The sequence below is a fragment of the Monodon monoceros genome, unplaced genomic scaffold, assembly GCF_005190385.1.
Source record: "Monodon monoceros isolate NGI ecotype Baffin Bay Population unplaced genomic scaffold, NGI_Narwhal_1 Super_Scaffold_5, whole genome shotgun sequence".
NCBI classification, from domain to species: domain Eukaryota; kingdom Metazoa; phylum Chordata; class Mammalia; order Artiodactyla; family Monodontidae; genus Monodon; species Monodon monoceros.
Window position 1 is genome coordinate 49621519 of NW_021703782.1, and position 144179 is coordinate 49765697.

The 144179-nt window shown below is 37.4% G+C and overlaps 2 protein-coding genes across 3 annotated transcripts; both read left to right on the forward strand.

Moving 5' to 3' along the window:
- Positions 1-6118: 6118 nt before the first annotated feature.
- CER1 (cerberus 1, DAN family BMP antagonist) lies at positions 6119-8862 on the forward strand. The gene is made up of 2 exons (XM_029203918.1): positions 6119-6640; positions 8478-8862. Exons 1-2 carry the CDS (start codon positions 6134-6136, stop codon positions 8790-8792), a joined length of 822 nt encoding a protein of 273 aa, XP_029059751.1. The 5' UTR covers positions 6119-6133; the 3' UTR covers positions 8793-8862.
- A 13192-nt stretch (positions 8863-22054) lies between these two features.
- On the forward strand, positions 22055-90955 carry ZDHHC21 (zinc finger DHHC-type containing 21). 2 transcript variants are annotated; one of them, XM_029201386.1, is made up of 9 exons: positions 22055-22131; positions 29324-29452; positions 34644-34842; positions 36074-36172; positions 41331-41442; positions 44723-44861; positions 77405-77521; positions 89800-89843; positions 90396-90955. In XM_029201386.1, exons 3-9 carry the CDS (start codon positions 34689-34691, stop codon positions 90526-90528), a joined length of 798 nt encoding a protein of 265 aa, XP_029057219.1. In that variant the 5' UTR covers positions 22055-22131; positions 29324-29452; positions 34644-34688; the 3' UTR covers positions 90529-90955. The 2 variants fall into 2 exon arrangements, with proteins under 2 accessions (XP_029057219.1, XP_029057220.1); XM_029201387.1 differs by lacking the exons at positions 22055-22131; positions 29324-29452 and adding an exon at positions 35470-35522 and having other exon boundaries at positions 34684-34842.
- Positions 90956-144179: the final 53224 nt, after the last annotated feature.

Below are 144179 nucleotides of genomic sequence, written 5' to 3' on the forward strand. Positions count from 1 at the left end.
TGCAGCAAAAAGCTAGACTTCGGTGGGTTGATATGTCAGTGGACGTCAGAAAGTAGAGTTTGGGTTTGGACAATTCTTTCCAAAGTTTGCCTGGGAAGGCAGAAGACAATACTGAAGAAAAGAACCTGGAAACCTTTATGAAATCAAAGAGACATTTTTAAAACTTGAAAACAAGCACACACTATATAAATGCTAATAAGAGGCAGCCAGTGGAGTGAAGGGAGTTTGATGATATGGGTATGGGATGAGACTATTAATGAAGTAGGTTGGAAAGGGTGGATTTCAAGAGCAGAGTGAAAAGGAGGAATGAATTGTTGTGGTTTGATGATAAAGTCAAAGGAAACGCTCCCATCTGATGGCTTCTATCCTTCTCTGTGGAAGAAGGGGTGAGTTCATTTGCTGAAAATGTTGAAAGAGGCAGAGCAGTCAAAGGTTTGAGATTATCAGAGAAGATTTTTAAATAATCTACCTGGAAAATGAAGAGAGAGTTGACTAGAGTCATGCAAAAGACTGCTGGGCAGAATTGAGGGTTCAGTTAAGATGGGAGATAATTTATATGGAATCAATTTTCGCCATTTTGTAATTGTCTCTGCCAGAATTCCATAGCCCAGAAGTGGTCCAGGAAAGAGGGACAGCTGGGTGTTTCCAGGGTTGGAATTTTACTAGATCATGCAAGAGAAAGAAAAAGGGCTGAGGAAGTTGGGAATATTGCAAAAATTTGAAGTGATGGGCCATGGATACAAGCTGGATAGGGAAGGAAGTGAAGACCAGAGGATTTATATTCATTCATTCACAAATATTTTGAGCATCTATTACACAGAAGGAACTCTTTTAGGGCCTGAGATGGTGACTGAGAAAGGCAGAGCCCCTACTTTCATGGACTTTAAAATCTAAAGTGGAGACAAATGTTAAACAAATGTTGATAGAAGTAATTATTTAACTGCAATTGTGGTAGCACTGTTATAAGGGCAAAGCAGAAAACAGATGTTGTGGAAACAACTGAGAGAGCGGAAACAACAGGAGGTTGTCCTGAGAGAGCGGAATGTGAAATTTACTGTTTAGAGGTGGAGCAATTCCTGGGAATAACAGGGGTGAGAATGTAAAGGGGATGGAGAGGCCAGGTGGAGTGGAATCATCAGATTTCAGCCAGGGTACTGAATAGGACATCATGTAATACTGGTGGCGTGTTATTGGTCAGACCCATCCATGTGAATCCTAAAGTTACCCAGGGTAATAACAGGATCTGGGGTGAAAAGAAAGGCAATGAGCCAGATGAGGAAAGCATGGCAGGTGGTATTCTTTCTGGCAAGGTTTAGGGACATGAAGTTAAGCACCTGAGATCATGAGGCTTAATAAACTGTCAGGCCGAGCCAAAGTTTTTCTGGCTTCAAATCTGGAGTTACTCCCACTTACATTACTCTTTCTGAGAGCAGCTTTCTGCAAAATGAGAAATGATCCAGGTAAATTTTAAGGATTAGGAAGAAGGAGCATGACAGATGTTTATCATCAGTGAAGGCATCCTGGACTAGCTATAAATAGAGGCTTTAGGCAGTGGGGGATGGATGGATGGTGGATGGTGGGGCACATAGTGAAGTCGCCTTGGCCGCCTTGGCCTCCTTCTCAGATTTGTAGGAGCCCTCTATGCAATCCTGGTAAGTAGCTTATTTGTCAAATTTAGGTATTGTCCATGACTTGTGCATAGTAATAGGTACATCCCCAGTTGCAAAAAGTAAAATGCTTCTTTACGGTGTGGGAGTGTTTTGGACAGAGAGCAATAAGATCACTGAAACTGCTAACAGAATAATCTGACCTTAAAATGTAATGCTGAGATCAGTGCCAAAGAGCGGAAATGGGGAAATTTTATAATATGGTACAGCATTTGGTATTTGTCCTTTTCTATTGTCTATATATTTTTTCTCTTTGAGTGATGTATTAGTTTGTTACGGCTGCCATAACAAAGTACCACAGACTTGGTGGCTTAAACAGTAGAAATTTATTTTTTCACAGTTCTAGAGGCTGGAAGTCCAAAGTCAAGGTGTTGTTAAGGTTGTTTCCTTCTGAGGGCTCTCTTCTGGGAATGTAGACAGCCGTCTTCCCCTTATGTCTTTACATGGTCTTTCCTCTGTGTGTGTCTCTGTCTCAATCTCTTTTTCTTATGAGGACATCAGCCTTATTGGATGAAGCCCCACCCTAACGGCCTCATTTAAATTTCGTTACCTCTCTAAAGGCCCTATCTTCAAATACAGTCACATTCTGAGATACTGGGGGTTATGACTTCAACATGTAAATTAGGGGGAAGACACAATTCAGCCCATAAGCGGTAACAATTTTAAACGATTGAATATAAATAAGTTGACAACACTGATGGCCTCCACGGCAGGACAGGAAGCCTGGGAGTTCAGAGGAAGATTTAATTTTTACCATACAATTTTTTGTGTAATCTCAATTTTGTTGCTACACCTATTTATTACCTAATCAAAAATAAAAGAAAAAATTTGCATGACATCTATTGCACTACCTGGTGCAATACTTATTTGCAAATGTTTATTGAATAAAATTAGTAGAAACACAGTGTGACAGTCCACGGTGCCTTTGGGATTTGGATCTACCTGAAAGTCCCTGATTAGTGCTAGGAATGTTGTCTGCCTAGGTTTTCCTTGTGTAACTCATTTTGAATAAACTATACTCTCCCTCTAGATTGCCAATTTCATTAGGCCTGGACAAGGACACCCTCACTATTTTATCCTCAGGACCTAGCACAGAGTTGGCACTCAGATATATGCTGTATGAATGAGTGTATCCATGAGTTCAATAAGTGAAGTAGGAGGTAGGCCTTCCTAATGTTTTCTTTCCATAGAAAGTGGAAAGGAGGGGAGTGGAGAGGGAGAGAGAACTATGTTTTAAATAGTTTACTAAACTAAATCATGATAAAAGGTTTAAGGGGAAACCACGTACCCTAATTTGCTGTCTTCCTTGTCCTTTGGAAAAGAAGAGAAAGATTTTGCCTTCTTTTGAGTTCTTTTTAAATAATCTAAACTCCCATGGTCCTGTGGTTATTCTCTATTTTGAAAAGAGAGAGAGTTTTGAGGCAATGGCATGTACCCTAGACAGATTTCTTCCACAAAGCCATCAGCCCAAATTCCCCTTTCTGTCTCTCAGTTTTAACTCTAATGCCTATCTCCTACCCCAACGCTGCCTCTCACCTTTTGTTGATTTAGGTCTGGGGTTTTTACAAAAGAATTGAGTTTCTCTGTTTCCCCTTAGAGAGCACTGGACTGCTTTTAGCTCCTTTCTGAGAGTCTGTAAGAGGGACAGGAAAACATAGCTGTTACTGTTCTCTCACAGGCACACTGGGAGCTCCACCCAGTCCTGAAGACATCCTAGTGCCTAGGAAGCCAGGTCAAGTTGAACTCAGAGTTCAGATCATGCGGAGCATGAGTTATAAATCGGAAAGAATGAAGGATGAGATTGGACCCTCTGGCTCGCATGAAGGCTTGAGGTGGTCCCAGAAAGCAGATTTAGGCAGACTTGGGCTCATGAAAGCTCAGGTCTGCCTTCCGCTGTGGCATTTGGTACTAAGGACACCAGCAATTTGTGGTGCTCTCTCCACACAGCAGCTGCCTGCTGTGTCTGGAGACCCCCTCCACACCTATATCTCCATTTGGCTTCATCCAAATTGAGAGGTCACTGTATGCTTGTATGACTGAAGACCCACACCAAAATGTTTATGTTTTTAAGCGTAAACTATAATGTACCACATACACAGCTTTAGAACTGATGTAAGGACACAGTGGTGAAAGGAGAATGTCATCTGCTGTTAACTGTAAAAGGCAGGGGTTGAAGATAGACTCCTGTACCATAGTACTCGTCACAGAAGGCTTTACTTTGCTAGATTTACCCTTCAAGATATTTGCACATTTTCTCAACAGGACTGACAGAACAGCAAAAGGAAATGCTCCATGAGTAATTTTTAAATGACATTTATAAACACCAAAATTAGTATCAGAAGAAGAGGGGTTTAGGACTAAGGAAAGGATAAATATGCATAACTGACATCCCCACAGCTAATTTAATAAAGTTATAAAATGTGTGATACCACTAGACTACTTGAGGGCAGGAAGTAAGTTTTCATCATTTTCTATCATATTCTAGTATCTAATATGATGCTTGGCCCACAAAGTGAGTCTTCTACAAATTTTAGTTCAAAAGAAATTACTTGAATTGTACCCTATGTTCAGAGACAAGCAACCTGAGACCCCGAGTAGAATATCTGGAATAGTCTTCAGTCTGGGGAAAAACTGTGATTGATGGCAATGGAACTTCAGGCACGAAAACGTAAAGTCTAAAAGGAATCAGGAAACATATCATAGTTAGCTCCCACACCATATTTATAATTAAGTGGTCAGCTAATATAAATTATGTAATTTATATTTAGAGTGGCTAGCTCTGGAAGGCCTATTGCATTGGATGGCTGAGGGAAATTAAGAAATTCAAACAGCAGGCAACTTTTAAAAAGCACTTGAAAAGAAATGGCAAATACTAATGTTCATTTAGTATGAATCAATTGTACCTTAAGTAATACTAGCACAGGTTCTATGGGTACTTGGTACAAGTAAAGTATATCTCTTCTGATAGATTTCTGGAAAAATGATGGTTCATTTAAAAATAATTCATTATTGTAGGTAAAAGGACTTGACGCTTTGTCTCACAGAAATCGTGCCTGACTATTAAGAAGAACACTAGTGTCTGAAAAAAATCTTCAAATGGATCACTTCTTGGAAAGAAAGATTAATCGGTACTGAAAAAAAGAGAGGGGCATGTTCCAGGCTTACGTGTGTTACTGAAAGCAAACAATATGGTGATTAAATTAAAAGGGGAGAAATACAAGCAAGTACTGAGTCAATTCCCAATGGAAATACTGTTCAGTTAGTGTAGAGGGTAGCTTGAACTCAACTCTAGGGTTCCATTTTTGTGGATGTGTTCCTTTCTCATACCCTCATCTGATTTATAACATTTTTGAATGATAGTCATCTAACAAATTTTCCTTTGATCCCTGAAGAGTCATGTTTGCCTTCATCTTTATTTAACCTGGTCATCAGTTACTGCAGAATAAAGATGATGTGGATTCTGTAAGGTAAAGAATGGACCAGCCAGCTTCATGCCCAGAGCTATCAAACCTGGTTCTTAGAATCCACGTTCTCAAGTCTGGCTCTTTGTTTAGAGAAATTAAAAAAAAAAAAAAAGTCAATAGGGTGGCTTGAGGGAAAGACACTTCCCCATCCTCAGTGAGGGCTAATGAGCTGTCAGTCTATTACTTAGGATCCTGTTGAGAAATTTGTGAACAATTGAAAAAGCTTATCTGATGATTGACCAGTTGTGAAATTTAGCACCAAGTATTTGATTCTTAAGGTGAGGGGATTACTTGGGAATTGTGAGTTTCCATGTGTGGAAAAGGAGAATATACTCCCTTTATTGTTACTATGCAAAAATCAACAACCCTAACCACATCTCAGTAACAGGGATTGTCCTCTGCTCAATGAACTTAACATCCCTCTATTTCTTCCTTTCCCTTTCTTACAACTTTTATATACTTCTTTGGCTGCTTCTCTGTGTGTGTGTGCGTGTGCGTGTGCGTGCGTGCGTGTGTGTGTGTAGAGCCTAACAACCTGATCTTTGGCTAAATGTATGCGTTAATTTTTATCTGATATACTTCTCTCCTTAAAACATGTCTGTTCTATCCCAGCACAAAGCAGATGCACCACAAATATTACCTCACTCTGGTCCTTCTAACAACAGTGATGGGAAATCCGGGCAAAGAATGTGTTGTTTTCACAAATACTGCTCTTTAAATCTCAGACGATAAAGTGTCAGCTAATTACCCCCTGGGTCCCCGGCTTTCACTGAGGCCTTCTAAAATACACAAAACCAAAATGAAGGCAGGACACCATTAGCACTACATAATTCAAGCAAACAAGGAATGTGTTTACTCTGCCTGGCTACTGACCACCTGCCTTCCCATCCCACAAGGCAGGTATCTATATATAGCATCTCCCTGTTCACAGTCCTGCAGAGAGTGAACCTCTTTTGGGGCCTCACCATCTGTGAATCTGCAAGAAGCTTCGGCCCCGACAGCATGCATCTTCACTTCCTTCAGCTGTTGCTACTCCTGCCTCTAGGGAAAGCTGCAAGGCACGGGGATGGCCGCCAGAGTCAGAATTCTGTTTCTCTCTTGCTCCTAGAAAGGCATCGCAGAGAGCTCTCCTTGGGCAACCATGAGGAAGCTGAGGAGAAGCCAGATCTGTTTGTGGCAGTGCCACACCTAGTAGGTGCCAGCACTGCAGGGGAAGGTCGGAGGCAGAGAGAAAAGATGCTGTCCAGGTTTGGGAGATTCTGGAAGAAGCCTGAGAGAGAGCTGCACCCACCCCAGGGCTCAGTCAGTGAGCAGTTCTTCCCTGGGACCCAGGGTCTCACTCAGCCAGAGGATGGGATGCCAATGGAGAAATCTCCTCTTCGGGAAGAAGCCAAGAAATTCTGGCACCATTTCATGTTCAGAATGAGTCCAGCTTCTCAGGGGATCATCCTGCCCATCAAAAGCCATGAAGTGCATCGGGAGACCTGTAGGACGGTGCCCTTCAGCCAGGTATTTGTTCTGGGTGGGGAAGGGGATCCAGGTTTTCAGGAGGGGGTGGACAGCTGGGACAGGTGGAAAGTAGGGGCCGAATGTGCCAGGAGCCCGAGTCTCACCTCATTCCCAGATTTGGTCCTTGGGCCTTCATCAGTGGATTTGGCAAAGTATGATCATACTCCCTAAATTTCCTTCCAACCTTGGAAATGCTGCAAGAATGGTATGATGGTACTTCATATTGATGGCATAGAGCTTTGTTTTATGGGGTTTTATTTATTTATTTTTACATCGGGGTGGTCTTATCTGGAGAGGTAATAGACTGTACCCCCAGTTAGTAAGTTGGGAAGTTAGAGCAATCACTAGAACTTCTCTCTAGCTACATCTCTACACTCTATTAGGATATGGATGAACAGGTGGATTCCATCTGTAGATAAGATGGGATACATTGGACTCCTCCCCAAACATGCATGTATGGTGGTCTTAACCCCTGTATTTCACACCTACTTCATAGGTCTATAAAATATGTTGAGGTTGTCAGGCAGAAGTTGCCATATTAGTTCTAGCATTACTATCACAAAAATGATTTAACGTATTTTCTCATAAGCTTTCAAAAAGTAATCTTGATGTGAAATCACATTTCCTCCTCTTAGAAACACCTGTTTCCCAGTTCATGTTGTGTTGGCTGATTTGCAGTTATTATGATTGATTCCACACTATTAAGACAAAGGAGCATTCTACTATCTACTGCCTCCAGTCAGTCCTGGCAAAGCCCACACTCCAAATGTTAAATTAAAATTGAGAAATTGCATCAGGTCCTTAAACACAAAGATACTGAACCAAAAGCAATGCAGGATAGAGTAAAATTTTACAGTCCAGTAAAGCTACACAATTAAGCAGGCAGTATTATAAGGTAATTGACTGTGCAAGGCAGTTAAGTATTCTGAAAAGGCAAGGATATGTAGCAACGACAAGTCAGTGATCAAATAATAATGACTGCTTTGTTGGCCCATGTATAATTTAAAAATTGCTCCTAAGAATTGGGCAATCAAATTCCCTTTGAACTCTTATTTTGAATTCTATCACTAATTAAATTAAAAATAAGGTGTTTGGCTCATATATTTTGAAGGGCACATAAAGCTAGGTGTATGGGGTTATGGGAGATGCAAAGATGATGTCATGCACGATGATTTAGAGGCACAGGTGCTGCAACTTTGCTCCATGCAACTTAATAGATTTGAATGTACTATAAGCGCTGTAAAATAGGACAGAATTAAACTCTGGATGTTCTGATCTATTCTATGAGCAATTGAACAAACATGTATTGAGAATTTATTTTGTACAATGCACTGTGAAGAGTAGAAGGGTAAGGCACATTACTTATAAGAAGCTAACCATTAGAATTTTCAGACAGGTAACACCCAATTAGACAAAATGTCTTAGAGTTTGGCATTTAAGCGTAGAGTAAAATATTTTCATATTACCTTAGTTATTTTCTACAGGCTAATTTATTAATGTATCCAATAAAAAATTTAGTTAAGGTAGCTCCACGCTCTTAAGATGCCATCACTTGATTATTGCAAACTGTATCCAACATTGGAAAGATTTTAAAATCTTTTTATTTATTTTTTGGCCACTGCACTGCACGTGGGATCTTAGTTCCCTGACCAGGGATCGAACCTGTGCCGCCTGTCGTGGGAGTGCGAAGTCTTAACCACTGGACTGCCAGGGAAGTCCCTGGAAAGACTTTTAAATTTTGGTCTAAGTTATCCTCGCTTACAGTCTATAGCTTCGGCATCATGTATGGTAAAGAAATGACTCAAGGTAATTTAATGGAGATGTGTTTGCCTTTTAGACTATCACCCATGAAGACTGTGAGAAAGTGGTTGTACAGAACAACCTTTGCTTTGGAAAATGCGGGTCTGTTCGTTTTCCTGAAGCTGCGCAGCACCCCTACACCTTCTGCTCCCACTGCCTGCCTGACAAGTTCACCACGATGCACTTGCAGCTCAACTGCACTGGCCTGGCCCCCGTGGTCAAGCTGGTGATGCTGGTGGAGGAGTGTCAGTGCAAGGTGAAGACAGAGCAACAGCATGGCCACCCCGAACAGGCTGGCTTTCAGGCAGAATTTCACGTCCAGGATCCCTTTATCCCAGGACTTTCAACATAAAAAAAAGCCATCCCACTATTATCAGCAAAGTTGCTGATTATTCAGTCTGAAATGTTACGTGGGTGTGTAATATTTTAAGAGAAATGTGGTTTACAAAGTAAGAACGATTTAGAGGCATTCATCTAGTTATCGGTGCGCATTTGGGATCTGGTCTTGACTCTGCCGCTAACTGGCTGTAGGATGTTAACAAGTTGCAAAAGCTTTCTCCCCCTTAAATTTTTCATCTGTAAAGGAGGGACTTGAACTCGATGATAGATAAGGTCCTTTCCGCTACTAATATTACATGATCTGTTGTCTACAAGTTTTGGTAAAAGCCTTCCATCTGAAGAAGGAAAAGAAACTAGACCATAAAAATGGGTTTCTTTAATAGCTTATCAAAGCATTAGCAGAAAACTATATGTATATATTTATACATATATGTATATGCATGTATATATACATATCTGTATGGTATTTGTAGAGAGGATTCCTCATACTTACATCTGCCTTTGCCCTCAGGCCGTGTTTTGTTTGACTTCTATCAGATGATTAAGTAGTTCCATAGATAGAAGGAGTAACTTGTTTGGTTGCCTCCTTATTTTTGATACTCCCCATATAAAATTCTTGATGTCAGATCTCCAGCTTTGAAGAAGGAACATTTACGTTACTTTTAGTGGTTTACATAGGGATAAGGAACAGTCATCAGTAGCCAAACTAGTACTTAAAATATGGGGAAGGAAGAATATATGACCAGTACCAGGTTTAAAGGTTAATCCAGAAATGCTGATGCAAGTGACCAAGGGATTCCAGTAGATGTCAAATTAAATAAACTGCAAATGATTTAAAATTTAAAAAACAATTTACAGGTGAAATCCTTATCCACATGCATTTTGGATTAGGTAGTTTAGTAAGGGTTCTGTGTTTGGATGACTGTGTTTTTGCTACTGTATAAAAACTCCGTATTACAAATTTTATTTGCCAATGTCACAGTTGCAAATTCTGAAAATATTCCAAATATTCTAACGTATTAAATTTTAGTGTATGAAGCATTCTGGGAAATGTTGTGGCATTCAATTGTCTTTTATTTTGTCCTTATTTGTTTTGCCTGTCCCATAATTTAAAGACACTATTGGGAAATTGCCTAGTAAGAGCATTTCTGAAACGGCTTCATAGGCTAATGACACTTGTCCAAGTGTTTCTTTTAACACTGCAAACAGCTTTCTGTTAAGGTCCTTCAATCACTGTCTTTTAGTCATTACATTTCTCCTGTCTGTATTTATTTGTATGAAAAATGTGCAGAACTGGCTTTCCTTACCCATATTTCTTTTTCTAAAATCATTCTCTAAAAATTCACCTTAAAAATAATTTTATTTGAATCCCTTTACTCTCAGAATATACAAAAAAGTATTTCTCAGAATAATAATTGTTTTTTAAAAGAAATTAATGCCTATTTAAATTCTTTTCCTCTTTAATCACACCATTTAACCTTGTGTTCTGAAGAAACGAATGCATTTATATTTAGTGTATATTCTACAACACATCAAAGCAACAGGATACGTGCTACACAGATACACATGTGGCATTTACATCAGAATATATCATACCCTTCGGTGGTCAAAGACAACCTAATTGGCCAAGGTATGGTCATGAGGATAAAACTGTTAAGCATTAATGATATCCCAGCTGGTCAATATATTTTAGTGCCAAAAGCTCTTGAGCAGCTGTCTAGCTTGCAATTGCCTCACCTTGATTATGTAAACCCTTCTCTGCCAATTGGACTATCCTTCTCCTCCTTACACACTTGCAAATCGCTTTTATCTATCCTTGCAAATAGACTCTCCAGCCCAAGCCCCAAACAATCATCAGTCTTATTCAAACTCTGCTCTGCGCTTCCCTCACGTGTGAATTCAAGATGAGGTAGCAGATGGTTGTTATCAGAGGTCACATTCAAAGAGTAGCAGCATGAACCTCACAAAATTGCCCATATTCAATGATTTTTATTAAAAGAAAAAGGCAGTTTCTAACTGTTCAACATAATACATGGCAGCATAAGAAACTGAGAGGAGACACACAAATATTGAACAATCTATTAAGTGCCAGATACTGCGCTGTGTCTTTTATATATAATATAGTTTATGTCATACATAAATACATAAATTATACAATGCTCACAAGAAGCAAATGAGGTAATGGGACTTCCCTGGTGGGGCAGTGGATAAGACTCCACGCTCCCAATGCAGGGGGTTGGGTTCAATCCCTGGTCAGGGAACTAGATCCCACATGCATGCTGCAACTAAGACTTCTCATGCCACAACTAAGGAGCTGGCAAGCCACAACTAAGGAGCCCTGGAGCCGCAACTAAGGAGCCTGCCTGCTGCAACTAAGGAGCCCATGTACTGCAACTAAGGAGCCGGCGAGCCACAACTAAGGAGCCCGCGAGCCTCAACTAAGACCCAGTGCAAAAAAAAAAAAAAAATCGAATGAGGTAAGTAAATACCCTATTTTATAGGAGAGGAAAACAAGCCTTAAAATTTGAAGCAACTTGCCTAAGATCATGTGAGGCATATTTTCTATTTGTATTAAAATATTTACCTATTTGTTGTTCGTCAATTTAGTTTTAACTCTTCTAGTTCTCTTGCCTATTGGCCTCAAAGCTAATTTTTTTTTTTTTTACCTCTGGTCTAGCCCTCATATTTGATGGGGCAGTGATGTTATCTCTTGAAAGAGAAATCATCCCTAGGTCAGGTTCTCAGCAGAGCATTGCCCTTATCGGCAAGCCCCCTTATCAAGCTTGGTCTCATTTTCCTCCTGTATAAAATAAGGCTGGTAATAATTACGTCAGAATTACTGTAATGATCAAGTATAGGTAACAGCACATCAGAGAGCTTTAGATCCTGTAAAGCTAGGATAAATTCACTCTTCTCTATTCAGACCTTTAAAAAAAATTGTTTTGAGAAATTTAAAAGATAGAGAAAAGTACAAAAAGCAATATAACAGACCCTCAAATTCTCACCACCAGAATAGTTAATATTTGTTATCTCGTGCTTCTTGTCTATTTTCTTAAAGAAATAAACCATTTCTCATGTAAGTAAAGTCTCCTTTAACTACCGTGCTGAGTTCTATCCTCCAAGACTCTGACCGCTCAATACTTATCCCACCCCCAAAAATTCTTGTTTACCCTTCCAATACCTTTTATATTTTTGAAAAGGTACATAAACATCCATAGATAATACATAGTATTATTTTTGTGAATGTGTTCCTTTATTTGGCAGGTATTTATTTGTCCACCAGCTTTGTGCAAGATATAGCTCTAGGTGTATAGTTGTGTCTATAGCGAGGAAACAAGTCACACAAGGTCCCTGGTCCTCTAGAGTTCACATTCTAGTGGGAGGAGACAAGCAATTTAAAAATCAATCAATTCATCAATCAATCAGCTGAAAAGGAAAAATATCAGATGGTTATAAGTGATATGCAAAGAATGAAAATAGAGGAGTGTGCTAGAAATTAGTTACCTTAGACTGAATAGTTTCTGAAAGGGTGACAATAAAGCTGAGTTTTTAATTACAAGCATGATATTCTATATAAATTGCTCTATGGTTACTCTTCTCTCCATATAGGATTCTGGTTTGTTTTTACAAAAGTTTTTAGAGCTGCTTTTCCCCATATAGTTTATCTCTATTCTAGGAAGTTGGCATTAAGTATTCCCTACAGAGGGTGTTTAACTTAGCTTTGATAATTTATCAAAGCTACTGGTGTACATAGTCTCCTTAACCTGTCAATTTAATTCCTAATTAAGAATGTTATGTGTTCTCTGAACTTTTACTGATCATTTATTCTATACATGACACTATTCTGAGGACCCTCGGTTAACCAAAGATAGATAAAACACATTTCCCCCTACCTTATAGCTTATAATATAGTAGCAGAGATAATATATGCAAATTATAAAGCAATAATAGTGAGCAAGTCCTGTATATTATACACCTTTGTTATTCTTCCATTTCTAATATGTTTTATATTTTATATATTATTGTAATGTATTATTAGATATATCAGATATATTTCTGTATATATTATAATGTCATGTATTTATATATTCTGAGATTGATATATTTGCATGTATACATGAACATACACCTATGCCTACAATGTATAACTTCAATGTTTTGTAAGGAATAGATGTTTATTACCTGTAAAGCTAAATAAATGAATTTTGGGAGATGCTCTTGAAAGGATAGGTAGGGTACATAGCGTGGGGCGCTTTGAAAGGCAGCCAACAGGTCTTAAGCATGTATTTGGTAGGCCATGGGGAGTTTTTGAAGGTTTTTGAGCAGATTAGATGGTAAGGATTTACAACAGTAGCTTCAGAGGGGCTCATGACCCACCTGAAGTGTGCACAAATATTGTGGATATGGACATACTTCAGGGGAGATCTCCAGAATTTTCCTCTGCTTCTACAAAATTTCCATGAGCCAAAAATTTTAACAGTGGGGCTGGTCAATTGGAATGGAGAGAAAGCATGGAGGCCAGAAGAGTTGGAAGAAAGCTTGGAAATCATGTGCACAAACCTCTTCTGCCTGAATCTCAAGAAAGTCACATTTCCATGTCAGGAACAGTGGACAAGTTTTAAGTGTAAGTCAGTGGGTCCTCTTCACCTTCTTTAATCTACTGTTCACATTCAGGAGTTGGCAATGGTGACATGGGTGAGTAATAATACCTTGAGCAAAGGAATGGACTTTCCTGAAATACTAGTTTTCCAAAGCCAGGCCCCACTTATCCACCCACATATCCGGGAGAGAGCTCAGATTTTCATTTTATTGCCTTCCTCTCTCCTATTTTGTTTTGTTCCTCCTCCTTTCATCCAAAAGAAACAATCACCAGTGACCCATCTCTGGGTGGGGACTTGGGTTAATGTTTCTCAAGGAAATGATCACAACTTCCTCTTGTCTACCAGCTAAGGGAAACACACCTATTTATGTTCAATATACAAAGAACAAGAGTTTCCAGTACATGCTTCTTTATAAGTCACAATTCCATTACTAAAGGAGACCTGCATGCTGCCCAAACCTCAGGCAAGAAATAGATAAATATTTAAGTGGATACACAGATTTTACATCTTACAGCAGTTCAAGTAAGACACTAAAAGGATGCCTCCATCAGGGGCCCTGGGATCCATGGGATTTAGTAATCTTTGACCATTAAAAAAATAATATCCTGGAGCTTTTCAGGACCATGAGAACACAGTGTGAACCTATCATGGAAGGGGCTTCCCCATGTGCAGAGATTGAAAAAACAGGCTTTATGTCCCTCACTCTCCTGTTCGTCTGCAAAGGAGATCATGAGTCCTGGCATAGCTCTAAGGAAAATGGCAAAGCAGGTGGAATTTTCTTTGGTGTCTACTTTTCCTTCTTTCTGCCTCACCCTTGAGCTCCCTTCCGTCTCTCACCTTGATTTTAGGATATTCAAATTATCTACAATTGCCCAGGGCTCCTAATTCATGTCCATTCATCTATGTAGCTCATCAGTGTATTCATCCAGTTAACATTTATTTAGAATGGATTAAGTGTCAGGCACTGGGCTGACCCACTGGGGTACCAAGGTGGCTCTGACAGCTTCCCGTCCTTAAGGAGACAGAATTTACTGACTAGAGAGTTCGGGTTTCATTGTACAGGTAACTAGTTCTTAACCTTGGCTGTGTATTAGAATTATCCATGAGCATTTTAAATACAGAAATTCTGTTCTAATAGTTGGAGGTAGGGGTTGGGTACAGCAGGTAATAGTCGATATATTTTTGAAAGCTCCACTGGTGATTTTGCCACCAGGGCGGATAATGAGTAGGTGGGAGCCACTGCAGAATTCTGGTCACAGGAATTCTGAACACTTGCTCAGACTTCTTCTAGAACAAGAACATCATGCTGTTCTCCCAGACCTTCTTGATCCTCCTGTTGTTCTCCACCAAAACTCTCTTTTAAGTTCTTTAAATTTCATTTTCATGCAATTTATGAGAAGCATTACTCTCACCTGGTTAACTAAATTGCACTTTGTTGCCCACAGGAAATAGAGGTGTTTAATTGAGTTGATTTTTCTCCCCCAGATCATTTCCTCTTTTTCTCATATACCTATTGCATGTATGCTTCCATTAGCATTTAGCACTGTAATTCAATAACTCTCATATTTTAGTGTGTCTAAAACTTACTTTGGGTGCTCACAAGCAATGCGTGAGGGCATCCGATTCACTGGGTCTGAGATATGTTTGGGAGCCCACATTTTTTCCACTTTTTCATTATGTAGGTTTTCAAACATACCAAAAAGTTGGAAAAAAAATAGATCCAAGAATACCTCCATAGCCTCCACCTTAATTCAACAATTGTTGTTTGCCATATTTGCTTTATCTCTCTGTTTGTATGAATGTGTGTATATGTGTGCTCACTACATATTTTTATATTGTTGAACCATTCAAAAGTAAATCACAGATATCATGACATTTCACCCTTAATACTCCAGTATGCCTCTCCCAAGAATGAGGATGTTTTCCTATGTAATAAAGATAATGATATCATTATCACTCCTAAGGAAATTAGCAATATTTCCAACATGTTACCAAGTTATTTGCATTTTAACTGATGTCTCCTGGATCTAGCTCACTCTCTCAAGTATAGAGGTGGAAATTTCTGACTTTATGGTGGGCTAGTGGAGGAGATCCCAGGGGAGCAACCAGGACTTATGAGACAACCCAAATAAGTCTTGAGTTAACTCTGAGTAGATTTCACAAATCAGGACAGGCCAATGTCCCAGCTGGCCAGAAGACCCATTCCACTTGACACAAAGCCTAAGAGAAGCCAGACAGGTCATACAACTCCTAGGGTGCACTCCCACACACTGGCTTGAACTATAAGAAAGGTGAAATGTTGTTTCCTGCCTTGGGAAACTTCAAAGAAAATGCTCCTGCCCTTATGTTTAAAATAGAAAGTTGGGTGGTGAGTGTACAAAAAGGTATCTACACTCATTAACTACAATCCCAGTGTAAGGGATAAGATTGGTTCCGTGGAAATGATGTTGAATGATTCTCTGCTGTGATTAAAGAGTTAAAATTGTGGTCCAGCGTCAGGCTTCAGGGGAGGGGTGAAGAACAGGGATGGTGGGAGTGGCAGCGTGATACTTTTGCATGCTCGCTAATATTGTCTCCATAAAGCAGCATGAACTGCTGCTGCCGCACACAGTGTAAGTTTAATATTTACAGAAGTGTGTGTGTGTGTGTGTGTGTGTGCTCCTTTAATATTTACAGCATGCCCGTAGAAGATTTCAGTGATTTCTGTGGCAAGTAATGAAAGCACAACCATGATCAGACAGCTTCAGGAAAAAGTCTCTCAGAATGCTGGTATTCACAAATCCAGACCCGAGGACGATTCCTGGGTTCAGGATTTTCTAAACCTAAGGTTGGCACCATTTCATTATTGCCTACATGGTTCTGTAGGGTCATATCTCCAGGTTCTCCCCAAACAGCAAAAGTGGACTAGGAAAAGGTGATGGGAACAAGGGGGTCACTTGCTAGAACAGGTATCAGCTTGGGACAGACTTTTTGTTTTTGTAATGCAGTTACAGTGAAAGTTACTCCTTGAGTAAGAGAGCAAAGAACAAAGATATCAACAGAAGTGTGTGTGTGTGTGTGTGTGTGTGCCGTGCATGTCTATCAGTTTGGCAGGTATGGCTATCCAAAGCAGCACAGGTATTTAATAAACCCAAGATGTGGTCAGCACATTCTAATAGTACATCAGTCTTTCACCATCGCTTGCACTGAATTCCTCAATTACGCATTTGCTTGCCCGATGCTCTTCTCCACTGTGACACTCTGAGCCTGCATTACCTATGGAATTTTTCCCAGGCATCTCTGTTTGGTGGTGCACCCATGTCAATTACACTTTTTTTTTTTTTTTTTTTAACCACCTAAGGCTACAGCTTCCTGCTGTGGCACTGCAGGGTGTCAAAAGGTGAAATGCCTCCTGGCCTCAATCTTTTTCATCTATATTAGATGTAGATTCCATGAATCCAAACCAGGTCTGTTGAGTTAGTATATGTAGAAAACAACCAAAGTAAATCCTCTAAAGTGTTTTACAGCCATAAGTACTATTATGCAGAACAGCAGAAAGTACTATTTTTATTATCTCTGGCATCTGGGTTTTCTTTGAAGGACTCAGAAATTGTTTTATCCCCCTAGTCAACATTATCTCCACATGAGCCAAGTGGGCTGTCTCTTTTAGTCTCTTCATCCCCTTTCCTAGTGCTGAATATTCCCCTATTTTCTTCCCTTTTAGAGAGCCCAGCACCTCCTGTTCTTGTGTCTGCACCAAGATGGAAGCCATTGAATTTAAACTCTTAGCCTCCCTCCTTTCCCCTTCAAGATTTCCCACTTGGTCACCCTCTGGCTCTTCTTTGCTCTGACTTTGAGAATTAAGCAGCTGTTTCTTCTCTACCAAAGAAAACCCTCCTATTTGGACTCTTGATTCTACTGGTGCTCCTGCCTTTCACTTTGTTTAAGCTCCCAATTCTAACTCGTCTTCCTCTTCTCTATTTTTATGGTCTTGTCGGTTTTCTCCGTCTCTTTCTGCTGTTTTCTTTATAATAACATCTCTCGATGAAAATCTCACTCAATCTTTCTCTGTCATGCAAAGAGGTCAGCATCATCAAAATTGCCCTATTTTTAATACGTTGTTTGGATCGAATCAGGGCAGAACTTGCCATCATCTTTCTAGACCCATTTTATTTCTGTCTTGGAATTCTGTTAATCCCATTTACTTAGAATAAGCTGTTTTCTGAAAATACCACTCACAAAAATAGTTTTTAAAAGCATTTAAAAACCTTCTATCTCAATCCATATTTCTCTAAAGGATGAAGGATCAGGGGGATCTGCCCAAACCATCACTTCCTCCCATGTTGGAAGAGTCCACGTGTGAGACTGCTGAGTCTCATTGCTGAGAATGGCAGCTACTTTGCTGTGCCTTTGACACAGAAAGGGAGACCTCTTTCCTGAAGAACCTTGACTTTTGAGTCCTGACAACAGGTAGCTTTCATTATCAAATGGGTTCTTAAAAAGTACTCAGCCAAAGACTACCAGGAACAAGTCTGTAGCATGAAAAAAAAGCAGATTTATTGCCTTGGAAAAAGGGAGGGCACATCTGAGGAGTGCCTGCCGCTAGACAAGCAGGAAGAGGTAGGCATCTTTTGTGAACTGGGCTCTCACTGAAGGACTTTGAAGATGGTCTAAGGGAAGCAGGGATCAGTTTTGCATTGGTTGTTGTTTTGAGATATGAGTAGAAAAAGAGGCAATTAACTAGGAACTGGGTGTTTTCATGAAGTGAAGGTGTCAAGATGACTGAGCAATTGGGTATCCCTAGTAAGAAATGAAAATAGCACGTGGTCTGGGGCATCACTGGTCAGTAACCACCCAAAGAGAGGGTCGTTATTGTAATTTCTAACTGCTCCTTGATCTTGGCAGAAACAGTGTTTTCTATTAACGTTGCAGCTGCCTTCATCTGTGTCTGTCCTCCCAGCCTGATTAGTGGCAGGGCTTTTTTCTTTTTTTCCCTTTTCAGTCCAAGTTGGTTTTCCCTCTTTCAATTCCAAACAGATTTTCAGCATCCCAGACTCTAAACTCACTGAAATACATTTCCCCACCTAACCAATTGTAAGTATTTGGGTTCATCTTGATTTAACTTAATAGAAAACTCTAGAGCAGACATTAAGCAACCTTAAAAAGTTGAGGCAAAGCCACGTGGTTTCACTCCCAGGTTCCAATTTAGAATATTTAGAACTTTTCCAAATGCCCCACCACTCTGCCTTTTGATGATGCCGCTGCCTTTCTAGATTAGAGCAGGTCTATTACCCTACTCTGAAAGCTTAATGGCTCCTCATTAGAAATCTCATTGTCTTTGAAGCTCACCATGATTTGGCTCTGTTCTACCTTTCCATTCTCCTCTCTTTCTATGTGTTTCACATTTGAGCCACATCAGAGCGACCCTTGTACTTCTACACTTCCATGCCTTTGCTTACACTTTCCCTCATCCTGGAGGGATCCTCTGTCCCAATCAAAATCCTATTCTCACTTATCTGAAGCAAGAAGTTTCTCCACGAAGCCACTCCTGAATCAGCCTGTTGACACTACCAGCTGCTTCTTTAGCATTCCCATAGCACTTTGTTTATGCCTCTGGTTAGCATTGCTTTTCTTCCGTCTCCTAAGAACGCAGTGTTTTTTAGAGTTATCCTTGATATTTGGGGGGAATAGTGTTATTTTACCGACTCTCTACGTCCTGGGGAACATAGAACTCTCTACGTTCTTAACCTGAAGTTCATGACTTCATGTCTGGGGACATGGGAAAGTGAAGTATCTTGTGAAACTTTATGTATACATCTGTATGTACATGTTATATAATTGTGTAACTTGTTGGGAAGAGGGTCTACAACTTTCAGCAGATGCTCAAAGAGATGTGTAACCCCAAAGAGGTTAAGAATAACTATTAGAATATTAGACTGTTGTGGAATGGGCACTCTGCCACTCAAACAGATGGGGGAGAGGAATACAAACAACCCAGAAATCATGAATGTGCATCAGATGTGGGTGCTTAGGGCATGATACCCAGCTGGGCAGGTGGAGAACTCTATCCACCCAAAGCTGCCAAGGGTTATTTGCCAGTACTGATTAAACTCTGGACTGTACTTTCACTGACTTTAGGAAATTGCAATAAAATTCTGTCCTCCCCAGTCAAGGCACAGCAGCACAGTCATTGGCTGAGTTTGTCCACATAAATGCCCTGACCGTGCCTTTGCTGAGAAGCCAAGTTGGCAGTGGCAGCAGTGCTACTTGTCCTCATCTACTTTTTCTATTCCCAGATAAATATTAGTTTGATTAATAATCACATTTCAGTCAGTCACAGGCACCATGAAGACTAAAATTCTGGAGGGAAAAAATAGTGCATGACATATATCTTTTCTCCATCCTTAGACTAAATAGAAAAGCTCCTCAAAAGGATTATATGATGCCATATCTTCCTATTCTCTCACTTTAACACAGGTGTCTAAGTATATGTGTTGCAAGACAATACAGTCAATGTTGAGCATGAATGAGACAACTATGACCTGACCTTCAGTGCAAGAGACAGGCCCTTGATGATACTGCCCATGAGAAAAAGACTCATGATTTTGAGAATGTTTTTCCTGCCACTTCTTCCATGCCTTTCTTAGAAAAGTCTCTGTGGAACTGACTTGGCTAATAACGGGTTAGCATTAGAAAAAGGCATGAAAAATATGTACACTTCCAATAGTCATGTGCATTCACATGCCCATCAACTAAGCCTCATTTTGGCACCTGTTGAGATCATTTGCCACAGCTTATTCTCTCTCACAAGGGTATGCAAAGAGAGAGCAAAAGAATATGCTATTCAGCACCAGGGTTTAGGGGGCAAAACTCCATGTTTCCTCTTCCTCAAAGTGACTAGTTATCATTATTTCTTCTTTCTTTTCAAACAAACCCAGTTACAAAAATCCTACAACAGCAAAAGCATTATGAAAATCAATGATAATTCTTCCAAAAGCAAGTGTGACTGCCTTCAAACCTAGCTATTCGTGAGCGAAGGAGCTTAGTTCTCAATCTGAAAAGCAATAAAACTTGCATATAGTCAAATCAACCCCTACCAATGAGTTCCTTTGGGATTAACAGATAATATTTTAACTCAGTAATTTTAAAATGAGCATGCATTAGAATCATCTAAAAGGCCTGTTAAAATACAGATTGCTGGGCTTCAGCCCCAAAGTTTCTGATCCAGTAGATCTGGGGTGGAGCTGGAGAATGTGGATTTCTCATGAGTTCCGAGGTGATTCTGATGCTACTGGTGTGGAAACCACACGCTGATAACCACTGATGTAGGACTTTAAGGTTGTGAGGTATTGGTAATTAATTCAGAAACCAGGACATAACATGTTTTAAACTACCTAGTAATACAAGGTAACATAAGGGTCCAAAATAAGCTACAGTGTGTGTGATATTGAGAGAACGGGAATTCTGGGCTGGCAGGATTTGAGCTGACTCCCAAGTCCAGATGGAATTAAGATCATCAGAGAGGATGGTGGAGGGCATTCTAGGATGGGCAGAAGAATCAAGTTAGTTAGAGGTAAGACTGGAGGGGTAGGTAGGGACCAGTTTGTGGAGAATGGCTTTCAATGCCATTCTATGAAGAGTTCAGATTTTATGTAGCAGGTAATATTTCTTCCATTCCCACATTATTCCTCCCATGGCATGCAGTCACAAAGCTCTAGTTCCAGGTTACTGCAAACATTTTAACCTTCCCAAAGTATTGTTCAGCTGAGGTGAGGGGGAAGAGGGAAGGTTTTAGCGTATCTCTGATGTTTGATGAAGATACGAATTGAGATCGGGAGTTGGATTATTTGCAGTGTAGAGTCAATTTATTTTTCCTAGGTTGGAGGGATGGGAAAGCCAGCAACTTTTGGATGGCATCTGAAACACTAAGTAAAGCTTATTTCAGTATGGATTTTGGTTGCTGACAGGAATAGGAAAAAATCATGGATGTCTTGGGCAACTGTGGCTCTTGAAGTGGGCAAGACCATTCACTAGAGGCCAGTGCTTTTCAATCTTTAAGGTGCACGTGTAGGAGTCATTTGTAGATCTTGTTAAAATACAGATACTGATTCAGCAGGCCTGAAATGGTGCATTTCTAACAAGTTCCCAGAGGATGCTGGTGCTGGGGACTGCAATTTGAAACAAGGTACCAGAGGACATCCAGAGCGCATTAGGGGTAGAGAGGCCCGTGGGGCATCCTTCCCGAAGTAAGGAAGGAGGATAAATGCGATCCTTAAAGAAAGGCCCTTCTCCAGTCACTCAGGAGAGCGGGGACAATGGTGTGGCAGGAGGAGGAGAGCGTGGGCAGAGCTGGGAAGGTGGCAGCCGGGGAGGGCGACGGCGCCGAGGTGCGTCAGGTACGGGTGTTCGGGTGATGGCTGTCCGGCATTGCCGCGGCGCGTCTCCGCGTGCTCGAGGCGCGATTTCTGCTCTTTAGGCCCTCGGCGGCTCCCATCGCGGCTCCCGGGCGCCCAGCTGGGACCGCGGCAGCGGCGGCGGCGGCGGCGGCGGCGGAGGCAGCCGGTCACTCCACCGCGCGAGCCGCGCACACCTAACCCGCCGGCCCCGGCGCTCTGACTCCCGGAAGCGGAAGGGGAGCGCGTCCCGGCTAGGGCGGTGGCGGCGGGACTAGAGGAGGAGGAGGAGGCGGAGGGGGAAGAAGCGGAGGTGGAGGGGGAAGAGCTGCCGGCGGCCGCGAGAACAGCGGCGGGGAGAGGCGAGCCCCCGGCGCCGGTGAGTGTGTGCAGGCGCGAGAACGCCACGGCCGCCCCCCCGCCCCCGGCCCCTGCAGCCCGGCGCCCGGCCGCCCGCCCCTGGCTGCGCCCCTGTTCCGCGCCCTGTTCCCTGCCCGCACCTGCCCTCGCTCCCGCTCAGAACCCCGGGTCTTCTGCGTGCCCTGCCCGCCTGGGGCCTGGCCTTTCTCCCAGCATCTTCAGCCAGAGCTGCAGCCGCCCGCCAACTGCCCCTCCTATAACTGGTGGTGGGTGGGTTCGTGCTCCAGTCAAGATGATTTGGGGTAGTTTTTCGTGTGTGTGTGTGTGTGTGTGTGTGTGTGTGTGTGTGTTTAATTAAAAAAAACCTTTGCCCTGAGTTTCTCGCGTGTGAACTGTAGTTTCTCTCTCTGTACCTGCTCCCGGAGACCTGCGTAGGGATCTGGGATTTATCCCTTGCCATCACAGCCTTTCATTCATTTCCAGATCGCTGGGTGAGGCTTCAGAAGACTTGCAGGAGGAGAAATAGTTTGCTCCTTTACTGACCTTCTGCCTCCCTCCCCCAGATTCAAGAGTGGTTTTAAGAAAATGGCTTACGGATGGCAGCAGTTTGCACTTGTTACCACCATTCACTGTAACAGACCGCTTTTAACTGGGGAGATTTTAACAGATTTTAACTGGGGAGTCCATTTAAAGTTGTGCTCTTTCTCAAGCTGTATTTGGAGCGTATTTTAAGATCCCTTGTGAGTCAGTGGAGGATGTCTATCTCTAGGGCTAAGAAAACCTGACCAGTTTATTACTTGAAAATATTGCAATATAGCAGTCTATAAAAGTACAAGAGGAAAAAAAAATCAAGGTCGTTGTGAGCAGGTCATAAATCATAGTGTAAAGTTACAGTATAAAATCATGACAACTAACGATAATTAAGCATGCGGGTTAAAAATATTTGTCAGATGGATCCAAGGCCTAATATGTGTACTTTAAAAAATTCACTGCCTTCCTTGTAGTAAAAAGTAATAATAATTATCATCTGATGATTGCTTAGTATATGCCATTCCTGAACTAAAAGGCCTTTGGTGTAATATCTTGTTAAATCCTTCCAACTCTTTAGATTTTATTTATTTTAAAGATAAAATCCAGAGAGCTGCTTTATTTTGCCGTAGGTGTGCTAAGTTGTCATGGCAAAAAAGATTTTTGAAGAGATGAGAAATCAGTTGGAAAGAAGGAACCAAATGATTTGGTGTCGTGGAAAGAAAAACTAGATTTTAGTTCCATTGCTGTCACTATTTAGCTGTGGGGTCATGGGTAGGTCAGTGACCCATGCCATTTTTCATCTATACAACCAGGAAGTCAGGATAAATTCTTTAATGCTTATTTTAGCTTTCCCATCCTTACTTGACATATGCTAAGTTTGTAAATAATTTAAGACCCTTTAACATGTTAAAGTTACTTTTAAAACATTTACCTGAAGAAGTATTAGTAAAATTATATCAAAATATAACCAAAAAAATGTAAAATTCCATACTTTTAGAATAATATTTGGTGTAGTACTATTTCAGAATTCCTCATTTTGGAGGTAAAACAATAGGATTATATTAAGTCCCTTCAAACTGTTGTGACTTCTGTTAAATTTAACGTACTTTCGAAGCCGTAGTTGGAATAAATGAACTAGAGCATATTTTAAATAAAACGGTGTCACATTGCCTATCTCTGGGGTGTTTTACTTAATAAAAAGAAATTTAAGCATTTAAAAATGCAAACATGTAACCATCAGCTTAACAGGTATGCTCTAAAGAAGTAACCAGTGAATCATAAAATTTTTTACTTCTTATTTACCCACTGCCTGATTTCTCTAATTCATAGAGACTGATTCAGAACCTGTGGAAAAGCACATGGATAGAATAATGTCATGTATTAGTGAAGAAATGAATTTAGAAGTCTAGTAATGTCTCCATGGAGCTTTTTTTCAGGAATTGTAATTGAATGTGAGTCAATAAAATCTTTTTCAGTGTAGAAGGCTACATAGTGGCGTTATCAGTACTACCAGGCATAACAGGGAAGGCGGAGGAAAAGCTATTTTTATTACCAGGAAGTTGTTCCCTAAGCTCAGTTTTACTTTTATATTAAGGAATGAAGACATTTTATATTACTTTAGTAAAACATTAGGGCTCAGTTTCAACTTTTCAAATGCACTAAGTATAAACGGCATCGTAGCATGTAGTAGAATAATCAATGAATTAATACCTCTTATTAAAGTTGAAAATGTTTTGCTTTGAATCAGTAAAAAATATAGGTGAATGACATGAAGAAAAATGGAAAAACACCAGTCTTGCTTATTATCAGAGTAGTGATTTTTTGTTTCTTTATTGGAGTATAATTGCTTTACAATGGTGTGTTAGTTTCTGCTTTATAACAAAGTGAAATCAGCTATATACCTACACATATGTCCCTATATCTCCTCCCTCTTGCATCTCCCTCCCACCCTCCCTATCCCACCCCTCTAGGTGGTCACAAAGCACCGAGCTGATCTCCCTGTGCTATGCGGCTGCTTCCCACTAGCTATCTATTTTACATTTGGTAGTGTATATATGTCCATGCCTCTCTCAGAGTAGTGCTTTTTTTGGTTAAGAATCTTTGGTAAATTGAGTTAGCCTAGTTTAAAAAGCATATCTTAATAGACATGAAATAGCACTGCTCTCCATGGTAGCTACCTTCCCCAAAATATCTTAAAGTGATGGTAGATTATTTACTTATTTCCCTCTTTTGACGTACCATGGGAAGAAACGTGGTATTCTCAAAGTTTGTCTTCTGCCTTTTAGGCCTCTTCTTTCCCTGTGCTTTTCCTCTCAGGTAGATTGACTTGATCCATTTAAGAGACTGAATAGGTTTCTGCTCTCTTCATCTCTCTGTTGCTGCCACTTCCACAAAAGGGCAAGTTAGGTAAAAATTAGTATTTTACTACTCACTGATTCATTCAATTTTAACTTAATGTGCTCCACTGTGATCTCAACCAGGCTTCTGATTTTAAGCCTTTTATCTGTAATTATGGAATGAATAACTTTTTTACCTGCTGCAGGATTTTCAACTTCAGCAAGCAAGGAGAGATTTTTTTTCTTTTAGTGTTATTGGTTTTAAATCATGTCTGCTCTGGTAAAGCCTGGTGTGAAGGAAATCTAATTTAGCCTTTTGGTTTGTGTGTTCTTTTTTTCAATCTGTTCTTGGTGCAGTGGGTACTAGATAGAGGTAAGTAGCTGGCTTGCCTTTCCTCATGGAAGAACATGTCTGATTCACACCCAGGAAATGCCAGAGTCTAACTTTTGGCTTTTACTGTAGCTGAAGTTTTTTCCTTGTGCTGTTTTTGGAGCAAAGGTTACCCGTGCCTTCTGTTCCTACCCCGCATTTAACTCCAGTTCTTCCCTTGCCTGTCCTGTCCTTTTTCCCACACCCATACCTTCCTAAATGAAGAGTCCTGCCTAGACATTTTGTACTGATGGAAACAGTATTTGGTAGTCTTTAATTCATATCATCACACACCTTCCCAGTTATTTTTGCTTTTTGTTGGGAGATTCTGAAGAAGTGTGTCGTTGTACTGCAATACTTTTAATAAAGGTATCAATGTACATTTTTTCCACTCACGAGGCGGGTACACAGAAGAGCAACGGCTTAACGTTCAGTTCTGCCCAGAATATAGTGATTTAAAGACTTGTTCTAGGAAGTGGATTCTTGAAACCATTGATGGTACAGGTTTGATATGCTTTGACACTTTGTCTACCCACATTTTAACAGTCTTCCTGGAGAACTGAGCAATTGGGTCAGAATTCCCTACTTTAATTCTGCATTCTTCCTTAGCTTTTGAAATCACGTGCTGGTTTTCTGCCATGCTTCATTGCTTAATTTCCCAGTCCTTCCACTTTTACCTGAAAGAGATTTAGTTTACAGGCTTTAGTTCAGTCACTCTATTTTAGATCAGATCTCTATTTTTGGTTTTCTGCTTGAAGAGACCTCACGCCAGCCTTGTGGAAATACAACCTGCCTACATGCTTATAGTGTGATGCGAGGGAAAAGGCTGTGTACTGTCCTATCTGAGGCTTCTCATCTCTGACAAGTTCTCAGACTTCAGTGTTAGAGAAGGTAGGCAGCTGGGTATAGCTAAATTGTATTTAATGACAGTGACCCAGAAACACTGTTTCATCCTGGAGTTTGTAAGACTAGATGTACAATTCATCTTTAGTGCCCCCTGTCCACCACCCCCCACAAACGCCCCTTTAAAGTTGCCATTGTTGGAAGTGCTTATCATTTGCCAGGCAATTTCTCTTTTAATTATGACAACCACCTTGTGTGTTGATATTTTTATTACCATTTTAGAGATGGTTAAACCGAAGCTTGAAAAGAAACTGAAGTTTGGAGAGCTAATAAGAGGCTGTTTCATAATTTGAATGTGGCTCTCTTAAGTGCCTGTATAAGATTAATTTCCTACTCTATTGAAATAAACTGAATACCTCTGATATTTTAAAAATTGGATTACCTCTTTGGCTAATTATTAAAGACAGCTATATCCTGATATTTTAAGTAGAATTACTTGACCAATTTTTCAGAGTTGATAAAATCAGAAATTAAATAGCTGTATAAATACGTAAGATTCATTTTAAGCTGCAGTTATAAGGTTTAAATTTTATATATTTTAAAATTTTATATATTTGTATATTAACCATTTTGTTTTGACCCTCGGGGGGGATTTTTTTTTTTTTTTTTTGGCTTGCCCTGTAAATTGTTGATTGCAGTCTCAGATGTAGCAATGTTAAAAATACTTAACATTTTGTAGTTATAGAACTTTGAGATATTCTTTGTTATCACAAATTTCTTGGGTTTTTAAGACTAGAATTGCTTTTATATCACATGGGTGAGATTTGATTCCACAGTGATGGCGATGCTGAACTAGATAAAATGTTCATCTCATTTTGGATGCTATGGCTGTGATGTAGTTCTGAAAACTGTAAATGTAAAGTAGGATTTTTTCCTTGATTTTAAGCCAGTGAGTGACTAGGGTTTGACTCATAGACGGTTGACTTGTGCTGTTACCTAATGTTACTGATGGAAACTACTGTTTTGCTGCAACAGTAAGAAGCCACCCTAGAGTCATAGCTTTAGCAGAATTACTGACTTTGGCCATGTTTCAGAGCACTTCATTGTACCACACTTAATTCTGCTTGAGATCTTTTCTAGAAGAAGATGAATTCATTCATTGCCACTAGAGTAGCAGCTCCTTTACTAAATCATTCTGTATTTTGTCTCTAAGAAGCAAATGTGCAGCCAAAGAGACCACTTTAAATTAGCTTAGAAAGTTAGAGTATAAACAAGTTAGATATATATCACAATCTAACAATCATGGACCATAGAAAAAGTGACCCTGGGAGAAAGTACAGTTTAAAAAAAAAGTCTGTAAGGGGAATGGAAATGTAATGATAATGATTTTGATGTTTTTTTCCACATCCTCAGTATGTAATAGATTCCTATTGCTGTGGTAAGCAGTATGCATAACAAACTCACAACTTGTCCTTTATCTCCTTTCTTGGAGAATGGTACCACCATTCACCAAGACCCTAAGCCAAAAACTTGGGAGTCATCCTAGCATCTGCCCTTTGCATGATTGATTACCACATCCTATCAGTTTTACTCATTAAGTTCTTCTTTAGAAGTTACTGTTTTTGGGGTACTTACCATGTGCCCTCATTTCTCACCTGAATAACCAGTAAGCCTAGCTTATTCCATATAGTCAGTCTTGGAGCTTTATCCATCCACCCAAGTTCATTCCTCAAAGTGTTGCTCTTCTTTCCAAAATGCACATTTCATCATGGCATTCTTCTGCCTTTAATCCTTCAGTACTTTCCAAACTACTGTCTTCAGGGTGAAGTCCAAACTCATTGGCATGGTTTAACAGTGTTTTTTATTCTTAGATCACCCTCTTCTTGTAGGTCATGAAATCAGTCTAGTAGGCTGTGACCAGCATTATATATTTTTATTAAAGTGAAATATAATAAAATAGTACAGTATCAGAGTATGTCACATATAGTCAGGGAGAATATCACTTCATTAAACTTTTTCAGTTATATATTTTATATATGTGAAATATATACTCACATATCTCATATATTTCTGTGTATATATTACCAGATGTCCTGAACTATATTTCTTAAAGATGCTTGTGGTGGAAAGGTTAAACGCGTTTTATCCCATTCTTCTATATGCAATGACTCTAGTCATTTCAGTTTACTTAGATTTTCTTTGCCTGCCCTTATACCTTTGCGTACTCTGCTCTCTTGTTCAGAAGAGCCTCGATTCTTCATCCACAGGTTTTGCTCTCTCCAGAAATCTTTTCCTGATGGTAACGTACCAAAAGAAATAAATTTTTTATTGCAACCTCGTACACACAAATATTTACATAACTGAAAAGTTCCGTGAACCAATACCCTTCCTGTATGAGATGCATTATTGCCCCCTTGCCCTCTGTCTTACTTTGTCTTACTTGGTATTGATCATGTCTGTTTACTAGTTTGTCTCTATTGAGAATAGGGATGGTCTCTTTTTCATCTATACCAGTGCCAAGGCGTAGTAATACAGATAGTGATAGAATTAGTGAGATACTGAATCAGTATATGTTTTCTAGAACTCTTTATAGTATTATTGTTTAAGCCTGAACTGTAGAAACTAACTTTAATGGTTGATTCTCTTAATGGTTTCATTATAGGAGGATAACTTTTTTCCTTAAAACATTTAAACTAATATGTGCTTCTATTTTAAACTCTTTATTTTATGTTTATCAATTGTGATTAGATAGTCCAGGCCTAATATCTTGATAGATATTACATTGGATTTTGTCACATCAGTGACCTCAGAATGTATTGTCATTTTGTGATTTGAGGTCAGTAAGTTTGATGAAGCCCAGATGCTGGACATGTAATACTAATTTGATTTTATGGGAACTGAGTGGTTTCAAAAGAGAGAACGTAGAATGTTCATGTATAATGGTAATCAAATAAAGATTTTTGGGGGGCTGGCTGGATTAGATATGAAAGCATGGAATTAAGTGGAGTTGAATCATTTTATTTCTAAATTTAAACTTTTTTTTTGTAATTGACATTTTTTACAGTTAGAATATTTAGTTGCTTACAGTTTTTATCTTTGTTGTGAGATATTATTTGTTAAACCATTAATAGATTCGCACGGAGAACTGCTCTTGAGGAGAGATCCATTTGTTGGGATATTATAAAAAGAATGAATCAAGATAAAACCTCTAAATGCAAGTACCAGAAAAATTACAGCACATCTCAGTGAGTTTGCAGGTGGTAAGTGCATTTAATTTTAATGGGAATATGTTTCTGAATTGTGCGTAGTATAGTATCCTTAGGCATAGTATCCTTAAAGTGTTTTGTTTAGATGAATTTAACAATCTTTCATTTGCAAAAAAAATGGTAGTTGCTTTATGTTTATATAAAATTTTCATATTATCTTTTAACTACACATTTTCTTAAATAAGGCTTTTTCCATAGAGAAAAAAATCTGTAAATAATACAAGTTTCAGAAACATCTTCCTGAATTATAAGTTTTTTATGGCTTTACAGCTGATGCTTCTGTGCTCCATTTTTAAAGATATTAATTTTAAAAGCATTTCATATAAGGATAATACATAGTGATAAAGAGACGCTAAAAGTAAAAATTTTGTTTGTGAGGTTGTAATGTCAAATCACACCTTATTGGCTATCTTTATTTTTCAGTTGGTTGAGAAGAATTTAGAAGTACATATGTCTATTAATAAACTTACATGAACACATAAATATATATATAAAATGTGACAGCATTCCTTGTCACTACTCTTTCCTTCCTCAGCCCAGTGGTAACCACTGTTAACAGTTTGGTAGATGTGTTTTCTTCCGCCCATACAGAAATTAACTTATACATATTTTTTTTCTAACAAAAAAAGAAACATGTTATACAACGTACATCTGAATACCCATCATCTAGATTCTACAACTAATATTTTACTGAACTACATCGCATACTCATCCATCTCTCTGTCCACACATCAGTCCATTTTTTGAGGGGATCCGTTTGAAAGTAAATTGCAGACATCAGTATACTTCCTTCCCCCTCTCCCCAGTCAGTTTACATGCATATCAGCAATGGATGAGATTGTCCTTTTCTCTGTGCCCTTTCAACATTGGGTGTCATCTGTCTTTCTAGAATTTTGTCAGTATGAAGGGTAAATAATATACCTAGTGATTTCACATTTTCCTAATCAATAATGATTAACCACTGGATTTTTTTTTCTTTTGTGAATTGCCTCTCTGTGTATTTACTTTGTATGACTCTTACTAGTCATATGGTATATTCTTTTTTTCCCAGGGATGCTTTGTCTTTTAATTTTGTTTCTGGTGTGTTTTGAACTGCAGAAATTTTAATCTTTATGTGGTCAAAGGTGGCTTATGGGTCTTGTTGAAGATCTTCCTCATTCTAAGATTATAAAACCACTTGCTATATTCTTCTACTAGTTTTGCTTTTGATTTGGAATTTTGAAGAGAAGGAGAAATCACTGTGAACTAAGGTGCCAGGAAAAATTTCATATGGCGAGTGAGATTCAAATTGACCTTGAAGTGTGAGTTGAATTTAAATAGAGTAGACAAAATGGTAGAGACATTTTGGACAGAAGGAATGAGAGAGGGAATATATTTTTCATATTCATGGAACAATAATACCAGTGGCTGAGGTGGCAAGTCATATAAAACTGCAAGTTTAGAGATATTCATTTGGCTCCATTTCTTGTAAATTATTTTGGCTCACTTTTATCATTTTTTAAAATCTGCATTCTGGTGTTATAGTTTTCTGTCATGTAATAGTTTTCTGTCACTTTCTTTTCATAGTGACTTCAGTATTCTTCCTGAGGAAAATATGTGGTGAAATTTTGTTGCCTGAAAAGGCAAAAAAGGGAAGGGTGGTTTCCTACCAGAGTAGTTTGAACATTGTGAATATTTACTAGTCTAGTTTATTAGAGTTGAGTTATAATTTCTTTAAAAAAAAAGTCGTGCTGTAGTAATTTACATAATTAATGAAGTGAGAGCACTGAAGTATAGTTACCAGATATCAGTCTTCAAAAATGTTGAAATACCAGTGTGTCCACTAGTTACATCAAAGAGTTATGAGCTCACCATTTAATATACAGATTAATATGTTGGATTCCCTAGGTGATGAAAGTATTTACAGATGCCACCCTTAAGACTGAGTAGGAGCATTGTGTTCAGTTTGGTTGTTGCTCAGGATGTGTAATAGTTTCTGTTCAGCCGTGAGCCACGCCTGGTAATAACTGAGTGGAGTGATCCTGCAACTTTACCAGTTACACGTTTCTGGTTGTAATCTGATTTGGAGCTCTTGGAAGGCTACTGTTTTCTTTTCTACAATCTAGTTGTAAGGATTATGTGGCACTAATTATGTGGATTAATTTTCACTACTCAGGTATTTAAAAAAGTATTCAACATCTTATTTGTTCATTGTTTTATTTTTCTCTCCTTAGCGCACTTTTCCTTGGAGATGCTTGTTCTTTTAGAGCTTGTTGTCTGTGTATGTTTATATCCAGGAAAAACAGACACATTTTTAACTATACTTTTCATTTATAGTTTCTGTTGTGAGGAACTCTTACAGTGATAAGAAAAATTTGTTATTCTCTGGTAGAGGAGAATAAAAATAGAGTTTAAAAAAACAAATGAGTGTTTGATAATTTTGCCTCTTGTTTTGCTGGCTTGTATGCTTTTCTGTTTCTAATACTAATACATTTAGAAATAAGTAACGAAATTACTCTGTTCTGTATAGTTACTAGAATTCATTGTCTGTTTTTTTAGTCGTGAATGGAACTGAAACATTAAAAGAAAGTACATGAAGTTAATGATATTGAACATGTTGAGAGACAGAGCCTTCTGTCATTCTTTTAGCACTTGATGGTTGGCAAGACTATAAAAATAAACATTCTTTTTAATGTTTCTCTTTTTAGGTATGCTGATAGCTTGTCATTTGTATTTGAGTTCATTTAGCTTTTAAAATAATCATCCCTAGAAAATTAAATCCTCTGTGACTTTCCTCACTTTAACGATACTGATAGGTCTTTTAATTTTTAAATTAAAAGGTAATGAAGTTCAACTTTTACTTTTTTAAAGGCCTAGGGATTATTCCTATTTTAAAATTCATACATAAGTGCTAACTGAGACCATATCTGATTTAAAGAGTTGGGTGGTGAGTTTGAGTTCTTGTCTTTTTTTCTGCTGTCCCAGTGTTTCCAGGTTCTAGGGATAACAGGATAGGGGTATTCTTTTAAAATTAATCCTTAATCTTTTTTTCTTTGTTCTGGTAGCTTTGTAACTTTAAAGAACATTGGCAAGGCCTCTAAAGGGTAGTACCCTGAGGCTCTTCAACTGATGATAAATTATCCTTAGAATGAAGTAGTCTGGGATATAAGCTGGAAATCTGGGAGTCATCCTCCAGAAGCTTACTGGTTTGATTCTGTTTCTTCAGTTGATCTCTCCAAAACTAATTTTGGCTTTTGCCTTCTCTTAGCCTAAATGATCTTTGTCTTTAATTTCATCCTCCACACCAGAGCTTTTATCCTTTATTTAAAATATAAACCTCATTATGTTACCCGCCTGCTTTACTAGCTTTCCAGTGCCTAAGAATGACATCTTTATATCCATCATGATATAGCCCTTTATTTCTTACCACTTGCTCTCCACTGAAAGGTTTGTGATTTATCATGGCAGTTTGTAATACCTCCTACAATTTTTACTCTTGTCTACCTCCTGCTCTTCCTTCTGTTTGCAGTATTGTTGTCACTTTTCTTTGCTTGGATAACTTTTACTCTTTTAAGATTGAACTCAGTTCACTCCCTTGCAGGGGAGTCTTGCCCTGATTTAATCAGTCCCCATCTTTCTGTGCCTATAGTAAGATCTTGTCCACATCCCTGGAATGTATTATATTAAACCCATTTTATGGCTCTTTTCCCAATTAGACTGTTAGTTCCTTTAAGCAAAGACCATGTCTTATTCATCATTGTATCTACAGTGTCTAGCAAGTGACTAGTATATAGTGGAGGCTCAATGAATATTTGTTGAACTGAGTTCAGCTCATTGCTGTACATTGAAGTCTTAGTGAAGCTCCTGGATCCGTGGTTCCTGGATACCAGTCAGCTGTATCGAGACACCTGGGGAGCATTTTAGAACATTTTATAGGTTTTTGAGCATTACTCTGTAAAGAATTATGATTCAGTACATCTGGAATGAGGCCTGGGAATAAGTATTTTTAAAAAGCTCCTCAACTGATTCCAGTTTGCTTATAGGTTTGAGAAACATTGTCCTAGTGTATTATTGTATTATTCCATTGTATTTTATGTAAAAAAGTTGCCCCCTAGACCTCATATAGTAATTTATTATTTAAGGTTTATAAATTATAGCTACTAAAGTAAGGATATATTTTAGGTCACTTTTTTTTTTTTTTTTTTTTTTTTTGCGGTATGCGGGCCTCTCACTGTTGTGGCCTCTCCCGTTGCGGAGCACAGGCTCTGGACGCGGAGGCTCAGCGGCCATGGCTCACGGGCCCAGCCGCTCCACGGCATGCGGGATCCTGCCGGACCGGGGCGCAAACCCGTGTCCCCTGCATCGGCAGGCGGACTCTCAACCACTGCGCCACCAGGGAAGCCCTAGGTCACTTTTTAAATACCATATGTAGAAGTATCTTTAAGCTTCTCATTGTGAGGCCTATTAGCATTTTGTTAACACTGAACTGAAAAAAGCCCCATTTAAGCAGGAGTCTTCTCGAATTGATAGTAATATTAGTTGGGCTTCATTCCATGAATTTAAGTATTTTTGGCAATTTGTACTTACTTCTCACTTTTTATTATAATTTTTCAAAATGATTTTTAAGCATTTTGTTGTGGTTTAAAATTAAATTAAATTGAACAAATCTTAAGTGTATATAGCTCAGTGAGTTTTTACATATGTAGATATCTGTAAGGCAACAGGTCAACATCTAGAACATTTCTAGCTCCTCAGAGTTTCCCCCATTTCCCTTCCCAATTAATAAACACCCCTCCCACCACAAGAGGAGCACTCTTTTGACTTGTATTACCATCAGTTAGTCTTATGTACAAAACCTTTTTGTAGTTTTAATCATATCTTTTGGTGAATATGTGCACTCATTTCTCTTGAATTTACACATGGAATTGCTGAGTTAAGGGCAGACTTGTGTTTAACTTAAGAAGGTAATGCCAGTTTATACTCTGTGATTGCAATTCATATGAAAATTGAAATTAAATTATTTGAAGCTTATGGTGAAATTTTAATAGGCTGAAACTTCCCTTTGTTTTCCAAAGTGTCCTATTTTGTCAAAAATATACATAGAAAGAAAATTTAAGTGTCATTTTATAGTTGCCAAAAAGGTAGTTTTGTTTTATTCAAATAATTTTTCCCATATAAGTAATTTTTTCTTTTTCCCTTTCCTTAGGTTGATCTTTCCTTGTGGCTTGGCAGGCAGTCATAGGACTGCAAAATGGGTCTCCGGATTCACTTTGTTGTTGACCCACATGGTTGGTGCTGCATGGGTTTGATTGTCTTTGTCTGGTTATACAACTTTGTTTTAATTCCCAAAATTGTCCTCTTTCCTCACTATGAAGAAGGACATATTCCAGGCATATTAATAATAAGTAAGTTTCTAGATCTTTATTTATTTCTTTGGATAATTAAAGCTTTTTCTCATTGTGAATGTTTTTGGAGTAAAATACCACTATAATAACCTTCCTTTTAGTATTATTCAGTGCTATTAATATGAAGTTATTTACTAAATTATGGACATTTTTAAAAAGAATGGCCTTTATATATTTTGCAGGGTTAGATAAATGTGATATCTTCATACCTAACTCTACAAAATATATAAAGACCATTTTGTAGGTCTGTGTGTATTTTCAATGTTTCTGTTATATACTTATTGCAAATGTGGAAGGAGTTTTAAGAATGATTATGATACACATTACTGAGAAAAAGTTTCATGATATAAAAGTTATTGATTATGATTTTGATTATGATAATACTTTGAACTTCTGGATAATTATTTTCTCCTATAGTTTAATGGTGATGGTTTGCTTATGATTAAAAGAATAAGACTGAAGTGATATGTTTTACATGTACATGGCATTTATCATTTTCATGTACATTATGTCATTTTGATCTCATAAGAGCTGTGGGAAGTATAATCTGTTTTACAATTGATAAAACTGACCAATACCATGCAGTCAGTCCTGGAGTTAGCACTTGAACTAAGTTTCCTATTACAGGTGCAGTGCCTTTATCCCCCCAACAAAATGCCTATTTCTTTTTCATCTAAAAGGTAGAATTATGATGAATGAATATATTTTCCTTTACTGTTATTTTTTCTAGTTATTCATTTTAAAACACAAAGATTTCTAGATTCTTTATTTTCAAATTAACTATCTTAAGATCTATTGAAAAGAGCAATTGAACATCACTAACCCAATGTAATTTTGAAGCTACCCACTTAGAGTTAATGAAAAAGTTTATAGGTTTAAAAATGCTGCTTTGATTCTGTCAAGTATAGTACATGTAATAATTAAAAGGGATTCATTTATACCAATATTAGTAAGGAATTTCTGTTAATAAAGAATCTGGTTTATAACAAGTTATCAGTTATTATTATACAAAATAACTATTTAAAATTACTACATTTTACATAATCCTCTTGGCAGTATTATTTGATGAATGAAATGAATTAATCATCTTTCCATCTTATTTTTGAAAATTATTTATCCTGATGGTATTAATTAAAATATACATTTATCCTTTAGATATGCTTGTTGAAAAATGTTTTGAAGGGTAAATACTAATTTTATTTATTTACTTATTTGTTTGTTTATTTCCAAGTATTCTATGGCATTGCCATATTTTGTCTGGTTGCCTTAGTGAGGGCCTCAATAACTGATCCAGGAAGACTCCCTGAGAACCCAAAGATCCCACATGGAGGTATGGTACCTTTCAGATTTATCAGTTTTACAATGCCAGAATTATCATCTTTATTAATGTATTTGACTGCCTTTAGTATATTAATTATATATGTCATGTAACGCCACTTTCAAGTCTTTCCTCAGTTGTTTCCTTTCCAGACTTCTCAATTTAAAACCACAAATCTCAGCTGACTCCTCATATCCCCCACTCTCTGGCTCTCCTTTTCAGTTTACTTGTTTATTTATTTGTCTCTCCCTCCTCCCACTCTACATCTATATAACCTCTGTGAGGGTGTAGATTCTTTGTTTTGTTTTCTTCATTTGTTCAGTACTGTATCCTTAATGCCTAAATAGTCTCTGTCACTTAGTAATAGTTGCTAGGTAAATATTTGTTGAATGCTATATAATTACTGAGAAATTATATTTTTATTTAGTAAAGGAATTTTTTGATGGTGCCACTTACCTCATGATATTATTGATATAATATTGCTTAAATATTTGTAGTGTTATAATACTATTGCCTATATTTCTTCAGGTTCGAACAATTCAGTGAAAATTTTGAAAGCCTTTTATTCTAGTGTCAGCGAAGGTAATTTTTGGTCACTTTATTGCATAGTAACCATTCAGGCAACACAAAAAAATTACAAATGTATTGCTTGTTTTATTACATGCCAGATATAGTAAACCTCCTTTACCCTCTTTCCCAAGTTTCACTTTTCCATCATTTGCTATGTAAGCTTTGAGAACTCTCTGTACTTTCTTCTAGAAAGAAATTTATATGTCTTTGTTATACATTATAGAACCAGAAAAATTTTTATAGTTGTTTCCGAACTTGCTGTACATTAGAACCACGTGGGGAGCTTCAAAAAATCTCAATGTCCAGATCACATCCCATATTAATTAAATCAGAATATCTGGGGGTGAGAGCCAGGTATCTGTATTTTTGAAAGATCCAAGGTGATTCTAGCGTGTCACAAGGTTTGGGAACCAATGTACTAATTCTTTCTAAAATTAGATAAACTGGCAAGTCACTTATATAGCCTCCCTTGAGTTTCTGATTGTTTTTTGAGATCCATCATTTGGGGCTTACTTGGTCTTGCAAGTTTAACGATTAAGTGGGAATGATATGACACTGATGTTTATGTAGAAGTTTCTGAAAATTATCTTGAATAGTTTTTATTAATTTATAGAAGCAGTATCACTGTCATTTAGCGGTTATTGTGTGTGTGCGCGCGCATGTACCTGTGTTTGGTCAGGGAGGATGGCACTCTGTAATTTGTATAGAATCCCTCTTCTCTACTAGCCTAAACCAAAGGCTCTCTAAAATGTTGATACATGTATTTTCTTTCTTTTTTTTTTTTTTTTGCGGTACGCTGGCCTCTCACTGTTGTGGTCTCTCCTGTTGCGGAGCACAGGCTCCGGACACGCAGGCTCAGCGGCCATGGTTCACAGGCCCAGCCGCTCCGCGGCATGTGGGATCTTCCTGGACCGGGGCACAAACCCGTGTCCCCTGCATCGGCAGGCGGACTCTCAACCACCGCGCCACCAGGGAAGCCCTGATACATGTACCTTCTACTTCAACTCTAAAACCCAATGTTATCAGAAAATCAAAGAAGCAGGCTTTTCCTAACTCAGGACTCATTTCTGATGAAATCTTTAGTTTGCTGTGGTCAAACATTCAAATGCCTACATCTGTCAGATACTGCAAATCAGTGAAAGGGGCCAGGGAGGAACTATTTTATGTTGAAAATCTCGTATCTTATCTAAAGGGAGTGGCACTATTCAGCTACAGTGAAATAGTCATACAGGCCTGGTATTATTAGACACTGTAATTTTTGAAGAGAAAATATAGAATCTCAATTTTTATGAGACATTTCATGATTTTTAAAAATATTGGCAACTAATTCAAAATTTTTAAAGCATTGTTTTAAAATAAATACCAAATGGATTATACCTGTCGGTCAGATTGAATCCACCTGAAACTGCTGTGTTACCTTCAGCTTATAGACTCCAGTGATGGAGGACACCATGGCGTCTTGCCAACTATTTGGATATCTGCATTACATCTGGTCTCATTGACATTTGGCCTGTTTTTCTTCAGTGAAGAGTTCCCATTTGCCCAACCAAAAAGCATGCATTCATTTATCACATTTTAATGTTTCCAAAGTCTCTTGGTATTGTTACAGAGCTACACTGGCAACCGATTCTGTGAGAAAACCTCTGTTAAAACCCAACCCTTGTATTGATTTTTGTAGTTTCAAGTTATATTTTTCTCCCCAAAACATTACTTTGTGATTTGAGATATAGTAATTGAGAAGAGGCCCCCTAATATGTGAGTCTTTTAAAAGACTCAAATAGAAGGTGATTCCTTCCTTTTTGAGGGATAAACCAAACCAAATCTTGCTTTATAGTCATTCATGCATTTACAGCATTAATAAGGTTCCCTGTTAAACAATGAGATGCTGTTTACCTTACATTAAAGAGCATCTATCATTTATAGAGTTTACCTTTTTTCTTTTATTTGTTTTATGTTTTGATTTTTCTTTCCTTACAAAATGTATCTGTTAATTTTTTATCTTCTATAGCTACCATAAATTAGGAGTTGGATTCTGTCTCCCATAGGCTTTTATTTTGTTAGATGGGTAGTACAAAAGTCTTGTAGGTGACCATCAGACACCAGAATGTATCAGTCACCAAGATCCTATTTGGACATGAATAAACCCTGAAGAAAAAAGGGAGAAGACTAAGAAATGGTTTATAGATACATAGGGTGGTAGGTTAAGATGGATGGCTTTTTTTCTTGCTCTGCAAAGCAAAAACATAGATGATACTTTAATTTCTGGATTTTAAAAATAGTGATTTTTTTCTTTTCTAAAAACATAAATGTGTGTGTGTACTTGTGTGTGAAAATGTGCATTTTCATTTGTATTTTTCATTTTAGATTCTTACATCTTAAAGTGAGCCTTAAATGGCTCAAACCCTTTCTTTGAACAAATTTATGTTCCAGACCATAGGTCAGCACATTCTTCTGTACTGTTAAGGGCCAGATAACAAATACTTTTAGCTTTATGGACCATATGGTCTCTGTCACAAGTCCTCAGCTCTGTCATTGTAACCCAAAAGCAGCCATAGAAATATGTAAATGAATGGGCATAGATAGCTGTGTTCAAATAAAGCTTTATTTATAGACATTGAAATTTAAATTCCAAGATTTTTATATGCCACAAATTATTATTGTTATGATCATTATAATTTTCAATCATTTAAATTTGTAAAAAACATTCTTACCTCATGGGTCACACAAAAACAGGTGGTGGCCTGGATTTCCCTGTGGACTGTAGTTTGCCAACCATAGTCTACACTACAGAATGAATTACAGTCTTTCTCTGACTCTAGCCAAACGCTCTTTTCTGAGGATACAACATTTTAAGTATGAAATAAATAATTTATTCTTTGCAGTATTATGTGCTGAAATTGCCAATAGCGAATACCCCATATTTATTTTTTAAGGGGCTGGTTTAAGAACATAAAGTTTTCATGTTGTCTTTTAATGAAAATCGGCTCATCAAAGAGAGTCTCCTTCCTGACCATATTCCTTGTAGTATGTGAATTCAGAGTTTTAACATTGGGATATTTGGGAACATCTAACATCCACTAACATCTAGGGGGAAAAAAAAAGTGACATGCTTGTGACCTTGTATTATGCTACGAATGAAATATTTCTGTTTCACTAACAGTTAAATTATCATAGTTCAATTGTACCTAAATTAAGCTTTAATATTGTTGCTCTCTCATGTAATATGTTTTCATTAAAATAAGAATTGTAAGAAACAAGAGAATTTTATTTTAAAGTGAAATTTTAAATGTAAAAGATAATTTCTCAACTTTCATATTATTGGAATGAACAGTTGATTTGATATAGCTTTTATTCATACTTTATTGATTTCTTCAGAGACATTGGTAGCAGAATGATTTTCCAACACTTTACTATAAAATTCCAGTATGTTGATTTTACTTCTGGCCATTAAACTAGAAATAATGGAATTAAAATAGGGTATCTTTTTAGAAAATTGAAAACTACCCACAATTCTATTACTTATATTTAGAACCTTTCATTAAAAAATTTTTTAAACTTTTCATGCTTTAGCAAGGATTTAGTTACTACCTACTATGTGCTGGGTCACATTTTGCATATACTAATACTCACTCTGAGTATTGGAGTTAGGTTAATTTTACTATGCCCATACTTTTAGTGAGGTTAGGATATAGTTTTCCATAAGTGATATAAAGTTTAAAAATTTTTATAAAAGTAAAATTCCATTTCAAGAAATATTAAAATGATATGTTCTATATAACAGTTGTCTTATCTTGGTAGATGACTGTCCCATAGAGTTTTTATGGATCTAATTAGAGCAGTTCTTAATGAAAACAAATGACTTTTCCCTTTATTCCTGTAAACTTCATGTTTTTAAGCACAAAACTTAATTGTGTGCTCTTTCACAACAGACTAGAGGAAATTGCTACTTGGTGGTAGGATAGAATTTTGTAAAGGACTCCTTTATTTCCATTAAATAGTAATCTTCTTGTAATCTTCTTCACCTCTGAAACTATTCTAGTACCTCTTAAACCCATCTGAAATCTTTTTCCAACCCTCTCTCATAAACATTCCCAAATGAGTCCATTAATATTTTAAAAAACGGTTTCATGTGGGGAGTTTGGGAGATGCCATCTCTGTTTTTCTTACAATATCATAACGATTGATTTTGACTTATTAATCTATGAAACCAATACTCAGCATTATTTCTTCTTTAGAGCCTTTAGATAACAAATTTCTAGAAATTAATTTGTTTAAATATAATTCTGTTTTAATGTAATAATTTGGTTGTACTTCGGGGTTTTGTCATTAAATTTTACTTACAGCAATATGCTTAAACTCAAGTATGTTGTTTTCTCTTAGTTTAACTATTAATAGTGTCTTATTTTTATAGTGTTTAAAATTAGAAACATACAAAATAAAACATGCATAGAATAGAGCAGCAACATTTTTGGCAAACATTTTCACTGAACACTTAGACACATATATCGAAGAATTCCTATAAACTCTTCTAAACACTTGTTGCTAAATTTCAACATTATTCATGTGCCTTTATTAAATGGATTTTAATTTCCTTCTCTAGAAAGGGAGTTCTGGGAATTGTGTAACAAGTGTAATTTGATGAGACCAAAGCGTTCCCATCACTGCAGCCGCTGCGGCCACTGTGTTAGGAGAATGGATCATCACTGTCCATGGTAAGAAATAAGTAATTCACTTTTTGGAAAAAATGGTAGTAAAAAATAAATCTTAGTACTTAGCAGATTTAAACAAAGGTTATATTAGACTTATACAGTTTAAGAAAACCTTTTTAATGAAGATCCTTTTATTTGATCATATGGTTCTGTCAACTCCCAAAGTCATTTTTTCCAGAGATCCTATATTTTCTCACAAGGAGATATTTGAGCAGAAAACTAAGAATTAACATGCACCCAAATATACAAAAGAACTAAGGTGGTTTTATTAAATGAGGCAATGTATGTAAAGCATTTAGTGTAGTATCTGACATAGAAAATACTTAAATATAAATATAGTAGCTGTTATTGATTCTAACTGTAATAAACCGTATACATCTCATTGTTTGTATTTCCCTTCCAATTTGTTTAATTAAAGAGTAACACATTTCAGATACCCTTATACCTCATTTCACCCACTTTCAGCCTTTTTCAGTGTTATGAATTGGTAATAGGTATTAACATTACCTGCTGGCTGAATGTGTAAAAAGTGGTGGTTAGCTGATTCTGCTGAACTGCCAACATTTTTGGTCAATAGGGGGCTCTCTTGTAATATTTAAAGAAAATGTTCAGTTGAGAAATAGAATTTTTGAAAACAAATGCTGTGAGAGTTCTTCATTGTATCTCATTTCAAAGCTGTCACAAAAATCTGTGAAAAAGATATTGTATTTAATTCTGCTTTCCTAGCATGGGATCTCTGTATAAATATTTAAACTGGTATGGTGTAGCACTTTATAAATATATCTATATACATATATATTTATGTTTGTACACACATACATGCATATATGCAAAGTTAGCTACATAATAATCTTCTTAAATTTATAATTGCATTTATCTAAGGTTGACTCAGGGTAGAGTTTAGCTTTGCCTAGTAATGCTAATCAATTTAGAGTTTCCCTTGTTTTTGATAACACAAGTTATTATTAGCAAGCTTTTAGTAAGAATTTGGTTTTCACTATAAACTGATTGTTTAAATACAAGGTAATTTCCTGAGATTAAGAAAAAGTAAAAGCACTTTGTTACTATGTAAAAAAGTTGAAAATTCCATAAACAGGATAGTTTAGTATATAACATACAGTTGGTGTTGAAAAAATGTGCCTTGACTTTAAACAGATTAATTCTCAAGTGATTTTACAAACCTCAGTGTTCTGTTTACAGTTGCAGTAGTAGTAGATTTTTTATTTATTTATTTTTTTTGCGTTATGCGGGCCTCTCACTGTTGTGGCCTCTCCCATTGCGGAGCACAGGCTCCGGACGCGCAGGCTCAGTGGCCATGGCTCATGGGCCCAGCCGCTCCGTGGCATGTGGGATCTTCCCGAACCAGGGGCACGAACCCGTGTCCCATGCATCGGCAGGCGGACTCTCAACCACTGCGCCACCAGGGAAGCCCAGTAGTAGATTTTTTAAAGCTATATAAAACATGTATTCAGGTAAGGGATAATCACATTTAAAAACTCAATTTTATACGCTTTTTAGAGTAATATTTCTGATTAAAAGTATAATAAATGTTCAGGATAGTCGGTTGGATATTGATACCTCCTTTTAAGTGAATGCAATAGCTTAAGCTTAAAAAATAATCAATTAGGAACTGTTTCGGTACTATATAGATGAGTGATTTTATTTATTGATTTATTTTCAAGGAATAAAGATTGACTTGGTGACAAAATAAAGTGCTGTTTAGCCAAAATTCTAAGATTGGGGTGAGCTCTCTGTTCCTAGGCCTTGCGCCTCCATAGTTTTAGTCACCTTCTCAGAACACTGGAGGGAAGAAGAGTGAAAGTACAAAGAGCTGGAGCATAGGAAGGGAGGGTAGACCAGGGGGCCTGCATAGATTCAGGGATTTATGTGATTGAATTCCCTAATAGAGCAGTGCTGAGATATTCAGAGAGTGAGGGAAATGTACAGTATAACTAGAAGCAAGGAGGATTTTTTATTTTTTTCAGAAACTGCATTATCTTAGCTGCTTAACAGCTTTGGATTTGGAGGTCAGTTCTCTGATGACCTCAAGGTTTACTCTATTTTTGGCTCTAATCACTCCTTCCAAGGAACTTGCTACCAAAAGAACTCTTACATGTAGATTATCTTAGTGTTTCTTAAAGTTCCGTGCTTAAGAAGAATGCCATGATCATAGCAGTTGTTTCTCAAATTTTGGGGGGACAGAAAGGAGTGGGGCAAGTATAAGTCATCTTTCAAGCAACAGCTATTGAAGAGTATTTTTGAGTGCATACAGAAGCACCCTTCTCTGGTAGCCCTGCTTGCAGATAACAAAACACAGGAAGTTTTCTTGTTTACAAAGCATGCACTCTTTAGTCTAAGAAATGCCTCTTCCAGGTTTTCTGTTCAGTTATATATCTGATTTTAAAAAATAGTTAGACAGCACACCTTTAAAACAACAATTTAAGTTAGGAATTTGACCCTATTTATTTATTTTTTCAAACAGTGGCAGTGTAATGCTATATTGAAATGAAAACATTTGTGAAAGGTAATTTGTAGTTTTGAACCAGGGTTTTCTGCTGGAATTGTAAAATATTTTGAAAATTTAGGTACAATAAATAACCTTGGAACAATAAAATAGCTTGCATTAATCTTGAATATTTTGGGATTATGACATTAATCCTTTTTCCTAGTTGTGGTTCACTGTTATATTGGTGGAAATGTAGCTCTGAGAATTTATAAATACTTTTGGATATGTGTTTATTTTCAGGAACCAAGGTTAGATTTTAAAAGTAAGAAAAATTGTGAATGCTTAGCAATATCTCAGAGTGGCAGGTTTAAGTTATTTTACTTCACATCATTCAAATTGGTCTGCACAGCTAGAATGCTGCAGTGGAAGAGCAGTATACAGAAAAGGGTTCTTGTTCTCTTGACCACTGTCTCTCCTAACTGTACATCCTCTGGCAATTGTCCTAACTCCTTTGTTCCTTTTTTGTATCAGTGAAGCAAGGAGGCTGCCATCTGTTCTTCCCTGCCTCACTGGGTTGTTGTTGAGTTGAATCATATACAGGACTTCTTTAAAAAGTAGAATGTGCTTTACAAATGTGAAGTGGCATATTTGTGTCATATCTTATGTACTCTTTGCTTTTAGGTTTGAGTGACTTTAGCTTATCTCCGTGAAGTAAAGCACATATGAAGTTTGTGCTTTATGTGAAGTTTGTGTGTGTTTGCATTTATCTCTACTTTTACCATCCTAAAATTAATATTAAAGTTTGAAATATTTTTTCTTTTTCCTTTTTTTCTTCAGGATTAACAATTGTGTTGGTGAAGATAATCACTGGCTTTTTCTGCAGTTGTGTTTCTACACTGAACTTCTTACTTGCTACGCACTGATGTTTTCTTTCTGCCACTATTATTACTTTCTTCCACTAAAAAAGCATAACTTGGTAAGAAATTTCTATATCAACTAATGTTAGAGCAACTATATTATACAGTTATTAACATGTGGTGCTTTTAAGTGCAGAAAACTGAAAACAAAAACAACAAACATAAACCCTCAAATTGGTGCATTTTAAAATATATTGGAATTGAGAAAGTGGACCCTGTTCTGATATTGCCTTTTAACCACATCTATTTATGATTATTTATTAGTGTTGAGTTCTTTAAAAAGTGACATATTAGATCTCTTAATAATATATTGGTTTAAAAATATCTACAGTAATGAAAAACAAAGTGAAAAATGTTAGCTTCTTGTTTCTTCTCAGGAATAAAAATAGACTTGTTTAATTCTTAAAGGTTCTCAAAGGAACATTAAGTTCTTGAGAGAAAGAACACGACGAATTTGCAGGATGCCTTAAAAAGTTATTACATACACCGTTTGAGGCATTGCTTTTTCCATTTTGTAGAGGAACTACAATAGATGTTAACAAGATTTGCCCAGAATGGTGGTGTTAGTGGTGGCGGTGGTAATAGCATCACCTAGGAGTGTTAAGGCTTGACTGTATATCAACACTATGCTATGGGCGTGTGATTTTAATTCTTACGTTAATGCTCACTACAGCCACATGAGGTGGGTATGATTTTTCCCCCATTTTATAGGTGGAAACAGACTAATAGAGGTTGAATAAATAGTTACTGAAGATGCAAAGCTAGGGAAGTGATTATTAAACTGGTTTTAGTTGTAGAGCTGGGATTTGAACCTGATTTTGTGTTTTCTGTATCATATCTTGTGTGCTTTGTGTGTAGAACTGGTATTTGAACCTGATCCTATGTGTCATTTGGACTTAGACTGTGTTTTTAAAATGCCCTCTGTGTGTGTGTTTTGTGTGTGGAGAGAGAGACAGACAGAGTATGAGCAAGGGTGCGTGTGAGAAACCGGTAGGGAAGAAAGAGGGAAGAAGGAATAGATTCCCTGATGGAGAAGGGTGTTTTCTTTCCTATTTATATCATTTTATACTGTTTAACTCTTTTTTATTAAAAATAACAATTTCGGTGGTGGTACATACAATTAAATTTTGTAATAAGAGAGCAATTGAGAGAAGGTCTTCAAGTTCTGCATATTTAGATCTTTTTTATACACATGGTCATTTTGTTTAATTAAAAGAAGATATTTACTGTTGTTGCTTAGTTGCATATATTAGTGGGGCCTTGTGGTAATTCTCCTTATTAAATACAGAGTGAGCAATTAAAAACTAATAACTGAAAAAAGTTCAAAAGGGAGAACTGTAAATATAGGTGTTTGACATCATCACACTGAGACTAGTGCATGCTAGTACTGTGGTTTTAGAAATGTTTTATTTATAGATGAATTTCTTTTTTTATGCTTTCTCATATTTTAATTTTACTTTCTAATAAGACCAGGTACAAAAGAATGGTCACCCATAACATCCAGATCAAAAGCTCTAATGCAATAGCAGCTAATATTTAGGGAGTCACTTAGGGTCGACAAGGTACTTTTTCTGCACGTGTTATTTCTTTTAATTCCCACAACAACTGTGTGAGGTGACCTAGCCATGAGTGTGACTTTAAAGCCAAACTCCTTGGGTTTGAATCTCAATTATAGGTTAATTTCTGATATAATTGGTATTGTAGTTAAAATATGTAAAAGGTTATACATATTCTCCCAAGAGTAACCTGTTTCAAGTAGATTGAGCCTAATAAGAACAGCATTAAAATAAAAATTTACCAGTAAGATTAAGGTCAGAATGTTTTAAAAACTGAGAGAGAGGTAAAATTCAGTGGTATTAATGAAAAGCTACTAGAGCTTCTCTAGGCGGGAATGCATTGTAGTATAGTGAAGGGATTGGCAAACTATGAGCATTGGGATAAGTTTGAACCTCTGCCTGTTTTTTTTTTGTCTTCGTTTTCCTCTGCCTGTGTTTGTTAATAAAGTTTTACTTGAAACACAGCTGCTCTCATCTATTTACGTATGTTTATGATTGCTTTTGTGCTACAACAGCAGAGTTGAATAGTTGTGAGAGAGGCATATGGCCTAAAAGCCTAAAATATTAAGTATCTGGCTCCTTTATTTTTTTAATTAATTTATTTTTGGCTGCATTGGGTCTTTGTTGCTGTGCGCAGGCTTTCTCTAGTTGCGGCGAGCAGGGGCTACTCTTTGTTACGGTGCGCGGGCTTCTCATTGCGGTGGCTTCTCTCGTTGCGGAGCATGGGCTCCAGGCACGCAGGCTTCAGTAGTTGTGGCAAGAGGGCTCAGTAGTTGTGGCTCGCGGGCTCTAGAGCACAGGTTCAGTAGTTGTGGCACACAGGCTCATTTGCTCTGTGGCATATGGGATCTTCCCGGATTGGGGCTCAAACCCGTGTCCCCTGCATTGGCAGTTGGATTCTTAACCGCTGTGCCACCAGGGAAGTCCAGATTAATCCTTGTATCATTATAAATTATACCTTTTAATCTGTAGTAATTATTCTTGCCTTACAGTGTTTTTCTTTGTTATTAATTTAGCTATATCAGCTTTGTTTTGGTTAGTATTTTCATGGTATGTCTTTTTCTATCTTTTTACTTTCAACCTTTATCAGTTATGTCTTGTCAGTGTGCCTTGTAGACACCAAATATTTCTTTTTTTTTAAGTTTAGTTTGATAATCTTTGTCTTCTAATTGGAATAGTCCATTTTTATTTACTGTGACTGATATTAATCCTTTCATCTTACTATGTATTTTCTACTTGACCCATCTGTTCTTTGTTTCCATTTTTCTCCTTTTCTTACCTGCTTGGAAATTTTCAATTAAAAAAGATTTCCAGTTTATCCCTTCTGATGGTGTTTCTCCTTTTACTCTTTTTAAAGTGGTTTTCCCAGAGATCAAAACATTCTTCCTTGGTTTTCTGAAGTTTAATATAAGTTGGTACTTTAAACATTGCTGTGATAGTAAATGTAGTGGCCTTAGAACCCCTCCTATCATCATTTTTGGTATTCTGGGTGCATAAAATAGATGTTGAACTAAAACTCAAGATAACAAGAAGTAATTATTGTCGTTTATATATTATGTGTTATAATACATATGTTATATGAAGTCACTATTTGTTTAGAGTTACCCACATATTGATGCTTTTTCTAGTTCTTCATGTCTTCGTAAGTTTCTTTCTGGGAGTATTTTTTTTCTGCCTCTTGGTGGAAGTGTACTGGAACAGATTCTCCCAGTTTTGGTTCACCTGAAAATGTCTTTATTTTTCTTTCATTTTTGAAGGATTTATTTGCTTGGCATAGAATCATACGTTTGGAGTTATTTTCAGGTTTTAAAAGATGTTATTTCCTTGTCTTATGGTTTCCATCATTTCTGTTGTAAAGTCAGTTGTTAGTTTTATTGTTCGTCCACTGAAGTAATGTATCTTTTCTCTGACTGCTTTTACGATTTAGTTATTTATATTATTTCAGCTTTGCTGAGGCATAATTATATAATTAACATATAAATTTATAAGATACTTAAATTGTGCATTATGATAATTTGATATATGTATAACTTTGAAAGGATTTCCCCATCTAGTTAATTAACACATCCAGCACTTCACATATTAATCTTTCTTTTTATGAGAACATTTAAGTTCTTCTCTCTTAGCGAATTTCAGTTGTACAGTATGGTGATAAAACAGTGGTCACCATGTTTTACATTAGATCTTTACCTTATTCATCTTATGGCTAAAATTTGCACCCTTTTACCAACCTCTCCCTATTTCCCACAACCCCAGCCCCTGGCAACTACTTGTCTACTCTCAGTTTCTATGAGTTGAACTTTTTTTTTCTTAATTCCACAGATAAGTGATACCATTTGGCTTATTTCACTTAGTATGAGGCCATCAAGTTTCATCCATGTTATCACAGATAGCAGGATTCCCTCCTTTCTCATGGCTGAATAATATTCCACTGTGTATATATATATACATCTTTTTTATCCATTCATCTATTGATGGACACTTAAGTTGCTTCCATATCTTGGCTATTGTGAATAATGCTGCAGTGAACATGGGAGTGCTGATATCTCTTTGATATCCTGTTTTCATTTCCTTTGGGTATATACCTAGAGGTAAAATTGCTGGATCATATGGTAGTTCTATTTTTAATTTTTTGAGGGGTCTCCATACTGCTTTCTATAGTGGCTACACCAATTTCTATTCCCACCAACAGTGCAAAAGGATTTCTTTTTCTCCACATCCTTGCCAACACTTACCTTTTATCTTTCTGATGATAGCCATTCTAATCTAACAGGTGTGAGGTGATATCCCATTGTGGTCTTGATTTGCATTTCCCTGATGATTAGTGATGTTGAGTACCTTTTCACATACCCATTGGCCATCAATATATCTTCTTTGGAAAAATGTCTGTTCAGGTCCTCTGCCCATTTTTTAATCAATTATTATTATTATTTGCTATTGAGTTGTATGGGTTCTTTATATATTTTGGATATTAACCCTGTATCAGAGATATGATTTGCAAATATTTTATCGCATTACATAGGTTGCCTTTTCATTTTGTTGGTGGTTTCCTATGCTTCGCGAAGGTTTTTAGTTTGATTTAGTCCCACTAGTTTATTTTGCTTTGGTGACTTTGCTTTTGGTGTCAAATCCAAAAAAACATTGCCAAGACCAGCGTCAAGGAGCTTATCCAATATGCTTTCTTCCACCATTTTTATGGGTTTAGGTTTTATGTTCAAACCTTTGATTCATTTTGAGTGATTTTTGTGTATGGTGTAAGATAGGGGTCCAGTTTCATTCTTCTGCTTGCGACTGTCCAGTTTTCCCAGGACCATTTATTGAAGGGACTGTCTTTTCCCCATTGACTCTTCTTGGCTCCTTTGTCATAAACTAATTGACCATATAAGAGTGGGTTTTTTTCTGGGCTGTCTATTCTGTTCCATTGATATAAGTGCCTTTTATGTCAGTATCATACTATTTTGATTACTATAGCTATGCAATATATTTTGAAATCAAGACATGAGATGCCTCCAGCTTGGTTCTTCTTTCTTAAGATTGCTTTGGTTATTTGAGATCTTCTGTGGGTCCATACAAATTTTAGGATTGTTTGTTCTATTTTTGTGAAAAAATGAAGTCAAATTGTGATAGGGATTGCATTGAATCTGTAGATTGCTTGAGTAGTATGTCCATTTTTTTTTGTTTGTTTGTTTTTTTGTGTGGTATGCGGGCCTCTCACCACTGTGGCCTCTCCCGTTGCGGAGCACAGGCTCTGGACGCACAGGCCCAGTGGCCACGGCTCATGGGCCCAGCCGCTCCGCGGCACACAGGATCCTCCCGGACCGGGACACGAACCCGTGTCCCCTGCATCGGCAGGCGGACTCCCAACCGCTGCGCCACCAGGGAAGCCCGAGTAGTATGTCCATTTTAAGAATATTTAATTTTTCCAATCTATGAGCGTGGAAGAGGTTTCCATTTATTGGTGTTGTCTTCAGTTTCTTTCATCAGTGTCTTCACTGTACAGGTCTCTCACCTTGTTGGTTAAATTTATTCCTCGGTGTTTTATTCTTTTTGATACAATTGTAAATGGGATTGTTTTCTTAATAACTTTCTGATAGTGTATGGAAATGCAACTGATATTTGTATATTAATTTTGTATCCTGCAACTTTATGAATTTGTTTATTAGTTCTAACAGTTTTTTGGTCGAGTCTTTAGGTTTTCTATATGTAATACCATGTTATCTGCAAATAATGTCAGTTTTACTTCTTCCTTTCTAAATGGATGTCTTTTATTTCTTTTGCTTGCCTAATTGTTCTGATATCCAGTGTTGAATATTGATGATAAGAGTGGGCATCTTTGTCTCATTCCTCATCTTAGAGGAAAAGCTGTCAGCTTTTCACTGAGTCTGATGTGTCTGTGGGTTTGTCATATATGGCCTTTATTATGTTGAAGTATGTTTCCTCCTACACCCAGTTTGTTGAGAGTTTTTATCATGAATGGATGTTGAATTTTGTCAAGGGCTTTTCTATGTCTTTTGAGATGATCATATGATATTTATCGTTCAGTTTGTTAATGTGGTATATCACACTGATTGATTTGCAGATTTTGAAGTATCTTTGCATCCCTGGAATTAAATCCCACTTGATCATGGTGTATGATCCTTTTAATGTATTGTTGAATTTGGTTTGCTAATATTCTGTTGAGGATTTTCACATCTTTGTTCATCAGAGATATGGTTTTCTTTTCTTTTAGTGTTGTTGTCTGGTTTTTGTATCAGGTTAATGCTGGCCTTGTACAAAATTTTGGAAGTGTTCCTTCCTCTTCAATTTTTTTTTGAAAAGTTTGAGAAGGATTAGTGTTAATTCTTTAAATGTTTGGTTGAATTCATCCATGAAGCCATTTGGTCCTGGACTTTTCACTGTTGGGGGTTTTGATTACTGATTCAGTCTTCTTACTAGTAATTGGTCTGTTCAGAGTTTCTGTTTCTTCATGATTCATTGTTGGTAGGTTGTTTGTTTCTAGGAATTTATCAATTTCTTCTAGGTTGTCCAATTTGTTGGTATATAATTTTTCATAGTAGTCTCTTATGATCCTTTGTATTTGTGCGGTATCAGTTGCAATGTCTCCTCTTTCATTTCTGATTTTATTTATTTGAGTTCTCTCTTTTTTTTTTAGTGAGTCTAGTGTATTTCGTTTATCATTTCAAAAACCAGGTTTTAGTTTCCTTGATCTTTTCTATTGTCTTTTTAGTCTCTATTTCACTTACTTCTACTCTAATCTTTGTTTTTTCCTTCTTTCTACTTTTGAGTTATTTTGTTCCTCCTTTTCTAGGTCCTTGAGATATAAAGTTAGTTTGAGATCTTTCTTTTTTTTTTTTTTCTTTTTTACATCTTTATTGGAGTATAATTACTTTACAATGGTGTGTTAGTTTCTGCTTTATAACAAAGTGAATCAGTTATACATATACATATGTTCCCATATCTCTTCCCTCTTGCGTCTCCCTCCCTCCCACCCTCCCTATCCCACCCCTCTAGGTGGTCACAAAGCACCGAGCTGGTCTCCCTGTGCTATGCGGCTGCTTCCCACTAGCTATCTATTTTACGTTTGGTAGTGTATATATGTCCATGCCACTCTCTCGCTTTGTCACAGCTTACCCTTCCCCCTCCCCATATCCTCAAGTCCATTCTCTAGTAGGTCTGTGTCTTTATTCCTGTTTTACCCCTAGGTTCTTAATGACATTTTTTTTCTTAAATTCCGTATATACGTGTTAGCATACGGTATTTGTCTTCCTCTTTCTGACTTACTTCACTCTGTATGACAGACTCTAGGTCCATCCACCTCATTACAAATAGCTCAATTTCGTTTCTTTTTATGGCTGAGTAATATTCCATTGTATATATGTGACACATCTTCTTTATCCATTCATCTGATGATGGACACTTAGGTTGTTTCCATCTCTGGGCTATTGTAAATAGAGCTGCAATGAACATTTTGGTACATGACTCTTTTTGAATTATGGTTTTCTCAGAGTATATGCCCAGTAGTGGGATTGCTGGGTCATATGGTAGTTCTATTTGTAGTTTTTAAGGAACCTCCATACTGTTCTCCTTAGTGGCTGTACCAATTCACATTCCCACCAGCAGTGCAAGAGAGTTCCCTTTTCTCCACACCCTCTCCAGCATTTATTGTTTCTACATTTTTTGATGATGGCCATTCTGACTGGTGTGAGATGATATCTCATTGTAGTTTTATTTGCATTTCTCTAATGATTAATGATGTTGAGCATTCTTTCATGTGTTTGTTGGCAGTCTGTATATCTTCTTTGGAGAAATGTCTATTAGGTCTTCTAACCATTTTTGGATTGGGTTGTTTGTTTTTTTGTTATTGAGCTGCATGAGCTGCTTGTATATTCTGGAGATTAATCCTTTGTCAGTTGCTTCATTTGCAAATATTTTCTCCCATTCTGAGGGTTGTCTTTTCATCTTGCTTGTGGTTTCCTTTGCTGTACAAAAGCTTTGAAGTTTCATTAGGTCCCATTTGTTTATTTTTGTTTTTATTTCCATTTCTCGAGGAGTTGGGTCAAAAAGGATCTTGCTGTGATTTATGTCATAGAGTGTTCTGCCTATGTTTTCCTCTAAGAGTTTGATAGTTTCTGGCCTTACATTTAGGTCTTTAATCCATTTTGAGCTTATTTTTGTGTATGGTGTTAGCGAGTGTTCTAATTTCATTCTTTTACATGTAGCTGTCCAGTTTTCCCAGCACCACTTATTGAAGAGGCTGTCCTTTCTCCACTGTACATTCCTGTCACCATTATCAAAGATAAGGTGACCATATGTGTGTGGGTTTATCTCTGGGCTTTCTATCCTGTTCCATTGATCTATATTTCTGTTTTTGTGCCAGTACCATACTGTCTTGATTACTGTAGCTTTGTAGTATAGTCTGAAGTCAGGGAGCCTGATTGCTCCAGCTCCATTTTTCTTTCTCAAGATTGCTTTGGCTATTCGGGGTCTTTTGTGTTTCCATACAAATTGTGAAATTTTTTGTTCTAGTTCTGTGAAAAATGCCAGTGGTAGTTTGATAGGGATTGCATTGAATCTGTAGATTGCTTTGGGTAGTAGAGTCATTTTCACAATGTTGATTCTTCCAATCCAAGAACATGGTATATCTCTCCAACTATTTGTATCATCTTTAATTTCTTTCATCAGTGTCTTATAAGTTTCTGCATACAGGTCTTTTGTCTCCTCAGGTAGCTTTAATCCTAGATAATTTGTTCTTTTTGTTGCAATGATAAATGGGAGTGTTTTCTTGATTTCAGTTTCAGATTTTTCATCATTAGTGTATAGGAATGCCAGAGATTTCTGTGCATTAATTTTGTATCCTGCTACTTTACCAAATTCATTGATTAGCTCTAGTAGTTTTCTGGTAGCATCTTTAGGATTCTCTGTGTATAGTATCATGTCATCTGCAAATAGTGACAGCTTTACTTCTTCTTTTCCGATTTGGAATCCTTTTATTTCCTTTTCTTCTCTGATTGCTGTGGCTAAAACTTCCAAAACTATGTTGAATAAGAGTGGTGAGAGTGGGCAACCTTGTCTTGTTCCTGATCTTAGTGGAAATGCTTTCAGTTTTTCACCATTGAGGACGATATTGGCTGTGGATTTGTCATATATGGCCTTTATTATGTTGAGGAAAGTTCCCTCTATGCCTGCTTTCTGCAGGGTTTTTATCATAAATGGGTGTTGAATTTTGTCGAAAGCTTTCTCTGCATCTATTGAGATGATCATATGGTTTTTCTCCTTCAGTTTGTTACTATAGTGTATCGCGTTGATTGATTTGCATATATTGAAGAATCCTTGCATTCCTGGAATAAACCCCACTTGATCATGGTGTATGATCCTTTTAATGTGCTGTTGGATTCTGTTTGCTAGTATTTTGTTGAGGATTTTTGCATCTATGTTCATCAGTGATATTGGCCTGTAGTTTTCTTTCTTTGTGACATCCTTGTCTGGTTTTGATATCAGGGTGATGGTCGCCTCGTAGAATGAGTTTGGGAGTGTTCCTCCCTCTGCTATATTTTGGAAGAGTTTGAGAAGGATAGGTGTTAGCTCTTCTCTAAATGTTTAATAGAATTCGCCTGTGAAGCCACCTGGTCCTGGGCTTTTGTTTGCTGGAAGATTTTTAATCACAGTTTCAATTTCAGTGCTTGTGATTGGCCTGTTCATATTTTCTATTTCTTCCTGATTCAGTGTTGGCAGGTTGTGCATTTCTAAGAATTTGTCCATTTCTTCCAGGTTGTCCATTTTATTGGCATAGAGTTGCTTGTAGTAATCTCTCATGATCTTCTGTATTTCTGCACTGTCAATTGTTACTTCTCCTTTTTCATTTCTAATTCTATTGATTTGAGTCTTTTCCCTTTTTTTCTTGATGAGTCTGGCTAATGATTTATCAATTTAGTTTATCTTCTCAAAGAACCAGCTTTTAGTTTTATTGATCTTTGCTATTGTTTCCTTCATTTCTTTTTCATTTATTTCTGATCTGATTTTTATGATTTCTTTCCTTCTGCTAACTTTGGGGTTTTTTTGTTCTTTCTCTAATTGCTTTAGGTGCAAGGGTAGGTTGTTTATTCGAGATGTTTCCTGTTTCGTAAGGTAGGACTGTATTGCTATAAACTTCCCTCTTAGAACTGCTTTTGCGGCATCCCATAGGTTTTGGGTCATCATGTCTCCATTGTCATTTGTTTCTAGGTATTTTTTGATTTCCTCTTTGATTTCTTCAGTGATCACTTCGTTATTAAGTGGTGTATTGTTTAGCCTCCATGTCTTTGTATTTTTTACAGATCTTTTCCTGTAATTGATATCTAGTCTCAGCGTTGTGGTTGGAAGAGATACTTGATACAATTTAAATTTTCTTAAATTTACCAAGGCTTGATTTGTGACCCAAGATATGATCTATCCTGGAGAATGTTCCATGAGCACTTGAGAAAAATGTGTATTCTGTTGTTTTTGGATGGAATGTCCTGTAAATATCAATTAAGTCCATCTTGTTTAATGTATCATTTAAAGCTTGTGTTTCCTTATTTATTTTCATTTTGATCTGTCCATTGGTGAAAGTGGGGTCTTAAAGTCCCCTACTATGAATGTGTTACTGTCAATTTCCCTTTTTATGGCTGTTAGTATTTGCCTTATGTATTGAGGTGCTCCTTTGTTGGGTGCATAAATATTTACAATTGTTATATCTTCTTCTTGGATTGATCCCTTGATCATTATGTATTGTCCTTCTCTGTGTCTTGTAAGAGTCTTTATTTTAAAGTCTATTTTGTCTGATATGAGAATTGCTACTCCAGCTTTCTTTTGGTTTCCATTTGCATGGAATATCTTTTTCCATCCCCTTACTTTCAGTCTGTATGTGTCTCTAGGTCTGAAGTGGGTCTCTTGTAGACAGCATATATATGGCTCTTGTTTTTGTATCCATTCAGCCAATCTGTGTCTTTTGGTGGGAGCATTTAGTCCATTTACATTTAAGGTAATTATTGATATGTATGTTCCTATTCCTATTTTCGTAATTGTTTTGGGTTCGTTATCGTAGGTCTTTTCCTTCTCTTGTGTTTCTTGCCTAGAGAAGTTCCTTTAGCATTTGTTGTAAAGCTGGTTTGGTGGTGCTGAACTCTCTCAGGTTTTGCTTGTCTGTAAAGGTTTTAATTTCTCCATCAAATCTGAATGAGATACTTGCTGGGTAGAGTAATCTTGGTTGCAGGTTTTTCTCCTTCACCACTTTAAATATGTCCTGCCAGTCCCTTCTGGCTTGCAGAGTTTCTGCTGAAAGATCAGCTGTTAACCTTATGGGGAGTCCCTCGTGTGTTATTTGTTGTTTTTCCCTTGCTGCTTTTAATATGTTTTCTTTGTATTTAATTTTTTTTGTGTGTGTGTGTTATGCGAGGCTCTCACTGTTGTGGCCTCTCCCGTTGTGGAGCACAGGCTCCGGACGCGCAGGTTCAGTGGCCACGGCTCACGGGCCCAGCCACTCCGCAGTATGTGGGATCTTCCCGGACTGAGGCACGAAACCGTGTCCCCTGCATTGGCAGGCGGACTCTCAACCACTGCACCACCAGGGAAGCCCTGTATTTAATTTTTGATAGTTTGATTAATATGTGTCTTGACATGTTTCTCCTTGGATTTATCCTGTATGGGACTCTCTGTGCTTCCTGGCCTTGATTAACTATTTCCTTTCCCATATTAGGGAAGTTTTCAACTATCATCTCTTAAAATATTTTCTCAGTCCCTTTCTTTTTCTCTTCTTCTTCTGGAACCCCTATAATTCGAATGTTGGTACGTTTTATCCGTTCTTCTGCTTCAGTTATTCTGCTATTGATCCCATCTAAAGTATTTTTAATTTCATTTATTGTGTTGTTCATCATTGCTTGTTTCATCTTTAGTTCTTCTAGGTCCTTGTTAAATGTTTCTTGCATTTTGTCTATTCTATTTCCAAGATTTTGGATCATCTTTACTATCATTATTCTGAATTCTTTTTCAGGTAGACTGCCTATTTCCTCCTCATTTGTTAGGTCTGGTGGGTTTTTATCTTGCTCCTTCATCTGCTGTGTGTTTTTCTGTCTTCTCTTTTTGCTTATCTTACTGTGTTTGGGGTCTCCTTTTTGCAGGCTGCAGGTTCGTGGTTCCCATTGTTTTTGGTGTCTGTCCCCAGTGGCTAAAGTTGGTTCAGTGGGTTGTGTAGGCTTCCTGGGGGAGGGGACTAGTGCCTGGTGTCTGGTGGATGAGGCTGGATCTTGTCTTTCTGGTGGGCACGTCCACGTCTGGTGGTGTGTTTTGGGGTGTCTGTGGGCTTATTATGTTTTTATGCAGCCTCTCTGCTAGTGGGTGTGGTTGTGTTCCTGTCTTGCTAGTTGTTTGGCATAGGGTGTCCAGCACTGTAGCTTGCTGGTCGTTGAGTGAAGCTGGGTGTTGGTGTTGAGATGGAGATCTCTGGGAGATTTTCGCCGTTTGATATTATGTGGAGCTGGGAGGTCTCTTGTGGACCAGTGTCCTGAAGTTGGCTCTCCCGCCTCAGAGGCACAGCACTGACTCCTGGCTGCAGCACCAAGAGCCTTTCATCCACACGGCTCAGAATAAAAGGGAGAAAAAGTAGAAAGAAAGACAGAGAGGAAGGAAGGAAGGAAGGAAGAAAGGATGGAGGGAGGAAGGAAGGAAGGAGGGAAGGAAGGAAGGAAAGAACGAAAGAAAGAAGATAAAATAAAATAAAGTAAGATAAAATAAAATAAAGATATTAAAATAAAAAATAATTATTAAGAAAAAAAAATTTTTTAAAGAAAATAAAGGACGTATAGAACCCTAGGACAAATGGTGGAAGCAAAGCTATACAGACAAAATCTCACACAGAAGCATACACATACACACTCACAAAAAGAGGAAAAGGGGAAAAAATCATAAATCTTGCTCTCAAAGTCCACCTCCTCAATTTGGGATGATTCGTTGTCTATTCATGTATTCTACAGATGCAGGGTACATCAAGCTGATTGTGGAGATTTAATCCACTGCTTCTGAGCCTGCTGGGAGGGATTTCCGTTTCTCTTCTTTGTTCGCACAGCTCCCGCAGCTCAGCTTTGGATTTGGCCCCGCCTCTGCGTGTATGTTGCAGGAGGGCGTCTGTTCTTTGCTGAGACAGGACGGGGTTAAAGGAGCAGCTGCTTCGGGGACTCTGGCTCACTCAGGCCGGGGGGGAGGGAGGCGTAGGGATGCGGGGCGAGCCTGTGGCGGCAGAGGCCAGTGTGACGTTGCACCAGCCTGAGGCGCGCCGTGCGTTCTCCCGGGGAAGTTGTCCCTGGATCCCGGGACCCTGGCAGTGGCGGGCTGCACAGGCTCCCCGGAAGGGGTGTGTGGATAGTGACCTGTGCTCGCACACAGGCCCCTTGGTGGCGGCACCAGCAGCCTTAGCGTCTCATGCCCGTCTCTGGGGTCCGCGCTTTTAGCTGAGGCTCGCGCCAGTCTCCGGAGCTCCTTTAAGCAGCCCTCTTAATCCCCTCTCCTTGCGCACCAGGAAACAAAGAGGCAAGAAAAAGTCTCTTGCCTCTTCGGCAGCTCCAGACTTTTCCCCAGACTCCCTCCCCGCTAGCCGTGGTGCACTAACCCCCTGCAGGCTGTGTTCACGCCGCCAACCCCAGTCCTCTCCCTGCGCTCTGCTCCGACCGAAGCCCGAGCCTCAGCTCCCAGCCCCACCCGCCCCGGCGGGAGAGTAGACAAGCCTCTTGGGCTGGTGAGTGCCAGTTGGCACCGATCCTGTGTTTGGGAATCTCTCTGCTTTGCCCTCCGCACACCCGTTGCTGTGCTCTCTTCGTGGCTCCGAAGCTTTCCCCCTCCGCCACCCGCAGTCTCCGCCCGCGAAGGGGCTTCCTAGTGTGTGGAAACCTTTCCTCCTTCACAGCTCCCTCCCATTGGTGCAGGTCCCGTCCCTATCCTTTTGTCTCTGTTTATTCTTTTCTCTTTTGCCCTACCTAGGTACGTGGGGACTTTCTTGCATTTTGGGAGGTCTGAGGTCCAGCGTTCAGTAGGTGTTCTGTAGGAGTTGTTCCACGTGTAGATGTATTTCTGGTGTATCTGTGGGGAGGAAGGTGATCTCCGCGTCTTACTCTTCCGCCATCTTCCCCTCGTCTCCTCTCTTTTTTCTTAATGTAGGCATTTATAGCCGTGAACTTCCCTCAGAACTGTCTTTGCTGCATCTCGTAAATTTGGTGTGTTGTATCTCCATTTTAATTTGCCTCAATATTTTTTAGTATCTGTTTTGATTTCTTCTTTGGCCCATTGGTTGTTCAGTAGTATGCTGTTTAATCTCCACATATTTTTGAATTTTCTAGTTTTCTTCTTATAATTGATTTCCAGTTTCATACCATTGGGGTTGGAAAAGATGTTTGATGTGATTTCAGTCTTCTTAAAATTATTAAGGTTTGTTTTGCTGCCTAATATATGATTTACCTGGAGACTGTTTCCTGTGAACTTGAGAAGAATGTGTATTCTACTGTTGTTGGATGGAATACTCTTTAAATGTCTGTTAGGTCCATCTGGTCTAACATGTAGTTTAAGTCTGATGTTTCCATATTGATTTTCTGTCTAGATGATCTATCCATTGTTGAAACTGAGGTACTGAAGTCCCCTACTATTACTATAATGCTGTCTAGTTCTCCCTCAGGTCTGTTAATATTTGCCCTATGTATTTAGGTGCTCCTGTGTTGCATGTATCATATTTACAAATGTTATATCCTCTTGTTGGAGTGACTCTTGTTTTATATTGACCTTTTTTGTCTCTTCTTATAGTCTTTGGCTTAAAGTCTATTTCGTCTGATATAAATATAGCTACCTCTGCTTTCTTTTGGTTTTCATTTGCGTGGAATATCTTTTTCCATCCGTTCACTTTCAGTCTGTGTGTCCCTAAAGCTGAAGTGAATCTCTTATAGGCCCTAGATAACTGGATCTTGGTTTTTTTTTTACCCATTCAGCCATTTTTTGTCTTTTGATTGTAGAATTTAGTCCTTTTATATTTAAAGTAATTATTGATAGGTATGGACTTACTGTTGCCATTTTAAAAATTGTTTTTTGGCTGTTCTGTAATTCCTTTGTTCCTTTTTCTCTTGCTTTCTTCCTTTGTTTTTTGGTGATTTTCTTTAGTGCTGTGCCTGATCTATCAATATAAGATTCACTCAGCTAGTTTCTGGATTTCATTCAAAGGGAATTGCTTCATGCTTAGTAGTAGATTCATTATGTCTGTGGGAAGAGTTGAGTTCAGGAGCCTTCTCTTGCCATCTTGGACCAGAACTCCTATGATTTCTTTTTGTTTTTGTATTTAGCAGTTATTCTATGATGTGCTTCGTTGTTGTTTTCTTTGCATTCTTCCTGTTTGAGAGTTTATATAACTTCTTAAATCTGTGGCTTTATGACATTTTTAAGTTATGGACATTTCTTGGCCTGTGTCACTTCAACTGTTACTTCTGCCCAACTTTATCTCCTGCATTCCTGGGATTCTGATTATATGCACATGACATCTCACTGCACTGCATAACTTTTGCAGTCTTTCCTGCATTTTTCCTTTTTTTCCCTCTGTGCTTCAGACTGGGTATTTCCTACTGACCCCTCTTCTGGTTTACTGCTCAACTCTTCTGCTCTGTTTAATCTACTGTTAAACCCTTCTGTTGAGGTTATTAATTCAGTTATTATATTTTTCTCAGTTATAATTTCCATTTGATATTTTTTTCATAGATCACTTCTCTGGTGAAATTCTTCATTTGTCATCTAAAGTTTTGAACATTTTAATGAAAGTTATTTTAATATTTATGTCTGATAACTTCAGTGTTGAGATCTACTTGTGGGTCTGTTTCCATTGACTTTTTTTTCTTCTCTCTTGTAGTTTCCAGATAGTTTGTCCTTTCTTCTGATATATCTAATAAATTTTGTTAGATACTGGGCATTTTGTATGACAAATTGTAGAAGAGCTGGTTGATTCTTTGTTTTTCAAGTTATGATTTACTTCTTTTGTGGACTGTCAATAAGAGAAGACTCATCTTGATCCAGTCAAGGATTTGTATAATAAATATTTCTAAGGCTAATAACAGAATATTGGTCTTAATACAGCAGTGCTTTTGAAGATGACATTTACTGTGTTTATTGAGACTTTGTAAGGATTTATGATTTCGGGTTTTGTCTTCATAAAGAACTAGTTTCAGTTTGCCCTTTCTCTTATGTCATAGCCCTTCAGGAGTTTCTCAGCTGGAAACTTCAATGTTAACAGTGGATTGTGCCTTCTCCTTTTTGTTTCCCCAGTTCTCTGGGATTGCAGAAAACTCTGAGCCTCCACTTCTACTTGACCTTTCATATGTAATGTTTATGAGGTGGCAAGTACCTTTAAGTAAAAAGTACTGAGGAATGTAGGACTCACCTTAGTGCATTTCTACTCTTTCTGGAATCTTTGTCCTTTAAGTCCTGGCTAGTTTGGCTACTTCCCAGTGTCTTCAGTTAGCTGTTTATTGACCAATTAATTGGATTTTATCTGGCTTTTAGTAATGTTCTTACTGGTAGGGTTAGTCTCATACAATCTCTTCCTGCCTAGGTGTCATTGGCAGTAACATTTTGTTTAAAAATTTCTTCCCAAGTGATTTTAATCATTGCTTCCTAACTACACAACTCCAGGAGACCACACTCATGTCATAATCTATGTAAACAATATCCTGTGGAGTTGTGCAGAACCATACGACTATAGCCATAAGGTTTGAGAACGATTGTGCTGTAGAAAATGGGACTGGTGATGGACTTGATAGTATTGGTAGAGATTAACCAGATGGAGAGAAGAAGGAAGTCATTGCTGGACAAGAGAATAACAGAAAGCTTGAGGCAGTTAATTGGAAATTGGTTTTAAGGTCACATTTTTTTCTAAGATACTAAAAAACTCTATGGCAAATATTTTTAAAGCTAAATAATAGAAAATTATCCTTACTTATAACAGGTTTTTTTTGGTGATGACATTTATTACATTTTTTTTATAAAGGTAGAAAATTGCCAGTAATTTCAGTACAAAAGTCACTATTGACATTTAAAAAGAAATAATGTTTTGTAGTGGAATATTCTTCAAACAATCCTGCCCCATCAGTTTTTTTCTAAGTCCTTGCCTGTCTCTCTTTCATTTTTCTCTGAAACAAACAAAGTATATCCAGGTCTTCATTTTGTGTGTAAAGTTGTTAATAAACTTTGTTATTCTTTCCATTATATGGGATATGGTATAAAGACCCCCCAGATATCCCTAATTATCTTTAGAGATTGTGTTATTGATTACTGTGCTTCTTTCTTATGGAGAAAAAGTACAATGAAAGTATGCCATGGACTTTGGCTCTATATTCTGTCAGCCAGAGGAAGTGAAAGCTTTAGTCTGCATTTTTCTTTATATCCTTTCAGGTAGATAGATGGCAGCATAGTATCTTTCGTTAAGTTCTAAAACTGAGTGCTTATCTCTGGGTGGGAAAAGAAAGTGTTAAAAACTCTTACTTAGGTTTTTGTTTCTTTTCTTTTTTCTTTTCTTTTTTAACATGAAAGTGTTTATTCATTGGACTGACTTTTAAACTTTGTGGTGATGTCGCTTAACCTGTATTTAGTAGAAAACTGGTACATTAATGATTAAGCACATGGGAAAGAAAGAGTTGAGAGAAAGCAGGCTGTTCACAAACTCTGGAAAATAAAGGGTTTGGGACCTGATTTTCTTCCATTTCTCTCTTCTCTTGGCTTTCTCTTTTCAGGGGAGTGCTTTCTCTGCTGGATTGTTTGAATTGCTTTGCAATAACCCCATTGTTTTTGAGAGTAACTTAGTGCTTTTTAGATTTCTTCTTAATCTTTACTTTTAAAATATCCACCTATCATGGACTTTCAAGGATTTATGTGTTTTTACTATGTGAAGTTTTGAGGAAATACTTTAATATAATATATCCTTTAGTTAGAGAAGGAGTTAATAAAAGGTAAGGAAGATAAGGAATTTATTCATCATGAATCAGTGCCCCAAAAAAGGATTTATTTTTATGCTGTAAGCATTGATTTATATCCTAAGTCTTATAAAGAAGGCCTACAAACCTGAGAAGAATTAGTATTACCATCTTCTTTGTAAATAGTAACTAAAAAAAAATCTCTAAATTCTCAGTTGATATTAAGACAAAAATTCATATTTAGAAAATTACAGAAATGTAAGTAATAGGTATCTTTCCAAATAAATGGGGATAAATAAAGCATTTTTAGTTAAAATCACAGCTTCCAAAATTAATAAAGATAAGCTTGGAGATATTTGGAGAAGTTTTTCAAATGTTAGATGTCAAATTAGTTTGACTGTCATTTGTATTTATCATGCTGCTATAATGTTAACTTTTACTTAAAATCCTCTTGAAACTAATGTCTTCCTTTAAGTAGTTATTGGGATGAAAATCATTTTAAAGATTTCAAAACCTGTAGAGTGGGGAGTGATGTGGCATTTTAAATGAATAAAATGGATAGATATTAAATAAAATAAATTTTCTTTGGCCAAAGTCTATATTTGACTATTTTTCACATAGTTATTTTAACTGTTTGTAAACAAATGCCTGGCCATTTGGCATATTATTAAATTACAAAAATATACTTCGTCTTATTGTATGCTAGCTGTTTACCAAAACCATTATTAGAAAATTACAGCATTTTATTGGGTTGGCCAAAAAGTTTGCTTGGGTTTTTCTCTAACATCTTATGGAAAAAAACCAAAAGAACTTTTTGACCAGCCCAATGATTAAATATGAAGGAAGGTGTCATTATAATTAGGGAGTATACTTTCTAAAGATTATTATTTATTGATCCATGAATATTTCATTAGTCATATGTTTCAGGATTTTTATATTATTCTCAATTTGTAAGAATTGGATTAGTGGAAAATGTCAACTTATTTAAAATATCCTTGAGAGGATAAGTAGTATGGTTCCCATTGTACAGAGAAGGTACTGAGATTCAGAGAGGTCCAGTAACTTGTTTAAGCAGAGAATTATCCCACTTGGCAGAGGTGTGATTTGGGCCCATTTCTGCCTGTTCCTAAGTCAGTGTTCTTTCTATAGTTATCAAGCTGCTATTTCCCTTTTTTACACTTTTCCCTGAGGATATTTTTTAGCAGTTTAAAAAATACTCAAGCATCACAAAATTACTTCTTCAGGGACAGCTTATTGAATCTCCTGATTGGTAAATTCATACTTTGCTGTTTTCATTTTTCATTGAGGCAGTACATTTTTAGTAGTTAATCTAATCTAAAGACTGTCAAAATACATCTTATAAAGGCATTATAGTAGGTTAAAAATATTTTTTAAATTATGTACCTGCTGATAATCACATATTGTAGGCAGTACTATCTCTACTTTCTTTCTATGTGAGAAAACAAGTTGTTTTCTTTCTTAAATAATTGGTAGCTATTAGTGTAGAGCTTATGCAACTAATCATTTGTGGCATAGTTCTAAAGTTATATGTTTTCAATTGTTTTTAGATGAAGTAGATTTAGATAATTCCCAGATGATTCTTTTGTATCTATTTTTATGTGAAGGGCAAAAACTAATATACTAACTGAATTTAAGGTTATGGGTAGAGTGATAGAAGTGGGGAAGGAAGGGTGAGAATTTGAATAAAGGACATGCTGCCAATATTCAGAAGAGGAAAATAAATAATGTTTAGCAGTCCAGCCAACAGCTTCAGCTAGGAAGATACATTACTATTATTCTGATTAGCTCCTATCTAATAGTGTTGCTAGGGATTTGATGTCGGATAGAACTACGCCACAGAGTTACTTGCGTAGCTTTTTGGCTAACAAAGAACAGAAGTAGCCAGAGGACTTAGTTGCAGGTAGCTCTGAATATTCGTAAAGCTCTTTACAATTTACTTTAATCTTTTTATATAATCAATCTCAAAGTATCCTGAGCACTTCTGTTATTTATTGCTATTTTAAAAAAATGATTTAGGCTTTACTCAATATTTATATAGGGTCATTTATTGTGGGTACTTTAGAATGAATAAAATTGCTGAAATATGTATTTAGTTTATTTTTGGCAAGAATAGCCAATAGTGTGGAATTAAGATAAATATGAAGTGAAAATTATTTCATTAGCAAGTATAAGGGTAATTTGGTGTTTTTGCCTCTGTATCCTGAAATGTTAGTGGAGGTAGTAGCATCTCTTGGTAAATTTTTCTTTCTCTTTTTCTTTTCTTTCTTTTTTTTTTGCTTGGAAGGTATGGTGTCAGATATATAATTAGTTTACGTTTGTAAAAAAAAAAAGTATAAGACTACCCTATTATTCTAATAATTGTCAATTCTATATGTCATATATCCCTGTGCTTTTACTGACAGATGGAACAAAGAAACCTTATGCTAAATCTTGACCTTGCCTTGCAGTACCAGGTCTACTGAATATATGTCCTCATTAAATTTTATATAGCTAATTATTTATGAATATTATAGCACTTAGCATAAAAATTTAGCAGTTTTATTTCTCTGTGAGAATGTTTCAGTCACTTTGAGTTTAAATGGTTAAACGCTGGTAGCAATTTTATTGTCTCACTCATCTTTTACTTTTATCAAATACTATAGTACTGTATTAAATGGTAAATGTAGCAAGAAAATATGGTATCTTGTTTTCTTATTGAACAGCTATAACTTTTCTAGAGTTTTTACTGCTAAAAGATGGGAAGGCAGACAAAATGATTTTTCTGAAATATTGTACCCTCAGCCATGAACCTAGCAGTCAGGTGCCAGTGAAATTTGCTCCCTAAGAAAGCTGCATTTATATCTGTATCAAAATTGAATGTGTAATTCTGGTCACTCAGTGATAGCCATGAGTCAAGTATGAATAGTGATTTTTTTTCATTTAGATATTAGTTTCCATTAGGATTTAACAAGACTGAAAAAAAGTACCTTTTACCTGGGGGCTGGAGGTGAGAAGGATATACAGAATAATCCTGTAACTTCTTTGCCTATAATTTTGAATGTAATGATAAAACTTAAGCTGAGGCCCATTCCCAAAAGTGCTGATAACCATACAGATATGGTAGGATTTTACTTTATGCAAGAGTAACGGCCACACGAACCTAACTTAGCATGTGAAGTTGGTTATTTAGCCATTTTGAAAATTCAAATCTGTATACTTTAGATATCTTAGTTGTGATCTAAGCTATTTTCATTTTTGAAAAACAGAGAAAACAAATCCCTTTCAGTAGTATAGTGGGGGAAGGAGGGAGTCTCCGGCCCCCCTTCCCTGCCTCCACCCCAGAGACATTGGTAATGATATCTGGAGACTTTTTTGGTTGTCACAACTGGGAGAATGCTATGGGCATTTAGTAGGTAGAGGCCAGGGATGCTGCTAAATATCCTGCAATCATAGTACCACCTCCTACGACAAAGGCTGATCTGGCCCAAAGTATAGTAATGTTGAGGTTGAGAAACCCCTTCAGTAGGAGGAAGATAACAAATACCTCACATGTTAATTTTCAGGCTAGTCTCATAAAAACACAAAACAACTTATAAATAATAGTATGTAAATAAAATTGCTTCCTACTGATTAATATAAGACTGTTACTTTATATGTACAATTTTATTTGTAAAAGTTGTTTATTTTCAAAAATTATGAAGAACACTCAGTAAATCATTTAACAAGTATTTGTTGAGTGCCTGCGATGTGCATGGTAGCCACTCTAGGCTCTGAGGACGCGGCAGTGAACAAAATGAAGTTCCTGAATTAAAGAGCTTACATTCTAATTGGGAGGGACAGGCAATAAATAAATATATGGTATACAAGATCAGTATTATGAAGTGTAATAAAGGTGAGTGAGGGATAGAAAGTAATGATTAATGATATAGTCAAGGAAGGCCTTTCTCATAGTGACACTTGAGCAGAGACCTGAAGCTCAAGCATGTCACTGATATTGGGAGGAAGAGCATTTCAGTGAGAGGAAAGAACCAATGCCAAGTGTATCTTGAGTGGAGTGAGGGAGAGAGCTTTAGGAGATGAATTGAGAGCAGTGAGGGCTGGGATTGAAGGTGAGACTTTGTTTTGTCAGGATGTTTAGTGGTTGGGACTTTGGAAACTTTTGAAGGTTTTTTAGCAAAATTACACAAACTCATTTACATTAGAGAAAGAAACCTGATTGCTAGGAAGAATAAATTTAGGGACAATCATGGCAGCAAGAAGACCAGTTACTAGACTGTTAAAATATAGTCCAAACAAGATGATGTGGGGAGTAGTGGAATGTTGAGAAGTGGTGTGTTATAGTTTAAGAGCTGACAGGATTTAGTGTTGATTTGGATGTGGGGTATGAGATAGAAAGTGACAAGTAGAGGATGACTGCAAGGTTTTATGTCCTGAACAACTGGAAGAATAGAGATGTCATTTACTGAAATGGAGAAGCTTGGAGGAAGAGTAAGTTTTAGGAAAAAGTTTAAAGATTTTGGTTCTATTGAGGTGCCTATTTGATATCCAAGAAGAGATGTTGTTAAGTAGACAGATATGGGAATCTGGATTTCAGTAGAGTGGTCTGAGCTCGATATATAAATTTGGGACCTTTAGATGTAAAGATGGTATTTAAAGCCATGGGACCTGATAGGAGATTTTCTAGGGAGTAAGTATAGCTAGATAAGAAAGGAGGTCTTAAGACTAAGTCTGGAATACTCTTAAATTTTAGAAGACAGAAAGATGAGGAGGAAACAGAAAGGTGACTAAGCAGGAGTACCCGGTGAAACCAGGGAGCACTGGTGAAAGAGAGCATCAAGAAAGTTGACGGGGGCTTCCCTGGTGGCGCAGTGGTTGAGAGTCCACCTGCCGATGCAGGGGACGCGGGTTCATGCCCCGGTCCAGGAGGATCCCACGTGCTGCGGAGCGGCTGGGCCCGTGAGCCATGGCCGCTGAGCCTGTGCGTCTGGAGCCTGTGCTCCGCAGCGGGAGAGGCCACAACAGTGAGAGGCCCGCGTACCGCAAAAAAAAAAAAAGTTGACGGTATATATTGAAGGAGAAAGTATAGCAATGTAGTGTGGACTGTAAACAAGTAGGAAGTCAAGTGAAGGTATTGGAGGAAGGCATTGACGGACAGTGAAATGGTGGTTGGGTCAACAGATCGGACATTCATTGAGGTTGAGAATGTGTTAACATTGATGATCTACAGGGAGCTAGATTGAAAGATACAAGGTGGTATTCAGAAGGTGATGTGTTTGAATTTGCAGTCATGTTATGAGCACAGTGATGGGAAATATTAAGATAGAGGATATAATTATAGAATTTGGATTGAGATTTTAATAAGATTATTAGAAGAAATGAGTTCAAAGAATTCACAGACCAAGTATTGGAAGAAATATTTGCTAGATTATAAATAGCCAAATCTGATCCTTGGTTTATTTTCATTTAGCTTGCATCAGGAGGTGATGACCCCACTGCTCCCTAGTTGTGTAACGTTTTGAAATTTTAAATGATGTAATTAACAGATAGGAATATAGGAATATTATTTCATGTAAGTGTCCTTTTCCACCTCTCTTGGTTTGTGTGACATGTGTCTATGTACATGTTGCCTTTGTGTTTCTTTTTCTTTGTTTCTCTCTGCTATTTCATGTGTGTAATAGTCTTTGTAGGTAGTACTCTAACTCTTCATGTGTTGGGGGAGACTGCTTTTTTGGCTAGCTTTCTTCCTCATTTTCATTTATTCATTCAGTAAACATTTATTGAGCATCTACAGTGAGCTAGAGCGAGTTCTAGGCTCCAGGGACTCATCATCGAACAAAACAGTCAAGAGTTCCCATCTTCAAGAAACTACTGTTGTGAGAGACAGATAGTAAATACATTCATAATTACATAAATAGGTAAATATCAGATGGAGGTAAGTACTCTAGAAAAAATAAAATAGACCAAGGCAGTAGGGAATGCTGAGATTTTCTGTAGTTTGGTCAAGGCAAAATAAGCAACTGGGCCCTGGTAAAAATAAACAAATGGGTCTCTGATAAGGTGATGTTTAAACAGAGACCTAAAGAAAATGAGGGAGTAAACCTGTGGATATCTGGGGAAAGATTTTGCTGGGAAGAATAAGTGTAACATCACTGATGTGGGGTTTGCTTCATATGTTGGAGAAATAGCAAAGAGCTCAATGTGGTGGGATCAGAGTGGTCCAGGAAGAAAGTGGTAGATGAGCTCAGAAGGCCAGTCCGACTCCTCCTCTCTCTTTCTCCCCTTTGTCTGTTGTATCCTTTTCTATAACTTATTTGACATTTTTTGTCTGTCCTTTCACAGGCCATATGTAACTAAACATTTTCATTTTGCTATATATATTTTAAAAGAGTTCTGTTTCTATTCTAAAATCAAGAAAGTATTTTTGTATTTAATATTTCATGATCACAACTTTCTTTTTACTGCAGTTTCAGTTTTTGTACCTTTTGTATTATGAAATATAATACACATATATAGGTGTGCACAAAAATAAAAACATACAGCTCAGTGAATGATGGCAAAGCCTCTTTGAGCAATATTTATAAGATTTATTCATTTGTTACATTAGATACAGTTTATTTTCATTGCTATGAACATAGCTACAAATATTCATAGTATTTTATTTTATTTATTTATTTTTTTTGCGGTATGCGGGCCTCTCACTGTTGTGGCCTCTCCCGTTGTGGAGCACAGGCTCCGGACGCGCAGACTCGGTGGCCATGGCTCACGGGCCCAGCCGCTCCGCGGCATGTGGGATCCTCCCGGACCGGGGCATGAACCCGCGTCCCCTGCATCGGCAGGCGGACTCTCAACCACTGAGCCACCAGGGAAACCCCTATTTCATTTTCTAATAAATTTATTTATTTATTTATTTTTGGCCGCGTTGGATCTTTGTTGTTGTGCGCGGGCTTTCTCTGGTTGCTGCGAGCAGGGGCTACTTGTCCTTGCAGTGCGTGGGCTTCTCATTGTGGTGGCTTCTTGTTGCGGAGCATGGGCTCTAGGCACGCAGGCTTCAGTAGTTGTGGCACACAGGCTCAGTTGCTCTGTGGCATGTGGGATCTTCCCGGACCAGGGATCGAACCCGTGTTCCGTGCACTGGCAGGCGGATTCTTAACCACTGCGCCACCAGGGAAGTCCATAGTATTTCATTTAATGTAAAATAGTTTATATATCCATTCTACTGATGGACATTTACATTGTTTCCAGTTTGGGGCTATTACAAATAATGCTGCCAGAAGCAACCTTGTTCATGTCTCTTGCTGTACAGGTGCATGTGTTTCACTTGGATGTACAGCTAGAAGTGGCTGTGTTCAAAGGTTATGTGTATATTCCTTTAGATACTGTTAAAGTTTTACGAAGTGGTGGTACCAATTCAAAACCCCACTAGTAGAGTATGTAAGTTCACGTTACTTCATAGTGTTGCTAATACTTTTTCAGGTTTTCCTTTTTTTGTTTTTTTTTTGTTTGTTTGTTTTTTTGGCGGTACGCGGGCCTCTCACTGCCGTGGCCTCTCCCATCGCGGAGCACAGGCTCCAGACGGGCAGGCTCAGCGGCCATGGCTCACAGGCCCAGCCGCTCCGCGGCATGCGGGATCCTCCCAGACCGGGGCACGAACCCGTGTCCCCTGCATCGGCAGGCGGACTCTCAACCACTGCGCCACCAGGGAAGCCCTTCCTTTTTTTTTTTAATGGCATAATATTAAAAGTATCTCCTTTATTTTTCAGTTGAAGTATAGTTGCTGTACAATATTACATAAGTTATGGGTGTACAATATAATGATTCTCAGTTTTTAAAGGCTATACTCCATGTATAGTTATTATAAGATACTGGCTATATTCCCTGTGTTGTACAGTACATCCTTGTAGCTTATTTTATACCTAATGGTTTGTACATCTTTTCCCCCTACCCTTATATTGCCCCTTCCCCTTCCCTGTCCCCACTGTAACCACTAGTTTGTTCTCTATATCTGTGAGTCTGCTTCTTTTTTGTTATATTCACTAGTTTGTTGTATTTTTTTAGATTCCACATATAAGTGATATCATACAGTGTTTGTCTTTCTCTGTCTGACTTATTTCACTTAGCATAATACCCTCCAGTCATCTTAAAGTTTGTAATTTTAGTGGGGATGAGCAGTACTTCGTTGTGTTATTGAGCCCCTTTTCACATGTTTATCAACCATAGGTATAACCTGTTTGATGCAGTGTGTCTGTTTATTTTGCATGTTTGGTAGGGGGGTTAACTTTTTTTTTCCTGGTAATTGTAGGATGTTTTAGATTTGAGTCCTTTTATGATTATGTATGTTGTAAATATCTTTCTGTAGCTAAATTTTTTACTCTCTTAATGCTATTTTTTGATGAACAGAAGTTTTAACTTTACTCCAACTTACCAGTCTTTTCCTTTTTAGTTAGTGCTTTTGAGGTTCAATTTAAGAAGTATTTTTCTATCCTAAATCATCAATATAATTCTCCTATATTGTCTTCCAAGTATTATATTTTTTATATTTCTACCCGGAATTGATTTTTATAATGCTTATGAGGTAGGAGTTAGGATTTCATTTTTTTCACAGATGGATATCCAATTGATTTAGCACCATTTATTGAAAAGATAATTCCACTCTGCTCTGCAGTACCATCTTTGTCATAAACCAAGAGCCATATATGTGTGTATCCGTTTCTGCTTTTTTTCTAGTCCATTAGCCTATCTTTGTGGTTGCACCACACTGTTACAACTGTAGTTTTATAATAAATCTTGCTATCCAGTATAAGAGTGTTTTTCTGCCTTTTTTTTTTCATTATTATTGCTCCCATCAGGAGCCTTTTTAGACACTTTCTCTTCTTTTCTCTGTGAAGTTAAATACTAAGGAATAAGATTTTGTCAGGTAGGATTGATTTGTGGACAGCCACAAATCACTGTAATAGCTAAGTTTTTTTTCCTCCAAGAACCAATTTTCTCCCTCCTGGGGGCGATACTACCCCTACTGAGAATGCATGCAGTAGAGCAGATCCTCCTCCTTGTTCTTTTTATATAGGAGTGGTATGCTATCCTGTGCTTTTGTCTTTTTCAGTGAAATTTAGAAACAGCTTACTTAGCAGTTTACAAATGAAAACAAAGTAAAAAACTCCTAACAGTATGTAACAGTATATACTCTACTGGTGGGGGAATTTTACTGGGATTGTATTAATTCTATACATCAGTTTGCTTAGTTGACATCTGTACCTTTCTGAGTTTCCTGATCATAAGCATAGTGTAGCAGCAAGAAGAAGTTGGAAACATGGGTAGTCCTATGACCATGAGTGAGTAGTTAAAACTTTTCCTGAAAAGAATATTCACACATTTACCAGTGAATCCTAGCTCTATCATATGTGAAAGGAAACAGTAATTCCAGTCTTATGCATACTCTTCAAAACACTAGAAAAAGAGGAAACTCCCCAACTCATTTTATGTGTATAGCATATGTTGGGTATATAACCTATTAAGGGCAATAAGAGAATGAAAGGAAATTAGTCTGATTATGAACATAGATTAAACAACCCCTAAACAAAATTTTAGCAAACTGAATCTGGTCATATATAACCAGCTTGATCAAGTTGAGTTTATCTTAGGAATGAAAGGTTGTTTTTATGCTAGAAAATCCATCAGTATACTTTTATCAATTAACAAATTAGGGGAAAAAAACCCCAGATGTATGGAGACTGTATGTATTAGGGGAACAAATTAGGGGAAAAAAACCCAGATGTATGGAGACTGTATGTATTAGTGTGTGAGGACAAAGATAAAATTCAGCCTCCATTCATGTTATAAACTCTTAGCAAACTAGAACTAGAGAACTTTTTTAGTGAGATAAAAGGTTCCAAAACAAACAGACAAACAAAAACCACACACAGAACCCAACACAATAGCTGTAGCATGCTTAATGATGAAATGTTGACCTTTTTCCCTCCAAGTTGAGGGACAAGGTGTTGATGCCTGCTGTGCCCCCACTGCCATTGTTATTAAATATAGTGCTAGGAATTCTAGTCCATGCAGTGAGGCAAGAGGAAGAAAGAGACGGTATAACTGCTGAAATGAAGAAAACCATCATTACTCTTAGATGGTATGATCATGTAAATAACTTATCTGTAGATTCTTTGGAATTTTTAAGAAAGTTTAAGAAGTGTGACTATAAAACAATATTTTAAAAAATCAGTTTTATTTCTGTATGCTAGCAAACGGTGCTTTAGACAATGAAATTAACAGCAGAACCATTTATAATAGAATCAAGAAACAGGAATTCAATCTGACTTTAAAAAGCAAGACCTCTAGGGGAAAATTGTGACTCTTAGTGGAGAGAATATGTCATATGTGTGTGTATGTCTGAGTGTGTTGTAACTTGAAATCTAATTTAAAATTTCTATGGGAATACAAATTACAGTTGACCTTTGAACAATACACATTTGAACTGTGCAGATCCACTTATATGCGGATATCTTCAGTAGTAAATACTCCAGTAGTACAGGATCGATGGTTGGTTGAATCCGCTGATGCTGAGGAACCGTGGATACTGAGGGCCTGCTATAAGATATATGCAGATTAACCCCCGCCTTGTTCAAGGGTCAACTGTATCTAGAATAACCAATACATTCCTTTTTTTACATTGAAGTGTAGTTGATTTACAATATTATGTTATTTTCAGGTATAAAACATAGTGATTCAATATTTTATAGATTATACTCCATTTAAATTTATTACAAAACAAAGGCTGTATTTCCCTGTGCTGTACAATATATCTTTATTGCTTATCTGTTTTATACTTAGTAGTTTGTGTCTCTTAGTCCCATACCAAGATATTCTTGAAAAAGAACAAGTTGGGATGAGTTGGCCTACTAGGTATGGAGAGTTATTACAAAGCCATAGTAACTAAGATGTGCTCACTAGTACGGGGATAAACAAATAAACCAAGAGAACAGGATAGAGAGCCCACATCAGACTCAGGCACGTATGGACACTTGACCTCTGATCCCTGAGGAAAGGACAGCTTTTTAAATAAACCGTCCCGGGACAATTGAGTATTCATATAGTAAAAGTAAATTCAGAACCCTGTATTTCACAGTGCACAATCAATTCCAGGTGGATTAGTGACCTAAATGTGAAAGGCAAAGCTATAAAGCTTTTAAAGGCTTTAGAAGGTAGTATAGGAGAATGTCATCACTACGTCAGGGTTGGGAAAGATTTCTTAAACAGGAAATAAAAAGCAATAAAAGAAAAGATTGATAAATTGGACTACATTAAAATTAAGAATTTGGGATTATCCAAAGATGCCATAAAGAGAATGAAAAAGTAGACTCAGAGTAGGAAAAGATATTTGTAATATGCGACTGAAATGTAGTATCGAAGATGTCTGAAGAACGAATCAGTAACCTTTCTCTTTAAGGTAGGGATGCGGGAGAGGATGTGATGGGGAAGAAATGCACTGAGGAAAGCGTCTGCATGTTTTCAAATGTTTGCATTCTTTTCTCTAAACTGAACTTATGTTTTATGTATTTCTCTCTATATAAGCACATTTCTTAACCAAAAAATGGAAAGGAATGAAAACGATAAAGAAATACAGTTACTGTATTAGTTTTCTAGGGCGACATAAAATACCACAGACTGGGGGCATAAACAACAGAAACTCATTTTCTCACAGTTCTGGAGGCTGGAAGTCTAAGATCAGGATGTCGGCAGGTTTGGTTTCTCTGGAGGCTTCTCTCCTGGCTTGCGTATGGCACCTTGTTGCTGTGTCTTCGCATGTGCTTGAGCATCCGTGGTGTCGCTTTGTGTTTCTGAGTTTCCTTTTCTTATAAGGATACCAGTCAGATTGGATTAATGTCCACCCTAAGGGCCCCATTTTTCTTGATCTCCTCTTTAAAGGCCCTCTCTCCAAATACTCTCACATTCTGAAGTGCTGGGGTGAGGGGTTAGGGCTTCCACATACGAATTTCTGGAGAGACACAATTCAGCCATAATAACACTGATTATGTCATAAAGATTTGAATAGCAAATGGATGCTTGTGATGTAGATAAAATTTCCCAAGCCAATTTTTGGATTCAAAAAGTGCTAGATCTAAAAACAAAAAATCTAAGATAGAAGTAAAGATGTTGTGCTCTGGAGAAGTATGTTAAATGACTCAAAATATGGATTTAGTACTGATGTTAATTATGTGTGTGTAAAGTTGGGATGCATTTTTTGAAAATGTAAGAGTGATAAAAAGCAATTTCTGAATCAATTTACTATTTTACACAAGTACTCTCTAACATAAATGTATACCTAAGTGAATAAATGTAATTTTAAGTAGATCTTTTAGTCTCATCTTCATCCCTAACATGTATAAATTCTAGTGGACAAAAAAGTTTTTTAATCTTTTCACTGGGAGAAAAGAGGATGCATTTTATTTGGTCATATATGGCACAGATCTTCCTTGACTTACAGTGGAGTACATCCTGATAAACCCATTCTAAGTTGAAAATATCCAAAGTTGCACCATCTTAAAAGTCGGAAAATTGTAAGGTGAACCGTTGTAAATTGGGGACCATGTGTATTTTTTTTAGGGTAAGCTCTACTATGACACAGTATGTTCATTCCTAAAATTTGCCCCACTGTGCAAAATCATGCAATGAAAACCATAGGACTTATGGGAAAATGAAGACACAACACTCAAAAACTTTGTCAGTGACACTCAAAAGGGTTCCTAATAAAAATAGCAGCACAGTTTTATACATGTTAACTAGTTAAGAAATACGTAAATACTATAACAAACATTGCACTTTACCTTAGAAGAGACGTGAAATTTTCTTGTGGAAGTGGGCATCAGAAGGGTTGCGTTATGTGAGTTATTACCAAGTGATGGAAGGAGAGTCATGTGAAATTGGAGGGAAAATTGTGATACCAGGTACGGATGATTGTGGCTCATAACACACATGACAAATTGAGTTAGCCGGTAGATGTTTGGGGGGGTGTGTTTTGTGTATTCCTGTATAGCTTGGTTTAGCTGGGTGAAGTTTTTACTGTTCATCTTGGGTTTCTTGCAGATAAAATCACACATAAACAAACACAAGAGTCTTGCTGTGCTCAAGTTGTTGCTTAATGTATCAATCATGTTGGAACATATTTGTGTTTTCATACAGCATAATAGCAGAGTTTACTGTACTGAATTTTTAATATCATTCATAGCCCCATCTTTTCCTCTTTACATGTTTGGTAAGGATTTTGCATTAGGCTCTTTTTAGTGAAATTTTGAAATAGTCAAAACTAATATGTAACTGTTACATAACACCTTAAGTATCTTGGTGAATTTTAAGTTTTCCCTGGCTAATAAACTGAGTGGTTTGGGTGTGCACTCAGAGTTTTGCTTAAGTCACATGGATGATCACTGTGCCACACAGAAAAGCATCAGTTCTTTTGTTTCAAACAAGATCATTATGTTCGGTGACCCCCCCTGTTTCTGGTATTGCTACCAGGGTACCTTTAAGCCTTAACCTGAATCAGTATTAAAAGAGCATGTGCGTGGTTATGTTTTGGGGTCCTTCCCATTCGTTTGTTGCTTTTTATCCACTGTGGCTATTTTATTCCAAAGCTTAGTAACTACAGGTTTCCAGAAGTCTTTGTTCTTTCACTCTCTCTCCCTCGACTGGAATGGTCTGGCCAGACAAGGGAGAGAGAGTGAAAGAACAGTGGGGGTAAATGAAATGGCTTCTCCTGGTTTTCCTGACCTCCTGCCACAGTTTCTTTGGATCACTTTCAGGACCCTCATTTTCATGCCCTGGGCTGGAAAATCAGTTTTCCCTCACAGCGTTTCCATTTCTCTCTCCTGTCTAGGCATTCCTTTATGTTTCTACTGTCCTCTGTGCACACATTCCTGTTAAAGTATGTATCACATTGTTTTGGAGTTTTGCAGAGTTGGGCTCTCTCTCTGAATAAACTGCATACTTCTTGAGGGCACAGACCATATCTTTATCCTTTTTACATTTCTACTACATAGCTCAGTGCTTGGCAGTGGTAGTTGAGTGAGTGGATGGATGAATGAATGAGTTGGTCTTGCAGAGGGCTGTTCATGTGATCCTATTATTTGTGTTACCCCCTCATTTTGACTAAAATACATAATCTCTAGGTATCTTGGCCACTTGAACTTTAATATTATGAATCAGATTTGTGCTTTCAAGCTTTTTAGCAGTACCATAATAAAATTTCCTTTTGTTGAACCAGAGATTGTACACCATCTGTTTTGTTTTTGTTTTTTGATTTTTGGAGGGTTTTCTGTTTTGTTTTTGCTCCAAATAGTAAATGAGCATGGCTAATTTGCAACTTTAGGATTAGGAGTTTTTATGACAATTGAGTAGTAAAATCCCATTTTTCAGCTTGCTACTATGAGTTAAAAACAATTATTTTTGAAATTTTCAAATATTTATATGTTTATGAAGTGGAATAAACTAAAAAATGGGGAGAGTAGTTGTTTTAAGATAATAAGGGAAAATGTTATGGCTCAATTCTTTATTATTGCAACTGTAAGTAATTTTTGAATTGTTTTTAAGATTTTCTTTTTCTTCTTATAGGACCTCTTTGTTGTTAGACATGAATTGGCCATAATGAGACTAGCTGCCTTTATGGGCATTACAATGTTAGTTGGAATAACTGGACTCTTTTATACTCAACTAATTGGCATCATCACAGTAAGTATATTTTTAATGTAAAGTAATGTATTTGTGAACATATTGCCTAATTACGAACTTAATTCTAAAAAGTTACAGGAAGCTTAGAAATTAAAGAGGAAAGTTATCCGTAGTCATTTATGTATTTCCATTTCCGTATGCCTGTGTAATTTTAAAGTAGTTATAATCAGTGTACAGAGTGTACATATAATTTTGTATCCTGCTTTTAAAAATTAGATTAAAGTATTTTTATATGGCTACAGACATCATGTTTATAGTCTTTAATAGTTGGATATACTATTTAGTGAACATAACATATTTTAATTAATCATTTTTCTGTTGATCAGCATCTACTATGCAATCTTTTTTTTCTGTATTACAAATAGCTCTTTGAACATCTCTTTTTCCTCTTTAAACTAGTAACTTAAGGTAAATTCCAAAAAATGGAATGTTGCTGGTAGAAACATTTTATTAGTAATTAAACGGGTTTTTTTAAATGTATTTATCAGCCAAAGTGGATTTGTCACAACAGAAAAGATTTTAAAAATGAGAAAAATAACATTGGTTAAGGATTTAAAAGTTTGGAAATACACTGCATTGCAGAAGATGCAGAGTAAATAGGCTTTTTCGTATGTTGTTGGCGGGGGTATAAATTGGTATAAACTTTTTGAAGGGCAAATAGTCAGTGTCTATCAAAATTTTAAAGGCACAACCCTTTTGACCACCTCTAGATACTGTTTTTTCACATGTGTGTAAATAAGTGTGTATATTAAAAAAGATCTTCATTGTTATATTGATATAGTGTATGAAAACTTAAGTGTTTATAAGACTATATTCAGTGGAAAAAACTGTAAGAAAATGCATCAAAACTTACTTTAAAGCAACAGTAATCAAGAAAGTGTTGTACTGGCATAAGGATAGATGAAATAGAATTGAGAGTCCAGAAATAGACAGAAATTGAGAGTCCAGAAATATCTATGGTCAATCAGTTTTTCAGCAAGAGTAGCAAGACTATTCAATAGGGGAAAGAAAAGTCTTTTCAACAAATACTGCTGGGACAGCTAGGTATCCACATGCAGAAGAATGAAGTTGGGCCCTTACCTCATACCATATATGTAAATTAACTCAAAATGGATCATAGACCTGAATATAAGATCTAAAGTTATAAAACTCCTAGAAGAAAACATAGGATTAGGCAATACTAAATCTTAGACTAGGAAATAATATCCTAGATATGAAACCAAAAGTGTAAATAAAGAAAAAAAAGATAATTTGGACTTACTCAAAACTGTAAACTTTTGCACTTCAAAGGATGCTATCAAGAAAGTGAAAGGACAGCTCACAGAATGGGAGAAAATATTGTGTATCTGATAAGGGACTTGTATCTAGAATAAAGAACTCTTAAACTCAGTAATAAGAAGGCAACCTAATTAAAGCATGGGGAAAGGATCTGAATGGACATTTCTTCCAAGAAGATACAAATGGACAATAAATACTACATGAAAAGACGCTCAACATCATTAGTCATCAGGGAAATGAAAATCAAAACCATAATTAGGTATCACTTCTCATGCACACTAGGAGGCTATAATAAAAGAAGGTAATAACAAAGGTTGGTGAGGATGCAGAGGAAGCAGAACCCTCATGCACTACTCGTGGGAATGTAAAATGGTGCAGATACTTTACAAAATAGTCTGACCATTCTGTAAATAAACATGGGTTATGTTTTGATTCAGCAATTCCACGCCTAGGTATGTACCTAAGAGAAATGAAATGTATGTTCACATAAAAATTTGTACATGAATATTTATAGCAGCATTAGTCATAATAGACCAAAACTCTCAGCAATCCAGATATCTATCAGCTGGTGAATGGATATATACAAAATGTGGTATATATCCATAAAATGGAATATTATTTGGCCATAAGAAGAAGTGAAGTACTGATGCATGCAACACCACAGATGAACCTTGAGAGCATTATGCTAAGTGAAAGAAACCAGCCACAAAAGGTCACATATTTGTATCATTCCATTTAATGATATGTCCAGAATAGGCAAGTCTATAGAGACAAAGTAGATTAGTGGTTGTGTGGGGTTGGGGAGCTAGTGGGGGCTGGAGATAATGGCTAAAGGGTACAGGGTTTCTTTCATAGGGTGATGAACATGTTCTAAAATTGATTGTGGTGATGGTTGTATGACTCTGTGAACATACTAAAAAACCATTGAATTGTATACTTTAAATGGGTGAATTTTATGGTATATGAATTATATGTCAATAAAGATGTTAACAAAAAAAGAATATTTCTGGCATAAATTAAATGTTAATTTTATTCATTTGTTCACATTCATTCATTTATTCATTTTATATATGGTTTGTTGATGTCCTTTGTCTGTTTTCTATTCAGGTGTTCTTTTCTCTTATGGTTTAATAAGAAATGTTAATAAAAACATTCAAAAAAAAGAAATAATGCAGAGGTAACTCTCTCTATCCCTCTATCTATATGCAAAGACTATCTATGGAAAGACACATGAGATACTAGTAATGGTACTGGCCTCTGAAGAAAACTGGAAGAATGCAGTCAGAAATGGAAGGAAAACATATTTATTGTGTCACCATTGTTTTAATATTTTGCAAGGTACTCATAATAACCTTTCCCCTCTAGATTTTATAGGAAGAATTTTAAACACAGGAAATTTTAAAGAATCTTGCAGTGAATCCTCAACCACAATTAACATTTTAGAGTATTTGCTTTATCTCACTTCAAATTGTCCATCAATCCATTATATGTTGTAATATATATCAGAGTAATTTGCAGCATCAGACAGTTCACCACACAAGTCATTAACTGGAGCTCAGTGCTTGTTTATGTTTTTTCCTTTGAGGCAAATTTTACGTACAGTGAAAGACATAAATGCACACATGTGCAACCCAAACCCCTTTCACAATAGAGAATATTACCATCACCCTAGAAAGTTCCGTCATGCCTCATATCAGTAAGTCCATATCCTCTGCAGAGGCAGCAGTGATCTGTTGCTTTTTTTCCCATCCATCACAGATTAGTATTGGTTATAGAATTTCATATATACCCATTAATACGTCTCCTTTCTTTCAATATAGTGTTTTTTTTGATTCATCCATGTTGTTGCATGTATTGATAATTTCTTTTTATTGCTGAGTAGTATTCCATTGTATGACTATACCGCAGTTTGTTTATCCATTCTATTAAAAGACAACTGGTCTGGTTCCAGGTTTTGGTAATTATGAGTAAAAACGCTGTGAACATTCTTGTTCAAGTCTTTTTGTGGAAACATCTTTTCATTTTCTTGGGTAAATACCTAGGAGAAGAATTGCTGGTCACTTGAGACGGTTTATCTTTTATTTCATAAGAAACTGCCAGGCCTTTTCCCCAAGCAGCTGTATCGTTTTGCACTCTGACCAACAATGTATGAGAATTCTGGTTGCTCCACATCCTCATCAGCATTTATTGTTGTCAGTCTTTTTAATTGCAGCTGTTCTAGTAGGTTTTAATAGTATCTGGTTGTTTTAATTTGCATTTCCTTGATGACTAATGATACTGAACACTTCTTCATGTGCTTTTTGGACATTCATGGATTGTATAATGTCTGTTTAAATATGTTTTTATTATTATCCAGTGGCTTGAAATGTTTTCTAATATCTCTTGTGATTTATCTAGTGATGATGATAAATAACATGATATTAATCACATTCCTGTGGACGAGAATAGGGCTTCCCCTAACATGTTTTTTCTCTGCTTTTATACTCATTCATAATTACTTTATAGCCTATTCATAAGTCAAGTCTAAATTGCCGGGTTATGCTTGCATTTTTGAATTTCCACTTTTGAATTTGCCCAAATCATTGGTATATATTTATATTTCCTGGAATGAAGTTTCTCTGATTTCCCCCAATTTCTTATGATTAATGACTGGAAATGGACGTTTGAGAGTGTTGCTGTTAAGACTACAAGTTACTTCTGAGAGCCATCAGAGGTTTATAGCTGAGGGTAACAGTTTCCTTCTCACCTAAGCAGAAAGTGGGGTTTGGCAGCAAAGGCTTCAAGATATTTTAAGAATTCCTATTCTCAAATTTTAGTATTCACTTCTGAGTTGGACATAAAGTTATTTATAGTATTTGCTGGTTTTTAAAGGGTATATAGTATCAGGTTCCTTTCTGACTATTCCATACTACCAGTATGTTAATATTAATTTTCACATTGCATGATTTTCTCTTTTGCTATAATATTGAACAACATTTCACCATTTTAAGACAGGGAGATTGGGTCTGATGTTGTGATATTTCTAAAACTGAGTAGAAACCACATTTGTTAAATAATGCTCTCTCCCCAAGTCTCATCTCTTTCTGTATACATTTAGTACCCTCTCAGGACACTCTGTGCTAGACAGGTCTCATGTCTTTGGAAATTATACATTTGTGAAGCATTTAAAAAGGAATGCAAGCATTAAGAGAGAGAATATATTCCATTTGTTAGTCCAACCTTTAGGCACTGTACTTCCTCTTGAATATAAGTACTTAAAAAAATTACAGTAAATTTCAATTCCATTTACCTGGGCTTTCATAGTGAACTTCAAGTACCACTCTTTTTGAATGAAAAAAACATTTTTTTAAAGGTTTCCAGAATTCACTCCTCCCCACATTGATTTAAGGTTCTTTAGGGCTTAATTATTTGAAGTTGTTATGCATTCAGTATTTAATTTTAAATCTAATGAATTATTAGTATTTAAAAATAGTATTTAATATTAAAATTAAAATTTAAAATATAGATTTTGCTTCCTTTCTTTATAAAATATGCTTGCTGTTTCATTTTATGAAAAAATTAATACTGCCTACAGGATATTTCACATCTGGACATGTTTTTGTCATAATCTGAATCCATGGATCTCTCTTTACAGTGTGAAAGAAGTGACGAATTTGTCAGTTAGCATAAGAAAGAAAAGGGGGAGAGAGAATCACAGTGAATTTAATTACTTCATTGATGTCTTCCTCCTTGCCCTACTCCTGCCCCCAAAGACCAAGAGGCATTTTGGGAAAACACTGGTGGGAGTATCATTTCATTATAGAAACTATGTAATTACATAGCTTGAATATAGGCCTATTAGACTATAAACAAGCAAAACAAGTGCTATCTCTATTTAGGTTTAGGTTGAGGTTTTGAGGAAGCAGTGTATTAATTTTCAGTAATTTTTCCCCATTATTTGTTCTTACTTGGAAAAGTCATTTCTCTCCTGTATAAGAGGAAAAATCCCATCTTATTGATAGTAGAAGGTAACAGGATAATCATAGTAATGATAATCTGATGTCATTTTAGACCTAGTAAGAGCAGATTATCTGTGACCCAGATAAAATAATTAGAAATTACTTAAATTTAAAAACAGTGGATTTCTAATCCCATTTCCAAGGTTAAAAGATCTCAACACAACCTGATGTTTCTATGGAACAGACAAATCTTAAACCCAATTTTAAAGGATTACCTTTGATTATTTTTAGATATAATTTTAAACAAGATTTAACTATATATGCTGGTTCCTTTTTACTAAAATTAATACTGAAGTTAAAGTGTTTTCAAAGTCTGCTTTGAAGCATTCTTTATTTAGTTAGGGAACAGATTATTCTAATTATTCCTTACTTAGACCGTTTAGCCTTTTTGTTTGTTTCTGAATGAGATGGATAGTGATGTTGTCATTATTGTAATTGATGTCAGAATTTCTTATTGAGCAGTAGTTCACACACAGCCAAGAATAATGTCCATTCTGATGAGCACCAACACTAAGAGTGCTGGGTGATTGTATTAGTCATGTTTTGAGTTGCTGGGCTTGGAGAGAGTTAATCAAGAAGCTCTGTAACAGCTGGTACAGCGCCTTCTGGTGAGGGTCTGACAGTGAGCTATTGTATACCATGACACTGCTCTGACAGTTTATCTAAATTTTGTATACAAGCATTTTTGTTTTCAGGGCACCGTGGAGTTTGTGTAAAAGCTTAAGCTTTTGACGGCGTCTCTGGAGCTTAGTGCTTTTCTCAGTTGTGGTGAGATTGAGGGTGGGGTGGGGAAGATATATTTAGTTGAAACTTTGTAAAAGGCTTGAAATTCTCAAAGAAAAAAAATTGAGCTTTTTATATTTGGTCTCACAGGTAACTATTGTTGGACTCTACTTGAATTACTAAAGATAGCTTAAAGCAAAGTTTTTCAAAATAAAGGGAGAAAATGTTTTCCCCCCTAAATACTGGCTCATGATTACCTAAATAAATATAGACAGAATCACAGTTGCAGGAGTGACTTAATTTTAACTTGATTATGTTATACAATGAAAAGTATCTTGTGTTCAAAATGTTAAATTAGTTTAAATGGCATATTATCTATTAAATAACATTCTTATTAATCCGATGATTAGTGGACTTACCTGCCTTTTAACATGTACCTAGAAATGTAGTCCTGAGATTATTAATCCTTATAATGAAATTCTGCTAAGTATCCCCCGAATCAGTGTGGTGAATTAACAGCATTCGGTATAGGCTCTGTACAAATTACGTTTGCTTTACTCAACTCCAAATCAGCATTGCAAATATGGAAATCGTTGCTAATTATGCTGAACCCAGCTCACTTACATTTCTGTAAAGGGAGCTCTGTACAGCATTTTGTCTTCCTTTCTGAATTATGTTTTCATTTAATAAAAACAAAATATATTTTTAATACGGTATTTCTAATTATAATATTACGGGAAGTATCTTCTCTGTAGCTTTTTTAAAACCTAGAAGAATCATTAAAATTTAAATTGTTACTTCTTATATGTTTTTAATGTCATATTCTAATATTCGCTATAATATTTCTTTGAATTTTGGATACAGTAGAGAACTTTATAGAAACTAGGTTCCCCCTCGCCAAGGAATTAGTTTAAATACATACTGTGTTACATTGCATAGTAATAGAAAAGCTTTCTTTCTAAAAATTCCTGCTAGCATCGTAATTATTATGTGTGGAAGTGGATTGCTCTTTAGCATAAACGTGTTCCTATGTGAAAATGTATTTATATTGCATCCTCTCTCTTTACTCAATGTAATAAACTTCTTGAAAGTAATTTAAAACAACTTAAATCTATTTCTATAGATTTTTTTCAATAAGAATAGTACGTTTTAATTTTCTTAAAACATGATGAATTGCTTGAGTGATTAAATAGATGCTTTTTTTTTGGGAAGGAAGCTAAACATTTATGAGTTGTACTTCCTGTTTTTCCCATGTTATTGTTCATGTTCTGAATCCACGTGAATTTTTAATCTGAATTTACAACTTTATAGGATTGGAGAAAACAGTGAATTTTATATTTATAGTTAACTTTTAGATCTTTTTCCACAGTGATTCATATGCTTCCCTCTGTCACAGTCTATCACTATATTAATTACTTTTCAAATTCCAGCCAAAGGGGCACATTATCCCTTCTTACTTCTACTGATAACCGAAAATCTTATGAAAGTATAGTTTTGTACTAAAAATGTAAGAGTAGTTGACCTTGATTTGATTGTTGATTGCAAACGTAAGTTTTCAGCTGTTTCTAAATAGTGTATGGCTTATTTATATATGTCATCGTATATAATCCTCCTCTCTGACATCCTCGGTATATTCCTGTATAATTATTTCTTGTATGTTTAACTACTTTCACTAGACTGTAAGCTCCTGTTGCTAAGGACTGTGTCATAATATGTACTTAGTAAATTTTTGATAGACAATAAATGAGTAAATGAATCATGTTTTATGTACTTAGTAATTATTTTTTCAACTAGATTATAAGCCCCTTGTGGACATTGGATTTTATCTGTGTAGTCTCCTACAGTCCATGTCATTTTATCTTTGATTATAAAAAACACTTGTTTGTTTAAACATAAATTTTTCTAGTTACATTCTAATGTAATTAAGATAGCTCCAAGCCCTACAATAAAAACTTAGGCCTGTCATTTATTGAGGAGTTACTAAGGGTTCTAACATATTAACTCATTTAATTTCTACAAAAACCTATGAGGTAAATAGTAGTATTTGAAAACTGAGATACAGAATTTTAGTAACTTTCTTAAGGTTTTATACAGCCAGAAAATGGCTTGATGAAGAGGAGTATGGGAATTATGTTGGAAAGAAATGTTTTAAGTGGCTATCAAAGTAACATCTACTGCCTTCTCAGTTTGGTTTCATGATTGATTAAATGTCTATGTTAACTTAAGATCTCTAATAAAAGATGTAGCTGGTCCTTTGTTGGAGATGGATGCTTATGAACCATTTATTTCAAGTGAGTAATATAGTAGTGAGTTCTGGCTTCAAAGGAGGAGAGAGAGCTAAGGTTAACAGAAAGTTTTCTCTCTTTGGATTGAAAAAAATTAAAGATAAGGAATCATGTTATTTCTGTCCATGTTCAATTAGTTTAGTGCTGCAAACATATATTGAGTACCCACTTTGAATAATTTGTGCTGTTCGGTGCTATGAAAGACACAAAGTTAAATGAGTTGCTCTCTGTATGTTGAGCAGAAATTCTAGGAAGTTAAGCAAAAGTCTATTTTAGAATTAGCAGAAATCAGTAGTAGACAAAACAGGTATATAATCTCTAGTTGTGATAAACTTTCCTTAATAGTGTTTTTTACTCCAGGTTAAATCAGCAGAGTCATTGAATCAGGTATGTGCAGTAGAGTTAAAAGCACCAACAAGACCTATGATAAGACCTAGAGTGCAGGCGATCCTTGAGGTTAGATCGAACTGTCTTCAAGGAGACTTTCTGATAGAATGTTCTTACTTTCCTCAGATCTTCAGTTTGACAGATCTGGAAACTCCATTTTGAAAATGTTTCCAGGGTTAATCAGGCCCAGAAGCAGTGACTCTACTTCTAGACTCAAAAGTGATAGTCATATAAACCAGGTTGACTATTTATTCCCTTATGTATGATTGTCAGGTACCAAAGGACTCTGCAGTACATTCTTTCTCCTGTACAACAACATATATGGCAAAGTGTTACTTTGTGAGAATGAACTCAAAGCAGAATGAGCTAGTTGGATGGATTGTATCATCAAGCTGTCTATTCCAAGAGGACTAGATTCTCAGGTCTGTTAACCAGGAAACGTCTGGTGATAAATTCTTGCTCTTTGCCTCTCACCTCCCCCGCCCCCCTCAATTTTTCCAATAGGCAATAAATACCTCCCTCTCCCTTCCTATTAGAAACTTTTTTTTCCATTCCAGTTATAATCTTACTAGTTGAGATACATTTTTCTTTTAAGTCAAACATACTTCCTTAGACTGAACCTGAAAGATAATTTCTTAGAGTAAGATGAGCCATCAGGAGAAGATAAAGTATAGTTGATAAAATACTTGAGCCCTATATTTCTGTAAGTCTTTCTTGTTTCTAGTTTATTCTTTTTTTTTAGAAGATAAACTTCCGGTTTTTAAAATAGGAAAGCATTCTCATTTATCTCAGTTATGCAGACTGGCAGAAGTCTTGGATATTTTTATCATTAGACCATAATCAATACATAAATATTTCTTTGGAAATAAGGTATTTTGATTGTAGATAATACAATAAAAATGTGTTTCTTATCATTCCTTGAAGAGTGAGTTTTTCTAGATAGCTGTTTTACATATAACTAAGAATTTATAAAATGTACTCCGTGAAGATAGCAATTACCTTTTTGGTCATTTTTGTGATAGTCACTAAAGGTATTGAGTCTTTTATGTTGAATGGAATTAGCTGCACTAAAATCTGTTTTAAATATTTTTAGTTTATTTTTCATGTGTGAAATATTCCACAATTCCCTGCTTAATAAAACAAAACAAAAAGTTTATCAAACCTAGTTCAGCACTTGGAAATAACTTATGGTTGTCAATATTCCTGCCAGTAGTAACCTCTCTTCTCTTCTAGTTTGCTGTTTCTATTGCGCATATAAATACGATAGCATGATAACTTGTGTTGCCCTGAGTATGCTGTATAAATGCCAGTGCAAAAACTTCGTGACATGTTTGGCTGTTCTTTTTTCTTATAATAGTACTCTGGATAGCTGAGAGATAAGCATTTGCCATTTCTAGTGGAAAAAAATAGTCTTTTTTGGCTAGCCTCACAAATCCTGTTCATAAAGTCATGGTAAACATCACATCCTTTGATTGAATGACAATCTGTTTATGATGACTTGAAAGGTAGTGTTCCTCGTATTTCTTGAACCAGATTCTAGAAAGATGTCAAAAGCACTTGCAAATAAGAGCTTTTCCCATATGAAGTCTAAATTCAAAGTCCTTAAAATTGATTATTTTATTGTCACAAATACATTCCTCAAAGTTATAATCGAGTTTTAAGTTTCTGCACAGTAAAAATATCCTGTAACATTGGCTAGTTCTAGTAGTCTAACCTTGTAATTGCCTTCCTTATCCTGAAATAGTTTCCACTTTTAAGTGTTATCTACACCTGCAATTTGGGGCCATTTATATACCTTTCCTGATAACACTTTTAAATTTCTTTCCTGTCTTTTCCTTTGTATTTTTGCGCAAGCTATCTTAATTGTTTTGGAATAACCTGTCACCATCAGTTCTAAGATACCATTTAAATTACTTCCTTCACTTTTTTTTTCTGATATGGAACCAGAACCCCAGCTTTCCTCCAAGTCTTTAGTAAACTTTTTTATGTATTTGCAGACTGTGTTTTCACAAAGTAAAACATTATTTTGAGGAAATTATGCAACAGAACCAGGAAAGGTTAATTATAAATAGAATTGTCATTGGAAACCATGAATTTCAGAAAATGCTAGGAGATTAGTGAATATAGAGTGACTAATCTATAGCCTCCACACAGATTACTGGGAAATCTGGAAATGAAACTCTGTTATTAGTTACTAGTCACATAAAAAATGATAGATTTGTTTTCCTGTATGTGGGCCAACTGTAGTTAGACAACTGTTCACACATAAGAATTTCATGTTCTGAGCCATTCGTGTAACTTCTTTAAAGAGTTTTTTGAAGTAAAGGTGCTTTTCAGTAGTATTATTGGAAGAGAGTTCTATAGCTAAATAAGTTCTTGCAATTGGAGTTGCAGCCACAAATATTTGCATGAATAGTATTGCTTAATAACTGCTGTCCACCTGCTATATCTGAGGAAGCTAATAAAGGAAAGGGTAAAAGGAGGAAGATTTTTTTGTATATGTAAAAGAATATATTTTCTTTTGTACAACTTAAAAGTATATTTAAAATGTAAATATATATCTAAAATAAGATTATATAATTTGTGTTTTGATTATTTGGATATTCCTTATCATCACTGTTTCTCAGTCTAATGATAGGTCTTCCATTAACATGAATTAGACCAGCATGTCTAGAAGCTTTCTTCTCTTTATTGAGTTGTTTTTCTTATATATTTGTGTTAACAGCTTTATAGAAAACACATAATGAGAAATTGCATTATTATGAAGGGACTGGTTTTTCTCTTGAAAAAAAAAAACAGTTTTTTACCAAAGAACACTAATCAGTTAGCTTTCCTTTTCAGAGTAATAAATGTTGTAGTACGGCAAATGCATACATTGCCTTGTTGAATTTGGCTTTGTTTACAGAAATCCATAACCAGTAGCGCTCTTTGGCTCTTGACAGTTTTCTATTCAATAGTGCCTTTCATTTATCATTTTGGTATTTATTTTTAATGCATATTTAATGACAGTTGAATTAAATATAGACTTTTAAAAGAATTATCAAGAAGGCAAGTGTAATAAAAGGTTATTTTTTAATGAAGTGAGACTCCTACAATTTGGGGGGGGTTGTAATTGAATAAATTGGTTCTTTTTAGCACAACGTAATGTTGATTCTGTTTTTCCAAGGGAATTTCAGCAATGTACATAGATAATTTAAAATTCTTTTTTTTAACATCTTCATTGAAGTATAATTGCTTTACAATGGTGTGTTAGTTTCTGCTTTATAACAAAGTGAATCAGCTGTATGTATACATATGTCTCCATGTCCCCTCCCTCTTGCGTCTCCCTCCCACCCCCCCATCCCACCCCTCTAGGTGGTCACAGAGCACCGAGCTGATCTCCCTGTGCTATGCGACTGCTTCCCACTAACTAGCTGTTTTGCATTTGGTAGTGTATATCTGTCCTTATATACACTACCACTCTCACTTTATCCCAGCTTAGTACCCATATATAAACTTTTTATATCTTTAGAATATTCTCTGAATATGATTTAAAACATCATGAAATAGATATAGAATCAAGCCTTGATAACTGTTATATCTGAGTATTTTTTTTGATTTTTAATAGGATACAACATCTATTGAAAAGATGTCAAACTGTTGTGAAGAAATGTAAGTATGAAAGTGAAGTCTGTAGTGTTCTTATTTAAAAATGCAAACACCTGGTTATATTTGAAAAATGTGTGCATGTAGTGGAAAGATAATGTAATGATGGCTTTTTCTTGGTGCCTTTTCTAAGACCTGAGCTAGCAAGCATAACCCAGTCTTACAGTAGGGGTAGGGGTCTTCTAGCCGTGATAGTTTTCAAACAAAATAAGTACTGATCATTCTTGTTCCTTGTCCTACTAAAGTAAGTTAAATTATTTGTCCTGAAAATACATCAAAAGAGATTTGCTACTGTGTTGTTGACACACATTCTGTTAATCCTGAGATTCTCCTCTGCTTCAAAAGTTGCCCTAGGTTGATTGACGACACAGATACAATATCTGCTATCCAGAGTTAAAACTCAGCTGCATGCCATAATGAAAGAAAAGCTGTATTTGTGATGCTGGGACACAATTCATCAGAGTCCAGTAATGGATCCCCAGCCAACCTGTATTGTTTTAGCTGACTGAAGTGCACCATGGGAGTGCTGTCTTTCACTAATAATGCTGTCTTCTGTAGATCGAGACCCCGAAAGCCATGGCAGCAGACCTTCTCAGAAGTTTTTGGCACTCGTTGGAAGATCCTGTGGTTTATTCCTTTCAGGCAGAGGCAACCACTGCGAGTTCCCTACCACTTTGCCAATCACGTCTAAACAGATGGATGGTGGGCACAGATGGGTCCTCCATGCTGGAAATGCGTTACAGGTTTTCTGATAATAGAACTATGACAGTCTTCAAGTCAATTAAAATCCACCCACCAATCTTAAGCATCATAATGTGCCCCAGGCTTTATTTTAATAGTGATCTTGATCCTGTTGTGGGACTAATACATGATCTATATTTAAGTTTTAAAGCATGTTTACTTTCAAATTAGCTTTACACAGGGATTTCTTTAAATGCTTTTGTTATTAAACTCAAAAGGCAGTGATTGGGATGAAGTAATTGTACATAATTTCTTTTAGTACTGACAGTGTTACAGATTTTACTTTATGGGAAACTTCGGATGTTTATTTAAAATTTTCACCCTTAAGCAGTACTAACCAAATCTGAATTTCATTCTTTAGGTTTTACAAAAGTTGATACGCCTTATATGTAAATTTTCTTTTTCAAATACAATTTTATGTTATACTTCCTTTTGTATGTGCTGCAAGATTTTTTAAAATTTAGCATATAGAATTGAACAACAACAACAAAACAAAAACAGCAACAAAAAAAGACAGTGTTTTCTTAGAAGTAGCTTTCTAATGTTTTTTTTTCTCTTCACCAAAAACACCACTAAAGTAAAACACCAACTACCTACCTTATTTTAAAGGAAAGATTAATTTTTTTTCACATTAACTTTCCCATTTCTTTCCCCTGTACTGTTGTAATTATTGGTTTTTGTTAAAATATTTGCTCCAAGGGGAAAATTTTGACCAAACAGGCATGTGTTCCTATTTTACCCTAAGATTTTTATTAGCAAAAAGGGTAAAGAATTTGCAATAATTCCACTGATACCTTTTCTAGTGTAGTTATGTTAGAATGCATATGTTTTTAAAATGCTAGTATAGGGCACCCCTGGTGGCGCAGTGGTTGAGAGTCCGCATGCCGATGCAGGGGACACGGGTTCGTGCCCCGGTCTGGGAAGATCCCACATGCCGCGGAGCGGCTGGGCCCGTGAGCCATGGCCGCTGGGCCTGCGCTTCCGGAGCCTGTGCTCCGCAACGGAAGAGGCCACAACAGTGAGAGGCCCGCATACCGCAAAAAAAAAAAAAAAAAAGCTAATATAACTAGATAATATATAATGTATAGTATAAAGAAGAATATTGTGCTTTAAAAAAATATATGTATACTTTTTACTTTTGTTTACCTACTAGTAGATCTAAAATTACACCTTGAAGGTTTTTATATAATAGATATTGGCCAACTAATATTGAAATTTTATTTATAGGAAGTTACTAGTAAAAGTAACTTTTGTGTACCTGTAATCACCCAGATTGAAATTAAATTTTAATTGACCAACTATAATCTGGATTGAGAGACCATTTTTAGTAGCCAATGTTAGGAAATGACCTTAAAATGAGAAAATATAATCTATATTCATTATTAGCCTTATACAAATTTAAATTGCTAATTGTGATGGTCTCTTGGAAAGCATAGAATATTTGTGTGAGAAAAAATTTAGCATGGTTTGAAAAAAATTCAGTTAAAAATTTTTTTCCATTAGAATACTGCAAAATCCATATATCTTTAAAAAACTAATTATGTACTCAGCCTTTCCCTTGAAGAGAGGATTGAAGGGGTATCTAGTGTTCTTGGAGCATATCAATATTTTCTTTTTGGTTAGTTTTGGTAGTAAGGAGTCATACCTGAGAAATCATGAAACAGAAGGTTACCGTTGTCAGCTAGTTAACTATACTGTGGTTATTTTTTAGAAATTATAAATATCTCCTAAAATAATAGAATAAGGTCTACTCAGAGATACAAGTACCATGTCTTTCATGTTCTGATTACAGTGCTTTATTATTTAAAAACTTAGTGGCAGATGGAAATATTTATTGGTGCTGATAAGATTCATAGTAAATTTAATATAAGAAGTATATTTATAGAGCTTAATGAACCACAAAATTAGTACATATATTCATTCCAGGCAGATGGGTTGGGTTTTGACCAAATTTGGCCTGGTGACTGAACTGTTATAAGGAGTAATGTATAGATAATGTAGATAGATGTCAGTCAGATGCCTTATGCTGTATACATTCCTTTCAAATAAGGACATTGAGAAAACAGCAAAGCCAAGTGAAGACCCCCTAAAGAGCTTTATGGACGAATTTATACTTCATATGGTAGCAGTAGCTACCTTGAAAGGTACCAGGGAGGTACTCAGTGCCAACCTCTGTCTCAGTAATGAGAATCAAGAGGTGGTCTCTTTCCCACTCTAACGGTTTCTGGTTTTGGTTTTCTTAGGTTCCCCACTTCTAGGGCACCTCTTCCCACCTTTCTCTTTACCTTCCCTGATCCTGATCCCTCTGTACCTGATTTCTCTAAATTACTGGAATACAAGCTAATGCACTAGGCAAGGCATATATTTATTTTTGTTTGAATGGCAGAAATGCTACATATCAATATATTTATGTAGGAATCTATATAAAGTATATCTATATATACTTATGCTGTAACTTTCAGTATTTCAGAGTTAGCACACCTAACTGGGTTTTATGATTCTTGTTAGACAACTTGAGAGAGAACACCTGGCACTTTCCTGGGGAGTCCATAAATTCTAGTGTGCTCTCTGCGCCCTCTTTTGGCTAATTGATGTAATTATACTGGCTCTAGAGATTTGTTGCCCAAATGAAATGTATACCCAAATTCTGAACATTTCAGAGGTACAAACTTAAGGGAAGTCTATGTACAAAAATGTAAGGTTTTATGAAAATTAATGTGTTCCTATTTATGATTCTGATGTCTGGTTCATACATATATGACTACTTTGCTTCATTTATGTATATTCATATTATATTTTTTACTATCAGACAAATTTATATCAGATCAGGATAAATAAATATAAACCATTTCATGAATTTTATTTTGAACCTTATTTTGGCAAATTAAGTCCTTAGAATTAAAAAGTCATTACCTTAAAATTACCAATTTATTACAAAACAAATTTATCGTAGTTACAATGGCAAGCCAGTGTCTAATGTGTTTTACTGAATATCTAAAAAAATACATTCAGTTTTTTAATCCCAGTTTTGGAATGATTTTTTTAACTGATTCAATTGCATTAAAATAATAAGAGATTAATAATTCTTTCTATACTTCTCTTCATTTTTTTTAACTTTCCTACTGTGAGTTAGAGCTGTAGCTTTAGTAGCCAATTTATTATATATTCTAGATAACCCTGAAAATAACTAATGATGTTGAGCATTAGAAAATAATTATGAGCAGTGAGATTACTGATGTAATCTGTATATTGGATGAAGTATTTCGTTATAAACATTTCATTTCATTTTAAGCGAAATGTATTTTAAAGGATGTTTTACATTCAGCAAAGTCATTAATTGGACTTCTGGAAATGAAAGTAGTTGTTAAGTACTTGTTATAAATTGCACCTCTTGAACAATTATATTTGTTGCTCTTCTTTTCTGCAAACAAAAATGTTTATGGGCTCAAGACTGTAGGCAAAAAGTGACTGAGTTCAGAATTTTAAAAATATTGTTAGCTGATGTTCCATTGTGAGAAAAATACTATTTTGCTTCAGAGTTGTATTAAAAATATTTGTGGTTAACATAGAGATAGGTATACTTAAAATATTAATATGTTAATGCCTTTGAACAGAAGAAAGCATAGTTTACTTTTAAGTAATAGAAATAGAGAACATAAGCATAAAGTTTAGTGTAACAGCTAAGTTAAAACTTCTGTCAGAATGAACATCAGTGAATGTTTGCTAATGCTTAGAGGTATTTTTCTCTAAGGATGGCGGCTAATTATAACTGTTCTTCATCAGGCTTTTTCAAGTCACTTTCCTACAAATAATTAGTTGAAGGTGTGTCACCCAAAAGGGTGTATTAATGCTAATCATAAAGACTTGAGTTAGGACAACACCTCCACCCAGGAAGTATGAAGTAGTTTTGATTATAACCACATACCTTTCTATGTGTTAGATAATGGAGCAGTTTGAATGTTCTCACATATGTTGGTATAAAATCACAATGCATCCAGCTCTAGTTTACAATGGTATTAATATTAACAGAGCTGCTAGTCTTTCCCTGGACTTTTCTCTAGTGTCTACTTCCCTTGTGCTTCATGTATGAATAGACTACTTAGCTCAAGTTTACTAAACTATTGCTGCTTCATTAAATAAGTTTTTGACATGACCTCTATATATGTAGATATATCTAGAATTTACTTGGTACAGTTTACACTTACAAACATTAAATAATTTATTAATAGATATAAGTATTAGATTTTTTACCCAATTCTACTACTGTTGCTTTCAAAAATATAAGTACTGGCAAATGTAGTTAGTAAGTCATGTACATTTAGTATGTTCTACTTGCTAGTATTAGTAACCATATAATTAACAAATGAATGAGTGTATTATTTAATGTCCACATTTGTTACTTTCGATCCTAAGACTCCTCTGAATTTCTCTGTAAATCACAAATTTCATTATGCTCTGAATTTAGCCATTCTCAATTGAATTCTAGAATATTCTTCAGCAGAATGTGAGAAAGTAATAGAACCAACTTGCTTGAAGTATTTTGAACCAATGTTGTTCTTATGTATATCAATCAGTATTTAGCATTTCAGCTGCATTTAGGATGATGATGGTTTAACTTCAGGAAGTGTTTTCTCTGATGTCTCCTTTCATTATCATTGTGCAATTTTTAACAACAGAATTTACTACATTTTTGTCTGTTCTTCAGATGTTGTAATACTGCCTGCTAGTGCTAATTTGAAACAGAAATAGTAATGGTGTTTATCCTTATGTCATTGGTATTTTCTATTATCATTATTTTTTTTACTATTATTATTTCCTTTTTCCCTTGTCTACCATAGAGGACAGGTACAAATGAGTAGTGAGTAGCCAGAATTAGATAAATAGAGTATTAAGATGGAGAGAAGGCTAGACAGAGCATGTATAATCAGCATCTCAGCAGAAGGGTTTACTGGACACAGAATCTGTGACGTCAGAGAATTCCTCTGCTACAATCATTTTAGCCTTATCTCTTGTTGACACTGTTTCACTGTAAGAGTTGTTGATGCGTGTAAGCGTTTAGTTTGAGTTATTTTATCCAAGGAGTGTATATTGCTGATTCTTGTCAGCTAGTCAGATGCCTTTAAGAAATTATTTTGAATTTTAAATATCGGAAGTGTACAGTGTACGCTAACCTGAAGTGTCAGGAATTATGTGAAAGTACAGCTACTTAATGCCAAGCAGAAATGAATAGGTTGCCCAAGGTATGATTGAAAAAGCTGGGACCTTTTTATAAGTCTCCTCTTGCAGAGAAAGGATATACTAAGTATTGTAGTAAAATCTGTCAACAGAGGGAAAATCAACATTTTGTATATAAAGGGTGATTTTCACTTTAAAATTTAGACTATTTCAGTTTTTCATATCTTGAGGGTCTCAGTAGCTATTGGTATTTTGAATCCCTGTAACATGTAATGTGGTGCTTACCACAGTTGTTCAACACTCTGATCTTTTGGGTATTGATAGCTTTATATCTAAACAGAGATATGGACAAAACAGTAACAATGTAAGGTGGTCTTTTTGTGGTTTTGCTTGTCTGTTGACTAAATACAGGGTTTACCTGGGTAGGCTGTCAAGTAAAGGGAGAGCTAGTCTGCATATTGCACACTCGGTGTTCTTGCCAGGGTGTGTCGGGTGACATTGGAACTACTGGTGCCTGAAGTTAGTGTTTCACAGCCCCAACAGCTAAGACATCCTGGTGCTACTCACTTTAGCATTGAGTGACATTTTTAATTCCCGTACCAAAGAGTTAATTTTCTTTTTGGTTCACTGAGTTTCTTCTCACATCCTTGTGTTTATAAAGTAGAATTTAATGTCACTAAGAACAATTTTGATTAATAGATCTTAGTTTTTGCACACTGCTGCCTCAATTTAGTTGGCTTTAAATGTCTCTCACCTGGTCTGTTTTTTTCTTTTTTCTTTTTTGCTTAGAAAGTAAAGTAAAAAAAAAAAAAAGAGGTTTTTTTTTTTTTACTTAATATGGACTTTAATTTTGTATTTTTGTATAGATTGGCTACTTTAAAAAGTAGTTTAATAGGTCGAACTTAAAAAGATAATTGAAACACTTTACACAAGATTTTTTTGTTTTATTCTGCAGGAATAAATGAGAAATAATAACTCTTATCTCTACAGATGAACTCTGTAGCTTGTTGGGCCCTTTTAATAAATGCTAAAGCAAAATGCTAAAAGGAGAAGTTAAGGGCCCATTCTGATTACAGATGAAGAATTTTGCATCTGTGTGTGTGTATATGTGTGTGTGCGTGTGTGTGCGTGTGTGCGTGTGTGTGTAATCCTTAGTGGTATTAAAGAATGATAATTGCCATTTGTCTGTTTTGCGAATAAAGATAAAATTAAAGAACGTTTTAAAAATATACGCATATGTGATATATGTACGCACACACACACACGCACACACACACTCTTGCCGAAGAGGAAATGCAAAACTTTGATTTAAAAGCAAAACGAAAATTGAACTTTACCCAAAAAAAAGCCTGGATGTTGTTACTCACTTTACATAAGTTAGAGTTAAGAGTATTTTTAAAACTAATTCTGCTTAGTGATTCATTTTACAAAAAATGGGAGAGAATATCCTTTAGAAGTAGTTGTCCAAATGTAATACTGCTATGTGTACTATCCTGGTTCCCTATTTTTTTTCCACAGACTTCTAAAACACTCATTTAGTGTCCTTAAAAAAACTGTAGCTGAAATGATTAAAAATTTTGGCAAGAAGATAACTGTGTGTATGTACTGGAAAAGTAGACAATCACATTTGAGAATGTTTTGCATAGTTTTCAATCAACTAAAATCATTCTGTCTTTGAATGTAGATACAGTATATGGTTTTGCAGCGAATTCTGAATGGAAAAAAATCAAGTCAAACTAGTGTGAGATGTGACTTAGGATCATTTGAATGATATGTAGAAATACAGATGTACATATTTTTAGGGGTAAAGACAAAATTTAAAAGCAAAATGGGAAGAGACAACATTGTCTCTCTGTCAACAATATATTTTCTAGATTTTGTTGTGACAATATCAGTTCTGAGTTACTCAGCTTGTTTATGTGTTACTTAAATTAACGTGGCTGAATGCAGTTATTTGTTCAAGTTATTGGATAGTAGAAGATTCACAACTATCTGCTCTCCTCCAGAGATGAATATTGAAAAGAAATATCTACTTTAGCATAGGTACAATAAAGCGACTAAATGATACAGTAGGAAGAAGTTTCTCCACAATTGGAGATACTCAGACAAATAAGTTGCAGGTCTAACCTGGGGGAATAGAATAGGCTTTTGGGAGAACTGAGCGTAGATGATCTTGCTTGTAGGAGCTTTATGTCCCTGGAATTAGTCTTTTTAAAATGTGACTGGCAAGTTTAATGAATAGGCAAAATTTGTGATATTTCAAGGCTCCTAAAATTTTGTGTCAACCTCAATGATGTCTAATATTATATCCCTAAAATAAAAGACTTTTATTTTAATAGCGGTATGTTCCAAGTGCCATATGACGATCCTGTTTTTACATTTATCAGGCATTTTTTCATTCAGTGCATATGTTTAAATCTGAGTGCTGTTTTGCTGCATGTCTGTTTTACCTTGTCAGTTACCCTAAGAGCATTTAAAGAAAAATCTTCACTGACATTTCTTGTGCTAAAGGTAATAAGGAAAATGGTAGTTGAGGGATATGAGAATAGATTGAGAAGAGGGAGGAAAATGACACGTGGGAGCCATGTATGTATCTGAGATATACTTGTTTAAATGAAAAGTTGACACTGGTTCTTAAAATGAAAAACAAACCATGTATCTAGCTTAAGAACGGTGTTTTGTTTTTAATTTATTTTAACGATTTAGTTTTATTCATGTAATATTTGTTTTCTTTGCAGATTGTTTTTAATTTAAATTGTGGAGTTTTTACTTCTCTTGAAATGTATTATGTACTGTATTTTTAGAAATCTTATTTTTAAATAAATATTTTTTAAAAACATAGGACTGTTCTTCTCCCCCACCTCTGTATTTATTAAAAACAACCCAAATTCTAGATTTCAGCACTATCAGTGTGGCAGGCCACTTTGTTTAGTTTTATGCAATTTGGATAATTACTCATACTTAGTAGCCTTAGGATTTTGTTCTATTATAATCTCAAAATTGTTTATATATTCAAGAAAAACTGGGTATACATAGTGGGGGTTGAAATTGACAAATGCAGTATTTCTAGTTAGGCATATTTGTTTAGAGATGACCCAATTGGCTAGATTCAGTCACCCCGTTTATTTAACATTTATTGTGCCAGACAGTATTTTATGGAACTATTTTTTCTTTGTGGAATAATTTACATAAAATAAAATGCAGAGAGTATATATCTAGGCATTGTTTTAGATCTAGGGGTATTAAATTACCTAGAGCCTTCGCTGTTATGGAGTTATAGACTAAGAGTATCTGGGTAGCTTTTTATTGACAAATTTCCTAAGTCTCAACTAATTGCTTTACTTGTATATGCGAGAAGTGAGAACAGAGACGTGTATATTAGTGGGTATAAATTGGTCAAAAATATCTGAAAAGACAAATCAGTATGTCTTAGAAACAATGAAGGTGTAGAAACTGAGTTTGAAAGATAGGGGCTTAACTTTATTTTAAAAATCCCTTCTTAAATTTTTATTACCAGAAAAGTAATGTTGATAAATACTCTGAATTAAACGACTTGATAGAGTTTCAGATAAAACTATAAACTTTGCTGCATTGGTAAATGAAAGAAAATTGTTGCATGCTGACAAACCTTAAAGGATTATAAAACTTTATTCTTGTTCCTTTTTCAATTTCCTTTGCTCTGATTCAAAGCAGCATTTAAAATAATTGTGCTTTCTCAGTGATGATAGATTATAATTCTCAAGCTTTTTGGTCTCAGAACGCCTTTGTATTCATAAAAATTATCACAGGCCCCAAGGAGTTTTTGCTTATGTAAATAGTCTTTATCAATATTGACTATATTAGAAATTAAAACTGAGTATTTTAAATGCTTATTTATTAATTCATTTAAACATACCAATAATAAACCTATTGCATGTTAACATAAATAATGTATTTTTATTTAATGATCCATGATTTTACATTTTTTTCAAAATTCTAATATCTGCCTTTATAAAAGAAAGCTGGATCCTGATACTCTTCTACACTCAATCCCTTGCATTGTTATTTTGGCTGAAGTATCTAGAAAAATCTGGTCTCATGCAAATAATGGAATTGGAAAAAGGAAGAATATTTTAATAGTCTTTTCAAGTGCCTGTGGATATTCTTTGATAATATGAAAATCTCAACAAGTTATGGTTTCTGAAAGTTTAGTTGCATTGTAGAACCGGAAACAACACCAAGGAACTTTTCCTACTGTGTTACATTAAAAGCCATTGGTCTCTTTTTCACTTTGGAAAGTTCTCTTCACCCATACATGATTTTGTGACATCATTCATTAGTCATTTGGAAACTATTGGAGTAACACAGATCTTCCAAGTGTTACACATTTCATTCGATAAAAATAAGATAAAATTAGATTAAATTAAAAATTTTAAACTAATATTACCACTAATCTGGTCAGAAAAGTAAGTACTAGAAAACTGTTAAGCTCATAATGACACATTTTGTAAAATCCTAATTTTCATGTAAAAACTTGAGTTTTATTATTGGTAACCACAATGTCAGTGATTTTCCTTAAGGAGACAGGTTCACTTCATTCATTTTGAGAAAATGTTTGCCAGATACCCATGTCTGAAAAATGAAAGTTTGTCAGTTATTCTTTCAAGTAAAAAACAGCGTTCCGTGAAAAATGTTCAGCTTGCAACTCAGTAGCACCAGTGCTTTTTTCCTCAGGAATGAACAGTCATACTTGGGAATGCAGGTAAAGGGCTTCATGTTTACTTCCCATGTTGTCAAACAGAATATTCAAAATGTACTCAAAGGACAATATTTAATTAAAAAAATATATTTTTACTGATTCATCAAGGGCATATTAAGTGAAACTGGCTTGTCATTTTCTTTTTTAAGCTGAGGTTTGTTTGAGTCTACTTAATTTGAGTCTGTTTAGGGAGGAAAGCAATGGGGAGTGGGGGGGAGGTAGGACAGAACACTATGCATTTGAGACTCCAGTTCATTTACTCTATATTTGATAAGTGAAAAGGAGCATTAGCTGCTTAAAAAGAGAATTTGTATTTCTGTATGCCTGCTTCTGAAGTACTTAAAATGTAGCGTTCTTAAAGATTCACATCTATTTAGCCTTGTTATAAAGAGACAAAAACTAAAAATACATGATAGTATTATAATACTGCAAAATCATTTGAGAAACTGCCAGATACTGTAAGTGAACAAATGCATACAAATGCTGCTCTAGGCTGATCAATTATCCATATGAGCAGCAATTACATTAGTGTGCAAGGGCAATTGGAGGGAAAATTGGACCCTGTGGACATCCAGCTGAGCAAACAGGACTGAGGAAGGATAGAGGATGTGTGTTGCTTTGGGGAAAAAAAAACAAAAAACTAAGCTTCCTTAAAAAAATATTTGTATCAGTCACAGCATATTCTTTATATGTCCTCTGGTTAGTATTTATATGTCCCCTGGCCTAGTATTTTTCAAATTAGCCCTTTTCTCCAAACAAAAAAGTGCCTCTGTTTAAGGATCAAACACCCAAATAGCAATGTGTTTTGCATGTGAAAAAGCCAGAATAATTCAGGAAATAGAGAACTTGGAATATACAAATCCAAACATTCAGATGCTACTGTACATATATGCTTAAGTATGTTGTTAGTAGTAAATTGTGGAATGGTCTGGATGATATTTATCTTTCTTAATACTGAAATTTACTATTTTTATAACTAGAAGTGTTCCCTCACTCTAATGAGTGATGGTTCTTGGCATAAACTGAATGATTGAGGATCTAATACAATGTGGAGTTGTTATAGTTCCACCTTGAAGCTGTGGGTGAGTAATCTTGATGAATAAGGAATGACCATCAAGTTAATGAAACTTGTTCTGTAAACTGTATAAGCTGTGTAGCTGTTGGACCAAATACCCTTATTCCATTTAACAGGTTCATATTTTAATGGCAAATAAATATAACCAATATCAAATTTTTTGGGTGGTCTACACATGTTATAACTTGATGTGTGATTTAGAGAGTTCTTGAGTGTTTGAAAGCATTTCACATGTTCTCAACATGGAAAAGTATCCACAATATAAAATACCAATCCATACAAAGTGCTCTAATTTTTGCCATTCATTTTCCATGTGTATTTTTTATATTTGAAAAATAATTTCAGTAATTTGGGTGATCCCGGTGGTAGAGAATCTCTAAAGGGACCTCGGGTGTTCCCCACCTCCTGGTATTCAAACTCTTGTAGAATTTTCCCCTTTTCCATCCCTGGAAGTAAACACTATTCTAAATTTGGAATGTATTATTCCCAAACATGTTTTTGTACTTTCACGTGTGTAAACATGAGAAATATTTTATTACTTGATGATTTTTAAAATTTACATAAACCTCCTCACAGCAGTTCTTATCTTTTGTTCTTGCTTTTTTTTTCCTCCATAGCACTTACCACCATCTAAAACAAAATGTGAAAAATCCCCTCTTCCACTGTCCACTCCAAAGGTAGAGCTACTGAATAGCCTGGTATCCATCATTCCTCTCCCTTTCCTTCACATATCTCATATCTATCTATCTATCTATCTATTCTCATACGCATGGTTATTTGGCTTTCAAGGGAGACCCAACTAACTTTTCTGTGATTTGCCTTTTTAACAATATATCTTGGTGATCATAAATATCACGACATAATAGTCTATCCCATTCTTTCTAACTTTTCTGTAGATCTCATCATATTAATATCCTATAAGTATAAAATAAATATAAATAAATAAATAAGTATATTCAACCATGCCTCTATAATGAACTTCAAATATATTCCTTTCTTTTTGCTATTGCTAACAGTGTTACAGTAAACACTTGTACAAAAACCTTTGTGTCCATTTGCTAGTATTTCTGTAAGTAGATTTCTAGAAGTGAAATAAGTCAAAGGATGTGCATATTTTTAATTTTGATAGGAAATACCAAATTGTCTCCCAAAATTCTTTAATTTACACACAGCCTCACTTGGTACCATTAATCTTTAAAATTTGTGTCAGTCTAATAGAGGTTGGCATCTGTTCATTTTTTTTCTTCTCCAAATTCCTTGTTTATGGCATTTGACTCTTTACTTTTCCTTATTGAGTGTCATTAACTCTTTATATTTTCTGGATATTGTTTTTAAATTTATTCAATATGTTTCTAAATTTTAGCCCAGTCTCTTGTTTTTCTTTATGGTTTTTCTTTACTGCTGTGTAACAAATAACCCCAAACTTAGTGGCACAAAACAACCAACCGTGTTCTTATGGTCACAGATTCTGTGGGTCAGGAATTCAGAAAGGGCACAGCAGTTTTTCTCTGTTCCATAGTGTCTGAGGCCTCAGCTAGAAAGTTTTGAACTGTGAAGGAATCTATTACTGGGAACTGCAATCAGCCAAAGCCTCATTTACTCACATGTCTGATGGTTGATGCTGGCTGTCAGCTGGGACCTCAGCTGGGGCTGTCATTGAGAACACCTGCCTGGGTCTTTCCAGCTATCTGAGCTTCCTCACAGTATGATGGCTGGGTTCAAGGAGAGTAGCCCAAGAGAACCAGGTAGGAGCTATATCACCTTTTGTGACCTAGTTTCAGAAGTCACAAGCCTGCTGTAGTCTCAACCCTGCCTGAAAGAGAATGTGGACTCCACTTCTTGGGAAGAGTGTCAAATTCACATTTAACAAGAAAATCATCTTGGAAGGGAGGTATTGTTGAGGAGATATATGGAAAATAAAATCTGCCGTAATCATTATATTTTATGGAAGAATTAAGTTATCTTGAAATTTAAACATTTTAAGATGTCTGGGGTTTTATCTTGTTTTAAAAAGCCTTTCCTCAATCAAGATTATATATTTTCCTTTATTTTTCAAAAAACTTTGATAGTTTTGCTCTTTCGTATTATGCTGCTGAATCCATTTAGATACTTTTATAAACTCCAGTGTAACTTTAATTTTTGTAAACTTCAGTGTTTTTGTATATTTATGTAAACTTTTATTTTGTAATAAGTATAGTGGGAGACTAACTTTAAATTTTTTTAGATATACAAAATATCACCAACACAATTTTTTGCAAAGTTCATTTTTGCATATATGATTTATAATGTCATTTGTGTTCTTAAAGGTAAGTAGCATGCATTTTATTCTTTTAATAATTATTGGTAAAAATTTCAAAAGCATTCACCTATAGTTTTCTAATTATAACCTTCATGTAAAAATAGTATTTTTTAATTCCACCCATTTGAAACAATTTTTTTATGTTTTAATTCCCTATTTCCGCTAATTTTTTAGTGAATATAATTTGGAATTTTATAGATTATTATTTTATATCATCCATTTAAAAATCAATTTTATTAAGGTATAGTTTATATACAACAAAAGGAACCCATTTTAAGTGTACATTTCAATTAGTTCTTAACAAATATATACACCGTGTGACTACCAGTACAGTCAAGATATAGAATATTCATTCAGTCACCACAAAAAATTCCCTGGGCCCGCTCACTCCCAACTCTAGGAAACACTGGTCTGCTTTCTCTCACTCTAGATTAGATTTGCCTTTTCCAAAACTTCACATAGATGGACTTATATAATGTGTCCTCTTTTTTTGACAGGCTTCTCAGCATTTTGTTTTTGAGATTCATTCATGCTGTGAGTATCAGTTTGTTTCCTTTTCTTACTGAGTGGTATTCTGTTACATAAATAAACCTCAGTGTTTTTATCTGTTCCACTTCCTGAAACAGTTATGAAGGATTGGTATTATTTATTTAAATGTTTGTTAGGTTTCACCAGTGAAGCTAACTGGACCTTGGCTTTTCTTTGCTAGAAAAATTTTAGTTACTTATTCACTTTGTTAACCTGTTATAGGCCTACTCAGGTTTTCTATTTCTTCCTTTTTTATTTTTTAACCATTTTTTATTTGAAGTATAGTTAATTTACAACGTTGTATTAGTTTCAGGTGTACAGCAAAGTGATTCATTTATATATATATTATTTTTCAGATTCTTTTCCATTATAGGCTATTACAAGATATTGAATATAGTTCCCTGTGCTATACAGTAGGTCCTTGTTTATTTTTTTATTTTTATTTTTTCAGTAGATCCCTTATTTTTTCAGTGGGTCCCTTGATATTTTACCCAGATTCTGCAACGTTTTCAGTCACTTTTGGTTATCAAAACAGATTAATAAGCCTTGCTCATAATCAGTTTAAAATGTCAGTCTTATATTCAGTTCAAAGCTCTTTCTATCCACATCCCTACCACAAATCGGGCTGGAGATGGGACTTCAGAGCTGCTTCCTCTCCAGGGGTTTGAGTGGGAGAGGACAAGAGGCAGGTCCTTTCACTGTTGGTTGTTCCTGCTTCTCTGGCTACCACTAGTGGGTTATCGACACTTCTGTGTGGCTAGTTTCCCCTTGCCGGCTCTCTGATGGTCTCTTTGGAGGACCCTGGGAGAAACAAAGGACACTGTCCTCTGCAGAGCCCTTGATTTGAGGGATCAGGTTTCAGTTTGGCCTCTTTCCTCCCTTTTGATTCCCGTGAAAGACAGTCCCAGCAGCCTCTGTAGCTGGCATGCTTTTACATGGTAGATGGGGCTCCTTGTTGAGATATAGGTGAAATGAAAAAAGTCCAGCCACCTCTAAGTGGTATCCATCCAACCATGGAACGTTCTTGTATCCTTACTATGAATGCAGTGGAAGTGTGAGCAGCTTCTCAGCCACTTCTTCCCTCAATTCTGCCATCTCTTTCACATTCACTTCTCTAAGCCCCAGGAACACATTAGATCCTCAGCTGACCTGTCGCCTCACCAAACTTCAGAGTAAGGATGATCATTAAATCTCTTGGTTAATGCAAAATGGGGGTGTTGGAATCCCCCAAACTTAGTTAGAATTTTTCTTAGGATCCCCCTCCCTTAGCCTCTTAGAGAAGAAACATCAGGTATCCTCCCCCATGGGGAAGGGGAAGTTATTATAGACACTTTTTCTGAATATTCACCCAGAGGTCACACTTCTCTACCAGTTCTTCCTTTGTATTAGTAGTGGAGGGGGGTTGGGGCTAGGGGTGGGGAGGACTCAAATGAGCACCTCGAAGTAAACGTAGCACATTCTGTGCCATTACTTCTGCATTTGCTACAATTCCAGGACAATGGAGGAAATCCTGTTTCACAATGACAACATTAATAACCATGAAACTATGCTACTCGTGCTAACATTTGCTAAGTATTTACTTGGTGCCAATGCAGGGCGCTGAGGGCTTTACAGGCATATCTTCTCTAATCCTCAGAACAAGCCTATGAGGTTGTCCCCATTATCTCTACTCTGCAGGTGAGAAAATTAAGGTTACTCAACGATTAAATAGTAGATTCAAAATTCAGAACTTGAATCTGCATTTTTAACCATTTTCCGCATATTGGGCATTGGGCTGGCAGTCTTTGTGATGCTACTGAGAGTTTCTATTTTTGGGTTTATCTTTATAGGTATCGATTGGAGAAATTGCAGGGGGAACACTGGTACTGTTAGAAGCCATTCTCGACCAGAAGTCTTATTTTACCCTTTTTAGCTTTAGGATTCTGTGACTCAGATGTAAATATAAATATGGTTTAGCAGAGGTTAACAAAACACTCATTGACTTACTGCCAACTTCACTCTAAGTCCCAGGGGGTTTTTGGGGGGTTTTTTTAGGGAATAACTACCTCTCTGGGAATTAATTTTCCCATGTGTATTTGAAAGAATTCCCTCAGGCCACAGATCTGTAATCTGGAAGAGTTCATTTAGCAAATGGCACCCAGCTTTTCTCACCCTGGTTTGCCAAAGACACTGTGAGGCTCTGTTTGAACACAGGCAACGGTACTGGACAGCAGATGTTTGCAAATACAATTTGTTTAATTGCTCAGGCACTTTTTAATAAATTTTTCTCCTAAGCTGTGGGAAACACATTCTTTATCAGTTTTAAAACAGTGCAACTTTGCAGAGCCACTCTGTCTGCCTTTTTTCCTTGTGCATTGGTCCAGACAGATCGAGTGAACAAAAAGAAGAGAAAGGGGAAGCTGTTGGCAGTTACCCTCAACCTTACCTCTTAGTAGCAGCAACAGCAATACAGAAATGAGTACCTTTTCCCATACAGCTCCCCACCCCATAAAAAAAAAAAAACAACCAACAGAAAAGCACTCATGACTATCAAGCTGAAAAGATGAAAAGACAGCCAAGGAGACGGAGATTCACATGGCAGTAGCCCTTCCTAGCAGCCCATCTTACAGTATCTACAGTTAGTGTCTGAATTCTGGGAATTTCACAGGGACTGGGCATTACCTTGGGGCTGGTGCAAGAGCTAATGGGAGGTTCCCATGGGTGCAGTGAGTGCCCAGCATGGCCTTTCAGTCTGTGTGCTGTTACTTCAGCCTCTTACACGTGCTACAGAGTCCCTGACAGTTGCACCCTAGAGGACATGGCTGTGTGGTAAGTTGGTCTAGGTTTCAGGAGATTTGGAGAAAAAAATTTTTAAGTGTTAGGAATCAACATGAAGGAGACTTCTAAGGCAATTATGCTAAAGAGGATGGATGAAAACTACAATACCGCAGGATGGCAATGAACTTGCAGCTTAAGAAAAGATCACAACTTTGGATTTTATACCACTTTCCACTAATATTAGAGGAGAGAAAACTATAGCTTTGGGGGGAAAAAAATACTCAAGTCATTTCCAACGCAGACTCCAAGTTTCTGCAAACAGCTCATAATGCATCTGGCTACAGATGCAGTATAAACAAGACGGCTTCCTCATAGCAACACAGTATTCAGCGTTCTCATATTAAATGCTTCATTTCAAAGCATTCATCTCATCTCTTCCGACAGATTACAACAAAAGGACAACATTCTTTTGTTTTCCTTAATTATTTTTTTTGCAAGCTGCTGTCTCTGTAACGTGTTACAGTGGTGGTCAGATTAAAACAGGCCCTTTCAAAAAACACCCAGTCGACATTGGAGTATTTGAAGAAGATACACAAACTTCCAGTTCATAAGCTGTGTGGATGTGGTAACTCTGTCTTGTGCTCTGGAATAAAACCAGGTTATGCAAAGAAGAAACTGATTCCAGATGGTCCAGACTTAACTCTGACTTCAAAAGACACACACACACACACACACACACACACACACACACACACACACACACAAGCTAAAATAGCACAGTTAGTCAATCAATCCTCAGTTCTCTCCTTGAGGTATCAAGACCTATCCTTCTTGGGGTGTATGGAAGTCTTAGTTTTTTATCATTTTTACATATGGCTGCCTTTAGATGAGTTTGTCTTCTCATCCTGTACATAACCAAGAATCAGGAAACCAACAAAATGCTCATTGCTTACTTATGCAACCTTCCTACTTCAGGCCCTTACAACTTGAGACCAGGGTTTGCCCTATTCTTAAGTGTTCTTTTATTTAGAAAATTGTAGAATGTGAAACAGTTACTTCATTCATTTTTAATGTTATTTTTAATAAAACTACATTATAGAAGATCCAAAAAACAAGAAAAAGTTATCCATAACTACATTCTAAGAGTGACTACAATCTTTAAATTGGCGTATTCCCATCTAGTCTCTTTTTGCTATGCATATTTATTATATAATTGTACTCAACAGTCTAATACAGTTTTATACTATTTTGCATTTAATTTTATGTCTGAAGCATCCATTCACTCTCCATGCCTCATCTTAAGGACTGACACAAAGATTTCCTACTTGTCAAGTAAAGTTAGTGGGAGACTGGTATTTACCAACTCATCTCTCTTGAGGGAAATGCATTGGTTGGTTAGGTCTTAACCCAGCAGTAGCCTGTTTACATTTCTTCTGGTTCCTTAAAAACAAAGAGACTACATAACCATCCAGAAGGCCTACTTGCGTCTCCTTCAACACTGTGATAGTTCTTTTATCTTCAGGAAATCTGGAGAGAACTATGTTCTCACTTTTCTATACCATCTAATGCCTGCTGTCTAGACTCGTTATCTTACACTTGCTAAAAACAAGGTCAGAACTGGGATCCTCACTCGCTTCAGGATTAGCCTAGAATCACGACATGGGTTGCATGATATGTTCTGAGGGTGACAAATATTCTCATTAGTTGGCGGTTGTTGAATAGGAACCTGGGGTCTGTTTTACGTCAGTAGTAAAGTGTGATTGGTTGTTTAGCAGTGTTTGCCTCAGATACGGGGGAGAAGTTATGTGCCGACAATTTGCCATCCCTTGAGAGAAATAGTTACTTTAAGCCTAAGATATGCTATGTATAGTACTACTATATTCATATATTATATGCTGTATTCCTCATAGCAATACTAGGAAATGGTTTCATTTTCCCATATGGGCAGTGCAGGAGAGCAAAAGTGAAGTGTCCATTTGAACTCAAAAATTAGGAAAATTACCTCAGAGGGTTAAACTGTGAAATCAACACAACATGAAATTCAGAGAAAGTATTTACAACTTTATGCTAAAGAAACTTGTCAGAAAGGCTCCCAGGATAACAGTATGATTATTTGCCAATAACTGTATTAATGATTAAGCATATTTTAAAGAATGATTGTCAGTCAGAAGGTGATTTGATTAATAATGGAAACTTAGATATGCAGGTACCACTGAATCCCATTTTGGCTGTATATTCCCAAGTGAGACCGTTCAGTTTCTTATATTCAGCAAACATTTATTAAACACCTACTGTGGGCCATGCATTGTTCTCAGTGTGGGGCATGCAAAGATAACTAAGATATAGTGATATAGTGCTTGCCCTTCAAGAAGCTCACAGTTTATTGGAGGAAACAGTTATAAACAGATAATTAAAACAACTGCATAAGGTCAGCTTGGCTATGTGGAAGTAGGGAGGAAAAGCACCCACCCCACCTGGGAGAAAATGGTGAGGTTTCCTGGAGGAGGTGATATTGGAAAGGAGTCTTAATGTAGCTTTTCAAACTATCTATACTAAAGGGCTAATCCTTTTCTCTTTTTAATTTGCAGTCTGCCATGCAAATACAATAAAAATGATTGACTAGGAAAGCAAAATAAATTTTAAAAAAACTCAAGCCCAGCTTTGTGATTAGAGTACAAAGATACGAAATTACTCTAACATATTACTACAAAACATTTCTAAATGCTGTCTTTCAACTTGCAGACTTACCTCAATTCACCGGTTTAAAAAACAAACAGAAAACTGTTCCTAGACTGGCACACATCCACGGACCACACTTTGAGTGGCCTGGTCTTATAGGATGAGTTGACATCGGCCATCGGCTAAGGGAAGGAACTGGTTAGCGGGGAGGACAGATTGGGTGAAGAGCTGGCTGTGAGATTTCCTAAGTGGATGGTAGGGCTGGGGATGAAGCGCAAGCATGTGGCAAATTCTTTTGGCCATTTGAGTGACTTAAATGCCCTTCCTTCTTTCTGTCCTGCTTGTGTTTCTCATCCCTCTCTCTCCCACCCTTCTTTCTTTTGTTTTAAATAATATTTTGGTGTGACTTTTTAAACACAGGCTTCCCATCTGCCCTGATTTCTTCACTTACTTCTGACTGGATATGTTTTTACAAGTCAACTTAGATTCTTTTTAGCAACAAGACTAATTATAAATCGATAAATTAAAAATAAAGGGAGAAAATTTTTGCCTTATGAAGTGGCTGTAATTTAATCTCCGCTCCCCACCTCTCTGCATGTTGGGAATGAATGTCTTCTTAATGCCCAGCATTAAATTAAGATTCAGCTCTGACCTCAGAAAGCCTAAAGCCTAGTAGAAAGGTTGGCAATTGAGCAGATACATTAGCAAGTCCAAAAACATGTATGTCAAAGTATCTGGCATCATGTTTGGAAAGCGAGGATTAGAGTTTGGCTGGAGTATAGGGTATAATGGACAGGGGGTAAATAAGGGAGTAGATGGCCCCCATGATAGGTTGTAAAAGCGGACCAAATTACTTTCCTCCCTTGATGCACAGTTCTTGCAACGTGACTTTGAAGCTTCCTCCACCAAGAGGAAGAGTCTTTTCCTCAGCCCCTGGAATCTGGGCTGGCCTGGTGATGGCTCTGGTCAATAGAATGTGGCAGAGGGACAATGTACAGCTCTGACTAGGCCACAAGGGGCCTTGCATCTTCTACTCACCATTTTGGAACACTCCCACGTGCCATGAGCTCAGCTAGCCTTCTGGAGAATGAGTGACATGCGACCCAGTCTTCTCAGTCCCCCCAGCCAATAGCCAGTTGGTCCCCAGAAGGACCGACACACAAGGAGCTTAACTGAGACCAGAAAAAACACCCCTTCCTAGGACAAACCCAGGGGCCTGGGTGCCGGGACCACAGTGTGAATCAGACACCACACGGGGCACAGCGGCAAAGAGGGAGACAGGATGCATTGGTGCTGTTGGAATAAGCTAACTCAAATCAGGAGCTACAGGACTTAGGACCATAAATACATTCTTCAGTGATTCTGTGTGATCTCCATTTCTTAGTAAAGTATTTTCCAAACTTCAGGGGAGGTGTCCTTTAAAGAAATGGGTTTGATAAAAGTACTGTGCAGTTAGGTAGTTCAGAGAGACTATGGAAGCGTGGGCATGAGTGGAAGGACATAAGTGCTGTCACTCACTGAGGGTGACAGCTGCCAGGGTTTGTGCATTAGAAAACCGAGCCACACCCTCTCCTCACCCCCCACTTCAGGTAACGTGGCCCCAAGAGGATGCATATAGTGTGGGTCTTCAGGTCACTGGTGATATTCTCTTATTTTAAACCTAGACACCTTACATTTACAGTACAGCAGGACCCTTGGAAACCCTCTCCAAAGATCTTCTGACATGGTCTTCAGTATACCTTAAACACAGTCAACACTGAAAACAAAGCAGCTCTGTGGAGGAGATACACACGAGGACTTTCCAGAGGCTAATTACAGGGTCCCTGAACATAGGATACTTTTAATGTAGGTGATTGGAACTTTTACTTTTGAGGGAGAGCCTTGGTGTTACCGAAACCAGTTTTCCTCCAGCGTAAACGTTTTTTCTTACTCCTTGCCTTCCCTGTTTGATTCACTCCAGACTCAACCCTCTCTAGGAGTCGCCATCGAGGAGCTGCAGTTCCATTCAGGGAACGTGTGCTGAGCATCTGTGACTTACCGCCCCAAGACTAAATCCCAGAGATACAGAGAGGCCCCGGAAATGGCTTGCCTCCACAGCATTCACCAGCTCTTAAGGCAAAAAAATTTTCTGTCTACTCTTTGATGTCATTACCTCCAATCTCAGACTAGGGGTTGACAAAGTATGGCCCGAAGGACAAGTTTGGCCATTCACCTCTCTGTTTCAGGAACATTTTTTTTTAACTGTGGTAAAATATACGTAACATAAAATCATCTTACCCATTTCTAAGTGTACAGTTCAGTAGCGTTAAGTACATTCACATTGTTGTACAGTCTTCAGAACTCTTCATCTTGCAAAACTGAAACTCTATACCCACTGAACAACAATTCCCCCTTCCCCTTCCCCCCATCCCTGGTAACCACCATTCTTTCTGTTTCTATGAATTTGACCCTACCCTAGTACCTCACATAAGTGGAGTCATACAGTATTTGTCTTTTTGTACCTGGCTTATTTCACTTAGCATAATTCAACCATGTTGTAGCATGTGTCAGACTTTCCTTCCTTTTTAAGGCTGCATAATATTCCATTGTGTGAATATACCACATTTTGTTTATCCGTTCATCTGTCGATGGACATTTGAATTGCTTCCACCTTTTGGCTATTGTGAATAATGGTGCCATAAACAAGGGTGTACAAATATCTCTTTAAATTTCTGATTCTGATCCTTTTGGGTATATACCCAGAAGCGGGATTGCCATATCATACATTAATTCTATGTTTAATTTTTTGAGGAACTGCTATACTGTTTTCCACAGGGCTATACCATTTTATATCCCCACCAACAGTGCACAGGTTTCCAATTTTTCCACATCCTTGCCAAGACTTGTGATTTTTCTTTACTTTTGATGGAAGCATCCTAATGGGTGGGAGGTGGTATTTCATTGTGGATTTGATTTGCATTTGCCTAATGATTAGTGATATTGAGCTTTTCATGTGCTTATTGGCCATTTGTATATGAGCAGCCATTTTCAACTTTTAGCTGTTTATGTGTTTACCTCTGTGCTTCTAAATAACATGATCAAGTGCCCTGTTTTGATTTTTCAGATTTAACACTGTTACCTTTATTATACCCTCTCCTGCATTCCCAGTTGATGCACATAAACTTTCCCTTCCATATCCTCTCACTGTAATTATATCATAAATTCGATATATACATGTTGTCTTTACATTAATATAACTAGGTGAATATTTTCTCACAGCTAAGCCATGGTATATATTATGACTACATTTCTTTTATAGAACAACTTTTTATTTTCCCTGGAGTTAATAATTGCCATGATTTTACTTTTCTATGCACCAATCGATGATTTAGCTCTAAGCTCATTGCCAGAAGTTAAAATAGTCCCTCAATATATTCACACATGTCAAGTAGTCCATCTGTTTTATTTATATTCTTCAACTTCAGCTTCCCGAACCCCTCTGTCTCCTCATCTGATTTTCCAATTTGGGGGGAATAGAGATGAGGTTAGGGGGAGACACTCAGAAGCAAAATACATATATCACTCTGGCATTGGAGAGAAGAGAAAACACTTTTCCTCTTTATTTATTATTAGTAGTAAATACCCACTTATTTTATTTTAATAAGTCATCAGTTTATTTCCTATGTCAAGGTATTACATGTCTCTTTGGGCTGTATGGCCTAGAGTTTACTCTGTTACTGGTTTGTGTAACTTTTACACACAGCTGGAAAGCACTCATAAACCATAGATTTCTCCATCAACATGTAATGGGATGATGACAATGGCTCTACAGAATATAATGAACAAACGTCTCCAAATTATGTACATTTCATCTTGCAAGTACAGAGAGCAGTCCCAGAACAGGAACAGTGGGCAGTGGTGGTTTCTTCCCTGTGGAGCTGCACAGGATGCTCTGAGGAGCTACGTGGCTCTTCCGTGGAACATAGATGCATTACACGATGTGTTCCAGTTCATTATACCTTGTCATTCCCTCACCCTTCCTTGTGTTTTGTACCTCTGGGCTTTTCTGTTATTGCTGTTCCACCACCATGGAATCCCTTCCTCTCCATCTCCACCTGGAAAACACTTATTCACCCTTGTGAAGGTTTAGATGTCACCTCATTCAGGGACACTTTCTATGAACCTCCCAGAGGATTCCCTTCTCTGTGTTCTGCAGGGACACATTTTATCTGGCCTCCAGGAGAGCATGCCTTCTACACCAGTATCTAGCCCAGCACTTGGTTCTCTGAAGGTATGTAGTAAAGGTTGACTTAATTAATGTGCAAATGAATGTATGGGTGAATATTCTTAAGTACACGTTCTCCATGGACAAAGAACCTTTCAAATTCTCCAGAACCACTTTCCCTGAATAAGAAAAATTTCCAAAGCTGTTCCCCCTCCATGGTCCTTCTCCTATCTTTATTTTTTGTTATTTATTAAAAGTATTACAGAATGGAAAGTGACTGACCCTTAATTTCTGACTATTTTTATTAAGCCCGACTGGCGACTGAGTGCAAGTAATCCATTTCACTACTTTGTTATTTTGTTCAATATTCAACACACAGATTTTTCATAAAAATGTGACTTCCTGCTTTATTTCCAGTGTAACACATGAGGGTTCCATAAAATCTACCAGAGAAAATGAAATGTAGTGCAGACAGGAGATTTTATCTATTCACTGTGGCTCCCAACTGTCGACTCATATCGTGTAATTCTACTTAGCACTTCTGGGCCCATTTCCTTCGAAGTACTTTCCAAGCATTACCTAAGTGATGTGAGCGGATGGGACGCCAGGAACTCGAGCTGTAAACGTAGAACTGTTAAACACAGTTCCGAGGAAATTAGATTTTAGAATTGGAAAAGAAATATGGTCCTGACACTAACGCCTATCTCAATTCAAATGACCAAACCTCCACCTTCCTCCAGCATCTCCTCTGTGAGAACAAGGGGATATTATATTAAATGCAAGTGCAACTGAGAAGTGACGTTCCAAAGATTATGGAAAGCTATAATCCCTGATGGGCAGCCATATTAAAGGACACTTTTTTTTTCCAGGGTTGTCAGAAAAAGAACCGCCATCACTGCATAATCAAGACACAGAACACTACACTTGGAAGAGCCAGTGCATTTTAAGAACAACGAATATTTTAAAATGTAATCATAGCAATCACTATTTATTGCCTACTGTATACCAGGTGTTTTGCATGCAGTACTTTTAATCCTTTTCACAAAACTTAGAACAAGGTAATGATTCTACACAATTGAAGAGTTTTGCCCCGTCTCTGTGATTCCTTGTAACTTCAACCTAGGAAGGTTCTCTCACATAAGAAGGACACCTTTTAGAAAATGCCATCGAGGGGAGAAGAAGGCAAGAGACTAAAGGAATTCTGCTCAGAGAATGAACTTATTCAGAGCTTTCTGATCTCATGGAAAAGTTTGGAAGATTCAAGTCAGCACAGTTGTGACTCCTGAAGAGTGGGACTAGAGGGTATTGAGAGGGGGTAGCTTTCAGTTATTAGTTTGTAGACTTCTGTATCACTTGCAATTTTTTAAACAATAAACATGTAGTTGATTTAGGAATTTTAAAGTATTATAATGAGAAAAAATATAATGATTCTTTATAATCCAGGTCCTGTTTTCATGTGTTGCTTCTCTGTCCCAATCCGGTGTCACCTGCAAATCCTAGTATCCCTAGTTCAGTTCATCCTGTGGGCAGGAGCATGCTCTGTGTAGTTCATCACTGTACCTACAGCATCTAGAAAATGCCTGGTGCCTAGTCAGTGCTCAGCCATTCTTTTCTTAAAATTTTTTTAAATTTAATTTATTTATTTTTGGCTGTGTTGGGTCTTCACTGCTGCACGCGGGCTTTCTCTAGTCGCAGCAAGTGTGGGCTACTCTTTGTTGCGGTGCGCGGGCTTCTCATTGTGGTGGCTTCCCTTGTTGCAGAGCACAGGCTCTAGGCTCACAGGCTTCAGTAGTTGTGGCCCATGGCCTCAGTAGTTGTGGCTCATGGGCTCTAGAGCGCAGGCTCTGTAGTTGTGGCGCACGGGCTTAGTTGCTGTGCAGGATGTGGGATCTTCCCAGACCAGAGATCGAACCTGTGTCCCCTGCATTGGCAGGTGGATTCCTAACCACTACACTACCAGGGAAGTCCAGCCATTCTTGGTTGAATGAGTTGAATGAGTTCTCTACAGGAATCTTATATTTTCTCTTTCCTTTCAATGACCATATAAAAAATGAAAAGCTCTAGTTGTCTTGAGATCAACATGGTACTTTGGTGCATGGGTTTGCTTTAGTGTTTAAGACTGTGCTTGTAACAAGTGGTCCAGGCTGATGAGAAAAGAAAACTAGACAACTGGACATGTAAATGATGCATGTGTGCTGAGCTGAGGCCAATGACACTGTATCAGGCTGCAGAAGGATGACTGACAGACATCCCCAGCCCCTTCCAGGATTGCCACGTGGAGCTCAAAAGCACCTGCCTGTCGCCGTCAGGACCACTTGAGGTAAGCCAGTGATTTCATGTCAGCCAGAGAACATCACCTGTCACATTAATGCTGTTCACTTGACTTTCACGGGGTTTGCATTTTATTTTTAACATTTAGCTTTGGAGTTATATAAAAGCCACCAGCAACATTTAATCTTATTTGTGCCTATATTTAAGTAATACTATAATAAAATAATTTAAGTCAAACCACTGAGGTCTGTCAAAACTTTCTTTATAAAAGGAATTACTTTGGAGAAACAAAATTTCAAATTGTGAAAATAGTAAACCAGACAAAACCAAAGACAGAGCCCTATGACATATACCTTGAACTATTGATATTAATCCACAGTTTGGGTACATTTGGTCAATCAGGTAAAAATACACATAATGGAACTACCACCCACACTGTGCAGTGCCCTTGTCCACAGGATATACTCACAGACCTCATCTACTGTTTATCAAAATCAAGACACACGGTATCTTGGGCCACTTCCTCACCTGTCAGTCTAGTCGCCCTATTAGGTGTTCATGTGATGGATATTTGCCGAGGGCTCCCTGGGTACCAGACCCTGTTCTGGGGCCTTGGAATCCCAGCTGTTGGGGCTTTTAGCATAGCCCTTCCAGATTCCTCCTCAGACCTCCACCCGGTAAGACCCTACCACGTGTACTGTTTACTCAACTGCACACAGTTTTTAATCATTATATGTTAACTGTCACACTAGGCAACTGGAAGTGGGATGTATGCAGTTTCCGCCTTCCCTGAGACTTGAATTCCACTAAGCTAAGCTTCCATTTTGTTCTTCTGGCCTCAGTCCTGAGGCCAAGCACTGCCCACCTTGCTGGGCTTTCTCTTCCTGCTCAGCTGCTTTCTCCATTGGGCCCAGGAGACCTGTGTGATTTCGCCTGAACTTAACACATGTGAAGGCGCCCAGGTCAGCCCATCAGAGGAAGAGAAGCTGTGTGGAGAGAGGCCCCGATTGTGTCAGTTGTGCCAACTCTTGCGGTTTCCTCAAAGAATTGTGAGCTTAAAAAAAAAGGTAGTTATTTATTTTTTTCATATTAAAAATTTTTTTTTATTTTATATTGGAGTATATAGATTAATAATGTTGTGTTAGTTTCAGGTGTACAGCAAAGTGATTCAGTTATACCTATACATGTATCTATTCTTTTTCAAATTCTTTTCCCATTTAGGTTATTACAGATTACTTAGCAGAGTTCTCTGTGCTATACAGTAAGTCCTTGTTGGTTATCTATTTTAAATATAGCAGTGGGTACATGTCAGTTCCAAATTCCCAATCTATCTCTCCTCCCCCTTCCCCCCAGTTAACTATAAGTTCCTTCTCTAAGTCTGTGAGTCTGTTTCCATTTTGTAAATAAGTTCATTCGTATCTTTTTTTTAAAGATTCTGAATGTAAGTGATATAATAAGATATTTGTGTTTCTCTGTCTGACTTACTTCACTTAGTATGATAATCTCCACGTCTATCCATGTTGCTGCAAATGGCATTATTTCATTCTTTTTCATAGCTGAGTAATATTCCATTGTATATATGTACCACATCTTCTTTATCCACTCCTCTGTTGATGGACATTTAGGTTTCTTCCATGTCCTGGCTATTGTAAATAGCACTGCAATGAACATTGGGGTGCATGTATCCTTTTGAACCATGTTTTTCTCCAGATACGTGTCCAGGAGTGGGACTGTTGGATGATATAGCAACTCTATTTTTAGTTTTTTAAGGAACCTCCATACTGTTCTCCATAGTGACTGTACCAATTTACATTCCCACCAACAGTGTAGGAGGGTTCCCTTTTCTCCACACCCTCTCCAGCATTTATTGTTTGTAGATGTTTTGATGATGGCCATTCTGACTGGTGTGAGGCGATATCTCGTTGTAGTTTTGATTTGCATTTCTCTAATAATTAACAATGTTGAGCATCTTTTCATGTGCCTCTTGCCCATCTGTATGTCTTCTTTGGAGAAATGTCTATTTAGGTCTCTGCCCATTTTTTGATTGGGCTGTTTGTATTTTTGATATTGAGCCACATGAGCTGTTTGTAAATTTTGGAGACTAATCCCTCGTCGGTTGCATCGTTTTGCAAATATTTTCTCCCGTCCTGTGGGTTGTCTTTTCGTTTTGTCTGTGGTTTCCTTTGCTGTGCAAAAGCTTTTGAGTTTAATTAAGTCCCCCAAAAAACAGTTGTTATTTTTAAACTGTGAAGTTTTGGGGTGGTTTTGTTACCCACTGAAAGCTAATTGATAAGGCACTTTTGCCAAAAAACAGTCCACTTGCATGTCCAACAGGTGACTGGTTAAATGAAATCTCATTCATTCATGCATTGAAAAAGTGAGATGACCATCAAGAATAACGGCATTGATATATGTTTACCGACATGGGAAGCTATTCTTGATGTGCTCGTTAAGTTGAAAAGAATATTATAAGACATGTAAACTATCTCCTTTTGTGTAAAAACTCAAAACCTAAGTAAACAAGCTATGAATTTGTCTGGCAGGTTATACTTTAATGTGAACATTAGATTATTTTTAGTGTTTTGTTTCTGATGATTTTAAAAAGGTTTTAATATTAATTCTTTGGGTATCTCTATTGTCTCATTTGTCTACTTGGATTAAAAGAAATAATGAGAGTTTTGTTTTATGTAGAAGAGATAGTGAATGTAGTTTGATTTCTACAGGTAATATTTTAATTAACTTTTAAAGAAAGCCATTGTCTCTATCTATGCCCTAGTCCCCAATACCGTGCTCATTTCTTTTCTCACCTCACCTCTGCTTTGTGTCTTTTGCATCCCTACTCTTGGGCTCCCCTTTTTTTTCTATTAATTTTTTTGGAGTATAGTTGCTTTACAGTGTTGTGTTAGTTTCTACCGTATAGCAAAGTGAATCAGCTATACGTATACATATATCCCCTCTTTTTTGGATTTCCTTCCCATTTAGGTCACCACAGGGGCTCCCCTTTCGTGTCTCTCTCTTTTTCTGCTTTCCTCCCTGCGGTTGTTGGCCTCCATGAAACATTCATTATAATTTTATTCTTTGCTTCTGTCACAGCACCTTTCTATCTTAGGTTCCCATGCTGGATCTGTGTTTGTGGATGAAACCTGAGAGCACTTGGCTACAGACAGACTTTTGTCTTCTCAGTAAGCAAAGTAACCTAAGAAGACTGGGGACAGGACTAATGCTGCCAAGTGCATGGGGATGGCACTGATGGGGAGGTGGGAGATGGCAGAGTTAGTGGATAGGGAAAATGCGTTCAGGCTCAACATCGAAAAGGAATGCAGAGATAACACGTTGCACCACACGCTCTCCCTAATACCTGCTTAGTATTTATACTGTGGCTTTGACTAACAAGCTGAATTTCCCTTTTTAAATTGTGACTAATCTTGAGGTAGGCAGACAGCCCCTTTCTACTGATGGAAATATTGAGTACCAAAAATGACTAAGTGATATATCTTAGGTCAAAGGAGAATCTAGTGTCAAACTTCATCATCTGATCTCTACCAGTGGTCTGTGTATTTTCACTACAAATAGACACTCTGAAAAGAATAATGTGGCAATACTGCTGGGTATTTTTACAAGTAAAATGACAATTTGCTATTAAAAATGCAAAACACCAATGAATGCAAAAATAATAATTAATGGACTTATAATGGGAAAATAGCAATAGTATTTGTCTCTCCATTTCTACTTATCTCCCTCTCTCTGCATCTGTCTTTGCCTAGAGTTTACATAAGTAAAGGCACCATGTTTATGATGCATTTTGGGGCAGTTTCTGAGTCTTTGTATCAGGTTTTTCAAACAATCAAAATGCTAAGTGATGCAGTGTAATTATGTGGTTTTGTGAGCTTCAGGATAGTTTTTATTTTTTTAATTGGTTCAGCCTCACATTTTCCCTAATGGTTACAAATGATTTGAGGCTTGGAGCTATGAAATCTGCTTAGTGGAAGGTAATCCTGCACTGGGAGTCATTCACTGTGCCGGAGGGGAAGGAAAAAAGGAGTGTTTCATCTATTATCAGTGTAAATGGCTGCACTGATGCTAAACTGTAAGAACTATTAACTGCGGGTATGTGTTAATCCATAATTACAGTTGAACCACTTTCCTGGAGTAACCAAAGATTTATCTATTTTGGGTATACTTTAATACCATGCGGTAAGTATGGAAATAAATTCCTCAAGCTATATAAAATCAGACTAAAGCACATTTCCCTTAAATGTGCTCTCTAAAATCTGTGCCTAACTTTCTATTTTCTATTGGAAATCCATATCGTATTGAGTTACGCATTTTTCTAGCTGTTTTTCTTTATAACTTATTAATAAGTCCAAATATATTGAAGGAGCAGATAGAGTGATACTAAAATAATGTTTAAACTAAACATTTTATTTTATTTACTTATTTATTTTTTTGTGATACGCAGGCCTCTCCCCGTTGTGGCCCCTCCCGTTGCGGAGCACAGGCTCCGGACGCGCAGGCTCAGCGGCCATGGCTCACGGGCCCAGCTGCTCCGCGGCATGTGGGATCTTCCCGGACCGAGACACGAACCCGTGTCCCCTGCATCGGCAGGCGGACTCTCAACCACTGCGCCACCAGGGAAGCCCTCAACATTTTATTTTTAATCACATAGAACTTGTCTCGTAGTTCTAGTGAACTCCACTTATTGCCCCCCACCCCTCCCCATGAGTGGAGGTTAGAAGCTAAAGTACCACTATGCGGGGGGGATGGTAGGTGGCAGTACTTAAATTCAAAGGGAGAATGGTGTGCCAGTTTACTAAGTCAAATTAGTGCTTTCAAATACGATGTGCAGAAGCTATTTGCTTATTCATTACATCCTCATTACCTATTATGTGTCCAGACTTTACGAGGACAGAGTCTTAGGAGGATGTGATCCAAGCCTAATTAGAGATACAGGCCAGCAAACATATCTACACTGCAGTGTGATAAATGAAAACCATGGAGGAAAGTATGCATTACAGTTACTTGGTCAACTTTGGTTGGAGAAGGCCAAAGAAGTGTTCAGAGGAGAAGTAATGATTGCACACACAAAGGTCCCCAACATAGGCACTGGAACAGAGAGCCCTGGATGTAAATCACACTCTTCTACAGAGAAACTCAGCCCATGACCTCGGGCACACTTACTCATCTGCACTCAGCTTTAGTTTCCAACAGTAGAAATACGATAAATAACACTAGTGAGGAAATTCATGTAAAAAGCTTTGCACAATCCTTGGTACATAGTAAATTCTCATTAGATGAGAATCTAAAGAACTCTGTGGAGTTCTTTGATAAGAGACCCTTGCACCTGTCCAAGGCTCCAGAGTCCCCTGGGAGGCAGCAAGAATGCGGGAGGGCGGTTGGAGTTGTGTTTCTTGGTGACATAAGGAGAAGGGAGCAAAGAAGGACCCTTGTGCCTCCTATATCATCTTGAAACTCTGAGAGCTGAACTGCAGCTGGTAGCACCCATGTCTCCCTGTCACAGATGAGCCAAACTGACCTCATTCAAGCTCCATCCTCCCAGGAAACTTATATTTGTGCAGCGCTCCACAGCTTCTTATCTGAACCTCCAAAGAATCCATGCAACTAGCAGGCATGGAACACTATCCTTCTCCTAAAGGTGAGGGCCTTGCAGTTCAGAGAAGTTGAATAATATATGCGGTTGATAAAGCTTATAAGGGTTGAGCCAGGACTTGACTTTAGGTTCACATTGGTATAATGAGGAAATTGTGTTGGTTCATACACAATTTATCCTTGGCAAAGGGACCTGGAATAGTGAGAGTAGAATTATAATCTTCAGTGGGAGAGAGAAAGAACCAGTAGCTTGCTGCTGTACTAGCAGCAGGAGTCCCTATCATTTGTAGTTTTAAATATTCAAGATAGAGACTTACCCCTGGGCTCCCACCCCAGGTTTGCATGGCCTCCAGTTCATAGCAGGTTGTACTCTTCCCATGCCCACCTTCATGGTAGCCCATGGCTCACACCTCCACTTCTGATTGCATTGTTTCATCTCTTTTCAGCCTTGCTCTAATTTCCAGCATTTCCACTCTGTTACTTTTGTATATTTTTTATATCTAAGATGACAGCCCCCAGCCATACTGACCTGCCTACTGGGCAGTCCAGTTTATCTCCCCAGCTACCATGGATCACCTTTTTGTTGGTGCTCTGGTTACAAAATTGCATAGGTTTTGAATGGACTGTCTCTAACTTTATGTTTCCCATTAGTCCTGTTACTTGATCCCTCAGCTTCTGATAAGGAATATGTATTTACTTTATTAAACACTTTATTCACATTATCACATGAGGTCAAGAACAGGTAATGTAAAGCGAGTTCTGTAATTGAGTTTTATTATTACTCCCATTTTACAGAGGAAAAAGTGGAGACTCTGAGAGGTTAAGTAATATTTCCAAGTGGCAGAATTGGAGTTAAAGCCAAGGTCTGCCTGACTCTATTCAGGTGTGTAGATTGTGGCTACCATATTGGATAGCACAGCTCTAGACCATTGTGCTGTGCTCCCTGGTGTCAGTTCTCTGCGTTTAATGGCACTCTGGACTTGCAGTTTGTGAAATTTTAAAATAATGCCAAATGACCTGCCAATTGGGAATGCAGAATCAATGCTCAGAGTCATAAAATGGTAGTTTTATAAGGAACCCTTTGTTTTGTTCATATTATTATGAAGTATGGTGTTAGGATTTAAAAGTGTTTGATTTCCTGTTTTTGTTTTGTTTTTTTTCTCCCAAAGCCATATAGATGTGGTTAGCCTGAAAAAGAGAAAACTGGGAAATATTATAAAGCAAAGTACAAGTATCTGAAAGGCAGTTTTATGAGAAAAGACTAGATTTCTATGTGACCAAAGGGGCATGACTGGGAACAGTGGACATGACCACAAGGATAACAGTGGATAAAGGACAGTCAGCTCTGTTGGGAGAGAGAGAAGGCCAGCTTGGAAGGCAGTGGATTCCTAGCACTGGAGCTGTTCGCGCAGAGTCTAAACAGCCACTGGGTGGTTACACTGTAAAGCCAACCCATGCACTGGAACATAATTGGCTTGCATTCTTATATCACCAAGAGTCTGTGAGTTTGGAATGACAAAATATGTTTTTAAGCTTTGCATGATTCCATTCTAAATCTAAATTTAGACCTCAGTATATAGATTTTGGCACCATAGTGAAGATGTCTGTCTAGTGTAAATGTTCAACATACAGTCAGTAAACTCCCTTGAAAACTCCCTTGTGTGATGCCTACCATTGGGTAGAGCTTGGATCTCTGCAAAAGAAAATAACATGCCTTCTTGTTTTATTTTGGAAACATCCAATAAGGATCCTTTAGCTTTTGAATTGATGTAGTGATTTCAAGACCATACCACCAAAATGAAATCTGCATTTCAGTAGATGTATCATTGGTTTGTTATCAACCCTAAGAAGCAGAATATGGTTGCAATCTGAGGATTACTTGTTCCAAAGACAGTGGTGGAAAGGTGAGTCTAAATAATGATAAAACACCCAAAGTCAGAAGGAGCCTTGTAGTTATCTTAGCGTTAAGTACAAATCAGACCACAGTAGTCATTTTAGAGTCTCAGGATGACTTGCTATACATTTTGGATAGATTAGGTCAGTGTTCCTAACACATATGAATTGTTAGGGACTGAGTTGTGTCACCCCCCCAAATTCATATGTTGACACCCTAAACCCCCAAATACCTCAGAATGTGACTGTATTTGGAGATAGAGCCTTTAAAGAGGTAATTAAATTAAAATGAGGCAATTAGGAAGGGTCTTAATCCAATCTGGCTAGTGTCTTTATAAGAAGAGGAGATTAGGGTAACACCATGAATGCCTGCAGAGAGAAAAGGTCATGTGAGGACACAATGAGAAGGCAGCCATGCAAGCCAGGAAGAGAGGCCTCAAGAGAAATCAGCCATTCTGACATCTTGATCTTGGACTTCCAGCTTCCAGAACTGTGAGAAATAAATTTCTGTGGTTTACGCCACCTTTTCTGCGGTATTTTGGTATGGCAGTCCCAGAAAACTAATACATGAATTATCTGGGGATCTTCTTAAAATGCGCATTCTGATTCAGGAGGTCTGGGGTAGAGCCTGAGACTACATTTCTAATGCTTTGAGTAGCAAAGAGCTAGGTTGGGTTGCAGCAACAATTTTATCCTGAAATCACAATGGCTTAACAAAATAAAGTTGACTTCTTGTTGTGTATCTAAAGAGAGTGGGCTTGAGTGAAGCCATCCACGTAGCCAGTCAGTAGCCATTCAGGAACTGACACTGACAAAGTCTTTTCACTACCTGCAATATCATTTGTTGCCAAGTCAGGGGAAGAAGGCGTTGAAAGGCTGCCCATCCACATAACTTCTGCTTGTATCCCATTGGCCAGAACTAGTCATGCGGTCTTGCCTAGCTGCAAGAAGTCTGGGAAGTGTAGCCTTCCTTGTGCCCAGAAATGAGAGGCTACCTGGATACCAATGATGGTAATTCCACTACACTAGTAATTTCCACTACACTTCCATTCTGATTTTTCCCTTTCAGACATTTCACTGCTATCTGGCAATAGTGCTGAATGGGAACAGGAACACACTTGTTTTCCACTGGAGAGATGGAATGGTATTATCTTCCCCTTATAACCCACTAAACTATATTGTAAACAGATATTTGGGGTGGTGAATACAATCTACACCCTCAAGATATTAATATTAGGCTCTCTTTCCCTCGTGATGCTCTTTCTGAGACCATTCAAGATGCAAATCACTGGGGAAGATGTTAACGAGTTTCACATTTTATTATTATTATTTTATTACTATTATTATTCTCAGTCCATGTATTCTTCCACGATATTTTAGAAACATAAACTCGCCCCCAGATTTCCATTTCCTTAGAGGTTTGGAATATATTCCTAGAAGCTATCTTTCAGAGAATCAGTCTGATTGCAAGTCTTTGAGAAACTCTAAAGTCTAGTTTACGGAAAGGAAAGAGAGGCTTGTGAAGAAAACAAGGGTGTGAGTTTGGCCCTTGACAGGATGAGAAGCTTAGAGATCAGAATGTGGAAAAGGGTGGGAACATGAAGGCATGAGCAAGAGGTTCAGAGGACCACTTTTTAAAGGCTCCTCTCTAAAAGCAAGGAATAATAGTATCCTAGTCTAGGCCATAAAAGAAGTCTCAATAAATTTAAAGGAATTAAAATATATAGCAAATGTTCTCTGGCCACACACAGTATTAAATTAGGAGTCAACATAATTACACTATCTGTAAAATATCCAAATATTTGCAAAGTTAAAAATATACTAGAATGTAATCTACGAACTAAAATAAAATCATGAGACATTAGAAAATATTTTGAAATAAATGATAATAAAAGACAATATATCAAACTTGTTGGATGAAGCTAAAGCAGTGGTTAGACGGTAATTTGTAGGTTTGAGTGATTATATCAGAAAGGAATACATGTATAAGATCAGTGATCTGTGGTCAACCTTAAGTAACTAGGAAGAGAGAAAATTAAACCCAAAGTTAACTTTTAAAAAGGAAATTCTAAAAATAAGAGTGGAAATAAATGAAATAGAAAACATGAGCAAGGAGGAAACAAAGTCAAAGGTGGTTCTTTGAAAAGATCAATACAATTAATTTAACCTTAGCTAGACTGATCAAGGAAAAAAGAGAGAAAAATAATTACCAGTTTTAGGAATGAAAGAAGAGTTGTTATGATATATTTCACAGATATGAAAACAAAATAAGAGAATATGGTAAATAATTTTAAGAATTACCAATTTCATGAATGAAATATATTTTCCACAGACATGAAAACAATAAGAGAATATTATAAATAATTTTATACCAATTAATTTGGAAACTTAGATCAGATGAATACATTTCTTTAGAACATATTTTATCAAAATTGACACAATAAGAAATAGGAAGTCTGAATAGCCTATAGCTGCTAATGACATTGAATTAAATTTAAAATTTTTCCAGAAAGAAAACTCCAGGCTCAGATGGCTTCACTGGTGAATTCTATCGAATATTTAAGGAAGAAATAACATCACTCTCTTTCAGAAAATAGAGAGGAAGAAAACAGTTCCTAGTTCATGTAATGAGGCTGAAATTACACGGATATCAAAAACAGACAGGGTTTTTAGAAATTTCATGTAAAAATCTAAAATTCTAAAAATCTTTTATGTTCTGGTATAATGTTATAAGTCATAACTCTAGTTATTACTTTAAAATGTATATCTCAGAAATAACTAAATTTCCTTGTCAGTTGCATTACTATGAACTTTCATCAAATCTTTAACCGTGGTCATTTTTAAGTCTGTTGTCATTTACAGACAGTTCTGGGTGGACTCTGATGCTTTCGCAAAAATGTTCCTATAAAAGGGTTTCATCTTCAAGGAATTCATGGACAAGACTGACAAGTACAGGTTTCTGGTAACTGACTATACTGCTGAACTGAATTAATAAGCATTTTCAGAACTCTAATGGAAAACTGATGAATTCATAAAAGTGCTAACAAAAGATCAAGATGAAAAAAAATTAATTACATGGGACTGAGTGAACTGATGAGGATGACTATGATTTTTGTGACTTTCTGTTTGAATAAAAAAAAAATCCCACAAGGACTCAGAGGCAAAAAATATACAAATCAGTTTTCACTGCAAAGTAAAGGCGCTGTTACAGTGGAGGATTACTGGACTGAATGTCAATATTATGACATAGTATGAGTGTGTTTCGTGTTTGGTAATTGCAATCATTGTTGCTTTTGTTGTGGTCATCCATTTACAATGCTTGGTGTCAGTTTATTTATCTCTTGTAAAAATAAAATACAGTGTATGTGTGTGAAGAAAATAAAAAGTCAAAAAAAAACCCACCAGATGGGGTGATTACAAGAAAATTACAGAAAATACACCTTATGAATACAGACACAAAAATCCTTATCAAAATATTAGCAACTTAAATTTAGCAATGTGTAAAAAAGAATAATAGGGCTTCCCTGGTGACACAGTGGTTAAGAATCCGCCTGCCAATGCAGGGGACAATGGTTCGAGCCCTGGTCCGGGAAGATCCCACATACTGCAGAGCAACTAAGCCCGTGCGCCACAACTACTGAGCCTGCGCTCTAGACCCCGCGAGCTACAACTACTGAAGCCCACGCAACTACAGCCCATGCTCCACAACAAGAGAAGCCACCGCAATGAGAAGCCTGCGCACCGCAGAGAAGAGTATCCCCCGCTCACCACAACTAGAGAAAGCCTGCGCGCAGCAACGAAGACCCAACGCAGCCAAGAATAAATAAATAAAAGAAAAAAAAAAGAAAAATATTTTCACCAACTGGAATTTATCACAAGAATGCAAGATTGGTTTAACATTCCAAAATTAATTATTAATTCAAAATATTAGATTAAAGGAGAAGAATTCTATGATCATCTCAATAGATGCAGAAAAGCATTTGACAAAATTCCACTCACATTCATGATATTAAAAAAACTCTCACCCAACTAGGAATAGAAGGGAATTTCCTCAGTGTAGGTCACTATGAAAAACCTAGAGCTAACATCATACTAATGATGAAATACTGAAGCCTTTCCTTCCAAGAATGGGAATAAGACAAGAATGTATTTTCTCACCACTGTTATTCAACATTGTAATGGAGGCTATGGTTGTTGAAATAACGGAAGAAAAAGAAGCAAAAATATACAGTTTGGAAAGAAGGAAGTATAACTCTCTTCACAGATGACATGATTGTGTACAAAGAAAATCCTAAGGAATATACCAAAACACAACACACACACGCACACACACACACACACACACACACACACACACACACCCCTACATAAATATGAGCAAATTTAGCAAGGTTGCTAGAAATTGGAAGTCAATATATACAAATCAATTGTATTTCTATAGCAATGAACAGTTGGAAAGTAAAATATAAAATTCCATTGGCAATGGCATCCAAAAACGTAAGACACCTGGAGATAAATTTAAAGAAAGACACGTGAGACCTCTACACAGAAGACTATGAAACATTGCTGAGAAGAATTAAAGAAAATCTAAATAAAGGGAAATAGGTAACATATTCATGGATAGGACGACTCAAAATTGTTAAGATGTCAATATTCTCTGAAGTGATCTGAAAAGTCAGTGCAGTCCCAGTGAAAATCTAAGCAGAAATCGGCAAGCCAATTATAAAGTTCATATGGAAATGCAAAGGACCTACAATGGCCATTTTTCATTTTTGAAAAAGAAAAACAAAGTTGATAGGCTGACACTTCTCAAAGGTGAAGTGATAGTAGGACTTCCCTGGTGGCGCAGTGGTTGAGAGTCTGCTTGCCAATGCAGGGGGCACGGGTTCGTGCCCCGGTCCGGGAGGATCCCACATGCCGTGGAGCGGCCGGGCCTGTGAGCCATGGCTGCTGAGCCTGCGCGTCCGGAGCCTGTGCTCTGGAACGGGAGAGGCCCGCGTACCACGACAAACAAACAAAAAAAAGTGATAGTAATCAAGACAATGTGTATTTTTTGTTAAAGGATAGACAAATCTAGCAATGGAACAAATAAATAGAAAGTCCAGCCATTCATCCACGAGTATAAGACCAAATGTTTGTCAAAAATACAAAAACAATGCAACCATTTTCAACAAATTGTCCTGGACATGTTGCGTGAATTGTTGCGTGAACATGTGGTTAATGTCATCCCCTGACCCCCGCCCCAGCCCCAGACTGTTAGCGCTCCAGGGAAAGGCGCATGTGTAGTTTTGCTCACCAGCGCTTAGCACAGTGCCTGGCACATGGCAGGTAAACAATAAATATTTGCTGGAGAAATGGTGACTGGCAAAAGCAAGTGAAACAGTGAAACTCTGCCGTCCATCCTTCCCTCCCTCCTCTAATTCCAAACATACACCACCCTCCCCCAGACTGCCTTTGGAGGCTTTCTCTTCACCTTTGCCCTTTCCCTGAGTTGGTTAGTACCAGCCTTTACTTGTGTACAGTGTGTAGAGGAGGGGAGTGGAGGGGGCAGGTGTTGGGGCAGCAGGGAGATTTGTCTCTTAATGGCAGCCTCAGAGCCATAACCCTGCCCTTAAGGAACCCTGCAGTAGGAGGCTTTGACAGTGATTAAGAAATCAGCAGCCCTCTGTATTCCCTCCTAAGAACTTTTACACGGGAGGGCACTCCAGGCCGCCTCTCACTGCTCTCCGGCTTGGGGTTTCATGCTTATCTGTATTATTCATATGTTGAACTTGTACTGCCTCCCTGATTGCTCTTAGGAGCCTTAGTTGTGAAACTCTCCTATCTTTTGGCAAGATTTGCCTTGTTAAAAAGGGGCAACATGGCAATATATTGTTACTCTGCCTTCGCTGCCGCTTTATCTTTCTTTTCCTTTTTTTTTTTTAAACATCTTTATTGGAGTATAATTGCTTTACAATGGTGTGTTAGCTTCTGCTTTATAACAAAGTGAATCAGCTATACATATACATATATCCCCACATCTCCTCCCTCTTGTGTCTTCCTCCCACCCTCCCTATCCCACCCCTCTAGGTGGTCACAGAGCACCGAGCTGATTTCCCTGTGCTATGCGGCTGCTTCCCACTAGCTATCTATTTTACATTTGGTAGTGTATATATGTCCATGCCACTCTCTCACTTCGTTCCAGCTTACCCTTCCCCCTCCCTGTGTCTTCAAGTCCATTCTCTATGTCTGCGTCTTTATTCCTGTCCTGCCCCTAGGTTCTTCAGAACCTTTCTTTTTTTTTTTTTTTAAGATTCCATATATATGTGTTAGCATACGGTATTTGTTTTTCTCTTTCTGACTTACTTCACTCTGTAAGACAGACTCTAGGTCCATCCACCTCACTACAAATAACTCAATTTTGTTTCTTTTTATGGCTGAGTAATATTCCATTGTATATATGTGCCACATCTTTATCCATTCTTCTGTCGATGGACACTTAGGTTGCTTCCATGACCTGGCTATTGTAAATAGATCTGCAGTGAACATTGTGGTACATGACTCTTTCTGAATTATGGTTTCCTCAGGATATATGCCCAGTAGTGGGATTGCTGGGTTGTATGGTAGTTCTATTTTTAGTTTTTTTAAGGAATCTCCAAGCTGTTCTCCATAGTGGCTGTATCAATTTACATTCCCACCAACAGTGCAAGAGGGTTCCCTTTTCTCCACACCCTCTCCAGCATTTATTGTTTGTAGATTTTTTTGATGATGGCCATTCTGACTGGTGTGAGGTGATACCTCATTGTAGTTTTGATTTGCATTTCTCTATCTATTAGTGGTGTTGAGCATTCTTTCATGTGTTTGTTAGCCATCTGTATATCTTCTTTGGAGAAACGTCTACTTAGGTCTTCTGCCCATTTTTGGATTGTTTTTTTGATATTGAGCTGCATGAGCTGCTTGTAAATTTTGGAGATTAATCCTTTGTCAGTTGCTTCACTTGCAAATATTTTCTTCCATTCTGAGGGTTGTCTTTTCGTCTTCTTTATGGTTTCCTTTGCTATGCAAAAGCTTTTAAGTTTCATTAGGTCCCATTTGTTTATTTTTGCCACTTTATCTTATTCTCTGCCTTCAAAAGCATGAAGGGAAAGTACTCTTACAATCCCATGGACAGGGGACGCTTATAGCACCACAGTCCTCTGTAGAGTATCCATCCCTGGCTTTAGGGGTCAGAAGTTCAAACATTTAGCTGGAAGTGTATTAACTTACTTTCTTTTCCCAATTTTTTATTTTGAAATAATTGTACACTCTCAAGAAGTCGCAAAAATAATGTACAGAAAGGTCCCATGCCCCCTTCACCATACTTTTTGTTTTAATTTATAAATGTAACATAGGAGCAACATAAAATTTGAGTACAAAAGTATGTAAAGTACAAGTTTCTCCCATTAATAATCCTGTCAATATCCTAGCAGTTTTATATGCATAAATGCATATATGAAGACAATTGGAGCTGTTTATCAAAAATGGGATCGTGCTATACAGCAACCTTATTTTCTTACCAGAATCTAAGTCAAAAATCTTCCCGTGTCAGTGGCCAGAGCTGCCGCAAATTCTGGTAAACAGGTATGTAAAAGAGAAAATATTTCAAACACTCATATTCAGAAAATGTGGCATTTTTTTTTTTTGGAAATTTACTTGAGAAAAGTTAGTAAGAATGAGCACACTTCAATTCCAGAGTCACTTATAAAAAGAAGGCATGTTCTAAGGGAAGCTCAGCTGGTTCCTGTTTTCAGTCACATTATCCTTTTCTGGAAACAAACACCTGTCTTCAGGAAAAGCGTCAGGTGGGTCATTACTGGTATATCTCCAAATTTAATAACCAGTTGTTTCCATTCAAGCCTCAATCTCCTTGTTTGAACAGGTAAGAAGTCTGCCACTTGTTTCAAAAATGACCTTTTGGCCAGCCTGCTGGACAGGGCTCAGGGCATTCCTTTGGGAGTCATTAGGGATGGGTGAGACCAATTAAGATCAAGTCAGGACAACACAGTGGGAAGGTGACCAGAAGCCATGGCAGCAGGTGGAGGGGAGCGGGGTCCTCCCGAGTGGGTGGGCACGGGATCGGCTCAGTCCGGGCTTCCTCCCAAAGCAGATGCCCGGAGGCCGCCGACTCCCTTCTGACAGCATCCCCAGGAGGGAATGGTGAGGTGCAGCGTTGTGGATGACAGCCGCTGTTTTGAAGGGCTCAGGTACTGGAGAGGCAGCCCCTGGGGCAGGAAACTTTCTCGGTTCACCCTTTGGATTCATCTCTTCTCCCCCAGCTCAGATCAGGAGGGCTCTGACCTGAGGGGATCGCAGTGTATGATGATAGCACCCGAGGGCGAGGGGAACTAGCTTGTAAAAAGGTCAAGGTCTCTCCCTGAATCTTCACAGAGGCTGGAAAGTGGGACTCCTCCCCTCAGAGGAGAATCAGAATGATTTAATACTCCTTTGCCTCATTGCCCCTCACATGCCACAAATTCCCTTCTCTGTTACCCTCAGCTGACCGTGGTCCCAGTGGAAGGCTTACTGAACTTTCCTGACCCCGAGCCTGGCTTTTTCTGTCAGGTCTAGGTAGATGATTGGAGAATGTGTCTGACTCTTCCAAACAGTTTCTTAGTGGAAAAGATTCACTTCCTACTATTAGCTGGACTTGCCATTCTCCCATGCTTTTACATTTTGAATCCACTAGGCCTCCCAAGCCTGAACCCCAGGAGGCATTGTACACCCCTCTCTCCATCAGCCCACACACCCAAGACCTGCCCTCCTCTTCTCCATAATAATAACTCTCCACTCCCATCACCACTGTTTGAGTTCAGTCATTCATTTGACAAGTATTTGAGTACTCGTGTGCCAGCCTCTGGGCATGGGGATGTGCAGACTCAGGCGTCACCATCCTTGCCCTCCTAGAGCATATGGCTTAGGAAATTAAAGTCTTCATCAGTTTTCCTCAGGCCTTCTCACTGGGTTTCTCTGTTCATTCTCAGATTTGCTAACTAGTTCATCCCCTGTGTAATGTCCAGCACATTAAAAAAAAAACAAAAAAGAAACTAGCAAATAAACCCCCCAAACCACATCTTCATCCTGTCTCTCTTCCTGGTGGTAAGAGAGGAAGAAGCACTAGATGAAGAAGTCGGGGAGCAAAAGATGAATTTTAGCTCTTCCACTGTCCATGTGACTTCTGAGAAGTCTCAGTTCCCTAACCTTGAAAATGGAGCTGGAGTAGATAACACAACACTGTAATTTGTACTGATTTTAAAAATAACTATAGCTTGTGATGGAGCTTTACACGGTCTTATTCAATCCTCATAACGACCCTATAAAGGCTACTATTTATTGAGCACAGGGCTCACCTACTCAGCATTAGATTAGAATTGAACATCAGGGCCAAAAACCTAAAAATAAAATAAATCACAATAGTTTAAGAAAATGATTCTTCAAATAGCATCAAAACTTGTAGTCTTCCATGGGTCAAGAGCCCCGAGTAGTGACCACTCCCATCCACCGATCCCAACAGGACTTAGGTAACCCCACAGCCTAGGGGCCGTGCAGGGGTTGGACCAGAAGCCAGCAGGGGCCCAGGGGAGGGTCAGTGTGAGCAGAGTGGGCTCAGGAGCCCCTACCAGGGGCTACGGGGACACCAGAGTGGCCTCATTTTTGCTTCTCATTCTCTGACTGTCCCTCTCTCTTTTTATCTCTGTATCTCTTTATTTCTCTCTTTTTTCTGATTATCTTTATAGCTCTCTTTTTTTTATATGTTGTTAAAATATCTCTCTTTTTTGGGAGGGAGGGAATTATTTCTTCCTTTCTCATCCCCCCTTAATTATTAACTATATGCTTTGGGTCAAATTATGGGCCTCTGTTTCCTTATCTGTAAATAAAGCATAATGGCACAAACACACACATAGGTCTGCTTCACCAGGCACGATGTTAAGCCCTGTACTTACAGTAATTCATGGAATTCTGTCAATTATGAGGTTATTTATTACAAATTCCATTCTCCAGATGAGAACACTGAGGCAAACATGTTAATTGACTTGCCTTAGGTTACACAGCTAGTAGGTCACAACCCTGTTATTTGAATCCTGGCCACGTGGATTCAGAGCCCTTGACCTCGCCCCAGGCTCATTCTCAAAGAGGAGAAACTGTGAATCCCCAAAAGCGGTGGCGGGTATAGTAGCGCTGGGGTCATTCCGAGGTTATCTGCCTGTGAGAAAGACATCAAAGCACCCCCAGGACATAATAGATCAATAATTGGTGATGGCTTTGGGCTAAAGATCTGGCTTTTGCCAAGCTTTTGTTCTACTGAGTGAGGTGTCGAAACTGGGGGAGGTGACTACAGGCAGCATGGCTGGAAACAGGGGAGGGGAGCCTGGGAGTCAGGGAGAGAACTGGGCATGGACAGATGCTATGATGGAAAGAGCGATCTGAGGGGGAAAAGACTGAGATTGGAGGCATTTTAGGGCTTTAAACCAGGTGGGATGGAACAGTCTACTTATCTCCCCACAAATCTTCCTCGCTAGTCATTAGTGCTTTGCGAGCTTAATTGGTGTTTTTAACATCTAGTTAACCTTTGACCTGAGTCAGGTGAGATTAGTTCGGCTAATGAATCCAATCATGCCGGCTTCTACCCATGAGTCCGTTCGCCTGATCTCTCCGTGCGTGCACTAGACTGGCACGCTAGGAAGTTTCACGTCGGGGAAAGACGCTCTCCAGGATCGCACATGGTGAGTGGTCAGCCCCTGGGTATGCATCTTGTGAATACGACCCCAGATGCTGAGTTTATCCCTTTCTAGCTCCGCCAGGGATCCCCGGTCTCCTGTTCCGTGGTGCTCTCCAGCCGAGCAAGTGAAGCGCACAGCTTTGTTATTTCTACCCCCATGTCTCTGTTCCCCACGGGTCACACGTTCGTAGAGAAATGCCGCAACCTCACTCCCACCGGCCTCTGCTTCCCCGTCATCTCTCATCATTTCCCACTTGTTGTCAACTCATCAGAGGAGGTGTCCCCACAGTGACAATGATAACGGACACTCAGCAGATAGACCTGTGCGTTAGCCGTGCCGTGTGCCAAGATTCTTAAAGGATTCTGAGGCAGGCAGTGAAGTGTTGGTGGCTGTGGAGTGTTCTCATATCAGCACCCCAAAGTCAGGCTCTGCCCCAAAAGAGCCCCTTGAAGACAGCGCAGCAGAAAAAGGTAGAGGGGGGTCCTCCTTCCACGCAGGGCAACTGAGAGAGGTGGGCCCTGGTGGGGGCTGCCTGCAGGGGAGAGGGAGGAAGCGTGGAGGCCACGCTGGCCTCACCTCCAGCCCCACCAGCTGGCCCCAGTGAGGGCTCTGGAATGCATGCGGAGTGAGGTCCTGGGTGCCAAGGAGCTGCTGGGCCCGAGCAGCCCGAGGAAATACCTGCCTGAGCCCCTCCCTTCCCCTCCGCCCTGCCTGTCACGACTTTGGGTGAAAAGGGCTCTGAGAGGAATGGGACGCACGCTGTAGCTCATTAACCTCTGGAGCCCCCGTGTCCACCACGGGCTTCCTGACACACAGGAGGCGTTCAGCGGAGCTGCTGTTAGCTGAGTAGATTAAAACGGGAAATCATGATTACCATTACCGGGCTTATGATACAATCATTGCTCAAAATTTAAAAAAAAACAAACAGAAAAACCCCAAACGAATAAGACATGAAGAAGCGGGTGGGGAAAGAGAAAGGAAAAAAAAGGAAGCTTTGGGGTCACGGGATACTTCAAAGGCAGAGGCCTGGGTGGGGCATTCCTGTCCTTTGCTCCCCCCCCACCCTCCTGAGAATAAACACATCCAACGTGAGGAGGGAGAAGCCAGAGTCTGGGGCCGGGAGAGGATCAGCCGGGTCTGCGAAGGGCAGGTGAATTTGCCGCCAGCCCAGAGGCAGGCCTCCGTAAGCTCCTGTCCTGAGACTGTGGCTGACAGGCCTCCTCAGTGAATATAAAAATACCTGAAGGACCGGGCTCTTCACAGCAGGCGCTTTTCCTCTTTGAAGTTCACAGGCCGAAACAAGTTGCCTTTGCAGCCTCACACAAACCGCATGCAGAGAAAAGAAAACGCCGGTAATGCAGCAATTTTTTTCTCCCTTCACTTTGTCTGAATCAAGTAGGAGTTTGTCCGTTTAAACTGTCTGCAGCAAATGTAAATTCTAAGCCTGAAAGTCATTCGGGAAATACTAGCAGTGCACACTGAAGAAAAAGGTGACTTCAGAGAGGTGGCTTGGAGGGGTGGTGTGCCGTAGGGGCCCTGGAAATCAGTATCGCCCGCCACGCATGGAGGCATCTTTGCCTTTTTGTGTTTTAGCAAAAGAGAGGGCAGCAATCCATCTACTTGGCCTGGATTTCTAATTGTGTGACTCCTTAAGATTCTCCCTGAAGTATTTGGATTTTTTTCCTCTTTAGAAAAGAAAAAGCTATTCAGAGCAAGTGGTTTTATTAGTAAATGTTAGTTTCTACTTTCTGTGTGTGCGGACTGGAAGAACTAATTCTAAGTCCAGGATGAAGCAAAAATGATCAGTGCTGAGGGGAAAATAAATGAATCCCTTTCCAAGAGTAGGACAGAGAAGGACTAAGTGAGGAATTAAGTCTGGAGTTGGGATTATGGGCAAACCCTGTCCTTCCCTTCTCATTTTTATCAGGTCTTCCTAGATGAAGGAAGTGTTTCTAGGCTATCTTCAGAAGGGAGAGAGCCCTGGGCCTGATGCCTCTTGACTGAGAAACTGTTCTCAATGCTGATTTATCTCTGCAGACTGCAGGGCTCTTCTTGAACAGAGATTTCAAAGAGTTAAACTACTTCCATATGTCCAGCATGAGAATGGAGTTTGTAGCCTTTGGCAACCTCGTCTGAATCCAGCTGCAGCTGCTACCTGTGTGTTCCACTGTGTGTGTGTGTGTGTGTGTGTGTGTTCGTGTTCGCACACACACCCGCACACCCGTGTGTACAGTGACATCTGAACCGTGTTCTGACTGTGTCGATGAAACTGTTATGTCTTTGTTGGGGGAGATATTAATTCTGAGCAATTACCGCTCCTTCTCCCCTCCCTCCCACCCCCTTCCCCTCCCTTCATCTGCTCAGCAAGGACCATGGACCATGTCAAACAATATACAACAGAGAAGAATGCAAATAAACTTTAGTCTGCATAGCCCAGCAAAGCAGTTAGCCGCCCACTTGCAAGATACTTAACTCTTGTACACATGATACACAAAGAACGCTAGCTACTTTCACCAATCCCTTTAGACCAAAAAAAAAAAAAAAAAAAAAGGCAAAAGAACTGATCCTTGTCTTTCTATCTGTGAGGTTGCAGTAGTTCCTCCTGCTAATAAAGGAGCTTTTCCCATGATGCAGTGTGATAAGGACTGGCCTACATGTAGTCCAGAAAGCCACCGCCGATGTCTTCTTGATTAGGTGTCTTATCTTCCATTGAGCTGCCTCTGATGAAGATTGCTGACAGCGTCATGGCTGGGAAAACGTCGGACAGCTCCATAAAATGGCAGCTATGTTATGACATGTCAGCCAGGACCTGGTGGATGGTAAGTTTGATGGGATCCCATTTTTTTCCACCCACCCGCCCCCCAAACTTTCCGCCCCCCTGCTTTATTGTTCCATGCACATGTTATAAAGTTCCCTGCCTGCAGAAAGTTCAAGCTGAAGTTGTGGGAGCCTGGGGTGGCTCCGCACACCAGTGTGCGAGATAGGATTTCCCCGCTATTGTGGCCAGGGACATAGACCTGCTTTTTTTTTAAAGAAGGCAGTGTGAGTTTTTGTTCACTTCTTGAAAAAAAGAAAAATGCAAATGGTACAGTCGGCCCTGGGCTGGCTTGTGTGAAATGTATGGAGGTGGGACAGTCAGTGGGAGACTGGAGCCTTCTTGCCTAATTGTTCTTGCATTAGTCTTAGAACAGGGTAATGTAGTTCTTTCTGCAGCTTCTCTGAATAATGATTTAGATAGTGTATTGTATCATGTTGTGTGCGGTTCCCTCATCAGTATGCGACTGTCCCCCACGCTTCGCCTTAATTTGGAATCCACCTCCCTTTCAATGAATACTGTAACTGGAGCAACCACTGATTACTATGCCACTCAGTGTAATTAAATTTAGTTAATGAGGATATGCATATTCAGTTCATTATTTTTCTTTGCTCTGGCAAATGTGTGTGGGTTTGTTGTTGCTGGGTTTTTTTTTTAATCCTCATATTTGTCCAGCTGCAAATTTGGGGAAGAGAAAAAGCAGCATAAAAATTCAGGACATTGATGAATCCGGTGATTGAACTTTAAAAATAATATTGGGAGGAGAGAAGTCGTAACGTTCTTTAATCAGAATGCTGGGATTCAAGGCTCTAGTTTTGGGAAAGGAAACCTTTCAGATCAAAAAACTGCTGCATGAAAAATTTCAATCTACTGATTTCTGTTTTGTGGACAATGGTCTCTTGCATGCAATAGTCGTGACATGAATGGGCAAACCTTCTGCAGGGAAGCATTCCAGTATGAATATTAAATTCATTCTTGGGTTAATTCATCTGAGCATTTATTGCCTTTCTTTTTTCTTTCTTTCCTTCCTTTCTTCCATTTCTTTCTTTTCCTTTCTCTTCTTTTCTTCCTCTTTCTTTCCTTCTGCCCCTTTCATTTACATATTGATTGCTTTTTGCTTGCTGGCTTTGATAATTATTATGCTTACTGCAAGGGCTGTTTTCCCTCAATTAGTACAGTGTGAAACAATGGGCACTTTATTCTAGGTAGGGAGGGCTATGGCCAGCCCAGCCCTGGTGGTCAGCCCATCTCCCGTGCCCAGATGAAAGAGAGCACCTTCCGATTAGTCCGGGCTGCTGGCGCTGCTAGGCAAGAGGGTTTCTTATTAATGTGTTTGAATTTCCCGAAAGGTGGATGCTATGCTGTTGCTTCTGGGCTCTTCCTGAGGGCTCAGTGTGCAGAAGTTTCCCTGTACACTGCAGCTCTTCCCTGCGCCTTCTCACCAATGTGAGATGTGGCAGCCTGCAGGAAAACTTTTCCGCCGCTGCTACTTGTTGCTGTTTTGAGTTTCAGAAAGAAAGGCCAGTTCCTCAAGGAAAGACAGAAGCCTCTCTCTCTCTTTCCGTCTCCCTCCCTCCCTCTCTCTCTCTCCCCATTTTTCTATCTCTCCCTCTCCCTCCACCATTTTACTCCAGTTGAAATACATTTTACAAGTGATAGAAGCTCTATGGTGGCAAATGTTCATTGATGGTTGTATCTCTCAGACTTTAGCACTGGTTTGTGCATGGGTGCAGTGACCTCTTAAAATAACCGGCAGATAATTTGGAGAAAGATATTGCAAAATGAGTATGTAAAAGATTTGCTCGACATGACTGTACCAAGAATTGGAAGTGGTGTTTGAATCGTTACTGTGCCTCTTCACTATCATTTTAGAATGTTCCCAGAAGCGAGTTTTAAAATTAATGTTTTTACTAAATGAAACATTTCTTTTCTGTTGGAAAAAAAAGTCAAAGGTTTTACTCTAACTTTTTTTTTATACTTAAAAACTGAGGTTCACATGGGTAGACTGAGATAATCACTGTAAATATTTCGCCCTTAAGCTTCATCATTCTGGTTCTGTGCAGAGATCTTAGCTTCCCAAGAGAAGTATGTTGTGAATACTATTGTTAAAGGTTTGTGTAAGCTGATTATTCATTTTTTTAAAAATTATGTTCTTTTATTGCCTGAGAAGATGCAGAATGTGTATAGGGACAGGTTCAGAGGTAAAATATTAAGTGAAAAATGTTTGCATAAATTATTTTCATATTTTACCTTCGTTAGGTTACATGAATAATATGTAAGTTTCTTATGAAGGACAATTCAGTTTTAATAAGCTTGGTTAACTTGGGAAAAAATATCTAAGCAGTTAATATATTATGTGTCACTGAAAACTTGGAATGACATGATTCATGGAAAACCTAATAAATTAAACTAAATTATTGCTTATTGTTAATAATATATCAGAAGAGGGAGGAAAGTGCATGCGAGCTACTTTATACCATGATTCCCCTGTTTTGGATTTAAGGAATAATTTTAAAAGGTGTTTTAAGATTCTTACCAACTAGTTTATTGTGATTCTTCTCTCACCATGACATTGCTTCTTTTATTTTTACAATTACTCTGGGACTTTTGTGTAAGAAAGGATATTGTATCCTTATTTGGCTTAATCAAATGAAGTTTTAGTAACCAGATCCTGAATTCCAAAGCTACAGTGTTCAAGTATCCCGGCAATTGCTTCCTGACTTATTGTCTGTTTCACTTAGATTCTCTTATTGTGTGACAATGATCATAAATTCTACTTGACAGGGAAAAAACCCAAACAAGACTTAGCTGTCCAATTCTACATCTGTTTTCCTTCCTAGACAGGCATGTTTTAGTAAAACAGAGGGAGGAAAAACATTTTATTGAGACAGCTAAAAATAAACAAACACAAGAAGAGCAAATTCGTGTGTGTGTATGTTGAATGTGTACATACATGCAGTTTTTTTAATAAGGCAACCATGTATGTTTTACTTCTTTAGATCATTTTGCCTGTTAGTTCTTTCAAAGAGAAGAATCATGTAAGCAGTTTAAATTAAAGTTGGTTGGCTATATTTAGAGCTCTGTTGATGACCTTTCAAGTTACTTAAAAGGAAATACCACTTGGAATGTATTAAAGATGTGTCTTATAAATAGCACTGTTTCATTAATGGTTATTGATGATGCTGTATGTTTCCTTTTGAACTACTGAAAAATTTAAAAAAATTTTGGACTTTCCATTCTATTTTGTACTGCTTATTTAAAGCTCTGTGTGAGACTTATTAGAACTTCTTTGTTAGCTATTTAAAACTTCAGGGTAACGGGTATGCACCAGACATTATTTTTTTTTCTAAATTTCATAAGACTAATCCTTTGATCCCACAGAACCAGGACAGAACATTTGTAAATTTACCTTAATCATGAAAGACAATTATATAAATATTAATCCATAAAATTAATTCAGAAAACTAATTGCTAGTCTGAGACTTGAAATTCTCACGGTCTCGTAAATATTAATCAAAGGAAACAGGCAGGTAAACATAAAAATTTAACCCGTTCTCACATTATCAAAGGCACAAAGGTGGTTCTTGGTTGAATACCAATGAATCTAGTTGGATGTAATATACTTTTAATTTTTCTTGAAAGAAACTAATTTTCTATTTGAGAAGTTGATGTGTTAAAATATGATACTTTTATATAATTTTATCATTTGGTTTAAGACAATACTAATACTAATAAATTTATCACTGCTTTAAAAGTCAAATTCTGTTCTCCATACAAATTTTAATTAAATGACTTGACAACAAGCATCAGTATAGGTACAGTGACATTGAAGAGACTGTTTTCACGGCAAATATTTCTCTAAAGTCTTTGAGAAGTTGAGGTGAACTTAGGTTTTCTATTAATTATCTTTAACTGAAAATCCTAAAATTAATGTATCTTCTTACAAATGCTAGAACTAGTATATGTTACAGTCGGTATTTTATTTTACTTCACTACAAGGAAGAGTTCCTAAACAATCTAATTAATAAGTTAAAATTATATATGAAAAAATTCCTGCCTAGCCTACTAACTACATTCACACTCCTTTGTAACCTACCGGCTATGCAAAGGTATATCTGAAAAATCAAAATTCAATATTTAATTTTGAATTTTATTTTATTTCCTTTAGAAATGGAATAGAAACTAATACACACCATACAGATAATAACCATGTCAACTAGTTGCCTGAAGATATTATGTCTATACGTTGAATCTATTTCCAGAATCAAAAGCTATGAGACTCATGTTTCATTTAACAGATATCTGTTAAGAACTTACAATATGCCAGATAGTGTTCTAGATGCAGATACAAGCAAGGCTATGTCTCCATGTTGGAATTAAACCCATGTCCCAATGTTATAAGCAGGGGATACTCGTGATATTAGTAAAGGCTTCTGAATAATTTCTGTTTCCTCCATAGTGTTGGTAAACATGTAGATATTACATTTCCAGATTCGTCACTCATTGTCAAAGGTAGTTAATACATCTTTTCAGTACTCTCTCTTAGTCTTGTAGGTAAATGTTAACATTACCATTACCTAAGCCATCTCCTGTGCAGCTAATGATGTGGGTAAAGACGAATAGTTGATTAAGTATCAGTTCCTGAGTCAGAAAACAACAATAATGATGATGGTGATGTCTGAATGAAAAAAAGGATTGCAGCATCTCTAAATAATGTTCATACTTTGTCAATATTTCAAATTTTATCATAGGTAGATTGCACTTTTTTTATTACACATCTTCCATACCTATATTCTTTAGTGATATGTTTTCATTTGAAATACCACTTTAGCATATTTAAATAAAACTAAACTGTATGGAAGATGTAGCTAGATAAACACAAATACATTAATGTTCTTGCAAGACACTTTTATCTCAGAAAGATTTTTGTTTCATGTTCTATGATTTCTTTTCACTTACGTGCTTGCATAACAAATTCGACCTATAAACTTTGGATAAGGAAAATATCCTTTGGATCCTATCTTAATAAATAGTGATCAGATGGTTATTAATTTAATCAGAGAGTAAGGAAACACAAGTGCCAGTCTATCCTTTTTTCCTGTTCTTATTTGGAAGCAAAGGGTCATGTTCTCAAGGAGTGTTATCTCTTCAATCTATGAGAAAGCTGGTGTTGATTTTCCAGTTTAGAGACTAGTCAACAAAGAGAGATATATGATGCTCACAACGTCGTTGAAACTACAGTGTATTTATGGAACGTGGCTGAATGATGTCAAGGTAGTGACCTTTTAGGCATGTTTTAATTCCTTGAGATTATTTTGTGACATTTTCTATACTATGTTTATAATATATATTCTGAGGGGCTGAGAAAGTGAATTTGGATATAGGAAAATATACCAGTAAAAATATACCAGGCCAGTGAAAGAGAATTACCTTCCTCTGTTGCATCTCAATGTGCAAAACAGGGTAATGCACTTCAGTGCAAAAGTTCTTTTCACAACAAGTTCTATTAAGGTCTATGTGTAGCTATCCTATGTATTTCACTGACTAAGCATTTAAAATCTCATTGCATTTTAAGTGCTTAGCAAAGAGCCGGGAGAAAATTCAGTAAATGTTAGTTATGATCATTATTGTCATTTCAACTTACACTTAGCATGTTTTATAATGGGGCAGATTTAGAGTATCATATAGTGGACAGCTTTGATAACAATTTTCATTTCTTACTGCTCTAATATAAATTTCAACCCGGCACCTCTCTAAAAAATACCTTTATTCAGAAAGCAGTTTTTTTTTTTTTTAACTTTTCACTACTGTGTTCATTTTCTGAGGTTATAACATAATGGATATGTTTATGAGCACAGGGTTGAATCCTGGGAAATGTAGATTTTGTGACCTCTGGCAAACGAATTTGCTCCTCTCACGGCTGGGAGAACCAGCTGTGAAGTGCAGATAATCATACTCATTACTTGTTGCTCCGACCTGTCGTGAGGATGAATGAGATGGCATCGGTGAGGCACCTGGTGATTGCATTGTAAATCCCAAGTTCACGGTACAAGGGGCTACAACAAGCTGTGACTAAACAGACTCTTATTCTGAGCACTTAGTAGGTGCTCCAAAAATACATAGGGTGGATTAAGTAAATGTAACTAGCATTTCCTATGGGGCTTTCATAACCACGTTGATTTTTTGAATTCATCTAAACTTTTTTGGTGGGAACCACGTACATTAAATGAATCCTAAAAATACAGTATTTTTCATGCAAATTGTAACAGATTTCTTAAAAGCAGAGCCTCCTGAAGTATTTCCTTGGGTTTAGCGAGATTCAATGGCCAATGTTACATATTAAGGTAATTTTAAACATTAAATACTACGATTTTAAAGGCAAAAGACTTAATGATTCTTAAGGGCCTCCTATTTGCCAGGTGTTTGCTGGGTACTTGGTGGGGGGCAATTTATGTCTGTCATCTCATTCAGTCTTCAGCATAGCACAATGAAATAGGAATTATCAGCCGTCTTTACAGATGGGGCCACTGGACTCTGAGGTTAAGAAACTTACTGGAGTGGCTGCCATTAATGCGGGTCGGGGGGTTTGTCTGTTCCGCCTCCTCCAGAGCCCGACAGTCGACTGTCTCATCCAGTGACCTGGGTTATGGCTCATGATTTGTGACCACGGTCGTGTATTCTGCCATTGCCTCCTCTGCACCTGCCTGCCCCTCCAGCTTCGAGCCCGACCTCTTTCCAAGGCTCAGCTCTCCCTGTGCGTCCGGTGGGTCAGCTCACTCCCCCTCGAGCTGAGTCTGAGAATTCTACAGCTCTGGGATTGGAGG

Excerpts from the sequence above, each read along its gene's own strand:
- CER1 (XM_029203918.1), top strand. The coding sequence starts at position 6,134 with ATGCATCTTCACTTCCTTCAGCTGTTGCTACTCCTGCCTCTAGGGAAA. Across the intron at positions 6,641-8,477 it reads GGACGGTGCCCTTCAGCCAG|ACTATCACCCATGAAGACTG; the intron begins GTATTTGTTCTG and ends TTTGCCTTTTAG.
- ZDHHC21 (XM_029201386.1), top strand. The coding sequence starts at position 34,689 with ATGGGTCTCCGGATTCACTTTGTTGTTGACCCACATGGTTGGTGCTGC. Across the intron at positions 36,173-41,330 it reads CCCAAAGATCCCACATGGAG|AAAGGGAGTTCTGGGAATTG; the intron begins GTATGGTACCTT and ends TTCCTTCTCTAG. Across the intron at positions 41,443-44,722 it reads ATGGATCATCACTGTCCATG|GATTAACAATTGTGTTGGTG; the intron begins GTAAGAAATAAG and ends TTTTTTCTTCAG.